General features: G+C 43.2%; 2 protein-coding genes across 4 annotated transcripts; one reads left to right on the top strand and one right to left on the bottom strand.

Moving 5' to 3' along the window:
• The first annotated feature begins 21768 nt into the window (after positions 1–21768).
• LOC129696240 (serine/threonine-protein phosphatase 4 regulatory subunit 1-like) lies at positions 21769–81902 on the top strand. 3 transcript variants are annotated; one of them, XM_055633944.1, is made up of 21 exons: positions 21769–21880; positions 22164–22208; positions 29678–29813; positions 37176–37282; positions 40757–40899; positions 42537–42683; positions 44364–44471; positions 47527–47592; positions 48860–49018; positions 53317–53459; positions 54303–54856; positions 57472–57650; positions 58839–58940; positions 62178–62264; positions 64029–64214; positions 65680–65841; positions 67443–67543; positions 70486–70606; positions 72314–72448; positions 76828–76969; positions 79169–81902. In XM_055633944.1, the coding sequence occupies exons 1-21, from the start codon at positions 21874–21876 to the stop codon at positions 79330–79332; spliced, it is 2994 nt and encodes a 997-aa protein (XP_055489919.1). In that variant the 5' UTR covers positions 21769–21873; the 3' UTR covers positions 79333–81902. The 3 variants fall into 3 exon arrangements, with proteins under 3 accessions (XP_055489919.1, XP_055489920.1, XP_055489921.1); XM_055633945.1 differs by having other exon boundaries at positions 21771–21880; positions 29729–29813; XM_055633946.1 differs by lacking the exon at positions 29678–29813 and having other exon boundaries at positions 21784–21880.
• Positions 81903–90196: 8294 nt separating this feature from the next.
• On the bottom strand, positions 90197–114596 carry ralbp1 (ralA binding protein 1; the record flags this gene model as incomplete). Its single annotated transcript, XM_055633445.1, has 7 exons — positions 90197–91422; positions 93739–93865; positions 98420–98541; positions 99489–99599; positions 106892–107023; positions 110015–110176; positions 114207–114596. Coding segments are annotated over 7 exons (1314 nt in total), but the record flags the coding sequence as incomplete, so codon positions are not given.
• Positions 114597–143420: the final 28824 nt, after the last annotated feature.

Here is a 143420-nt window from a genome sequence, read left to right as displayed (position 1 = left end):
TTGCCACATGCGTCGGGGGTCGGAGTTGTTGTTGAAGTGCTCCTCAATCCTGAGCTTATGGCAGTGCTGGCCTTCTTGATGCCCCTCTTCAGGTTAGCCCTGGATGAACTGTAGGCTCGAGCATCGCCTGACCTGAAAGCGATGCCCCATGCTTTCAGCAGTAGCCTGACCTCGCTGTTCATCCATGGCTTCTGATTCGGGTATATGGTTACCCACCCGTTTGAGGGAGGTGACACTATTGATGGTGGAGTTTATAAAGTCCAGAGCAGAGGATGTGTAGGAATCAATGTCCGTGTGGGAGTCAAGGGCTGCAAACACCTTCCAGTCAGTGTTTCCAAAACACTGCTGAAGTGTGAAGTCCGCTTCCTCTGACCGGACTTTAACTGTCCTCACAGTGGGTTTAACCCGTCTGATGAGTGGGGAGTACTTAGGGAGCTGGAACAATGAGAGGTGATCAGACTGACCAAGGTGGGGGAGAGGGATGGCTTTGTAAGCTTCAGCCATGTTGGTGTAGACTTTGTCCAGTGTCTTGTCTACTCTAGTGGCGAAGGAGACATGTTGGTGGAATTTGGGGAGTACAGTCTTCAGGTTGGAGTGATTGAAGTCACCCGCAACAATGAAGGCTGCCTCGGGGTTGTGAGTCTGTTGTTTGCTAATGGCTGTATGCAGCTCTTTCATTGCAAGCTTGGCATTAGCATCAGGAGGGACATAGGCTGCAGTCACAACAGTGGAGGTGAACTCTCTGGGCAGATAGAACGGTCTACATCTAACCAAGAGGAACTCAAGGTTAGCTGAGCAGTGACTCTCGATGATGGTGGAGTCCGTGCACCATGCTTTATTTACATAAATGCACAGACCCCCACCTCTGGTCTTACCGGAGTCTGGTGTCCTGTCTGCTCGGAGTAAATGACGCCCCATTAGCTGGATGGCGCCATCAGGAACGTCGATGTTGAGCCAAGTTTCAGTGAAGATCAGGATGTTGCAGTCTTTGGTCCAGTTGTGGGAGGTGATCCTTAGCCGGAGTTCGTCCATTTTGTTTGCCAGTGAGCGGACGTTGGCGAGGAAAAGGCTAGGAATCGCTGCCTGTGTGGGGCTAGCTCTATCCTGGCCTTTAACCCACCTCTGTGTCCCCGGCGGTGCTTTCGTACACGTCGCCGTCTGTTGGTGCGTCCGGTCGCTGGCGTTCTCCAGCCCCGCTGCTCCGGTGGCGGTCTCCAGCCCCGCCTCTCCTTCAACCTGGTGAATGCATGGTTACACTCTTTGGATCAGTGCCATTCGACGTCCTGTTTTCGCAGCTTGTTCTTGCACTTGTTGACCATGTTGCAATCCGTGGTAGATGCCAATGCCATAGTTGATCCATCGTAGGTCAAGGCGTTCATGTCAAGCTTGAAAGCATGGATCCAGTCGATGGCGCACAGGGATGTACCTTCTTTACCGACGACGATCAGCGGCAACATCTGTGTCGTACCATTACAGGAAATGGCGACAGTGCATTTGCCTTTTGTGGGAATGGGCTGTCGTCAGTATCCGAAAATGTGGATGTTGGCCAGTTTCAGTTTTGGGATCCGATCCGATCCTCTCCCAGACGTCCTGACCCACTAGCGACACAGCCGCACCAGTGTCCACCTGGAACTGTAGATCGACGTTCGTGACCCGCAGCAAAATCCTCGGCTTGTTGGTGATCGTAGACACAACGAGCACTTCAATAGAAATGGTCTCCGCGATCTGGTCTACTGTGTTTTGTGCTTTTTTGCCCTTTCTCAGCTTTCCTACTGATTGACACACTGCCTGGAGATTACCTTTTTGGTAACAGGCATAACAAACGGACTTGATATACGGGCACTCACGGTGATGATGAGCAGTCGAGCAACACCGGTAGCAGGGTTTCGATCCTCCCCCCACAGGGGGACGGCTCTTCTGAAACTGTCCCACCTTCTCCGGATTTGCTCTGGGTCGATCAACTGGTTTCTGGCGTTGCGAACAAGTCTGATGAACTGTATGCAGCGTCTGAGGGAGCTTTCCCTCGACGCTGTTTTGCCAGCCATTTTGTGCAGTTCTTTATCCAGCAGCTCGGCCATCTTAACACATTGCAGCACATTCTTCAATGAGGCATCCAATTCCTTGAGAATCGCCTGCTGGATGTATGCGTGCCTGCAGGCCATGACCAGTCTATCCCGCAATGCATTGTCTTGGCACTTTTCGCAGAATTAAGTTTTCAAATCACATGCCTTTGCCTTGGTGCGAAGTTCAGCAAGAAATTTGGTTATCAATTGCCCTTTCTGTTGCAACGTCCTGTAGAAATCAAGGCGAGCTGCGAGGAAATGTCAGCTTTCTTCGAAATGCAGCTGCAAAGCCATTGTGATTTCAGCATATGAGGCGTCAGTTACTTTTTCTGTAAGTACATTTCGAAGCAGTGCAAAAGTTTCTGGAGACATTGATGAACACAAGAGAACCCTTCATCCGAGGACCTATATATATTCCACTTACATTTGTTCCTCTGCCTTCACAATTTGCACCAGTTCTATCCTTTTCTCACATGTATTGTCTCTTAATCTCTGGCCTTTGTCCAACCATCCACCGATCAACTCCACCCTCACCTGTGCCCACCTATCACTTTCCAGGTTTTGTTCTGCCCTTCCTCTCTTCCAGCTTTCTCCCAACTCCTCACCTCAATCAGTCTGAAGAAGAGTCCTGAACCAAAACGTCATCTATCCATGTTCTCCATAGATGCTGCCTGAGCCTCTGAGTTACTCCAGCACTTTCTGTTCTTTAATATAAAAAGGTGTTCTGTGCATCGATTGGTCCCAGCATTCCTTTTAAGTTTGCCTGAGGAGGATAATAAATAAATGTCAAAGCAGGAAATGAACAAAGTTCTGGAGTCATTCAGTGGGTCAGGGCAGCATCACAAGGGAACATGCATAGGTGACGTCTCGAGTGGGGACCCTTCTTCAGACTGATTGAGGGGGGAGGTTGGGTGTGAGGTGTCCACTACCTGACCTGCTGAGTTACTCCAGCACTTTGTGTCTTTTTTTGTAAACTAGCATCTGCAGTTCCTGGTGTCTTGAAAGGAAGACATTTTTTACTGCAATTGAACCCAGGATGGTGGTGTTGTGTTGGTAAGGATGGCCGTACTACTCTCCTTCAAAGTTAGAGTCGTGGAAGTCGAAAAATCAAAAATCAAAACAAAAAACCTGCAGTTGCTGGAAATCTGAGATAAAAAGATAAAACGCTGGAAATACTCAGCTGGTCAAGCTCCGAACTTGGGGTCATTGATTTTGCCTTTTTGCGCTCTTATTCTTTGTTTGTTTGTTTAAGGTGTGAGGAGGTCTGTACGTGTATATAAATATATATTCTATGTAGTTTAGACCCTCAGGCAGTATCTCTAGAGAAACAGGGTCTGGACCCTTCCTCAGTCTCAGACTCAAAACCTAAAGGGTCCTGATCTGAAATGTCACAAATCCTTTTTGTGTGTGTGTGTTAATACACTAAAATTCTTTTCATTATGATATTGTTTACAGAGTACTATGCTTACATGATCTGTTGTATTGCTGCAAGTAGGAAATTCTTCAGACTGGAGTAAGGGTTCCGACCCAAAACATCACCTATCTACGTTCTTCGCAGATGCTGCCTGACCCATTGAGTTACTCCAGCATTTTGTGTTTCTGTGCTGTATAACTCTTGACCAGTACAGCCGTGTCACTAACATTGCCAGCTTGCCTCGCATCCACTCATTGTCCCATACCTTTTAAACTTTAGGGATACAGTGAGGAAACAGGCCCTTCAGCCCACCAAGTCCACACTAACCAGTGATCACCCCGTGCACTAACACTAACCTACACATTAGGGACAATTTAATAATTTTACCAAAGCCAATTAACCTGTACATCTTTGGAATGTGGGGGGAAATCGGTGCACCTGGAGAAAACCTCAGGGAGAACATACAAACTCTTACTTCCTATAAACTCTGAAGACAGGGCTCATAAATCAGAGAACAACAATAAGTACACTGCATACAAAGTTAGACTGCTCTCTTGTAGCTCTTGCAAGGTTCCATATGGCTAGTATTCATGGGCTGCTACCAGAATTCTTGTTAACCAGTACAGTTTGATCCATGTTCACACTTCCCCTGCCAGGGAGAGAACGTGGAATTTTTCTTTTTAAATCACTTTTTTACATACATTCTGAAAACCTCACAGCAACAAATGATTGTGGTGAACAGCATAGATGAAGGGCACAGGGAATAGAAAGGTATGTTGAGATGGGGAGATTAATCGTAGAGTCATGGAGCACAGAAACAGCCCAATTTGACCATGCCGACCAACACACCCCATCTACACTAGTCCCATCTACTCACATTTGACCCATATCCCTCCAACCATTTCCTATCTATGTACCTCTCCAAATGTCTTTTGATATGTTGTAATTCTTGCCTCAACCACCTCCTCTGATAGTTTGTTCCTTATACCCACCAATGTCTGTGTGAAAAGGTTGCCTCTTGGGTTCACACTAAATCTTTCCCCTCTCAAATTCAACCTCTGGTTTCTTGATTTCCCTACTCTGGATAAAATACTATGCTTTCCCCTTATCTATTTCCCTCATTAATTTATACACCTCCATCAGATTTCCCCTGAACCTCCTGCGTTCCAGGGAATAAAGTTTGAGTCTGCACAACCTCTCCTGATAGTTCAGGCCCTCGAGTCCTGGCAGAATCTTCATAAAATTTCTCAACAGAAACTCATGTGGAGAATGGGCACCAAAGTAATAAATTGGGCATAGAAACACAGAAACATAGAAAATAGGTGCAGGAGTAGGCCATTCGGCCCTTCGAGCCTGCACCGCCATTCAATATGATCATGGCTGATCATCCAACTCAGTATCCCTTACCTGCCTTCTCTCCATACCCCCTGATATTTTTAGCCACAAGGGCCACATCTAAATCCCTCTTAAATATAGCCAATGAACTGGCCTCAACTACCTTCTGTGGCAGAGAATTCCAGAGATTCACCACTCTCTGTGTGAAAAATGTTTTTCTCATCTTGGTCCTAAAAGATTTCCCCCTTATCCTTAAACTGTGACCCTGTGGCTTATTTTTCTACAATGGTCATGGTGTGATTCTTTTTCTCTGTATCATGGAAAGTAACTTGGTTAATTAGACAGAACGAGCAAAACAGGGAGGCCAGAAGTCTAGAAACCTATGCTAAGGCCTTCTCACTCAAAAGCTATATCATTGAATTTGATAACTGATGCTGCAAGCCATCTAAATACTTTTTTTTCAGTGTTTTGACGTTGAAATGTATTATTTTACTAGACCAAGTGGGATCCGTTGGGTCCCTATTTTCTATGTTTCTATCCCCAATTTATCAACGAGCGGTTGCGGGGGGGTGGGGGGTGGCCTGTGGCGTCACACACATACACACACACACACACACACTAACCACCCCACCCCACACGCACACGCGCACACACACGCACACACCCCACCTTGATATTATATTAATATTATTCATTTGCTCCTTTTCCCCCATCCCCCGCCCCATCCACTCCTGCATAGCCACCACTGCGCAGGCGCGGTTAGAGAGGGATGGGGAGGGGTTAGAGAGGGGGAGGGTAGAGTGAGGGGGAGGGGGGTAGAGATTGAGAGGTATGGGGGCACAAGGCATCACACAGGGCTGGTCCCCGAACGCAATACTCCACCACTCACCCATAGGTCTCAATACTCCCTGGAGAGGGAGGGGGGGGGGGGGGTAGAGAGGGAGAGGGGGCAGGCGGGACGGGGGTAGAGAGTGAGTAGAGAGGGAGGGGGGTAGATAGGAAGCGGGAGCAGAGTGGGAGGGGTAGATAGGGAAGGGGGTAGAGGGGGAGGCTGAGGACAACTTGTTCTATTTGATCTTATTTGATTGTGCACGCCAGGTTGATTTGCATTTGTAGAAACACGTGAAGGTTGCACTCTCCCACCCCTATATCTTTGTGATGTCACATATGTAAATGAGATCCATTGTGATTGGACGTCTGTGAGATAGCACTGTGGCATCATCAATGGAAAGTGCTGCAAAAGTCTCCACTGAAAAGCAGTTCTTTTTTTGAAATAAAAGATTAAAACTTAAAAAACCTCAGAAATATAGGTTGGAATGCGACGGGTAGATATTTATCCCATCGAGGAAACAAATGTGAGTAGCATGTGTGAAAATGGGAAGACTGTGGCTAAGCGTTTTGGAAGAAGATACAAATTAAGGAGATTAAAAGAAAGCCAACATAACCCTGCATACACACAGAAATTTAGAATGTTAAGGACAAAAAGAAGAGTTTTAGTATAATACTAGACTAAGTGGGACCCGTTGGGTCCCAGCATCAAACAGGAGGGCTGGTCATCAACGCAATATTTCACCTCTCCACAATTCCAATATTGCTCACCAGTAGAGACAAACTTTTTAAAAAGGCGAGGCAAACAATTGGGCAGCAGCCACCTGACAACCAAAATTGCCCAATTGTTTGCCTCGCCTTTTTAAAAAGTTTGTGTTCACAAAATGAATTTTGGTTGTCGGGTTTATAAATTGCCCTAGCCATAGAACCCTTAGCAGAAAGTATAAGAGTACATCCGGACATTCACGGTTATAATACTAAACATGCCAATAACAAGATTTTGTTATATGCAGACGATGTACTTTTATATATTACCAACTCTCAAGTCAGTATCCCAAATATATTAAACCTTCTAGAACAATTGGGTTCCTTCTCAGGGTATAGAATAAACTGGAATTAAAGTGAAATTATGCCAATAAAAGCTCAAGACCCTTCACCTCCAAAAATGTCCCTGAAAAATGTAAATACCTTGGAGTTTATGTGACTAGAAAATATATCTCTCTATTCCAAGCAAATTTTCCACCATTAATTACTAAATTAAATGCCCTTATTCAATTTTGGAAGCCATTCCCTATTTCCCTTATAGGTAGAGTAAATGCCATAAAGATGATTTTCCTTCCACAACTCATATACCGATTTATCTCCCTAAAAGGTTTTTTTTAAACTTGACTGTTATTACAAATTTTACGTGGGATTATAAACCTATAGAATTCACAAACGACATTTATGTAAACCTAAAGAAAATGGTGGGTTAGCACGCCCCAATTTTCTTTTCTACTATTGGGCAACTAATATTAAAAGTTTAATCGACTGGATGGATGATACATGTCAACAGGTAAACTGGTTAAAAATGGAGGGAAGACTGTTAGCCTTTTAATATAGGCACGATTCTTCTTTCTCCAATACATCTGAATAAATCAACGTATGAGCAAAATACGATAATTCATAGCACCCTACGAATTTGGAAACAGTTGAAATCAAGTCTCAAACTGAGAAATTTCTCTCTCCTTTTACCAATCGCTAACAATCCCTCGTTTAAACCGTCTACTTTAGATAAGGTGTTTGCACAATGAAAAAACGTTTGAAGACTTACAGGAGAAATATCATTTGAAAGCTAGTAGTTTTTTAGATATCTTCAAATCTGAGACTATGTGAAAACACACACACAAGACTGTAATTCTATGGGCATATATTAGACGAATGCATGAATAGAAATGCGGATACAAGTAAGTTAAAGTTCTACATTTACAATACCCTTTTAACCGCACACATCCCATCTTCTGAAATGCTTAGGCGAGCATGGGAAGATGAATTGGGTTTACTAATCTCAAAGGATAGTTGTGAGGAAAGCCTTTTATACATACATTACTGCTCTCTAAATATTAGGCACTCCCTGATACAATTTAAAATACTGCACAGACTCTATTATTCAAAGTCCAAATTGAACAAGATCTTCCCAAATGTCTCTCCTCTTTGTGATAAATGTCTCCTCCAAGAAGTGTCTACAACCCATTCCTTTGCTTCCTGTACAAAGTTACAAAACTTCTGGAGGGGAATATTTGACACCTTTTCCAAAATACTTAAAATTAAATTGGACCCAGATATAAAACTGATCATATTAGGTATGTCAGAGGCCTGCTCTAAGCCAACGATATTTCAAAGACGACCTCAATTACGGCCTAATCATGGTGAAACAACGAATACTTAAATTCTGGAAACAGACCACAGTCCCCACAGTGAAGATGTGGATTACAGATATGACACTATACTTGAAAAACATTAGGCTTGTCTTGGCGGAAAAACCAGATCAATTTCTTAAGATATGGATAACCTTTACCAAATTTTTACAACAACAGAATGGTTAAACACAAATTTAACTTTAAATCCAATGCCATGATGGGTGAGGTTGGGGGGGGGGGGGGGGGGGGTTTGAGACTTGATTTCAAAAGAGGAACAAAATATATACAGTACTAAGGACAAATGAATTGGAAGTATGCGTATATCATCCGTTTCATTTCCCTTGATGTCAGTCTGAAGAAGGGTCTCGACCCAAAATGTCACCAATGCCACTCTATGTTCTTTGCTTTCATCCGTCTGTCCGCGCGTTCACTCCCTCTGGGTGCTGGGGCTTCTCCCCTCAGACACACACACACACACACACACACACACACACACACACACACACAACACACACACACACACACACACACACACACACACACACACACACACACACACACACACACACCACACACTTTACACACACACATACACACACGGAGGTTTTCACGGCAGTGGGTCACGACCCACATATATATATTCACATTCATAACACACAAGTTTAACACACACACACACACACAAACAAAACACAACAAACACACACACACACACACACACACACTACACACACACACACATTGGGAGTGGTTTCCACACACAATAAGTCCAATAAAATCTGATTAAAGTTTGAAGTAGGGTCTCAAGCCCAATTGTCACCTATTCCCTTTTCTCCAGAGATGCTGCCTGACCCACCTACTCCATTATTTTGTGTCTATCTAAAGTCTGATTGAAGATAGTTCCAAAGGTCTTCAATGAGTGGACGGGAGGTCAGGACCGCTCTCAAGCTGGTGAGTGGATGGTTCAGTTCCTGATAACTGCTCGGAAGAAACTGTTGCTGAATCTGGAGGTATACGTTTTCAACCTTCTGTACATTATTGCCTGACGGGAGAGGGGCAAAGAAGGAGTGACCGGAGTCGGATTGGACGTTGATTATGCTGGAGGCCTTGCTACCACAGGCAATTACACCTATTAAACAGCATAGAGTCGTAGTGTGTGCTGAGGAAGAGGATTTCTTGGAATCTATGCGGGATTGTTATCTAAATCAACATGTAGAGGAACCAACGAGAGCAGGCTATTTTAGACTGGGTATTGAGTAATGAGGAAGGGTTAGTTAGCAATCTTGTTGTACGTGCTCCCTTGGGCAAGAGTGACCATAGTATGGTTGAGTTCTTCATTAGGATGGAGAGTGACATTGTTAATTCAGAAACAATGGTTCGGAACTTAAAGAAAGGTAACTTTGAGGGTATGAGACATGAATTGGCCAAGATTGACTGGCAATTAATTCTAAAAGGGTTGACGGTGGATATGCAATAGAAGACATTTAAAGACTGCATGGATGAACTACAAAAATTGTTCATACCAGTTTGGCAAAATAATAAATCAGGGAGTACATCCATGGATAACAAGGGAAATCAGGGATAGTATCAAAGCGAAGGATGATGCGTACAAATTAGCCAGAAAAAGCTGCATACCGGAGGACTGGGAGAAATTCAAAGACCAGCAGAGGAGGACGAAGGGCTTAATTAGGAAAGGGAAAATAGATTATGAAAGAAAACTGGCAGGGAACATAAAAACTGACTGCAAAAGTTTTTATAGATATGTGAAAAGAAAGAGATTAGTTAAAACAAATGTAGGTCCCTTGCAGTCAGAAACAGGTGAGTTGATCATGGGGAACAAGGATATGGCGGACCAATGGAATAACTACTTTGGTTCCGTCTTCACTAAGGAAGACATAAATAATTTGCCGGAAATAGCAGGGGACCGCGGGTCAAAGGAGTTGGAGGAATTGAGTGAAATCCAGGTTAGCCGGGAAGTGATGTTGGGTAAACTGAATGGATTAAAGGCCGATAAATCCCCAGGGCCAGATATGCTGCATCCCAGAGTGCTTAAGGAAGTAGCTCCAGAAATAGTGGATGCATTAGTAATAATCTTTCAAAACTCTTTAGATTCTGGAGTAGTTCCTGAGGGTTGGCGGGTAGCAAACGTAACCCCACTTTTTAAGAAGGGAGGGAGAGAGAAAATGGGGAATTACAGACCAGTTAGTCTAACATCAGTAGTGGGGAAACTGCTAGAGTCAGTTATTAAAGATGGGATGGCAGCACATTTGGAAAGTGGTGAAATCATTGGACAAAGTCAGCATGGATTTACGAAAGGTAAATCATGTCTGACGAATCTTATAGAATTTTTCGAGGATGTAACTAGTAGCGTGGGTAGGGGAGAACCAGTGGATGTGGTGTATCTGGACTTCCAGAAGGCTTTCGACAAGGTCCCACATAAGAGATTAGTATACAAAGTTAAAGCACACGGCATTGGGGGTTCAGTATTGATGTGGATAGAGAAATGGCTGGTAAACAGGAAGCAAAGAGTAGGAGTAAACGGGTCCTTTTCACAATGGCAGGCAGTGACTAGTAGGGTACCGCAAGGCTCAGTGCTGGGACCCCAGCTATTTACAATATATATTAATGATCTGGATGAGGGAATTGAAGGCAATATCTCCAAGTTTGCAGATGACACTAAGCTGGGGGGCAGTGTTAGCTGTGAGGAGGATGCTAGGAGACTGCAAGGTGACTTGGATAGGCTGGGTGAGTGGACAAATGTTTGGCAGATGCAGTATAATGTGGATAAATGTGAGGTTATCCATTTTGGTGGCAAAAACGGGAAAGCAGACTATTATCTAAATGGTGGCCGATTGGGAAAGGGGGAGATGCAGCGAGACCTGGGTGTCATGGTACACCAGTCATTGAAGGTAGGCATGCAGGTGCAGCAGGCAGTAAAGAAAGCGAATGGTATGTTAGCTTTCATTGCAAAAGGATTTGAGTATAGGAGCAGGGAGGTTCTACTGCAGTTGTACAGGGTCTTGGTGAGACCACACCTGGAGTATTGCGTACAGTTTTGGTCTCCAAATCTTAGGGATGTTAGGGAAGTCCCAGGACAAGGGGTCACAGCTTAAGGATAAGGGGGAAATCCTTTAAAACCGAGATGAGAAGAACTTTTTTCACACAGAGAGTGGTGAATCTGTGGAATTCTCTGCCACAGAATGTAGTTGAGGCCAGTTCATTGGCTATATTTAAGAGGGAGTTAGATGTGGCCCTTGTGGCTAAAGGGATCAGGGGGTATGGAGAGAAGGCAGGTACGGGATACTGAGTTGGATGATCAGCCATGATCATATCGAATGGCGGTGCAGGCTCGAAGGGCCGAATGGCCTACTCCTGCAACTATTTTCTATGTTTCTTTGTTTCCACTCTGCAAACCTTTTGCTGGAAGCTTGGCATGTGCACCTCGGATTGTAGTTACATAGCAAAGCACATTCAGCGAGCCTCACATGAGGATTGGTTCTAGATAAAACACCGTTTGAGGAGGAAACAAGAGAGGTATTGAATTCAGAAACCTTTTGCCCACATTCCCGCACTACCCAGGTCATATAGCATGGAAACAGGCCCTTCAGCACAACTGTCCCACAACAACCAACATGTCCTATCTACAGGTACACAAAAATGCTGGGGAAACTCAGTGGGTGCAACAGCATCTATGGAGCGAAGGAGAATGGCAACGTTTCAGGCCACAAAAAAATTAAAAGAAAAAAAAAATCCTCAAAGCATGTCCTATCTACAGTAGTCTCACCTGCCTGCATTTGGCACATATCCCTCTAAACCAGTCCTATCCATGTACCTGTCTAAACGTTTTTTAAACGTTGCCATAGTACTTGCCTCAACTACCTCCTCCGGCAGCTCATTCCATACACCCACCACCGTTTGTGTGCAAAAGGTAACACTCAGGTTCCTAATAAATCTTTCCCTCACCACCTTAAAACTATGTCTGGCTCTCAATTCCGCTATTCTGGGCAAGAGACTCAATCTATTCCTCTCATGATTTTGTACTGCTCTATAAAATCACACCTCATCCTCCAGCGCTCCAAGGAATAGAGTCCCAGCCTACTCAACATCTCCCTATAGCTCAGGCCCTCGAGTCCTGGCAACATCCTTTGTAAATCATCTCTGTGCCCTTTCCAGCTCGACAAGGAGCTGGGAGCTTCCTCCACCAAGTGGCCTTATCCATCATTATGTTGGAAAATATTCATTGTAATGTACAGGAAACCTTAGTTGTGATTTATTGGTATTTCTCTCCTTGAGCGTTATTCAACATTTTAATTGTGGCTGGGTAAACAGTTCATTTAAACTTAAACCAAACTCAGCTGACATCCACACATGGATGTTCCTCTAGAATTTAAATTAGATTTGTTTATTGTCACGTGCACCAACATACAGTGCATGGAGCTCCAATGCATCGAGCATGTCACTGGACTTTTCACTTTTGTAAATGACACCAAAACATGACAAATCGTGTATATGTGAGCTGTTCAACACAAATGTTGCTGTGCAGTGCATACGTGACAACAAAGAACCATTGGGATATTCAAAATGTAGGCTCACTGCCACCTTCTCAAAGGTATTTAATGACCGGCAATCAGCAATATCCACATAAGGACACGAAGTGATGGAGTAACTCAGCAGGACAGGCAGCATCTCTGGAGAGCTGGAGACCTGGAAAGTATGCCTCCCCATGTTCTCTAGTGATACCACCTGACTTGCTGAGTTACTAAAGCACTCTGTGTCCTTTTGTGTATTAACCAGTGTCTGCAGTTCTTTGTTTCCAGCAATATCCACATTCTGTGACTAAAAAGGCACAATCTGGTTGTGTTGAACCTGGAGCTGCCTTTGGTGTCAGTGTAGTCATAAAACATAGGGTATAATGCAGCAATGCGCCATTGAACCAGTATATAATAGTTCAATCAAGCTTCCTCCCACTACTCTCCTACCAGCCATGTAGCACATCAGTTGTTAAATAGCCAATCTAACACTTAACATGACAAGAGAAAGTGGTTAAAAATTCTCAGCAGGTCAAGTGGCTCCACACTGTGGTGGTGGAAAAGGCTAATTCAGACCTGGCAAGATGCCTGGATAATCCAAAGCCATTTTGAAAGCTCATGCATAACCAATTATATCCGGCACATTGCACACACACTTAACATCTTAATTGTCCAGCCATAAGTCACTTGGCTGTTTAATGTTGAGAGAAGATAGATACAAAATGCAGGAGGAACTCAGCGGAACAGAAAGCATCTCTGGAGAAAAGGAATGGGGGGACTTTTTGAGTCAAGACCCTTCTTCAATCTTGACCTGAAACGTCACCCATTCCTTCTCTCCAGAGATGCTGCCTGACCTGCTGAGTTTAATCCAGCAATTTGTGTCTATCTATAGTGTAAACCAGCATCTGCAGTTCTTCCCTACACATAACTCTTTGAGAGATCGGAATTTTGAAACGACAAAATTAAATGTGGTGTGCACAACATTCATAACTAGCAATATTTTATAAAACTATGTGGAAGAAGGAACTGCAGATGCTGAAAATAATGATAAGAACACAAAATGCTAGATTAAACTCAGCAGGTCAGGCAACATCTCTGAAGAAAAGGAATAGGTGACGTTTCAGGTCGAGACCCTTCATGAGTGAGAGTCAGGGAAGGTACAGAACAAAGCAGAGCCTGCATCAATGACTTGGGAAAGGTGGGAACCACAATGGTCCATTGTTGGCTGGGGACGAGATGATAATGAAGGAATACAAACAGTGAAATTAGCAAAACTAGGGTGGGGGTGATGGCAGAGAGAGGGGTTACAAGGGTTACTTGAAGTTGGAGAAATCAATTTTCATATCACTGGGTTTTAAGCTGCAATGCATGTTAATGACGAAAATAGAGTCTGCTTGTAAAAACACCCAAAGCAGAGGAAGGAGATCAGCTGACAGCCTTTCAGAAAAAGACTCAAAGTTCTGGAGTAACTCAGCGGGTCAGGCAACATCTCTGGAGGACATGGATAGGCGATGTTTTGGGTCAGGACCCTAATGATTCCTGTGGAGGAAAGTGTTGGTGGAAGTTGATTGGATGAGAACATACAAGGCAAGATTAGCAAGTTTGCAGATGATACAAAAGTGGGTGGTTTTGCAGATAATGAAGATGGTTGTGAAAAATTGCAGTAGGATCTTGACCGATTAGTCAGGTGGGCTGAGGAATGGTTGATGGAATTTAATACAGAGAAGTGTGAAGTGTTGTATTTTGGTAGGGCTCTGGGGAGTATTGGAGAGCAGAGGGATCTAGGAGTGCAAGTGCATGGTTCCTTAAAGGTGGAGTCGCAGGTACACAAGGTGATCACAAAGGGCGTTTGGCACATTGGCCTTCATCAGCCAGAGTACTGTGGCTGAATAAGGAACTTGACCCAAAATGTCACCCATGCTTTCTCTGAAATAAGTCCCGCTGAGTTATCTTTTTGACCTGTAAAATGTTGCAGTTGTAAGCCACCCATTTTACTCAGTTCTGGGCACCATTCTATAGAAATGCTGGAAAGGGTACAGAGCTGATTTACAAGGATGATGCAGGGCTTGTGAGCTAGAGAAAGAGGTTCTATTGAGTATCTTATGACCTGTAAAGTTGAGAGGAATAGAGGATGCACAAGTCTCTTGCAGAGTAGGTGTATAAGAACACCCCCCCCCCCCCCCCCGTTTGGTGAGAGGTGGGGGATGGCCGCCCCCCCAATTTTATAATCGGATTTTCTGGGAAATCACGAGACAGTGGTGGTGGGACTGATGATTGAGGGAGGGCGCCGATTGGACGAGAGAGACGTTGGTCAGCATACAATGGGAGCGGGACATGATGGTTCAGCACGAAGATTGGAGGAGGGAGGTGTCGGTCAGGGAAGTAAGGTGGTTGGACTAAGGACAGAGCTCGGTGATTGGTGGAGGGAGAAGTTCGTGGAGAAAAGATCATGGAGCAGAGCTTGAATTGCATGCGCAGGTCATAGGTCACAAGCGAAAAACACTCTCGGCAGCCCTGGACACAGACCTGCGCCTCATCCGCAGCCAGGATCGATCCCGGGTCTCCGGTGCTGCAATCACTGCCGAACCGCCACTGGACCATTCCCGTTCCCACCCGAGTGCCCCCACACCCAGGGGTAGCCAGAGACATTGAGTGTCAGACGGGAGCAGTGCCCCCAGGCCCACAGCCAGCGCAGAGAAGCAGCTCTAAACCCAGCTCAACTCTGCCTATTTAAGATAGGATAAAAATACCATATATTTGCATTTATATAGCGATCCTGATGCAAATTTTTTAAGTTGAGAGTTGTATTGTATTTCAAAGTGGGAATTGGATGATAGGGACAGAGATGCTACACAGAGATTTTGAAAGGAAGGAAACGTTTCAGCAGCTGAGTAAAAGATTGGTCAAATGGTAGGTTCAATGAAGATCGGGTGAGGAGGATTGGGGGTGGGGGAAAAGTATCTATAGCCTGGGACTTGCCTAAATGTGTACTGAGATGGATTATCATTCCACACCAAATTTTTTAGACAATAATACCTTTTATGTAATTATCAAAACATTTTGCTGGATATGGATCAACAGACTCTGTATGGTACATGCTCGTAAATTAGTAAAACAAATGTTATTCTTTAAGTACTGTTGTTTCTGGGATGGGATGACTGATAACAAATAACCTACATTCTATATTTTGTCATAATGTGGCTGAAACAATGGCATATTTTGCGATATTTATTGTGATAGAATGATACAACTGAGTTTGGGCAAGATATTACCTTGCGGCTCTAAAGTGGGAAGCGGCTGTAAAAGGCAGCGCTGCTTGGGGGGAGGGGGGGGGGGAGTTCCTTTCAGAGGGTGTGGGTAGTCTGTCCAGGGGTAAAGTTGCGGGGAGAGCAGGAGCGTTGAGAAGGAGGGGATTGGCCCGGGGATCATCCAGCTCAAGAGCGGGTCAGCGGGCGATGGATAACAGAACAGCGGGTGGTGGAGCATACTCCATATGTCAGTGCGAGTAACCTCAATTGATCCCTTGTTCGCGCTGACATAGGAGTAAGCTCCACCGCCCGCTGTGATGTTATCCATCACCCCCTGACCCGCTCCGCTCTATGATCTTTGCTCTTGAGCTGGTCCCCTCACTGTTCAGACGGAGAGCATTGCCAGAGGTGAGCGGGTCGCTGGAAGGCGCTAGGATGGCAGTCGGTGCCGCTGTCCGGTGATGGAGGCCGCTAGTAGCCACACGAGCTGCTTCCTTCCCCGGCCACAAGGCGGTAGCTCCGTGCCCGGAGCGCCACGGCAGCGATGAGTGAGTGAGTTACTGGCATGAGCCCGACCCCCTCCTTCTCAACGCTCCTGCCCTCCCCGCAATTTTACCACTGGCTGTGAAAGGAACTTCCCCCGAATTGGTCCCTTGATAAATTGAACTAGTATTAAGATGACAACTGATTCATGTTGTCCCGGTGTGCTCCTGTTTTTCCCACCATCTTTCCACATGCCGTCACCCTCCATCCCCCACCCATTCAGTAATTCAGAAAGATGGAGACTTGAAGGCTGTGGGAAAATTGAATTGTTACTTTATTTATTTTTATTTTTATTTTTACGGAGGGAACAGAGAGAACTGCGCATGCGCGGCTTAAGATTTTGTTTTAAAAGCCGACTGACTGTCATATTACTCATGACACGTGACTTATTTATATTTATTTATTTATATTTCTATGAAAATTTTTCCCAATTGGGCCCCGCACCTCCTAAGGCCGGCCCTGGCTGCACACACACACACTCATGTTGGAGTCTAAAACATGAATGATTTATTTCCAAGTCAAAGGTCACTGACTGATTTACTGAGCATGTGCGAGAATGAGCAGAGCTCATATGCATAAATTACAGGGATATTGCCGAGAAGAGAATGGCAAAATATTATCTGTTAAAAGCAAAATAGGTCAATATTTCGATATAACATTCAAGAGAAAAAGTAAAAAAAAAGTAAAACATAAACAGAAACAACTTGAAGCACACGGTATTGGGGGTTCAGTATTGATGTGGATAGAGAACTGGCTGGCAAACAGGAAGCAAAGAGTAGGAGTAAACTGGCCCTTTTCAAAATGGCAGGCAGTGACTAGCGGAGTACCGCAAGGCTCAATGCTGGGACCCCAGCTATTTACAATATATATTTATGATTTGGACAGGGAATTGAATGCAACATCTCCAAGTTTGCAGATGACACGAAGCTGGGGGGCAGTGTTAGCTGTGAGGAGGATGCTAGGAGGCTGCAAGGTGACTTGGATAGGCTGGGTGAGTGGGCAGATGCAGTATAATGTGGATAAATGTGAGGTTATCCACTTTGGTGGCAAAAACAGGAAAGTAGACTATTATCTAAATGGTGGCCGATTAGGAAAAGGGGAGATGCAACGAGACCTGGGTGTCATGGTACACCAGTCATTGAAAGTAGGCATGCAGGTGCAGCAGGCAGTGAACACAGCGAATGGTATGTTAGCATTCATAGCAAAAGGATTTGAGTATAGGAGCAGGGAGGTTCTACTGCAGTTGTACGGGGTCTTGGTGAGACCACACCTGGAGTATTGCGTACAGTTTTGGTCTCCAAATCTGAGGAAGGACATTATTGCCATAGAGGGAGTGCAGAGAATGTTCACCAGACTGATTCCTGGGATGTCAGGACTTTCATATGAGGAAAGACTGGATAGACTCGGCTTGTACTCGCTAGAATTTAGGAGATTGAGTGGGGATCTTATAGAAACTTACAAAATTCTTAAGGGGTTGGACAGGCTAGATGCAGGAAGATTGTTCCCGATTTTGGGGAAGTCCAGGACAAGGGGTCACAGCTTAAGGATAAAAGGGGAAATCCTTTAGGACCGAGATGAGAAAAACATTTTTGTGGTGAATCTCTGGAACTCTCGGCCACAGAAGCTAGTTGAGGCCAGTTAATTGGCTATATTTAAGAGGGAGTTAGATGTGGCCCTTGTGGCTAAAGGGATCAGGGGGTATGGAGAGAAGGCAGGTACGGGATACTGAGTTGGATGATCAGCCATGATCATATTGAATGGTGGTGCAGGCTCGAAGGGCCGAATGGCCTACTCCTGCACCTATTTTCTATGTTTCTATGTCTATGTGTAGAGTTTGCACGTTCTCCCTGTGACTGCACGGGTTTCCTCCTGGTGCTCCGGGTTCCTCCCACATCCAACTGACATGCTGGTTTATAGGCTAAATTGGACTCCTAATGTAAAATTGCCCCCATTATGTAGGGAGCAGATGAGAAAGTGGGATGACATAAAGCTAAGTGTGAACGGGTAGTGTGTCTCACCGTGTGTGTGTGCGTCCCTCCCTGTCTGTGTCTCCAGGTGTGTGTGTGTGTCTCCCCGTGTGTGTGTGTGTGCGTGTGTGTGTGCGTGTCTCTGTGTGTCTCCTTGTGTGGGTGTGTCTCTCCCTGTGTGTGTGTGTCTGTCTCCGTGTGTGTGTGTGTGTGTCCCTGTGTGTGTGTGTGTGTGTCCCTGTGTGTGTGTGTGTGTCTGTCTGTGTGTGTGTGTGTGTGCCTCTGTGTGTGTGTGTGTGTGTGTGTCTCCCCGTGTGTGTGTGTGTGTGCCTCCCTGTGTGTGTCTCCCTGTGTGTGTGTGTGTGTGTGTCTCTGTGTGTCTCCCTGTGTGTGTGTGTGTCTCCCTGTGTGTGTGTGTGTGTGTGTGTGTCTCCCTGTGTGTGTGTCTGTCTCCCTGTGTGTGTGTGTGTATCCCTGTGTGTGTGTGTATCCCTGTGTGTGTGTCTGTCTCCCTGTGTGTGTGGCTGTCTGTCTCCCTGTGTGTGTGTGTGTGTCTCCCTGTGCGTTGTTGTCACATCCTGGCCTTAGACAGGGCTGCCAACTCTCACGCTTTGAGCGTGAGAGTCACACATTTCAGCCAATTCTCACGCTGATGACAGAATTCTCACGCTGTCTTCAGTCCCTGCACAGTTTGTCTTTTTGTGCCATATCACAACAATCTGTGCGGTCTGGGGAAGCGCGTCAGTTTGTGGCTGTGAGTGACGTTGCATCTCTTCTCTTCTCTTCTCTTCTTAGTTGGATGTGCAGCCGCCGACAACATGAACCAGCCGGTGATAAAACTAACCAGGTGAATTGGTTGTAAAACATGGTGGGGACCACAATGAGGCCAAACATCTAGGACAGTGTTCGGCAACCTACGGCACACAGGCTGAATCCGGCCCGTAACCCGAAAAACCACGTTTTTTTTCAATTCGTTTTCGCAGGGTCGGGGCAGGTGAGCCGACTTGAGAACTGCAGCTAGTCCCTGGGACGCAAGCTGATCTGGGAATGGCAGCCAGTCCCTGGGAACGCAGAATGCCAACTTGATCATTATGAATAAATTGGGCCAGCCTCGTACATGTTGTATAACTCTGACTCTATGAAGATCTGAATGGGCTTAGAATGACCATTTAAGCAAAATTGCCCCCACTTTCCCCATTTTGATTCTTGAGATTAATATCCCTTTGCTCTGTTAACAGCGTTAAAGTACTTATGAGGTCAAGTCAGGAAAGGGAAAATGTTATTTATTTTTAGTTTGCTTTAATTTGTTAGTTGATTGTTTGTTGAGTGCCATCATTTCTGAAATGGTCTTAAAGTAACTTAACTGTTATTAAGCAGTAATAAGTGATTTTTGTCCAATTGGAACTTGCATAAAATGTTTGCATTATTAGCAGGACTGCCAACTCTCACGCATTGAGCGTGAGACTCATGCATTTCACAAAATTCTCATGCTCTCACGCTGATCACAAAATTTCTCACGCTCAAATATCTGCGGGTGCTGAAAGTTCAAAATAAAGCAAAAATTGTTTTAGAGGTGAGTAAAAACCATGAGGGGAATATCAGGTGAATGCATAGTCTTTATCCCAAGTTATGTGATTCAAGCACTAGAGGGGATTGGTTTAAAGCAGGGCTATCAAACTACCGGCCTGCGGGATGATTTTGGGGGGGGAAAGTAGTTTAGTTTCTCCCATGCAGATGGTGTGATAGGTGAGATACGGCGGCGGTGGTCCCAGCACCAACCCCCCTCCCCCTTCCCCCCTGAGGCACGGCACACACCTCCCACCCTCAACTCCGGCGGCTCTATGTCCGTCGACCGCTCAGTCCACACCCCATGGAGTTTTAACCCCGGCCCGGAGCCAGGAGCAGACCGGGTGAGTGGGGGCGTTGGTGCCGCCTCCGGAGCCTACTATGGGAGGGGGAACCCCCCCTCCCACACCCTCCACCCCTCGGTCGCTACGCTCTCTCGCAATTTCTCACTCTCAACTCTCACCCAATGTTGGCAGCCCTGAGCTAGATAGAAAGCCACAGTGCCATACAACACAGAAGCAGATCCTTTTCCCCCCACTGTGCATATACTGACTCTGATCATTTTGAATGGGAAAGTGGGCTCAATGAGCCACATGGCCTGCTCCTGTTCCATTTGTTGGTCTCAGTGCTTTCTTTCTATATCTCAATAATTCAGGGGATTATGTCAAGAACAATTATTTGTCATATGCACTGGAACAATATCATTCTCGCTGCAGTTAGAGTTGCACATTGGCGCAGCGGCAGAGTTGCTGCCTCGTGGTGCTAGAGACCCGGGTTCAATTCAAACAGCAGGAGCTGTCTGTGCAGTTTGCACATTCTCCCTGTGACCGCATGGGTTTTCTCTGGATACGATACGATAGAACTTTATTTATCCCAGGAGGGAAATTGGTACCCTGGTTTCTTCCTATATTGCAAAGACGTGCAAATTTGTAGGTTAATTGACTTCTGTAAATTGTCTCCAGGGTGCAGGAAAGAACTAGCGTATGGGTGATCGTTGGTCAATGCGGACTTAGTTGGCCGAAGGGCCTGTTTCCATGCTATATCTCTAAACTAAAGGTTTAGACCTTTATAGGCATGTTAAATGCAAAATATGACAAATAAATATACCATCAATTATTATTTATGATAAGCAAGCCAGATTGTGATAATGCAAGTCAAAATACACTTTGTGATGTAAATCCATGGTAATTTGGCGCTGAGGTAGAATTATGGTTAGGGTTGTGCAGGGTGTGTTGCAAGTAGCATGGCTGTGGGACCTGCCTATTAGGTCAGGCTCTACGATCTGAGAGAGAAAAACTGAGCTAAAATCACAGATGGATGACAGCCAGCAAAAATGTACAACAAGGATCTCACAGTCACTGCTATGTACTTAATGCTGCTACTCCGCAAAGCTCTTTTAGATTTTCTGATTCTGATGAATAATTGAAATGACAAATAACGAACAGTAATAAAACACAAGGAAAATATCAAATAGTCACATCAAATCTGTCTGCGTTGATATGCTTTGGAAGGAACTGCAGATGTTGGATTACACCGAATATAGACACAAAATACTGGAGTAACTCAGCGAGGCAGGCAGAGAAGGAATGGGTGACCTTGAGGAGAGTCTGAAGAAGGGTCTTGAATTGAAATGTCAACCATATCTTCTCTCCAGAGATGCTGCCTATCCCGCTGAGTTACTCCAGTATTTTGTGTCTTATCTATGTATGCGTTGATATGCTACCAGCGTCAGGAGATAGGACCATTTGTCATGCACAATGCGCGCTGTCCGGTGAGTCCTGGCGGAGACGCGGGCGGGCGGGCGTTGTTGTGCAGCAAAGATCCTATAGCAGAGCTCAGCTATAGGAGCGTTGTTGTGCAGGAGCGTTGTTGTGCAGAGCTCGGCTATAGGAGCGTTGTTGTGCAGAGCTCAGCTATAGGAGCGTTGTTGTGCAGAGGCCGGGCTCAGGGAGGGGTTTAAATGTAGGACCAGGGGGGCAAGATGGCGGGTAGGGAAGAGCTGGCTCCTCTTTATTTATTTAATTAATCTTTACACCGCCGTAGAAACCACCCGTTCGCCCCCACCTCGCATGCAATAATTGCAGCTGTATTTTATTTTTTTAATCTACAACTCTATGTTGTAATTTTTTTAATAAAGTTTTTAAAAAACCTCTTAGAGGACAAAATAACTTAGTTGTGAAATGTTCTGGAGTTTTTTAAATTCCTAAAATCTCTTGTTAGTTTCGGGCTGGGTTTTTGAAATGATTTTGTTTTCCACCCAATTTGTTGCAGATTTGTCGCTGGTGCAGGAGGAGCTGCAGGAGGATGTGGACGGATGTGAGTGGGGCTGGAGATGGATCAGGGGCGGGGGGCGGGATCGGGGGGGTCGGGGTTTGGCATGTGCTGGGATCCAGGGACTGCGTCCAGGTGGGAGTCACAAGGCCGAGGGGCGACCTTTCCCCTTCCTATTTCCCCACCCGGGTCCCCCCTTCTTGCCGTGGGCCGCCCTGTCTCTCCCCCACCCCTCCTTCCCTCCCCCTTTCCCGGACCCCTCCCTGACCCGAGGGCTGCCCCCTCCCCGGGGCCCTCCACGACCCGAGGGGTCGACCCCCGGCCACTCCTCTACCCGGGCCTGAAGGCCGCTCATTGCCCCCGACCCCCGGCCACTCCTCTACCCCGGGCCTGAAGGCCGCTCATTGCCCCCGACCCCCGGCCACTCCTCTACCCGGGCCCGAAGGCCGCTCCTTGCCCCCGACCCTGGCCCGAGGGGTCGACCCCCGGCCACTCCTCTACCCCGGGCCTGAAGGCCGCTCATTGCCCCCGACCCCCGGCCACTCCTCTACCCGGGCCCGAAGGCCGCTCATTGCCCCGACCCTGGCCCGAGGGGTCGACCCCGGCCACTCCTCTACCCGGGCCCGAAGGCCGCTCATTGCCCCCGACCCCCGGCCACTCCTCTACCCGGGCCTGAGGCCGCTCATTGCCCCCGACCCCCGGCCCCTCCTCTACCCGGGCCTGAAGGCCGCTCCTTGCCCCCGACCCTTCCCCTCCTGGTCCCGATGGGTCCCCCCATTTCCTCCTCGGGCCCGAAGGCCGCTCCTTGCCCCCTCCTGTCCCGACCCCCCCACCCCGGCCCCAGGGAGAGGCCGAGCCTTCGCCTTGGTTGAATCAAGGGATATGGAGGAAAAAGCAGGATCATGGTACTGATTTTAGATGATCGGCCATGATCATATTGAATGGCGGTGCTGGCTCGAGTCGAAGGGCCGAATTACCTACTCCTGCACCTATTTTCTTTCTATGTTGAAGGCCGCTTCCCGGGCTATCTATCCTGGGCCCATCGTCTCGGGCTCTTCCCTGCCCACCCCCACTGCCACAAACGGGGTTTGACTTCAGCAGCCAGCGGCGATTCCGAGCTGGAGCGGAAAATAAACCCGAAAACGCCCTAAAAACAAATAGCACCCGACCGGTTGCCTGCTGAATAAGATTCACGTTGTCAGGCACAGTGCGAGCGGGCAGAGGTGGCGAGACGTTGTCACTTTTTGAAAATGCTTCAAGCGTTTGGGTTTATTGTTTTCAAGGGAATGTAGTTGGCAGAAGGAGAGCAGCTGAAGTACAAGGAATTAGGAAATATGTATTTAAAATAAGTGTTGAAAAGCTTAGGTTTGTGTTAAAAGTGGATCATTTTGAATATAAAGCCAGTAACAGCACATTGAACGCAATGGTTCTCTAATCGGTTAGCTGAAGTTGTCTGTTGTCACATTGTCTTCCTGTTGAAAATGTTTGGTGGAGTAATTTTTAAGCAGGGTTTGCCCAGCTTGATGCCTGCCTTGAGTTGCGCGATCAAAATATTTGGCAGACCACTGGCATCCAGTTGATTTTTTTTTTTTCCTCCCTCCGCTTATTTTTAAGGTGCTGTCTGACTCCATGCTGGGTTGAACCTACGGGTGCCCTCCAATATTTAGTCCAAGTGCCCATTTTTCATATGTGAATTGAATGGTGAGTGGCAGCAGGCTGTCCAACTGCATCATATACCAGGCCTGATCCTATCCTCATCTGCTTTGCCAGTTTTCAGTAGGTAACTAGTCACAATTAATCTTCCTTCTTTGGCCCAAAAGTAACCAGTTGTAGCAGGGTTTTTTTGTTGTTGCCTGTCTGATTTGTTAAAACAAAGGCCTGAATGTGTTGTCAATGTGGTTGAACGTCCAACAAATTTCACAGAAGAAATTTAGGAAGTTGAGCACTTTTAATTGTTTTTTTTTTAATTATTTGACATAGGCTGTCAAAATGGCAGCATGAATTGTTGGCTCTGTAAGGAAAACATTAGTGTATTATTGAATTAATGAATATTTTCTTTTTTTTTAATTGAGTAAGATTGTCGAGCTAGCACCGCCATTCAATATGATCAAAATTGGAGCAGTTTGTTTTGAAATTTGAAATCTGTGCATTAACCATTTGTTAGTGATCACTTTTAGTTCGTGATCACTGATTTTTGATTGTCCTTCACATTTCATCAATCAGATTGTCTAAAATGTATATACACTAGTCCTTGATATTTGAGAGAGTTAGAACAAAATTCACACAGATAAAGTAAACATGAATGTAGTGAGACCAACTGATGTTACCATTAAGGGTGCAAAGTATACAGCAGCCTGTCCCTCCATGAATCTACCAACCTGCATTATATTCCTGCTTTGCTACAACCTCAACCCATCCATAGTCCTGACCCTAACTCTGAAATGTGCGCTTGGCACATAGTACTGATTCCAGAATGAGCCTGAAATCCATCTACATCCCTGACCCCTGGTGTTCCCAATTCAGACCTTGACTCCAACCACACATTCCAGATACTGGCTCCAACTGCAAGCCTACTTGCATTCCTGACCTCTGTTGTTCCCGATCCTGGCTGCACATTATTGATATTTTATTATTTGCCAGCACAAGACATCAAAAGCAACCTGTCTCCAAGCAAACAGGATTCACTGGATATGATGAGAGAGAATTCTGAATTAATGCACTATATTTATTTATAATTAATGCTTTACAAAGGCCAGTGTTGCGAGTACACAGATCCGTAGAAAATGAGGAGAGTGTGTAGTTGGAGATCTTATGTTTTGTGTGCATTTATTTTTGATAATGGGTGGTATTTATTTGCATGGAACATTTTCTTTAGTGAATTGCATTGGTGTCATGATCTGTACATCTTCAGTAGCCAATGTAACTTTGCCTGTATATACAGGCAATGTCTAAAGCAACTAATAATTGTTAAAATAAATGTATAGGAATACAGTTGTTGGACCAAAGGATGGCCAAGGTCTATCTAATTTGTTTTCTATCAACCTGATTGTTACATGAAAGATGGTAGATGGAACGAGTATTTTTGTATGTTATCCACAGAAGTATTTTTGAATTTAATGTACAAACACAGGTGATATGTCATTTTTAACACGTTAAAAGCTTGCTAAATATTTATAAACCTTGTGGAAGTGCTGTAGAATGAATCTTTGTTGTTCGAGCTTGTGAATCAGTGGACCTCAGATTTGCATCAGATTTTTCTCTACTGGTGATTTCCTGTTATCAGCTGGGCCATTTTGTGGGAGGCATTGTAAATTGCAAAAGTGTGGATAACTTGGATATAGTTGACTTGATCTTGTTTTGTACACTTCAAGTGGAATTGGCAGAATCCTGAAATATTTCACCTGTTTTTCAACGTTTACCAGAGATGATGGATAGAATTTCTTAAACCGAGTATCAATTTGAAATATATGGGAGAGGAGCATGCAATGAAGGAAATTGCCTATATATTAGAATCCCTCCTTTCTAGGTAGATATGGGAAAGGAGGATGACTTGTGTTATACTGCGTATGTGCTTTGTGGAATTTCAGGATATCATTCTGTGAACCTAGTTTTTGTAGTCTGGCAATTTCTGTGTCTAGATCTATGTGAAAGCAAGTTTTTTGCATGAATACCTGAAACGTTTCAGTTTTGATATATGAGATGGACATGGTGTAAAGTACAGATCAGCACAAGTAAAATTGCTTCATTGCATGGACAGATTTCTCTTGACAGTAGATGTGTAGACTGTTGTCTCTCAATTGTGCATTTAGTCCCAACTTGAGTTCACATTGATGATTATGATATAGTTTTAGGAATGACATGGACAAACTGGATTTAAATCCATGAAAGGCTTTCATCACAATTGCAATTCAAGCATTTCCTATTGGCAATTAACTTTCCAAGCCACCCATTGCTGTAATAAAGTCATTTTGAAATATCTTGGGATGATGTAGTCAGCAACTACAATGGCATGATAACAACATTTAAACATTTAAATCTTCTACATTTTAGTGGACATTTGGGGGAAAAAAGGGGTACAAAAACAGATTGGGAAAATATTCAAGAGAGCATTTTTAATTGTTGGCTTCACTTAAAAGTGAAAAAGCCAGCCATTTTGATGATCAATCGGGATCTATTGTAACGTTTTAGGGTGCAGTTTTAAGATTGTAGCATTTGCTCATAAGGTTATGTGATAGGAGAAGAATTATACCATTCGGCCCATCAAGTTTACTTTGCCATTCAATCATGGCTGATCTATCTCCCTCCGAACCCCATTCTCCTACCTTCTCTACATAACCTCTGACACCTGTACTAATCAAGAATCTATCTCTGCCTTAAAAATATCCACAGCCTCTGTGGCAAAGAATTCCAAAGATACACCACTCTCTGATTAAAACAATGTCCTTTAATTCTGAGGCTATGACGTCTAGTCCGAGATTCCCACTAGTGGAAACATCCTCTCCACATCCTCTCTATCCAAGCCTTTCACTATTCTGTATGTTTCAATGAGGTCCCCTCCTCCAGCGAGTACAGGCCCAGTGCTGACAAACGCTCATCATAAGTTAACCTACTCAAGTCAAGTCAAGTTTATTTGTCAAATACACATACAAGATGTGCAGTGAAATGAATGTGGATTGTGCAAAAAACGACAGAACAGATAGAACAGAATCAGTATTTACATATTAGGGAAAAAAACAGCAATCTTGAAAAGACAAAACACAACAGTAAATTGGTACAGTAAATTAGTCCCTGGTCTGTGGTAAGAAACTCCGTCTCATCCTCTGTTTTCACAGCATGACAGTGGAGGCATTTGCCTGACTGTAGCAGCTGGAACAGTCCATTGCTGGGGTTGAAGGGGCCCCCCATAATGTTGCTGCCTCTGGATCTGCACCTTCTGTATAGTTCCTTCAGGGGGGGCGAGTGTAGTTCCCATAGTGCGTTCGGCCGAACGCACTACTCTCTGCAGAGCCTTCTTGTCCTGGGCAGAGCAGTTCCCAAACCAGATTGTGATGTTGCCGGACAAGATGCTTTCTACAGCCCCTGAGTAGAAGTACTCATTCCTGGGATCATTCTTGTAAACCTCCTTTGGATCCTTTCTAGAGCCAGCACATCCTTCCTCAATTGGTGCCTAAAATTGCTCACAATATTCCAAATGCGGCCTTACCAGCCCCTTATTGAGCCTCAGTGTTATATCCCAGTTTTTGTATACAGGCCCTCTTGAAATTAAATGCTTTTGTTGTCTTTTATGAGTTTGCTTTCTTTATGTCTTTTGTGTCTTTTAACTCTTCCTGAAGGCACTACACATTCGATGATGAAGGATGTAGGAGACATTGAAATTCCAATGCTGTTTTTCTACGGATCATGGGCATTTCCTACATGTTTGAGTCAATAGAGAAAACCAATTGAATTCTATTATGCATCCAGCTGGCTCTGATTATCATCCCTCTATATCAATATTGCTCATTGCTCTGCTGAATTAGTAGCAGGTTCTTAATGTAGATCTTAGCAACCAATTGGTTCCAGGATAAGAATGATTGCAGGTATGGGATAATTAAAACTGAATTTCCATATTATACATGGGGCATTTGTCAGATGACCTTTTGTTGCTTGGATCTACTAATAAACTGACGGTTTTGCTGCCAGGGAGATTTTTGTTCTGCAATGTAGTTGGAGAGAGATAGGTTACCTGTAGAAAGTTTTATGGTTTGTTCTGGGATGATTTGACATGATAAATTGCTTGCAAGTTATTGATATAACGTGAAAGTTTTCTTATCGGAATTGTTATCCGATCTCCAGGCATAAGGGGTAGAATTGCTCTTATACCTATTATCCCCTCTATTCAATGTTGAAGGCAACATTCTTGACAATCCAATAGAAACATTTGAATGAGATAAAAGTTAGGTCTGCAGCTCCTTAGCCAACTTCTCTAAACTGAAAATCAGATCCCTCTCTACCTTGGCTGAGACGGGAATTTCACACCCTTTTTTTCTGACCTTTGGCATTCTCTCAGACTCTTCAAGGTCATGTATGATTAATGTTGGCAAGCTGTTTAACATGAAGTATTGCCTCATCCTACTCTTAACCTGGCACCCATCCAGTTACTGGATAGTAATCAGGTTATTGCAGTTGCAATGGATGTTAACTGGAATAATGAAATTCTCACTTGCTACAGCTTTAAAGCCACATTAGATAATAACACCAAACAATACGATACATTATCAGTTACTCTAAGTAAACTGGATCATGGTTCAAAGGCCAAAATATAATAGAGTAATTATAGTCTTGGAAAGTCCATAGTTGTTCGAAGGAATGTTGTTAGGCTTGTGCAGATTGTTCAAGAACCTGATGGTTGATTGGAAGAAGCTGTCTTGATCCTGGAGCTAAAGGTCCTTGGGCTCCTGTAACAACATCCCGATGGCAGCAGTGCGAAGAAAGTATTGACTGTATGTCTTCGATATTAGCTGCCTTTTTGAGGCACTGCTACCTGTAGATCTCTTCGATGGTGGGGAGGTCAGTATCCATTGAAGGATCAGGCAACGTCCCCCACGTTATGCAAACTCCTTTGCTGTTGAATGTTTGAGTTTCCGAGCTAGGCCCTGGTGCAACCAGTCAGTATTCTTTCCACCTTGCACTCGTAGACGTTCTCTAGCATGTTCGATGATATGCTGAATATCCTCAAACTTTTGAAGGAGGTAGAGGTGTTAGTGAGCTTGCTTTGTGATTGCATTAATGAACTTGGCCCAGGACAGATCTTCAGATATATGTGCCCAAAATTCTGAAGCTGTTGACTGTCTCCGCCACCATCCCTCAGTGAAGGCGAGTGTGTAGTCCCTCTGCTTTTCTTTCCGGAAGTATCTATTTAGATTATTTATTGAGTCTTGGAACAAGCTTACTGAACCTTTGAGTGAGCCTTCAAATTCCTCTGTAATCAAGCCGATTATATAAATGGCTTCGTGAAATCATTGAAGTTATTTTAAACGAGCGCAAAACAAACTAGTTGGTGCGGACTCGGTGGGCCGAAGGTTCTGTTTATGTGCTGTATCTCTAAACAAAACTAAAATTATTTCACGTAACAATAAAAGCACCATTGAACCACCTGTCACCTCACACTCTCTTTATACTGGCTATCCTCCCTCTCTACCATCAGTCCTAACGCAGGGTCTTGAAACGTCAATAGTTCCTTCCTCCCGACTCAACCTGTTGATTTCCACCAGCAATTTATTTTTTGCTCCAGTTTCCAACATATGTAGTCATGTGTGTCTCCACATTTACGTTGAGTTTATCAAGGTGGAGAAGTGATAGAAGCCAACACTGCTTTACAGAATAGCCTCTTGAGTTTCTGTATCTACTATGAATAGGCAGGTGGTTTATAACAATGTAGATTTTCCTGTTTATCAGCACTGTATAAGGAATCATTCAAATTTACAAATTAAACAGGTTGCAATTGCAAATAACATTTCTGATGTCTCTGCCAGTTGGTGTGGATGACTACAGCTCAGAGTCTGATGTCCTTATTATACCTTCAGCCTTGGATTTTGTCTCTCAAGACGAGATGCTAACACCGTTGGGCCGACTGGATAAGTACATTGCTAGTGAGAACACATTTAACAGGTATGATGTGGAGAAGTGCATTTATGCAGAAAATGCAGAAACTATTTATCCTCTATTTTAATCTCTATTAATCTTCTGTAAATTAATATTTCTGTTTCAATAAGTAAATTTTATACCCCAAAATTCCGAATCATGTTAGATGGCTTTGTTAGAGTTAATTTAACATCCATAAGGGCTATAAAATTAATCCTTATTTGGGGGCTTTTGTGGGGAATAGGGGGTACAGTATTATTTGGGAATTGCATGGTTAAGATAAAGCCTACTTATAAAGTACTTGTATTTAAAACTCCCAAATATAATATTTTTCATAAATAGTTTATTGCACATGATCTATTACCATAACATCTGATATACTCTTTGTTGCCAAACCATAAACATAAGCACTGTTTCTATTTTACATTATGCATTTATCAAATGGGTAACTGTATGGGCGGTACTGAGTAATTATAAGAAGACATATTTAAGTTCTCAAATGTGCGGTCTCAACCCAAAATATCGATAATTCCTTTTCCCTTCTCCAAAGACACTACTTGCCTGCTGAGTTCCTTCAGTAGTAGTTTTTTTTCTGCTTTAGATTCCAGCATCTGCAATCTCTTTTCTCGAGCTTTAAGTCCTGGTCTGTGTTGTGTTAATTGCATTTGACTTCTGCAGTTGTGGGGTTTTTTGATTGGGTTTGACATCTCTTTAGGGAAGAGCAATTGTCTACTTTGTACTACAAATCCCTGTTGGGAAATATACTTGAGACGAGTGAGCATTGAGGAAAGAGGGGTTCATTCCCAGTTATGAAGCATGCCTTGATTGTAACGTAGAGCCTACAGTGGGGATTGTTCTTAGAAATGGAGTCTACATCGATTAACTCCATTTGGGAGAGTAGCAGGGTCAATTGTGGTTCACTTCTTTGATTATGTTTAGATACATTTCCCAGCATCTTATGGCAAATTGCATTTCTATACTGATTTGTCAGAATCCTTTTTGTGAAAAAGAATTGCATTAGAAACTAGTCTACAGTAGGTGCTAATTTAACAACCGTGGAAGGACTGTGAATGCAGTTTATTGTAGTTCATTGTAGTCCTCCAGTTAAGTGAATCGGTAACTGGCATTGCTGAATTTGTCCTTGAGGCTCTATTCTTTCCTCTCAACCCCATTGATAATTTGGCTCACCATTGCTCTTCAGTGAAGAAGAGAATCTAACAGGAATAATAAAAATTTATGAAGACTGCATTATTATTTAAAGGTTTTTGATCGCTAATCAATACCAGAATGCTTATCACAGTAGCAGAGAGTCTAGGAGCTGAGGTGAAGTGAAAATATTTGAACCTTTGCTCTTGTCAATCAACACTTGGCTTCTGACTTTGTATGTATGTGATGTGTTTGAGTTAAGTATGTGTGTGCAATTATCTTGGGGGAAAATAGAAACCTGCATGTAGAAAGCACCCAAGCTCTTCCAAAATGCAGTGAAAAATGCTTGTTCTTTTTCTTTGTTGTTAGCATGTTGGTGCCACTACTGAAGATTTCTGAAGTCTTGTTTCACATTTTCAAAATCATGAAGGGTAACAATATTTGGAGTGATACAATTCAGAAACCTATGTAAAAAGTTGGAAAGGCCCATGCAGGGGCAGCCTTTATGACGTGCCCTGACATGGAGTTCAATGTACAGAAGGATCCTGGTAAATCCTGGCAAAGTTCCTGCCAGCTCCTGTTATTGTAGACTCCTCGGCACTTGTCTGTAGAAGCATATTTCTGAGACATAGAAACTTAGAAAATAGGTGCAGGAGGCGGCCATTCAGCCCTTCGAGCCAGCGCCGCTATTCATTATGATCATGGCTGATCGTCCACAATCAGTAATCCTTGCCTGCCTTCTCCCCATACCCCTTGATTTCGCTAGCCCCAAGAGCTCTATCTAACTCTCTTTGCAATGCATCCAGTGAATTGGCTTCCACTGCCATCTGTGGCAAGAATTTCACAAATGCACAACTCTCTGGGTGAAATTTTTTTTTTCTCATCTCAATTTTAAATGGCCTCCCCTTTATTCTTAGACTGTGGCCCCTGGTTCTGGACTCCACCAACATTGGGAACATTTTTCTTGCATCTAACTTGTCCAGTCTGTTTATAATTTTATATGTATCTATAAGATCCCCTCTCATCTTTCTAAATTCCAGTGAATACAAGCCCAGTCTTTCCAATCTTTCATCATATGACAGTCAAGCCATCCTGGGGATTAACCTCGTGAACCTACACTGCACTGCCTCAATAGCAAGGATGTCCTTCCTCAAATTAGGAGACCAAAACTGCACACAATACTCCAGATGTGGTCTCACCAGGGCCCTGTACAACTGCAGAACGACCTCTTTACTCCTATACTCTAATCCTCTCATTATGAAGGCCAACATGCCATCAGCTTTCTTCACTGCCTGCAGTACAAATACAAGCATTCATTAATTTGACTAGATGTTAACATTGTAATTTGAGTTTTCACCTAATGATCTTTTGGAGTTTTAGAAAATCAGGTTAGATTTTCAGTGAGCTGAGCACTTTGTCTGTGACACCAATAGCAATGGATCCACCACTGCCAGTTGTGGGTGAATATACTGGCTCCTTTCCACGTGCTACCAAATTGCAACGCAACATTTGATTGACATAGTCATGCTATTTTCTGCATATAATAGCAACATTGGGTGAAGATTGCAAAATATATTTTCCAGATGCAGTGAAGTAACGTTGTTACAAAATAAAATTGGGGAAGGAAATAGCATTCGGAATGATTCATTGATCAGCTTAAAGCCTTCCTGTAATAAAATGCAGCATCTCTTGCCGCTTGGGAATCCCTCGCCCAAAGTTGGGAAAGTAATGAGAATTTGAGCGCAGAAGACTTGCATAAACAGACAAAGGAGCACAGATTCTCATAATCTGTCCACCTGGTCATTCTGTAGAAACAAAGAACTGCAGATGCTGGTTTATACCAAAGGTAGACCCAAAGTGCTAGAGTAACTCAGCGGGCCAGGCAGGATCTCTGGAGCAAAAAGGATGGGTGACGTTTCTGGTCGGGACCCTTCTTCAGACTGAAGACTTCTCCAGCACTTTATGTCTATCACCTGATCACTATGTTGGGCAACTTGTCTTGCATTGGCTTTGAATTAACTCGGAAATTACAAAATCACGGTGGAAGAGGTGTCCTTGATTCTGAGATGCAGAAAATAAACAAACGTAACCTTAAATGAACAAGCATGGCAGTACAACATGAAATAAGACACGTGAATGGGCTTGCATAAATTATAAATTACAAAAAGCATGTATCTGAGAACATTTCCCCCAGGAGCTCTTCTGGTAATAAACTAGTCACAAAAATACTCATCAAACATTGCCACTTATTTCCTGCAGCTGTGCCAATTTTGGATCCAAAGTTTTTCATGACATCCCCAAGTACTTGGTCATCCTTGAAGTATTCTTTCAAGTGTAAATAGTACATAGGAAACATGGCAACCAGATTTTACCGAGCAAGATTTCACTATAGCAGCAATCCAATATTGAATTGATAATCTGTACTATTTCTGGCAATAGTCGCTGGGGAGAGCTGTTCTTAGAAATGGTGCCATGTGATATTTTGTGTCCACTTGAGACGGCAAAAGGGCCAATGATTTAATGATTCACCCAGAAAACGCCATTTAACACTCACACTGTACTGCATTGGAGTTTTAGCCAAGGTTCTGTTCTTCATTCTCTTTAATGTAATTCTATACCCCAATCACATGACTCGAGAGCCATATGGAGTCAAATTATTTATGTATCCCAATTATTTTGCCGGTGCTGGCACAAAGGGCCGAATGGCCTACTCCTGCACCAGTTGGCCATTGTCTGTAATTCCATTTTCATTTTTGAAGCAAATTATTTCACTGCTCAGACTCTTGTATTTTGGTTGAAACGGAGGTCACTGTAACTTTCCTTCATGCTCGAGAGAAGTTCCCGCATACTCGCGGCCTCAGTTAGGTCGAGGAAAATGTTTCAATATACTGAAAATTTTTCTGCAAGCAAAAATTGGTCGACAGGGTTCTTTTGAATTGACTTTGCAATGAAATGTTGTCAAGTCTGCTTGGAACTGCTGTCATTTCACACTCTGACTGCCAGCAAGTTCAGAATGTCTGCGTATATGTGTGTGTTTGTGAATGCTGAGATCCGAAACCTCTGACCGCAAGTCATTGCTGATTTTCTGATTCATCTCTGGCTGTTGATTTTATGGCATCCAATGCAATAGTAAGAATTTCCAGCAATTATCCAGCATTAAATGGACAGTCTGCCCATGTAACCCTTGACATATTGAACCAGGTGCAGGAACATAGTTTATTCTCTTCAATGGAGAGGAACAGATACAAGGGACTAATGTATCATGTTTGAGTTTCTCTAATTGATAAAGTAAGGGGAGGTTGTTTAAGTTGTGGAAATGTTAATAATTTTATCAGTTTAAGTGGTTTGAATAGCGGAAACATTCAAAATAATTCAAAGTTTTGTAGAAGTTTTTCTTGTGGATGGGCTTGTTCTGATTACACTCCTTTTTAGACGCATGTCACAGGACTTCCCATCACAGTGCAGATGTTTGCTGCCAATGATCAAATCTGCTCTATCCAGAAAGTGTAATAGTTAAGAGCAAACATGGCAACTTGCCACCAACCCTGATATTTAACATTGATAAAAATACATCTATTGATGCTCCTGAACACATCATCAGTGATGTGACCTGGGGTCATTGGGTGTTTCAGGTCTTTCAACATCAGACGACACCCTCACCCAGGTGACCCAGCCGTGGTTGATCAGACCACGACTTGTGTTCAGGTGACATTCGCTCCTCCCCATGGACCTAGTCTCCTGATCCAGAGCCATCTCGGGGATTTCTCCGCTGCCTCTGTGGTGTTCTTGTTGGCTCTTCTCCTCTCCATTTTCTTGATGCCCAGTGCACTCAAGGCTTTGTAGAGCGATTGCACTGCAAAACCTCTGCAGCCAACCTCGATGGGCATACACCTTGCCTTCCAGCCCTGCTTGCGGCAGTCTATGACCAGCTCTTCATACTTGGTCATCTTCCCCTCGTGGGCCTCCTCCAGGCGAGCTTCCCACGGCACAGTCAGTTCCAACAAGACAATGTTTTTGGTTGCCTCTGAGACCAGGAGGATGTCTGGCCTCGGAGTGGTTGTGGCAATATGCTGTGGGAACTTCAGCTATTTCACCAGGTCTACAGAAAGCTGTGAGTCCTGCGCAGATTACTTGTGCGGTTAGAATAGCACTGTATTGAACACCCAGTTTATAAAAACATTAACAACATTGTTCTTGGTGTTGATTTCTCCAGTGTTTAATCATTATATAACTTTATTAATTTTAAAGGAGCTCCTATGACTTTAGGCTTGTACCGTATGGAAATGGGCCATTTGGCCCACCACATCCATGAGAATAGACCCATCTTCCAGCAGTTGGCCCATTGCTTTCTATGCCATGGCAATTCAAGTGCTCATTTAGACACTTAAATGCTGTCAGTGATGACTTGCATGGGTGCAGGGTTTTCTGGAGCTCCTTCCTAATGGTAATATTTTCTATGTTCAAAGTTAATAAGGAAGACTAGGCGGGAATCTCAAAATGATCACCTGCACCTGAGGGGAAAAAAAAAATTGTGTAGTATTTGGTAAAATAATAGCAATATGAAGACGCCATGACCAAAGCAAAGATACTAGAGCGAAGACGGAAGCCGATTACGGAAATGGCGCTAAAGATTACGCATGACCTACTACGGCTTTTTCATCGAGTGGACTATCTTGCTCCGCTGTAGTATCTTTGCTGCCTACCATGTGGGAATGAGTTGAAGGCTTTACTGAAGTCCATGTAAACCCTTTCTCCTGTACTGCCCTCATAAATACAACTTTTCAAACTAGTCGATTAAATTGATCATACAGTGTCTCCCCTTCGGCAAAGCCATGTTGCCTATCTGATTAGTCCCTGCTTTTCCAACTGATCATTAATCCTATTGTATGAGCTTGTCGGCTGGGAAACAGTGTTACTGACCTGCAGTTTTCCTTGCTGAACAGCAGTTCCACTTTGTCTTTTACCCTATATATCTTTGGAAGTACGACTCTGACTCAGCATTAGTGCAATGGCTAACAGATAGCAGCTAAAGTAGAGTGAATAAACCTAAGAGATATTGGAGTTATTCTCATTTCCAGTCTAAGCCTTTAAACCTTGATGTTTGTGTAATCTAACATAGTGGTACAAAGGCGTGGTACAGATCTGCATTTAGCCTTCTGCTCTCTTCAGTCTGAAGAAGAGTTCCAACTCAAAACCACACCATTCCGTTTTCTTTAGAGATGTTGCCTGATCCACTGAGTTACACCCACTCTTTGTGTCTGCTTCAGTATTAATCGGCATCTGCAATTCCTACCTGCAAGTTTAACTGCTGGGAGATATGGGATGGCATGTAACAATCATTATGGGGATGTTTTCTTTTTTTTTAAATATTTTATTTTATTAGAAGTAAGTACAGTCATATGGAACCAAAGTGCCTAATATATATTTTCATAATACATTTTATGTACAACTTTTTTTTTTTTGTTACATTGAAAAAAGATGAGAATAAGAAAAATAAGTTAGATAGTAAAGGATAGAAAGATGTGAAATATATAGTGTGTGAAGAAAGAAAACGAGTAAATGAAGAAAGTTGAGAGAAAAATAGAGAAAAGAAAAGAAAATAAAAAAGAAAAGGAGATCATTATTTATAATCTTGACCAACCCTTGTCCAGTCCTGAAACAGTTATTTTTTACAATTGTGTTGCACCATATGATTCCAAAAAAACGACGAATGGAGACCAACTCGTTATGAATTGGTCTGATTTATCCATTAGGAGGAATTATGGGAATGTTTTCAAAACCCAAATAGATAGTATCAAAATGTCCCTGTATTAGTGCATTTGAGATACCTACTTGATCTAAGCCTAGGCCGCTGTATGCTGTTCTCTACTATGGAGCATAGCATATCGTCACTAAGTGTTGTAACTTATTGAAAGGTAATAGATTATGTTCCAAGTACCTGGCTTATGAGCAAAACTGATGCTTTTTAATGTGACCAGGATTCTGTGAAATGTATTACTTTGCAATTAAATACTACTAGTATCAGTTGATGAACAACTTTTTTTGGTTCATTTTGAAGCAGAGCATCAAAATAGATTATTTTACCGCACCCAAGTCTGTGCATGCTTGTTTGTGGTATAGGAAGTTGGGAAATTATCTTATTGATTAAATAGCATGTTTAATATTAAGAATAACTTTGTTTATCAAGGGTTTCTGATGAAATGTTGAAGTGTTTTGAGTTTTTTTTGTTTTTTTCTTTAACAGACAAATGGTAGCAAGAGGTTTGCTGGATACGCTGCGGGCAGTCAGCGACGATGAAAAAGACTGCCTCGCAGTGCTCGAGAGAATAAGTAAACTAGCAGAAGATCCAGGTAATCAGTTTCTATAACCAATCCATAATGTGGTGCAGTGCTTAATAAGGAATAGAGAGAGTCTATCTTAACTGCTGTGTTTATATCTTTTGATTCACCTGTATTGATTCCTTGGCATAACCAAGTTTACTCGCCTTGCTGTCCATAAATACATTCCCTATCAGGAGTAATTAAGGATTCTATATGGAGGTATTCTGCTTTCAGAATCCCTTACCACAGGTAGATAGGATGGCCAAAAAGGCTTTCAACACATGAGCCTTCATCAGTCAGAGTATTGAATATAGAAGTTGAGAGGTTATGTTGCAGTTATACAAGACGTTGGTGAGGTTGCATTTCAAGTATTGTGTTCAGTTTTTGGCACCAAGTTGTAGGAAAGATGCCGTCAAACTGGAAATGGTGCAGAGAAGATTTGCGAGGATGTTGCCAGGACTCGGGTGTCTGAGGGGGAGGAGGGTGTGGGGGCAAGGAGGGTGTGGGGGCAAGGGGGGTGGAAGGACTCCACTCAGCGGCCACTGGCCGTGGCACCCCACATAGCACCTCCCGACCCCACATAGCACCTCCAGACTCCACACAGCGGCTTCCCCGACTCCACGCAGCTGGCTTACAAGACTGCACACAGCCGGCTTTTCCGACTCCCCTCTTGCGGACTCAATCAGCGCTTCTTGCAGACTCTGTCCCGCCTCCGGGGCTTTATTCTCCAGCGGGTGCCGGAAGGAACGTTACCTTCATGGTGACTGACAGGCGAGAAGACCAATCTGTGATTGGTCTCGCGATCTCACAATTTCTTAAACCTTCATAACTTTTGTATAATTCCACCGATCGGAAAAAAACTTGGTGGGTTGGAGTAGAACGGTGAGTAAGATGGCGAAAAAAATCCTATCGATAAAGTGTACTGGTTTTGCAAATTAAAAAAATAATTTTTAAACGGAAGTGGTCAAGATGAGAGTTTTAGTAATAGTATAGATGGGCTAAACGCAGACAGGCGGCAGTGGAGTAGATGGGGCATATTGGTTGGCGTGGGCAAGTTGGACCAAAGGGCCTGTTTCCATGCTGTATGACTCTATGACTAAATGGAACTCAATTTATGAATTTGAGCACAACACCAGACATACTATGCTCTATATTGTGTATAACATTTGTGGCTACAGTGAATACACAAAAACATATTTAACTGGGCGCACTCTGGCCGTAGTGCCAGATTGGTAGATTTTCCAGACTAGTGGATGGTGTAATTCAACACAATAGATGTTGCATGGTATTAAGATGTTGCCAGTGAACCTGGTATTTTTCTTGGGGAAATCAGGGTTCTAGTGTGCAGAGGGAGTGTGAGAATTGGAGCCCTGGTCTGGTGAAGGGTATATTAATGGAGTAGATTAATGCATTTGCACCAAATTAACCTCGGAAGCATCTAAAAGTGTGTATTTCCTTTGCCCCATCCGCAGTTCCCAAAAATTAGGAAGTGAAATATAATACACTGAAGATTGAAACTAATTTACTCTGATTTGTTATATGTTTGTTCAAAAGGCAATCTTTTTGAGTTTTTTGATGTTCAAGCACTGAAAACTGAGGGATATTGATTGTTAAAGCAGTTATTTGGGATATTTTAGACTGCAGTTCATTCATTTCAAAGTGTGACAGAATGCTATACAAGTTATGCCCAGCAACAAATTATAACGTTCTGTTATTAACCAGGGTTTCCTTTGGCAAATGTAATATGCTTAGCGCTGGTAAATCACTTGTCCTGCATATTCATTTATTGCCCATTATTAGTGATGACTGATGCAACCCATTGTCAGTATAAAATTTCATTCCTAGTTACTGTAACCTGCAAACAGAATTTACAACACGTTTTGTTTAAACCCATTCCAGGAATTGAAGCGAATTTGAATAGGCAAATGACAAATGGATTTTGCCTGTATTTGTGACTGTTGCTAGGGTGCTATTTTCTCTGCTCTAATGGTTGAAGCTTAGAATTTACCATTAGCCCATAAAGGAGAAGAATGTCATAAAAACTCCAAATATGTAAATAAGAAAATAGTATAGAAGACATAAAGATGAAAGTTTTCCACTTGCCAAAATATTTTGAACTGTTTGATAGTATTGAAAAACAGTGGGCGGCACAGTTGGGCAGCAGGTAGAGCTGCTACCTCTCAGTGCCAGAGACCCAAGTTCAATCCTGACTTTGTGTGCTGCCTGTGTGGAGTTTCCATGTTCTTTGCGTGACCATATGGGCTTTCTCCATGTGCTTCGGTTTATTCCACATCCCCAAGATGTGTGGGTTTGTAGATTAATTGGCCTTTGTAAATTATACCTAGTGTGTAGGGAGTGGATGAGAAACCAGGATAACATTGAACTACTGTGAATGGGTAATTGATGGTCGGACACAGTGGGCCAAAGGACTTGTTTCACAGGTGTATCTGCAAAAGAAATGGTGTCATTAATGAGTGATGTTCATTTTTACCCTGCTGATTAATTATTAGGGTGATGTTTGTTTGGGTAATGCGATTCGTACTTTGCCACATTAACAAATGAATCAGATTCACATGACAGGAAGTACATTTTAAATGCATATTTAAATAACTTGTAGACTAGTATAGATGATTAATTAAATTCCTAATTTCAGAGCACACTACAATGACATTTATATGTGTGATTTGCTGGTCCCTTGTTCAATAGGGTAGTCTTGTGATGGGCGACTGGAGTTATTTGGGAGTCTCGAGTAAGTTGCAACATTGGAAAATTAAATAGAAAATCAAATGCAAATTTGAAAGTCAAAAGCCATGAAGTCAAGTCAAGTCAAGTTTATTTGTCACATACACATACGAGATGTGCAGTGAAATGAAAGTGGCAATGCTCGCGGAACAACAAAACAACCAAACAAATTATAAACACAATCATAACACACATATTATTTTACATAATAAATAATAGAAGGAAAAACGTTCTGTATAGTTAGTCCCTGGTGAGAAAGGCGTTTACAATCCGAATTGCCTCTGGGAAGAAACTCCTTCTCAACCTCTCCGTTCTCACCACATGGCAACGGAGGCGTTTGCCTGACCGTAGCGGCTGGAACAGTCCGTTGCAGGGGTGGAAGAGGTCTCTCATGATTTTGTTTGCTCTGGAGTTGCACCTCCTGTTGTATAGTTCCTGCAGGGGGGCGAGTGAAGTTCCCATAGTGCGTTCGGCCGAACGCACTACTCTCTGCAGAGCCTTCTTGTCCTTGGCAGAGCAATTTTTGGTAACGCAAGGTAGTTGAGGAAAATAATTTCTACCATTGCCATATTCTCAACTTTACAAAGATTTTGAAGCGCTTAATTCAAGGGAGGCAATTTAGCAATGTATGTTCTATCTCTGCACATTTAAAAAAATAACCCCATCTTTTCAGAATACACTCATAATAAATCATCAGGTCAACAGTGTTTCAGATAATTTTGTTCATTGATCATTGTGTAATGTAAAATATGCTTTTTACAGAAGCAAATGTCCGTGCAGAGTTGATGGAACAGGTGCCTCACATTGCCATATTCTGCCAAGAAAATAGGCCTTCCATTTCTTATGCTTTCTCCAAATACTTATTGCCCTTCATGGTTAGATGCCTTGCAGATTCAAACAACCAGGTAAATGTCTTTTTTTTTTTTTTCTTTGAATGTGCCAGTAAATGTTTTATTTTTACTTAAACGTGGTCAATTTTTCCCCCCCATTTGATTGCAATCCTATGAAAACTTTTGGTTTACCAGAGGTGTAGGCTTAATACATTGATGCCCTTTTCCTGATTTGTTTATTGTTACATTGCTCTCTTTCTATATATTTAAACAACGACAAGCTAGTAAACTGCTTATTATGGCCTAATTGTCTGCAAGCATGTTTTTCTTATGAACCATTTCCACTTCTCCAAGACCCTGACACGCGGAGTTACTGTCTGATAACTACAGGAAGCTATCTAATTAATCACTTTTGCGGCCAATTATATCTGTTTCTGAGTGGGGCGTGTGTGTTGGATCCAAGGTTAAGTTCATGCCACAAGCATTCTGACAGAGCTACCTCGGTTTGGATATTGGGGTTTTACCCCTTCCTTCCGCCACAAACAGGTACACCACCAAAGGTTAGCTAACCCTGCACTAACTGGGGATTGCACTCAACACTTCAGTTTTATAATATTCAACACATGTTGATTTGAGCCACTGAGCCTATGGTTGCAATGTCTAAGTTTAATGGACATCAAACTTGTGGACAGACAATATTCTCCAAGCTCCGTCATGGGAAGAGATTGCAGATTTGTCAAAGGGAAAGGTTGAAGGAAAAGCTCAAAGCCCCCTTGGGGTAAAAATGCCACCTCCACTGGTGGGTGGCTATTGAAAATCTGAAGGGCATGCTTCAGGAGATCACAGAAACTCTGCAGGCAACAAGAAGCAAACTGTTTTATAAACTGCTGACGAGATCCCCCATCTATGGAGGAGTCTGCCGTTTCCACATTGGCCTTTTTGATCACTCTGGAGCCAATGAAACCAGAGTGAAAGCAAGTCATCCTCTATTCCAAGGGAGTAAGAAGGAGGAGATTACATGCAGTTTAATACTCTTTCCATCATCGCATTGTCAATTGAATCATTCATGTATTTTCAGTTGACTTTTCATATTCTGAATAGTCATCCGTTAGATTTGGAATCTCGCCCTTGCTCCTCTCTTTATACTGACTCTCTTCCCTCTCGATCCTCTCTTGACTGAAAAGACCACCCATTCCTTTCCCCCTCAGATGATGCCTGACCTGCTGAATTCCTCCAAAAGCCTTTTGCTCCAGGTTTCAGCATCTGCATTCAGAATCATAGTCATAAAGCATGGAAACGAACCCTTTGGCCCAACTTGCCTTGTGAACCAAGATGCTTCATCTACACTAGTCCCACCTGCCTGTGCTTGGTCCATATCCCTCTAAACCTTTCCTAACCTGCCCAAATGTCCCAGTGTACAATTGACTATTTGATAGATTCTATTAATATGTTAATTAGATTTTGTTAATTGGTTAGATGTGTCTTAGCTTGAAGGATTGTGCTATTTGAATTTCTCCCAGGTGTAATTAAAACATTGTGAAAGTTCTCATGCCATATTTAAAAGTTAATTAACTGTTGTAATAAATTACTTTATAATAAAGGTATTTCTATTTAAATCAGTCAATTGATTAAAATATACTGTATAAATGTTATCTTTTTGAACTATGGTCTTTTGTGACGGGTCAGCTGATAATTTTGTTTATTATTTACAGGTGAGAAAGACCAGTCAGGCATCATTGCTCGTGATATTAGAACAAGAGATAATAGAAAGATATGACGTGGAGACCAAAGTATGTCCTGTTCTACTGGATCTAACTGCCCCAGAGAGCAATGATGATTTGAAAACAGAAACTGTAGCAGTAAGTGAAATGCCTATTATTTTTAAGTATAATTGTCTGATAAAATTGAAAGCTTTGGCATGTATATTGGCATGTATACCAAAGTATAGTTCGAAGGTTTGTTTTGCATGCTATCCAATCAAATTTGATACTATAGATAAAGACAATCAAGCCAAACTCAAAATACAATAGATAGAGCAAAGGGGAAGATCAGTGCAAATTGTAGTTGTCGGCATTGCAGCACAATAATTCCAAAGACTAAGTTCTATGTCCACAATGAAGTAGAGAGGGCGGAGTTGGATTCATGGGAGGTGGTCTTGGAGGGGAGGATGCTCCTCAAACTGCAGAGCAACTTGGACAATGCAGCTCACCCCCTCCATGACACACAAGCCAACCTGAGGAGTACCTTCAGCAACAGACTGGTTCCACCAAGATGCAGTACAGAAAACCATAGGAGGCTTCTTCCCTTCTTCCCTGAGGCTATCTAACTACAGTTCCTCCCCCTTGGTCGTGGGGTAGACTGATCTCACCTTCTCCTCTCCCCCCCCCCCTTCCCCCAAATCTTTGCACATTCCCAATAATTTCCACTCATCACTTAATTTCATGTTTCATGCATGTTGTGTTTTGTGATTCCTGGGAGACATGATGTTGTGTTTTCACTCCTGGGATACATAAACATTCTATCTTATTGTGATAATGTACCCTAGCTCATGGAAGGACAGTTCAAAATATACAGCTTCCAGGACGAGGGGTCACAGCTTAAGGATAAAGGGGAAATCCTTTAAAACCGAGATGAGAAGAACTTTTTTCACGCAGAGAGTGTGAATCTCTGGAACTCTCTGCCACAGAGGGTAGTTGAGGCCAGTTCATTGGCTATATTTAAGAGGGAGTTAGATGTGGCCCTTGTGGCTAAGGGGATCAGGGGGTATGGAGAGAAGGCAGGTACGGGATACTGAGTTGGATGATCAGCCATGATCATATTGAATGGCGGTGCAGGCTCGAAGGGCCGAATGGCCTACTCCTGCACCTAATTTCTATGTTTCTATGTAAAAGCCTGACAACAGAGGGGAAGAAGCTGTTCCTGAATCTGGTGGTGCAGGCTTTCGGATTCTGTATCTTCTGCCCGACGGGAATGGGAAGAAGGAATGGCCGGGGTCGGAAAGATCTTGATTAATGTTTCAGTCAGACCTAGAGCAAAGATATTTGGGAGGAGATTTGACAGGGCAGAACAAGATCATGACTGATTTAGATTTAGTAAATAGAGCCAAACACAGTAAAATGTTGTGGAAGATAGGGGAAGTTAGGAGAAATGTTTTTACTTCAGAGGGAAGTTTGCATCTGGAATTCACTACCTGTGAGGGTGATGGAAACAAAATAATTTGGTGCCTTAAATGAAATCTGGATAAGCACTGGTTTGCAGAGTTGGGTGAGGAAGCCTAAGAGTGACTGGACTGCTTCACATGGATTTGACATAGTTTTGATGGGACCAGTGGTGTCATTGTGTCACATTTATGAAGTTAGAAATAGCTTGTTTCAACCTAGTTTATATTGGTCAAACTAAACTGTTTCCGATTTTAAATGAGAGGTATTCTGTCCGGTTGTATGTTTTGAGTTATTCCACTTGTGATTTTTGAAAGATTAAGACATTTTTCTTTTTTGTCTTTTCATTACTGCCATTGTTTACTTTTACCTTGATTATAGATAATGTGCAAAATGGCTCCCATGGTAGGGAAAGCTATCACTGAAAAATATATACTGCAACGATTCTGTGAAATGTGCTGTGATTGTCGGATGTTCCATGTTCGGAAGGTCAGTATATGTAATCTGATTTGTTGGATTCTCTTAACTTTTTTAGTTAATACAGGAAGAACAGAGCTCCTTATTGCTATAGTTCAACCTTACCACTGTTCATTTTACGTTAACTACATTAAAAGAACTAAAATTTAAATGGAGTGCAATTCCTCAAAAGTGTTCAGGAGTCTTTTCTCAAGCCGTATGTAGAGGCTCCCACACGTGAGAGGGCAACACTGGATCTAGTATTGGGAACAGCAAGTTAATGAAGTGTCTGTGGATTTTGGGACCACTGACCACAGTTCAATTAGGTTTAAGATAGTTATGGATCGGGACAGAGAGGTGCCCACGTGTTAAAATGCTCAACTGGGGTAAAGCCGACTCTGAGGGTATGAGAGAAGTTCTTGCTCAAGTTGACTGGAGCATGTTATTTGAGGGGAAAGGAATATCGGCCAAGTGCCGATGAAAGCTCAGGATACGTATGTCCCCGTTAGAGTGAAGGGCAAAACAGGCAAATTTAAGGAAGCTTGGCTGATGAGGGAAATTGAGGTATTGGTCAAAAACAAGAAGGATGCATGGGACAGGTATAGGCAGCTGGGATCAAGTGCATCCCTGGAGGAGTTTTGGGAACTAAGGAGTAAACTGAAAAAAATCAGAAGTGCAAAAATCAGACGGGTAACTAGAGAGAGTGGGACCTCAGGAGTCAAAGCCACAAGAGATGGGCAAGGTCCTCAATGAGTATGTCTCCTCTGTATTTACCAAGGAGAAAGACAGTAGGATGGAGGAACTTGGGGCAGTCAATGAAAGTCTTGAGAGCAGTCAGTGTTACCGTCGAAGAAGTACTGAAGGCACTATCGTGTATAAAGGTAGACAAATCTCCAGGGCCTGATCAGATATGTCCGAGGACATTGTTACAAACCAGAGAGGAAATTGCAGGAACCCTGGTTGAAATTTACAAGTCAATAGACAATAGGTGCAGTAGTAGGCCACTCTGCGATTCTAGCCAGCACCGCCATTCACCGTGATCATGGCTGACATCCACATTCAGTACCCCGTTCCTGCCTTCTCGTCATCCTTAAATAGAGGAGAGGTGCCAGAAGACTGGAGGGTGGCAAATGTTGTGCCTCTTTTCAAGAAGGGCTGCAGGGAAAATGCTGGAAACTATAGGCCGGTGAGCTGTAGTTGGAAATTTACCAGAGATTATTCTGAGGGATATGTTATACAGGCATTTGGACGGGCAAGGGCTGATTAGAGATAGCATGGTAATGCAAGTGGGACGTCGTGTCTCACAAATCTGAGTTTTTTGAAGACGTGACCAAAAAGGTAGATGGGAGCAGAGCTGTAGATGTCATGTACATGGATTTCAGCAAGGCATTTGACAAGGTTACACATGGTAGGCTGCTCTGGAAGGTTGGATCTCATGGGATCCAGGAAGAGATGGCTGGATGGATAGCAAATTGGCTCCGTGGAAGGTTGCTTCCCAGGCTGGAGGCCTGTGACTAGTGATGTGCCTCGGGGTTCAGTGCTGTGCCCGTTACTGTTTGTCATCTACATCGATGATTTGGAGGAAAACATAAAGGGCAAGATTAGCAAGTTTGCTGATGATACAAACGTGGGTGGTTTTGCAGATAGTGAAGATGGTTGTGAAAGATTGCAGCAGGATCTGGATTGATTGGGCAGGTGAGCTGAGGAATGGTTGATGGAATTTAAAACAGAGAAGTGTGAGGTGTTGCATTTTGGGATGTCTAACAAGGGCAGGACCTACACAGTGAATGGTGGGCCTCTGGGGAGTGTTGTAGAGCAGAGGTTTCTTGAGGGTCAAGATGCAAGTTGATAAGGTGGACAAAAAAGCTTTTGGCAAATTGGCCTTGGTCAGTCAGAGTATAGAGCATATAAGTTGTCAGGTCATGTTGCAGTTGTATAAGACATTGGTGAGATCGCATTTAGAATATTGTGTTCTGGGCGCCATATTATAGGAAATATATTGTCAAGCTTGAATGGGTTCAGAGAAGATTTATGGGGATGTTGCCAGGACTACGTGTGAGCTATAGGGAGAGGTTAAGTGGACTGGGTCTTTACTCCTTGGAGGGCAGGAGGATAAGGGGAGATCTTATAGAGGTTTACAAAATCATGAGAGGAATAGAATGGGTAGATTGCCCAGAGTAGGGGAATTGAGGACCAGAGGACATAGGTTCAAGGTGAAGTGGAAACTATTTAATAGGAATCTGAGGGGTAACCTTTTCACACAAAGGGTGGTGGATGTATGGAACAAGCTGCCAGATGAGGTAGTTGAGGCTGGGACTATCCCAATGTTTAAGAAACAGTTAGACAGGTACATGGATAGGACAGGTTTGGAGGGATATGGACCAAGCGCAGGCAGGTGGGACTAGTGTAGCTGGAACATGTTGGCCGGTGTGGGAAAGTTGGGACGAAGGGCCTGTTTCCACACTGTATCACTCTATGACTCCAAGTGGAACTTGACATTAAAAGTAAAAGTTTGCACTTCAACCAAAATCTAACAACATTGTTCCTTAGTTACTGTTGTACAATGTGTAGGAAGAATCTGCAGATGCTGGTTTAAGTGGGTCAGACAGCATCTCTGGAGAAAAGGAATAGGTGAAGTTTTGGGTCGAGAACCTTCGTCAGACTGAGAGTGAGGGGAAAGGGAAACGACAGATATAGACGGTGATATAGAGAGATAGAACAAATGATTGAAAAATATACAAAAAAGTAATGATGATAAAGGAAACGGGCCATTGTTAGCTGTGAGTTGGCTGAAAACGAGTTACAGACAATGAGACTAAAAAACAGTGTTGGATACATGACTACTAGAAAAGTGAACTAAAATGTTCACTTTGATTGGATTGATGTATTCAAAAGAGAGTTAGATGTAGCTCAGGGCTAACAGATTCAAGGGATATGGGGAGAAAGCAGGAACAGGGTACTGATTTTGGATGATCAGCCATGATCAAATTGAATGGCGGTGCTGGCTTGTTGGGCCGAATGGCCAACTCGTGCAACTATATTCCATGTTTAAGTTGAGTTTATAAGAAAGTTTGACTTCTCTTTTCAGGTGTGTGCTGCCAATATTGGGGATATATCTAATGTTGTTGGTCGGGAAGCTACCGAAGAATTGCTGGTAAGTATCATAATCTGATGATTAACGCAACATAGCAACTCCAACCTTTGACTATCACGGGTACAAAAATACATTTAAAGTGTTTTGACAAGTGTTCAAAATTATAATGTGCCAGGTATATTGTTATGAATAAGTAACAAGGTGAAGAGTTTTGCTGATCTTGACATGCACTGTACAGTAGTTGAATCAACCCACTAGCAACAATGAATTCATTTACTTGCTGTTCACTTTTAATGAACACTGTTTTATGTAATGAGACAACAATTTGTCAAGGTTATTTGTGCACCAACATAGTGTTAGTAAAGCACTTCAAGAACAAATACTGACCATCGATACTGTTTCCTATGGCAGCTCTCGAGGATATATTTCTATTTTAATGGGCAGTAAAAACTACTTTCAAAAGGTAGAATTAAGTAGGTTTTAGTGTTTTTTCCCATTTATTTGTTTCCTATTTCCTTCTTTTCCTCCCTTTCCCTAGAAGGCTCATCCTGGGGGTAAGGTTCAGCAGATGCCGCCAGCCTTCTGGTAATTACCTAAGGACCATCCTTAACGTGTGCACCTTGGCAGTGAGTGTCTGTAGGTTATTTGAGCAAGGCAAGAGTGAGGTTATTAAAGCAGATTTTGACCCCTGCCCCAACATGTGCCTTCAGTAGGGGTGGGAGGGAGTGGTAGAAATTGGATAGAACTTAGTGCCTCTGAAATTTTAGGCACTAAGAGCAATTGGTGCACTACTCCTGCATTTGCCAAGATTGGAAAAACTAGGCAGAGACCAGTTTAAATACTGTATCATTTAAATGTATAGAGCTCCGTTTACATCTCGCATCATCACAGTTTGCTTTCCATATATTCCCTGCTGCTATTGTCGGGATATAATATAATCTAGTACATTTTGAAGTGTCAACTTTGTGAACTCTCTTTATTTTATTGTGCATTTTAGTTTCAAAGGATCCAATAGTTAATTCCAAGAAATGAACTTAGCACATGGCATTGAAACTCATTTTTAATCCCATAACCATTTTAAACATTCCCTATTCCTGGCATGCTGATGAATTCTTTTGTATTTACCACTTAAACTTTAACATCAATTTTAAGTTATATTGTACTTGGGTCTGTTATTTTGTTGGAAACTCAGAATTTAATTTTGAAATGAATACTTTAATGCAGTTGAAATCTATAATTTCTGTGAATTATATTTTTGTATGCTACAGTCTCAAATGATGTGGCAACTGTGATTGAAAATACTGTTTTCTTGGGTTTTTCTGTGTAGTTACCAAGGTTCTTCCAGCTATGCTCTGATAATGTGTGGGGAGTGCGGAAAGCATGTGCCGAATGCTTTATGGGTGTTTCTTGTGCAACCTCTCAGGAAGTTCGTAGAACAAAACTGTCTTCACTCTTCATTAATCTGATCAGCGACCCTTCACGTTGGGTAAGTTTAAAAAGTGTTTTCTGTATATGGATGTTGTGAACATCAGAGGTAGGGAACGAAGTGACCACATTTGTTTTGCTATTCTTGTTATATGATTTCTCTGATTCTCATGTTCAATGATTTCCAGAGGCCATCCCATTCAGGATCTGTAGGTTTCTTTTTTATCTGTAAGACCAGATACAGTGCCCTCCATAATGTTTGGGACAAAGATCCATCATATATTTATTTGCCTCTGTACTCCACAATTTGAGATTTGTAATGGGAAAAAATCAAATGTGGTTAAAGTGCACATTGTCAGATTTAATTAAAGGGTATTTTCATACATTTTGGTTTCACCAGGTAGAAATTACAGCAGTGTTTATACATAGTCTCCCCATTTCAGAACACCATAATGTTTGGGACACATGCCCTCATAGGTGTTTGTAATTGCTCAGGTGTGTTTAAATGTCTCCTTAATGCAGGTATAAGAGAGCTCTCAGCACCTAGTCTTTCCTCCAGTCTTTCCATCACCTTTGGAAACTTTTGTTGCTGTTTACCAACATGAGGACCAAAGTTGTGACAATCAAAGTCAAAGAAGCCATTATGAGTGTGAAACAAGAGTAAAACTGTTAGAGACATCAGCCAAACCATAGGCTTACCAAAATCAACTGTTTGGAACATCATTAAGACGAAAGAAAGCACTGGTGAGCTTACTAATCGCAAAGGGACTGGCAGGCCAAGGAAGAACTCCACAGCTGAAGACAGAAGAATTCTCTATAATAAAGAAAAATCCCCAAATACCTGTCTGACAGATCAGAAACACTCTTCAGGAGGCAGGTGTGGATTTGTCAATGACCATTGTAAGCAGAAGACTTCATGAACAGAAATACAGAGGCTACGCTGAAAAAAGCAAACCACTGGTTAGCCGCAAACATAGGACGGCCAGTTTACAGTGTGCATGTAGTACTTAAAAGAGCAACCACAGTTCTGGAAAACGTCTTGTGGACAGATGAGATGAAGATTAACTTATATCAGAGTGATGGCAAGAGCAAAGTATGGAGGAGAGAAGGAACTGCCCAAGATCCAAAGCATACCACCTCATCTGTGAAACACGGTGGTGGGGGTGTTATGGCCTGGGCATGTATGGCTGCTGAAGGAACTGGCTCACTTATCTTCATTGATGATACAACTGCTGATGGTAGCAGCATAATGAATTCTGAAGTGTGTAGGCACATCCTATCTGCTCAAGTTCAAACAAATGCCTCCAAACTCATTCTACGGCAAGACAATGATCCCAAATCTGAAGAAGGGCTACGGCCTGAAACGTTGCCTTTTTCTTTCGCTCCATAGATGCTGCAGCACCCACTGAGTTTCTCCAGCAATTTTGTCTACCAATGATCCCAAGCATACTGCTAAAACAACACAGGAGTTTTTCAAAGCTACAAAATGGTAAATTCTTGAGTGGCCAAGTCAATCACCCGATCTGAACCCAACTGAGCATGCCTTTTATATGCTGAAGAGGACTAGCCCCCAAAACAAGCATAAGCTAAAGATGGCTGCACTACAGGCCTGGCAGAGCATCACCAGTGAAGACACCCAGCAACTCAAAGACTTCAAGAAGTCATTGCATGCAAAGGATTTGCAACAAAACTAAACGTGACTACTTTCATTTACATGACATTGCTGTGTCCCAAACATTATGGTGCCCTGAAATGGGGGGACTATGTATAAACACTGCTGTAATTTCTACATGGTGAAACCAAGATGTATAAAAATGGCCTTTATTAAAATCTGACGATGTGCACTTTGACAATATGTGATTTTTACTATTACAAATCTCCAATTGTGGAGTACAGAGGCAAATAAATAAATGATGGGTCTTTGTCCTAAACATTATGGAGGGCACTGTATGAGCTTCCAATTGACACCAAAACAGCTTTCCAATTTCTTCTATTTCCTGATGATTTTGATGATTGATTTTTTTTTTAAGGAAGGATTTGTGGCTATCGCAGTTTCTACATCTCCCCAGTTTCAAGCCAATCTTTGTGGAAGCAGCCCCTATTACAGAGCCTCCTGATTTCTTGAAATTCAGCATAGATTTGGTGCCTTTAGCTTTGACTCTTGCTTCTTTTTAGGATTTAGTGTTCAATCAGGTTCCAGATTTCTGAGATGCATTTGTCTTATTCACAAAGCCATCATTCCATGGAAGCCTAAATGGAAAATATCCTGTGCTTCATTCTTCCTGTGCAGAACAATATTGGAGATGCCCTGTAATAAACGTCTTTCCATTTCCTCCAAAGTTGATGACAGGCAGTGAGGCTGGAACGGTGAGCGGAGAGATTCCAATAGTCAGAAGTAGTTGTACGTATTTGATAAGGCAGAATTTCAGTCACCACAAAATTTATGAGGGAATTAGAAGAGAACCTGCCACGACCATTTTTCTTAAACTAACCAGATGTATGGATACTGATTTACAGAAGTATGCTCCATTGTGCAGTAATGCAGAAGCTTTTAGGTGGGCATTGAGAATTTTGGGATGACTTAACGTTTTAAAATGAACTTGGGTACATGCAGTATATATTTAGCATGCCCTAAAGAAAACTGATAGCTACAGTCAGTTTGAGGAAGAAAAATCAATTTTGATGTTGGCTTACTGTTCATTTTTCTTAATCTCTTTTAGCAACTAAGTGTGCACTGATAATGCATAATTTTAACTCACTCATGCTTGCATTTGTTGTTTGTTTTGAATTAGATTATTGAGCAGTGCAGCACAGGAACAGGTTCTTCAGTCCATTATGTCTGTACCATACAGGAGGATTAACTAAACTAATTATTTCTGCTTGCACGTGATCTGTATGCCTCCAGTCCCTGCATTTTCCGCCACCCCAGAAGAACATTCCAGGCGCCTACAACTGTGTTTGAAAAAAAAACTTGCTCCATACATCTCCTTTAAATCTTCCCCCCTCTGACCGTAAAGCTATGCCCTCTGGTATTTGACATTTCCACCATTCCATCTATGGCTCTTATAATTTTATCAACTTTTATCAGGTCTCCCCTCTGTCTTTAACACTCCAGAGAAAACAATCCCAAATTGTCCCTGAGGTTATGGTGAGTCATCTTAATGGTCATGATAAACCAGTTTCCATTAAGCATAGTTAACTCTAAACATCTAAATATCTGTTGCGCTGCTACTAGTAAGAGTTTCCTTGTTCTGTTTCGACCATATGACAATAAAACACTATTGACTCTTGACATTTATGCATTTTGTTTCAATCATCAGTTCCTATATCATCCATTCTTGATACTGATTCGGAACTTATGTTTTATTTTGTTCAAATTGCCTGCAAAGCCCATGCAATTTCCAGTGGTTTTCATTCACTTTCCAGCGAGGGCAAACTAGTGGCAGAGGCAAATTAACTTGATCCTTTTCCCTCCTCTGTTCCTCTTGAATTGATCTCAAAGCTCGACTGAAGATTTTAATCAGCAATCCATTATGAAAATGAACAGTATTTTGGGATTTCAACCGTCTTCTGAAAGAATGTTCATATGATTAGATGCATTCCTTCTAAATTCCCACAAGCCAAAACTGCCACATATTACATCTGTTTTGAAGAATTGCTGCTTGATGTCCCCTTTGTGCAACCCTTCTCAATGCAACTGAAATAATGTTACATCAGTAAATTGAGAGTTTCCCAAGGATAACCTCACTGAGGTTGGTGGGTGTATGGAATGAGCTGCCAGAGGAGGTAGTTGAGCCAGGTACTGTAGCAGCATTTAAAAAACGATTGGACAGGTACATGGATTGGGAAAGATTGAGGGGATACGTGTCAAACTGTGCAAATGGGGCTAGCTTAGATGAGGATCTTGGTGGGCCGCATGGGCAATTTGGGACGAAGGGCTGTTTCTGTACCGTGTGACTTTTTTTTCAAATGAATATTTCTCACTGTAAAAGTTGGTATTGAAAATTCTTCTGGCCTTCATAATATCGCTGGCCTTATTGTAGGGAAGTACTAATTGTTTGCGGGCAGCACAGTAGTACAGCGGTAGAGTTGTTGCCTTACCGCTCCAGAGACCCGGGTTCGACCCTCGTGTGGGTTTTCTCCAGGTGCTCCGGTTTCCTCCCACATTCCAAAGGCGTGCAGGTTTGTAGCTTTGGTTGAAATTGGCCCCAGTGTGTAGAATGGTGCTAGTGGACAGGGTGATCACTGGTCAATGCGGACTCAGTGGGCTAAAAAGGGCCTGTTTCAGCACTCTATCTCAAGTCTACATCTTGTGGGAATGTATTGGTGTTAATTTATTTTGTGCTCTGATACTCACAGGTTCGTCAAGCTGCCTTCCAGTCGTTGGGCCCTTTTATCTCAACCTTTGCAAACTCTTCTGCTGCTGGTCATTACTTCAAAGAGGAAGATGTGCCTTCTTCCACGAATGTACTGAAGAGTGAAGCAACTGAAAAGAATGACAGGTGTGTTGCGTAATAAATGGCTCAATGTACCAACTATGTTCTTGATAAGAGTAACCATCACTGGGTTTCCTGTACCTCTGAGTGGCCGCCTAGATCAATTTGAGGGTCATTTCAAAAACCTAAATGAACCAATGCAGTTTAATAATAATCCAACTCGCCAAAAGAGCAGCACAGTGGAGCAGCAGTAGAGCTGCCTCCCTACAGTGCAAGAGATCCTGATTGTGGGTGCTGTCTATGGAGTTTGTACATTCTCCCTGTGACCGACTGGGTTTTCTCCAGGTGGTCCAGTTTCCTCCCTCATTACAAAGACGTGCAGGTTACTTGGCTTTGGAAATTGCCCCCAGTGTGTAGAATATGGGTGATCACTGGTTGGCGTGAACTCGGTGGGCAGAAGGGCCTGTTTCCATGCTGCTTCTCTGAACTAAACTAAACTGAGCACACGTGATTTGAGTTTGCATTTCCTGCTTTATCGAGTCAATATGCTGATGTTCTAATCTAATGTTATTTATTATAGTGCGTCTATCTTGGGATTTATTTCAATGCTATTGATTGGTGTTCCTCGTTGATATTGATATTAGGCATCAAATTGTTTGCAAATGTCTCATTATTTGATATCGTCTCAACTTTCATAATTCAAGTGATATTTGAAATGTACAAAGCCTCTTTGTCCAGTGAGTAACATTTTAATTATTAATGCTACTCAAGAGTTATATCCTGAAAGGTTAAGATTTTGGGGATGTGCTATGTTACTTTATCAGGAAAGGTTTAAGCAGTGAACTAACTGCAGCATATTTAACTTTGTTATTAATTATTATTTGTAATATTCTTGTTTGTTCATCTTAGTTCAAAATGTGCAGCAGAACCAGAAAAAGTTGCAGGTGAAGCCACGGAACAAATTCCAGGCTGTGGCACTGTGGAGTCATTAAATGGAGATCCTGAACTCTCTCCGAAAGGTGAACTGAAGGGTGACAATGAATGGAGAAGTGATCTCCATCAAGATCAGCATCAGACAGCATCATTGCAGTCGCACTCTGATTCCTATATATGCACTAAATCTCAATCAACTGAAGCAAACACAGTTTTCAATGAAAGTTGTTTGCCAAATTTACACTGCACACATTCAGCGCAATCTACACAAGAATCTTGGTCCAGTTCAGAAAAGAATGATGCTCTAGTGGACATGTACAACTCGTTCCATTATTGGAGGACTCCTATCCCGACAATAGATCTTGATTTGGAACTGGAGCCACTCCAATGTTCAGATAAGCAAGAAAGAAAAGATTCAACACAGACAGAAGCATCATTTGGTTGTCCAAGCTTTAGCACAGCTACCAGAAAAGAACTGGAAGAAATGTTGGAAAACCTGGAACCACACATAGATGACCCAGACATCAAAGGTACAAATGTATTTATCATTATTTGAGTGATGGAACCTAAGATGGGCAGGATCCAGAGAATTATATAATGAATCAGCAAAGACAAAAGCTACTTAGCCCATCTTTTTCTTGCAGTCCCTTCATTTTTGAACAATGCTACTGTTCTTTTCCCATCTGGAAATTAAGATTTGAATCAACTTAATAACCTGCCCTGCAAACTGTGCAGAGTATTCCTCTTCTGTATTTATTGAATTACGTCTGATACGAGCATTCAAAAGCAGATGAAGAACGATTTGAACTGTATGTTCTATATTGAAACAAAGTTTATGATAACATAACTTGCCAAAGAGTTGGCAGTTTAATTTCAACAGAAATCCCTGTGCACTTATGGTTGCAAATTGATGTCATGAAAGTCAAGCAGTGAGCAAAAGACTAAGAAAAGGTTTTAGATTTAAGAATGAAAGCGAGAAAGAATTTTGCCATCTGCGGGGTCCAAATAAGACGGGAGTAGGGATGCTCAATTTTGAGCAAATCTCTGTGTTGATCTGGGCCAAGAATAGGCCAGTGGGAATAACTTGTTTAGTCCTTCTTGCTTTTGAAAGTGGGCATGGATGCGTTGGCCTAAAAGCCTGTTTCCATGCTGTATTGTTCTATGTCCATGATTCTTTGTGTAGGATTGAGTTGAACTGGGCAAACTTGTATGCCTTTACATTGAGAAGGTTCTAGGCTTTGGATATTTAAATGAGAGGATATTCTGAAGTAAATTGGGAATAGCTTTCCCATTTTAATGGGGCAATACAGTAAAGGAGGAGGCATAAATCCAGGATTATGAGCAAATGACACGTATGTGCCAGTTGCTCAAAAGCAAAAGCTATTGAAGTGTGCAGGTCAAAATGGTCACAATCTTGTACAGAAATGAGAAAAGTGTGCAGTGGACTTTATTGTATAGGAATTAGGGAAGCATTTCATCTTGAAATTATCTTTTATACTCCCCCCCTCCGCCCCCCCCCTCCCCCCCCCCTCACCCCCCCCCCCCCCCCCCCTCCCCCCCCCCCCCCCCCCCCCCCCTCCCCCCCCCTGCGCTCCCCCTCCCCCCCTCTCTCCCCCCCTCCCCCCCTCCCCCTCCCCCTCCCCCCCTCCGCTCCCCTCCCCCCCCCCCCCCCCCCCCCCCTCCCCCCCCCTCCCCCTCTCCCCCCCCCCCCCCTCCCCCCCCCCTCCCCCTCCGCCCCCCCCCCCCCCCCCCCCCCCCCCCCCCCCCCGCTCCCCCCCCCCTCCCCCCCCCCCCTCCCCCCCCCCCCTCCGCCCCCCCCCCCCCCCCCCCCCCCCCCCCCCCCCCCCCCCCCCCCCCCCCCCCCCCCCCCTCCCCCCCCCCTCCCCCCCCCCCCCCCCACCCCCCCCTCCGCCCCCCCCCCCCCCCCCCCCCCCCCCCCCCCCCCCCCCCCCCTCCCGCTCCCCCCTCACCCCCCCCCCCCCCTCCTCTGATGATGAAAGAAAAAGGGTTTTATAGGACATGGACTCTGGTGGGCAGAAATTGGGTAGGACATGACCAAAGGTAGATTAAGATTTTAATCTCTGATTGGGGAAACTAATTTAGAACAACAAAACAGCAGAAAGGAAATGGAGGATAGTTGAATCCATAGTTCTGCATAGAGTAAGGAAACGTGTAAAAGAGATTTGATCTGGCTTGAGTCTTTGAGGGCTACACATTAAATTATGTTGGAGTAGTTGATTCAAGAGGTGAATAAAGGCGTGTGTAAGTGATTTTAGAATTACAAGTTTAATGCTTATATAATGTACATGGTTAACAAAGTTAAGATGAGGATTGAATGTCAAGATTCCAGTTCCAATTCCAGTTTGAACAAAGTAAAACCTCCTACCATCCGGGAGGCGCTACAGGTCTCTCCGTTGCCGAACCAGCAGGTCGAGGAACAGCTTCTTCCCGGCGGCTGTCACTATACTCAACAACGTACCTCGGTGACTGCCAATCACCACCCCCCCCCCCCCCCCCGGACACTTATTATTATTTATTCAAATCATTTGCTATGTCGCTCTTCCAGGGAGATGCTAAATGCATTTCGTTGTCTCTGTACTGTACACTGACAATGACAATTAAAATTGAATCTGAATCTGAATCTAAAAAAAGATAACCCTGAATAGAATAGAATAGTTTCTTTATTGTCATTGTAACATGAACCATGTACAACGAAATTTAAAAACCCTGAGTGGCAATGGTTGGGAATGGATAGTAGTGGTAGTCGTTTATGAATCATACTTTGTATAGTTTTGAGAGTGGTCACATAAGTAGCACACTTAAGGGATTCACAACATGCTGGAGAACATTGTCTTTCTCTTTCTGTTTTCTCTTTCTCTCCTGGGAACAGAGCATTCTGTCCTCAATACATCCTGTCATTCAATGTAGTAATAACCAGTCTGTCTCTAATTGGGTTCCATGATATTTAATACACTTACCCAATGGTATTAAAATGTTTGAAATTGTTCATTGATTTTTTTAAACAACCTTATCGATTGTAAAATGTATACAAGGATTGTCTTGAAAATATAACACACTTCTTTCCTTAAATTAGCAGCAAGATCACAAAAGTAAGTGCAAAAATTACTTTATTTTTGTCTTGCAGCACAAGTGGATATTTTAACTGCTGCAATGCAAGCTTCGGATCTTGACTTTGAGGACGAAACATCTGTAGAGTCACTGTTTAATCCAACAAGGTTGCAAACGGAATCTGCTGCAGTTGATCCTATAAGGGTTGAGCAAGACAATGTGCCTTTAACTGCTGACATTTCAGCCATTGTTGAGGTAGGGGAGCCGTCACGGGGTTTAGGACTTTGACATTCTTTTAAATAAATGAACAACTGCATTGGCAAAATCCAGTGGTTGATCAAAGCTTAATTGTTTATTAATTAATTGTGGCTGTATATTGATCTGATTTTATAGTACAGGCACCTCATGTTTTACGGGGGGAGGAGGGAGGGGGGAGTAAGGGCTTGAAAACAACAAATCAAATGATGTGACTAGGTTGACAATTAAAATAAGGATAAATCACATCTGACAACATTATAAAACTTTCCCTTCCATCTGTACAATTCATTACCTGAAGTAAGTGCATGATGCTAGACATTGGAGCATAAAACTAAGCAAATTACACGTTTATGCTCCGTATTTGGGAAAAATATATATCCCAGAAGCAGATATATTTCAGCATAAAATGTAACAGGAAAGCATTTGAGGTTTATTTTTATTAAGCAATACTGAACTTTGAAAGCTGATGTGCAAGTTTGCCAGGCCTAAATCTAAATGCATTATTGTGAAAATAGGGGTGTGGAAATTAAACTTCAGCAGTAATTAAACAAAGTGTTATTCCAAAAGTGCGTAAAATGCAAGGTGCCTGTACACTAAAAGTAATGTGTTCATGTCGGGTGGCATTAAATTGGAAAAAGTAAAGTAGACCAGACAAAGCTAGATATGCATGGGGGGCTGCCAATTATTTGATCACTCGTTCAGTAGCGACCATCATTTTCATTTAAAAATCAAACTCGTCTGTTCCATTGTCTTCCAGCTTTAATAATAACAATAATATGGGAAGAGAACAACCCCTAGGAAGTGTTCATTTATTGATGTATATATTTTCTATGCATTGTGTATAGATGAAATATCATAAGACTGTATTTACACCCTTTATTTTGCACATAGGCATCTGAGGGGCTTTTTTTTACACAAAGGGTGGTAGGTATATGAACCAGCTGCCTGAGGAGGTAGTTGAGGCAGGAAGTATAACAACATTTAAAATATATTTAGACGGTTACATGGATAGGAAAGGTTTAGAGGGATATGGGCCAAATGCGGTTGGACTCGATAGCATAGATGATGTGGTATCTTGGTAGGCATGGGCAAGTTGGGCAGAAGGGCATGTTCCCATGCTCTATAGCTCTGACTATCTAAGTTATTGTTTTATCAATATTGTTGGTTGTTTCCCTGTGTTTTCAGGAAGACTGTGTTAGTGATACAGTGCATATCGACCAATCACACATTGCACCACCCTTTTCTACAATGGTAACAGATGACCGCGTGTTTACCTACTTTGAGACGGTGAGGTTATGGAAAAAGAGATTGCGGAGTGCTGAAAGGTTTATGAAAATCTTAAATGGTGTGCTGAAAGAAAGAGGATTTGTAAATTACCACCCTGACAAATAGGTAGCCAAGTAGTGCAGTTCTTGTTTGCGAGAGCTACCTGTCCCTGAAATCCAGATAGTCAGTAGTCAGGGACTTCAGCTGTTGCTTCTCTGAGCACCTTCCCAAATTAAACATCTTGAAGCAAGGAGAAACAATTTCTCTGCACCAACTCAATGGACAGTGTAGGCAGCCAATTAATAGCTGCAAGCAGATGAAACTGGGCTGATTCTCTAAACATCCAGTGATGATCTAAAAGCATTAAGTAGCCTGTCGTCCTTGTTCGCTTTTGGCCCTACATTTGGTTTGGTCTCTCTCCTTCAACAAGATCAATGGCCAATCTTCCACTGAAGCTCCATTTGTAGCACACTTGCCATATCCCTTCATTCCCTTCATATCCAGAAATCTATTGATTGTAGTTTTGAATGATCTCATTGTGTGAGCTTCTTAACCCTTCAGGATAGCAAATTCTAATGATTCGCTATCCTCTGAAGTTTCTAATAGTCTCTACTAAATGGCTTATTGCTTTATTCAGAGATTGTAACCTGTGGTTATTGACTCAACCAGGGAAACATCCTCCCTGCATTCACCCTGTTGAGCCCTGTAAAAGGTTTAAGTCTCTGAAATCTACCTAATCTTTGCATATAGGGCAGACATGCTATCCTCGGGGCGAACCTTTTAATTATTTATTGCAAGTAAATATTTTTGGGTAACAAGACCAAACCTGTACACTAGAGTCCAGGTCTGTTCTTGCCACGTCTTTAAATAATTGGCAAATTACACCTTTACAATCATATTTCAATTTTCTTAGAATAAGGCAATCTTTCAATTGCTGTTCTTGCTTATAATTAAAGTTACACAATATATAAATATTACATTTATTGTCGTGTATAAGCGAGTTCAGTATTCCTACTGCGCATGCCCAGGTCATAGGTCACAAGCGAAAAACACTCTCGGCAGCATGGACATAGACCTGCGCCTCATCTGCAGCCAGATCGATCCTGAGTCTCCAGCGCCGCAATCGTTGCCGAACCACCACTGGACCATTCCCATCCCCTACCGAGTGCCACCCCCACCCCTCGTCCGGGGGTGGTGCCCCCCAGGCCCATAGCCAGCGCAGTGAAGCAGTGCTAAATCCAGCTCAACTCTGCCTGTCTTGCCCGATTAACCTACAGCCCTGCCTGGATTTACGGGAATGACGGCCCAGGCTCACAGCCAGCGTGGAGAAGCAGCGCTAAATCCAGCTCAACTCTGCCTGATAAACTACCAGCCCTACCTGGACTTACGGGAACGGCGGCCAGGGTTACAGCCAGCACGGAGAAGCAGCGCTAGCTCCACGGCTCTGGGCTGGTGTCCCGTTAGTCCAGGAAGGGCTGTTGGTTAACCCCGCAAGACGGGCAGAGTTGAGCTGGATTTAGCGCTGCTTCTCTGTGCCGGCTGTAAGCCTGGGCCGTCGTTCCCGTAAGTCCAGGCAGGGCTGGTACATTAACAGGCAGAGTTGAGCTGGATGAGCTGCTTCTCTGCGCTGGCTATGGGCCTGGGGGCGCCACTCCCGACGTCTCTGGCAGATTGGGCAGCGATTGCGGCGCAGGAGACCCGGGATTGGTTCTGGCTGCAGATAAGGCGCAGGTCTGTGTCCATGCCGCGGCACGGCTACCGAGAGTTTTTATCGCTTGTGACCTTTGACAAATCCCATGATTCCTTGCGTTTTTTAGAATACCCAAATTCATTATAAAGTAAACATTGTTTATATAATTTATTTAGATTTTGAAGCATTTTCCATTTTGTATACTGATTGCTTGTATTTAATTTGTTCTTGAAACCTGACTTTTTGCAAAATTAAAGCGTTTAATTTCATGTTTCATCAGAGGCCAGAGATGAGAGATCTCTGTAATTTGAGTGACACTAAAGTGAGTGGTTGAGCAAAGATGGTTGTCAAAAATTGGTGCAGAATTTGGTCAGTTGAGCAAGTGGGCTGAGGAATGGTTAATGGGGTTTTAATACAGAGATGTGCCAGGTGTTGATTTTTGAGAAGTCAAACCAGGGCAGGACCTATACAGTGAATGGAAGGGCTCTGGGGAGTATTGTAGAGCAGAGGGATCTAGGAGTACACATACATAATTCATTGAAAGTGGTGTCGCAAGTAAATAGGATGCTCAAGAAGGATTTTGGCTCATTGGTCTTCAGATTATTGAGTGTAGAAGTTGGGAGGTCGTGTTATAGTTGTACGGGACATTGGTGAGGCCACATTTAGAGTATTGATGAGGGCATGATGGTATATCTGATTTGTGTGGACTTTTAGTCAAGCCTTTGTCAAGGTCCCACATGGGAGACTGATGCAAAGAGTTGGGATCCAGGGTAAAATGGTTAACTGGATTAAAAATTGTCCTGGCAGTAGGAAATAGATGGTTGTTTTTGTGATTTGGATGCTGGTGACAAGTGGTGTACCACAAGAATCGATGCTGGGACCTTTGCTATTATAATATATGCAAATGATTTGGATGTGGGAGACAAGATTAGTAAGTTTGTAGATGACACAGATTGGCGGGATTGTTAAGTGTCAAAGAAAGTCTTGGACTGCAGGGCGAAATCAACATGTTGGTGAAATGGGCTGAAAAATGGTAGATGGAGCTTAATCCAGACAAATGTGGGGGGCGATACCTTTATTGATTTTGCCTGGAATGGAGCAGTTCAGTTGTGAGGAGAGAATGGAGAAGCTATGTCTGTCCTCCCTGAAGAGGAGACAGTTAGGAGGGGATATGACTGAGCTATGTATATAAAATGATGAGGGGTGTAGATCGGGTGGACCGTAGGAAATATTCCCCGTAGGAAGAGATTCAGAGTATCATAAGGGGGACCACATTCATGCAGAGAGTGAAAAGTACTTGGATTGAACTACCTGAGAAAATGGTTGAAGCTGGGTCACTGAAGGCATTTAAGCAGCTAGAGGATCATTTTTAATTAAGTGCTTGGAGATAGGAATAATATGGAAGAGTGCCCAATGGTCATGGTGGATAAGTTGGGCCGGAAGGCCTATTCCTGTGCTGTACGATTTGATGTTTCGAATGTAGTCTTGCCCTTTTGTGTTCATATGTTCAGCGTTTTGGAATGTGCCCAAACCTCAGATTTGTTTCACTCTGTTGCTTCCCTCAATAGAATCTGGAAGGCAGACTTCAGTTCATCCAAGATAGTTCATGTAGAAGGCAAAGCAGCTTTGAAGACGATAAGAAATCTAAAATCCAGGTAATTCATGTTAGTGGGTAAAGATTATTAATAATAATAATAATAATGCTAAAGAATATTCTGCATCATTAACTGATTTTCATTCACCTGGCACAGTAGATGCCTGTTTTACTATGGTTAAATGTCCTAATCAAAGGTTGTGACTGGTGACCTTCCATAAATGTATACTGCAATGATGTGTAATTGGAAATCCTATGGCACTGGTTGGAAGGCGGCATTTAACAGGAGGTGGCAGTGCACTACTGACTAAGGAAGTCCTCACTGCAGTAATGAGGGAGGCTATCCTAGAAGGCTTTTCAAATTAGTGCATATGGTAGTTTAAAAACAAAATTTAGGAATAAGCTTTGTGCTTTACAAACCTCCTAAAGACTGGGGGATAGAGGTACAGGTGTGTAGAAACAAGGAGTTTCAATGCTGGTTTACAAAAAAAGACAGTGCTGGAGTAACTCTGCTGGTCAGGCAGCATCTGTGGAGAACATGGATAGGTGACATTCTGAGACTGGACCCTTTTTCAGACTGGTAGGAGCAGGCAAATCACAGAGTTGTAAACATAATAAGATTATAGTGATGAGGGATTTCCACTTCAAAATAACTGCAGTTGCCCTCACGTGAAAGGCTTACAGGGTGGAATTTTTAAAGTGCTCTTTAAATTCCAGTTTAGATCCTTGGTACCAATTTACTGCTGAGTTAAAAGTAATCAGAGACTGCTTGCAAAATCCTTTGCAAAAGAGTGTTCCATAAATTCCTGACCCTGAGAATATTTGGTTTAAATTGGCAACCCATTATTTAAAAATGGACCCCATGAGGGGAAACTTCCACCTCCATATTCACCCTGCCAACCCGCTCTGGATTTTGCATATTTCACATTTCGAAGCTTCAGAATGTGCATGCCCATCTTGTCAAACCTTAAAGGTCAGATGCTGATTTACAAAAAAAGACACAAAGTATTTGAATAACTCAGCTGGTCAGGCAGCATCCCGGTGACATTTTGGGTCTGGACTAAAGGCAATTTGCTTGTTCCAGTTTTGTAAACCTTTGTTTCCAACATTTTAACATATTTCTTTAAATAAGAAAAAGCATATAGTACTCCAAATGTGATCACACCAAACCCACATATGACTGAAGCTTCACGTACATTTGAATCCAATTCTCCCAGAATTAAGCATAAACAACTTGTTAGCCTTCCAAATATTTTGCTCTCTCATCATTTTAAAAAAAAGTCAAAATAAGCAATTTCCGCACTTTATTAGGCAATTCCCTGAACTTTACCCATTCACTTAACTTGATCACTTTGTCGTTTCCTTAAGTACCCTTCATAATTTTCTAGAGATCTGTGCCTGTTCCACAAATTTAGCAACCATACCTTTGCTGTCATCCAAATCAATTCCATAAATTGTAAAAAGTTAAGGCACCAGCATGGATCCCTGTGATTACACCCTGCCAAGTGTTTTGCAAATGCCCAAGTGGAAGTGAATGCAGGAGCATCCAGCCTATTTTTCTGGACAGCATTTGCCAGAATGTAATGCCTGAGGTCAGAAATGGGCAGTATGTAACATTGTTTTTCATTCCCATCTTGGTCTTTTGATGAAATTATGCTCCTTTTATGCTATTAATTGTATTTTAGCACTTGAATGTGTACGACAAACTAAGCATTAACTGGATGTTCACAATACTTGTCTTAGCTTTAATCATTAACTTTATTGTTGTAGAACTAGAACACTGATTTTCTTTCAAAACATTTTATTTTATTTTTAATGTGTCCAGGATGTTGTTCCACAAGCATTGCTAGATCAATACCTTTCAATGACTGATCCTTCACGTGCCCAGACTGTTGATACAGAGATTGCCAAGCACTGTGCCTACAGTCTCCCTGGTGTGGCGTTCACTTTAGGAAGGCAGAACTGGCATTGTCTGAAAAATACATACGAGACATTGGCCTCCGATATGCAGGTATAATAATGTCATCTTGAAAATAAATAGTTTTGTATGTATATACAATTTGCATTTGTCTTGATAGAAATAATTTTCCACTTATTTCTTTTCAACTGGCCTGAGAGCCTCGTCTATGGCCGGAGGTTGAGGGGAGACCTGCTCGAAGCATATAAAAGTATAAAAATTATGAGGTATAAATAAGGTGGGAACTTTTTCCCAGGATGGAAATGTCAAAGACTAGAGGGCAAAGATTTACAGTGAGAGGGGCAAAGTTAAAAGGAGATGTGCAAGCCACAGGGTGATGGATGCCAGGAATGCACTGCTGAGGATGATGGTGGTGGAGGCAGATGATAGTGGCATTTATGAGGCTTTTGGATGAGCCCGGAATGGAGGGGATATGGATTATGTGCAGACAGATAAGAGTTTGCTTCATGTTTGGTGCAAACATTGTAGGTCAAAGGGCTTGTTCCTGTACTGTTCTATGTTCTAGTTCAAAGGTGATTATTTGCATATACACCACATGAACCAGAAGAATGAAATTCTTTCTTGCAGCAGCTTTACGGGTAGTTTAGTTTAGAGATAGTGTGGAAACAGACCCTTTGGCCCACCAAGTCCGCGCCAACCAGTGACCCCTGCACACAAACGCTATCCTTCATACACGAGGGACAGTTTACAATTTTTCCAAGTCAATTAACCTACAAACCTGTACTTCTTTGAAGTGTCGGCGGAAACTGGAGCTCCCAGGGTAAACACACAAAGGTCACGGGGAGAAAGTACAAACTCCAAGCAGACAGCACCAGTAGTCAGGATCGAACCCAGGTCTCTGGTGCTGTAAGGCAGCTACTCTACCACTGCGTCACCGTGCTGCCCCAAATTTCCAGTGAAGGTCTGTGATCATTTCATAAAGGCATTTGAAAACTTTACTTGGTAAACACACAAACTAACTATCCTGTGTGAAATCAAGTTTAGCATTGTGGATACACATGGCCATCTTTGAGAAGAATAAGTTTACTGGGTCCAGGAGTAGTCCTGCTTTAGCTTGGCTTCACTTGTTTTGGGATTGCCTTCACTCCTTCCTAACTCCAGCACTAACTGATAAGTACAATTTATCTGAAATAGGGTTGAGGAAAGGAAATCCATCTGAAATAGGGTTGAAAATGAATATAGATAAGGATCTGCAAGATAAGGTGCTCGTTTGCAAAAAAAGACAATGTGCTGGAGTAACAACGGGTCGAGCAGCATCTCTGGAGAACTTGAATAGATGATGTTTGGGGTCTGGACTCCTCTCTAGAGTAGGGCCCCGACCTGAAATGTCAGCTATTCATGTTTTCCAGGGATGCTGCCTGACCCGCTGAGTTACTCCAACACTTTGGATAAAGGATAATCAGCATTGCAAACAATGGCTGAGATAAAATTATATGTTAAGGTTTAGCACTGTGTACGTTATATGCTTGCTTTAAGTATGTCTGTTTTACATTTTTAGTGGAAAGTTCGACGGACTCTTGCGTTCTCCATTCACGAGTTGGCAGTCATTCTGGGAGACGAGTTGACTGCAGCAGATTTAGTCCCCATTTTTAATGGTTTTTTAAAAGGTCTTGATGAAGTACGAATAGGAGTCCTAAAACACTTATATGACTTCTTAAAGGTAATTTCTGAATTGTATTAATTTTAATCTGTTTATGCTCTGGGAAGCTGAAATGACTGGGTAGCAGAAGATTTCAATAATTTGTCTTTCTATATCTGCAATGTAGGTTCAGTATCTCTTGTGTGGCTGAGATCGATATGGCTGCAGGGATCGAATCAAAAAATTACTTCATCCTCTGGCACTAGATTTCAATACTAAATTGAGATTTTCAATTTAACAGAAAAATCGTGGATTAATGAGGATTGCATATTGATCCAATTAAATTGAGTGATCCTTGACCATCTGTATCAGTTGTGCAGCAAGGATACAAGCCTACCAAGTCCACGCCAGCCATCTACACTCATTGCATTTTCCAGCTTTGTTTATTTAGTTTAGTTTAGAAATACAGTGTTGAAACAGGTCCTTCAGCTCACCGTGTCCATGCCAACTAGCAACCCCCGCATGCTAACACTACCCTATGTACTCTCGGGACAATGTACAATTTTACCAAGCAAATTGGCCTACAAACCTGTACGTCTTTGGCATGTGGGAGGAAACTGGAGAAAACCCATGTAGATCACGAGGAGAACATGCAAACTCCATACAGACAGCAGCCATTGGCAGGATGGAACCTGGGTATCCGACTGTACAACAGCAACTCTACCATCGTGCCGCTGTAGTTTTCTTTACCATGTCATTTAGTTGGTTATTTTTAATGTAAGGGAACCACCACTCCCTCGGGTACAGGTTCAAAGAAGGGGACATTAAGTATGAACATATTGAACCCCTGTTTACATTGCACATGAACATTTTTCAGCCGCTTCACCTGCGACAAGTCCACACATGGCCAGATGGCCAATTACAGGGAATTCCTAATATTACTGGAATGACATCTCAGCCATGAATCAAAGCCTTCATAAAATGAGAATGTAAAATGTGTGGAGCAAAATAAACTGTGTGGGGGAAAATCAGAATGCTGTGATTTCCACGCCTTCCCCCCCAACCTAAATTGTGGCTAGCTGGACTGCGCCACTATTACACTTGAGCTTGTAAATGCTTGCACATTAGTATTGAGTCAGTATGGGGGGAAAAGTAATCCACTCGCCAATAAATATTCACTGAGTATTTAAGTATTGTTAGTAGACTAAGTTAATAACTGCTAGCAATTTTGAATTAGTAGATAGTTCAATGTCACTTAAAGAATGTTACCTTACAATGGTACTGAAGAATTTCATTATTCTATCTGGGACATATGACAATAAAACTCTCTTGACACTTGTCATGTGTACCAAAGTACCGTGATTTATTTGCATGCAATTCAGTGACAATCCTACTATACATTTGGCACCATCATACTAAGTACAATAGTGTAAGGTAGCAGACCACATTGAGTCAGTACACAAGAGTTGCCATGTTTTGGGTGCCATCTCGTACCCCTCAAGTCATAGATGAATTTGTAAACTTTAAATATTGAACTCATTTTTGAGAACTAATTTTGAAAACTTGAGTATTTTAATATCTGCACTAGTGAAATGTAGCTTTTATTCCATTGTTTATTATTGTCGGGATACTTATTCCTTTCAAATTGTTTGTCTTCAAATTATTTTTGTTTTGTTCCACAGTTGCTTCAAACAGAAAAAAGAAGGGAGTACCTTTCTCAGCTCCAAGAATTTATGGTAACAGATAACAGCAGGAATTGGCGCTTCAGAGCTGATCTTTCCGAGTATGTGTTTCTACGAACAAATATTTGAACATTCAGTAACTTAGATGTATTTTTCACTCGGCATGAATGCACTTATTTTGAACATATGTGTAGTCAGTCAATTTTTTTTTGTCACAAACACCTGAAGGTGCAGTGAAATGTTTGAATATAAATTCGAACAATTTCGAATAGTGCTAAACTTTTGCATGTAATTGGAGCTGCACTGATCCAAGTTTTTGGAGTCTTCCAACATTTCAGATTGCCTGGTAGTTAGGTTTTGGAATATAGGTGGTGAGTTGTTCACTATCACTATCCAGCTTCAAACATGTTAGAACTGCCAGGTTGTGTGTGTATTCGGGCCGATGAGATTGATTTTGGTCCTTAGTTGGTTTCAGGATGTCGGTGATGTTAAATGGAATTAGTTAAACCCCTGAATATCCTTACACCAATCTAGCACTAACTTTTGGAGTCCATAATCAATGCATACATAACTAAAACTCTCACCTTGTTATCTTCTGGTTTGCATTGTTTTTGCATTTGTGCAAAAACGGTACATGATAGCGCTACAATTTTTCCCCACCTTACCATTCTTCTGTGCTCCAAGTGCAACAAATTTTGTTCCGATTGGTGGTATATTTTAAAAGTTATTAAGGTTTTAAAAAATCTTAAAAACCGGGCGAGATCCACTTCCTGCACAATCGGCGCATTGATTGGCCGCGTCCGCTGTCGGACACCGGCGGCGCCAGCCTCTTCCCGGTATATCTTCCGGTTGGCGCAGCCTTCGATTGCCGCGGCCTCCGGTCAGATGAGCGGCAACCTCGAGATCCTGGGATGGTGAGGAGAGAGAATGGGGGTAATAGAGGGAGAGGAGGGGGAACGGAGGGAGAGGGGGGGAAATGGGGGGGTGGTGAGGAGGGACACTGGGGGGATTGAGGGAGAGGAGGGGGTAGGGAGGGAAAGTGGGGGAGGTGAGGAAGGACACAGGGAGAGGGAGGGGAAAGGGGGAGGTGAGGGAGTGTGGAGAGGAGGGGGAGGTAGGGTGTGGGAAATAGAGGAAGAGGAGGGCAGTGGATGATAGAGTGATCGGAGGAGGGTAGGGAGGGGAGAGGAGTTATTGCGGGAGGGAGTGACTGGGGGTAGGGGAAAAGGGGGGGAGGGAAGGAGGAGAGGGGGGGGGGACAAGAAGAGGGAGGGTGAAGAGGAGGGGAAGGGAGTGCTGAGGATGAGGGGAAATGAGTCACGCCTGCGCATTTAGGGGCTATGGTTGAGTGGCGGAATATTGCGTTGGGGAACCAGGCCTCCAGTGTGACAGAGACCCAACAGGTCCCACTTAGTCTAGTATATGATACAATTTAAATTACATATGTAAATCAGGGGTGTAGGAAAGAACTGCAGATGCTGGTTTAAATCGATGGTAGACATAAAATGCTGGAGTAACTCAGCGGGTCAGGCAGCATCCCTGGAGAGTTGGAATGAGTGACGTTTCAGGTCGAGATCCTTCTTTTGTCACCTATTCCTTCTCTCCAGGGATGCTGCCTGACTCGCTGAGTTACTCCAGCATTTTGTGTAAATCAGGGGTGTCCAGTGTAACTTTTTAAAAAGCAAACCTGTTTGATAAATGAAATGATATTGAAGGGAATATAGTCGATACAGTAGCTGTCTAGTTGTTGAACTATTTGACACGGGTTGTTGGGGGAAAATTTAGGTGTTTCCATTACAAACACAGCTGACAGCATATAATGAAAGGCTCTGGTAAGTAACAAGGAGGGTTATAATAGACTTCAAAGTTTAAGGTCAGTCAAATGAACTAGGGAATACATTTTGACTATCATTTGAAGTGGGTGAGCAGACACTTCCTTGAGGATGTGCTAAGGATCTGAGTGCAAGTTCGTGCTTGTGATATTTCAGAAGTAAGATTTATCTGTTCTTTTTCTTGATTTGATGTTAGAACAGTTGGAGCAGAGTTCCAATCCAGATATGGGCAAATGCCCCACCAGACTGAAAGCCTCCCTGTAATCCATCCGACCCCCGAATCACCTTCTCCCCTAATTGCAAAGTATATTACTCTGGAAGTAATTACTTTTAAAAATCTGCATTGAATCATATAAAATTAATGAAAAATCAAAATTCAAGCTACTGATTTTCTAAGATGTTTTATTGTGGTTAAAAGATGCATCTCGGATGGGTGAACTGCTCCTTATGGTAGAAGGCAAGTTAACGTGTGCATAGCCTCCTGGTCAATGTGAGAATCTTTCCAGAGACACTGGCTTTTCCCAATGGAGAAATGTGATGCAAAACAATGTGTTTTTATTTTCTTGCACTCTTTTTAAAATATATATTTATTTATATTTATATTTATATATATATATATATATTTATATATTTTTTGTGTGTGTGTGTATATATCTATATTTATATATATATTTATGTATTTATATATATATATATTTGTGTGTGTATGTAGATAGAGAGATAGAGAGAGAGAGAGAGATAGATATAGATAGAGAGATAGATATAGATATAGATAGATATAGATAGAGAGATAGATAGATAGATAGAGATAGATAGATATATAGATAGATATATATATATGTCCCCTTGCTGTCTTTTATTTTTCTCCTCTTATATTGTCATCTTATTTCTTTGATAACGTTTTCTTATTCCTCTCTTCCCTCCTCCCTCACTCCACAAACTTAGTCATAGAGGCATGCAGCACAGAAACTGACCCTTCAGCCCAATTCCCCAAGCGGGACAAGATGCCCTATCTAAGCTAAACTTTTCCTATCCATGTATCTGTCGACAAGTGTGTCTAAAGTGCTGTATCTACCTCCTCTGGCAAATTGATCCATAGACACACTACCTGTGATTTGCAAACTTAATTTGCATGCAATACGGTGTTTTATGTTTGCATGCTATGTTTCTTCATTACAGGTGTAGTTTTTGACAATTTAACTTAATTTCAGACAACTTATTTTGCTGCTGGAACTGTACAACCCCAAAGATGTGTATGACTATCTGCGCCCCTTATCTCTCAGCCTCTGTGCGGATAAGGTATCTTCAGTCCGATGGATTGCCTACAGACTGGTAAGTTGAACAACTGCTGATGGTGAAACACCTGTAATCTCTTTAACAATGCACAATGTAACTATATTTCCATCCTCAAAGACACTAGTTTGATTTAAGTCTGAGCAAAATGTTTCACATTGAACAGGATTTGTTGAGGGATTAAATGAAGATTGGATCTGAACCAGCCAGTCAACTTGGAGTACCTGTTATTTAGACTGTGACAAGACAACATTATGGATGCTATCAATCTGAAATTAAAAATGTAGTCATGGAAATAATGTGCAGTTTCTGCAGCGTTAGAGAATTAGTAAAAGGCAGAAGCTGTAGATGCGGAAAATCTGAAGTAAAACAGAAAAATGCAGGAAATCCTCAGCTGATCAGGCAGGATGTGCAGGAAGATAAATATTTTGGGTCAACGATATTTTGTCAGAATGGTGTGAGCTTTTTATCGGGACTCTAGATGAAAGACGACTCATTGATCTGAAAATGAAAAGGAACCTCAGATGCTGGTTTATACCTATAAAAAGGCAGTGCTGGAATAATTCAGTGGGTCAGGCATCATCTCTGTTCTGCAGAGATGCTGGCTGATCTGAGTTACTCCAGCATTTTGTTTCTCAATGTTAACTGTTTCTTCAACCACGGAGTGTATCTGGCTTAAGTTTCCAACATTGTGTGTTTTTATTTTGTTCATTGTAAGTGTTGTAGAATGCCTTGTAGCCATGGAACTACATTTTAGGAAATGGAGCATCTAATCCTCTTTTAACAGTCATAATGTTAAGATATGTCACAGTGTTTGTGCCCATTAATTTCAAAGATTTATCACTATTGCAAGTAAAGGTTTCAGTCATTTACAGGCAGGTTATTATAGTTCAACACTTCCATAAATTATAGGAGCAGAATTAGGCCATTTGGCCCGTCAAGTCCACTCCACCATTCATGGTTGATCTATCTCTTCGTCTCAACCCCATTCTCCTGCCTTCTCCCCACAACCCCTGACACCCGTACTAATTGAGAATCTGCCAATCTCTGCCTTAAAAACATCCATTGACTTGACCTCCACAACCTTCTGTGGCAATGAATTCCACACATTCTCCACCCTCTGACAAAATGAATTTGTCATCATCTCCTTTCTAAAGGTCCTTTCTAAAGACTAAAACAAAAAAAACAGAGTAGCAACATAGCGCTGCTCCTTTTAGAATGATGTTGAAACATCCAATGGTTAGCAGTGCAACTAGTCCAATATTGTTGTTGTCCCTCATTGCTACATTATATTTGATTCTTCAAAAGTGATTTAAACCCTTCAGGTAGCTTGTAAACTGATAGCATCTTGAGGAGCAAAAAAAGAAGGATGTGAGATATAATAGTAATAACTAATTTGCCTGCAATGTGATGGATTCTCATTCTAATGAAAGGGCCTAAAACATGATTTCTATTTTTGTCTTCACATGTGCTTCCTCGCATGAATATTTCCAGCTTTGTTTTATTTCATCCAGCTTGCATGCTGTTGCACAGTTATAAATGTTAGCACCCTAGCTGCCTTTTCTTAACAAGCATTAAACACCATGATGCTCGTTTAAGTGTCATTTTTCTCGTTGGTGCTGTTAATTCTTCGCCAGGTGTTCCTGTAAATTCACAACCTTAAACTTTAGACTTAAGAAATGATGTTTATTTCTGGCACGAAAACTGACTGGTTGACTGGTTATTGATTAAACGTCTCCTTTACAGGTGAGTGAGATGATCAGAAAATTTTATGCAGCTTCAACTCCTGCTTTAGCGGTGGACTTGATCAATGAACTTGTTGATAAGTTTTGCCACAGTGTGAAGTGGTCAGGTCGTCAAGCCTTTGTCTTTGTCTGCCAGGTAAGAAAGTCCAGTTTGTCATGAACGAGCTTGGTTCTGCTCTCAACTATAAGAGTAGTTTACATAGAGCATGCAATTAAGCCTACATTCTGGGCAGAATTACTGGCACTACATTAACACTTTTTGGAGTATACATATGGCATCTTGCAGCTTGGAGGCCATTTGGCCCAGCATTGCTTATCACCAATTTGGAATTATGGGTAAATAGGCAAGAAAACTGTGTCATTTCAAGGTACAATTATTAAAAAATTCTGCATATAAGGGGCGCTGTCCCCTTTTACCCTCGTCGGGGGCGTTGCCCCTTGGAATCCTACCAGGGGGCAATGGCCCCTGGATCCCCATTTCTCTTCCTCTTTTTTTCCAGTTTTTTCTTATCTCATGCCTGCAGAAGGGTACACCCATATGATGATGAATTAATGAAATGTTGCTGTGCTTGTTTGATCTGGCTGAAATGCGAGTCGCGAGCAATTAGGCCGTGGGCCGAGCATCGAAAATGTATCTAGAATTTAACTTTCGTGACCCATGACTGCTACTTGAAATTTGGCACAGATTAGATAAAATATAATTGAGAAGGAATTCATAACTGGTCAGTGTCAAAAGTTGGATACTAATTAATTAAGCTAATTAGAAAATTAGATCGAAAAAGTAACAGCGCCATCTAGTGCTTAATGCTCATATTGCTCTATGGGGAGCCTAAAGTCCCCTGTCCCACTTAGGAAACCTGAACGGAAACCTTGGGTGACCTTTAGGGAGAGAAGGAGCGGAGACAGTTTTAAGAAGTTTAATAAAGTTAGCGGGCATTTTACCTGCCGGCGGATCTTCTAGGTCCTGAAAACCAAAGATCCTACAGGATCTTTGCTGAAAACTCCAATGAGCCAATCAAAATGGCTGGTCAGCGAAGGAGATTGCCTTCGACAGCCTGTAAGTAAATAGCATCCCCAATCCACTGGCTTTGACCAAATGGCAACCTATTTTTAGTCGAGGCCGGTTTTGATTTTGTTGAAATGATCGCAGGAACATAGAAGAAGCCTCGACTACGCGGAAACCACTTCAACCATTAGGGAGAGTGACCAAAATCTCAGGGAACCTCACGGAAACCTTGGGTGGGGCGCAAGGTCACCAGAGGTTTCCGTTCAGGTTTCCTAAGATAAGGAGACAGGGGCTTTATTCTGTGCTGCGGTCTATTTAAACCATATATAATACCATATACATATGTAGATGTAGATATATATATATATAGAGATAGAGATAGAGATAGAGATAGAGATATATATATATATAGAGATATATATATATAGATATATATGTGTGTGTAGATATATATAGATATATACATATGCATGTACATGTACACGTACATTACATTAATAAACTGTTTACAGCGCCCCTTCAAAGGGCCTCAAAAACGCTAGGGAATAGAAATAGGTTTTAAGCCTCGATTTAAAGGAGTCGATGGAGGGGCAGTTCTGATGAAGAGAGGGATGCTGTCCCACAGTCTAGGTGGGGCTGTAACTGCAAAAGCGCGGTCGACCCTGAGCTTAAACCTAGATCTTGGGATAGTCAGTAGCCCCAAGTCGGCCGTCCTGAGGGACCTGGAGGTAGAATGGTGGGTTAGAAGATTTTTGATATAGGAGGGGGCAAGCCCATTAAGGGCTTTGTATACGAATAAGAGGAGCTTGAAGTTGATTCTGTACCGTACTGGGAGCCAGTGGAGAGAGACCAGAATTGGGGTGATGTGGTCCCTTTTACGGGTACCAGTCAGGAGTCTCGCTGCGGCATTTTGTTCCAATTGCAGGCGGGACAGGGATGATTGGCTGATGCCAGTGTATAGGGAGTTGCAGTAGTCAAGGTGGGAGGAGATGAATGCGTGGCTGATTTTTTTTTCCAAGGTCGTCGAATTGGAGGAATGTAGTTTGATTTTAGCTATGGTACGAAGCTGGAAGAAACTTGCTTTTACCACAAATTTGACGTGAGTCTGACTGGAGGTGCACGTTGAGTGAGACTGCTGCAGAGGTCCCAGGTTTCACCAGCTCCTGAACCCGCCTAATTAATGGGTCAGGGCTGATCCTGTGCACTCCCTAACCCTAAGCCTTAACCCGAAATCATCCAGCCCGCAGACATATTTTATTTCAATTAGTTTTCGCGACCTGGGAATTGCAGACAGAACTGCTAGCGGACCTGGGCGCTACAGTCAGTCTCGGGGCAGGCGAGCCGACCTGTACGCGAGGCTACCTGGGAACTGCAGGTCCTTCGGCCCACCGTGTCCATGCCGACCAGCAATCACCCTGTAGAGTAGCCCCATTCAGCACACTAGGGACAATTTACAATTTACTGAAGCACTTAACCTACAAACCTGCACGTCTTTCGAGTGTGGGGTAGGCGAGCTGACCTGGGCGCTACAGCCTTTCCCGAGTGGTTCTACTGCAACATGTTTCACAAAACATGGGGGAGATTGTCCCCCACCTCTCAAAACATGGGACAGGCTTCCGTCCGTGTGTCCGTCCTGTCCCGTCCCCCCAGGATTTCCGCCCATGGTAAGTACATGGGCCCTGCAGTCGGAGCACTTCTCGGCAAATGATCGCAGGCAGCTCTGCGATTAGATGTTAAAGAAAACTCTTCTTTGACTTCAACAAGCTGACATTAGTGACAATTTTTTATTTAATTTGTTCAGGAAAGACAAAGTTAAAGTCCTCAACTTCAGCCTCAAGATCTCATATCTCACATTATAAGAGGTTAAAATTTAATTAATTATGTCCATGCAGGTTAATTTTCATAAATTCTGATTTTTAGCTCTTACCTTTCCGTTCCAGTTGCTTCACAATGTTTCACTGGTCCCACGACTTGGCTGTCCTGTTTGTGGTGCAGCACCTTAGCAGCGACTTTGCTTTCCAGACTTCTTCCACTTCTATCCACTTATGGGCCTGTCCCACTTGGGCGACTTTTTAAGTGACTGCAGGAGACTATGCAGTCTCCACATGTTCGCGGGTGGTTACTGGGGAGTCGCCTTCATAGTCGTGAGGAGTTCCTGCATTCTGGGAACTAGTCGCGGCCTCATTATGGGCGCCGCAAATTTTTCAACGTGTCGAAAAATTAGGGGCGACTAGAATGAAGCCGCCATGGAGAGTAGCGAGAATTTACGTACCGTAGATGGGTCGCGAGGTCCTGGCGGGTTGCCAGGGGGGTTGAAGGTTCACCGGTGCTAACTGGTGAATTTCATTGGCTCATTGGAGAGGGAAAAAACGTAAGCAGTAGTTTTCAGAACCGAGGATAACCGACTGGAAATGTTAATGTCCGCCGTGCTTCACAGCCGTGTATCTCTGGATTCTTAAAAGTTGTCTCCATTCCTTCTGCCCCTTCCCCCTCTACGCCCTTTTAAAGGATTTACCGTACACTGTGCTTGGCCGTCTTAATTACAGCACCAACCTTCCTGTTCATCACGGTGTGTCAGTATCACCTTGGCTTTGCACCGTGTGAATTCGTTATACAGCGCTCCCCCCGCTTGTCCTGTCCCCCGCCTGCATAACGGGCTGATGACGGAAGCGATGTGTGTGTGTGTGTGTTCCACTCGCCGTTCCAGTTGACTGTTTTTCAGGTGACTACCAGCAACTTGATAGTCGCCGGCAGTCGTCTGAGAAATCGCCTAAGTGGGACAGGCCCATTAGCTGCACATTCTTCAGACTTCTTAATGCTTTTCTCACTAAATTCAATTACCTTGCTGTGAGTTTCGACGACATGTATTGCACAGAAGACCAAAGAATCTTCATCGGAATCTCCTGTAACACTAGCATCAGTAGAAATACTCTCCGCCATGATGTGCGCTCCCTGCCGAGCTAACCTGAAACAAAGCTTGTGCTGAGTCAATTGGCGTCTGACTCGATGTCAAACATGCTTTGATTGGACAATTACTACTTGGAAAATTGGAGGTTTTTCTCATATATTAAAAATATGTGCCGGTTTTGTTCTTGACGTGTTTCAGGTATGATTTCTATAATATTATTACACAATATGTTATAAATACGGGTAGATACGTGATTTGGGTCACGAAATGAAACAAAAAAGCACCTCTGCCAACGGTCTACAATGTGGTTGAGTATTAATGCCCCTGAACAGAGAAGGCATTTTGGGAATGAACAGTAAATGGCATCATTGCCAATGACATCACCATCTTATTAACAAATGCTACATTTCTGTAATTAGTGTCATGCCCCAGTGTGTTGGAGCTCATCAACTGATATAATGTGGTGTAATGGGTAAAGATGACTTAATGCCATTTCTTTTGGAACTGAAGAGCTTTCACTGTTCCAGTCAGTCTTGCTTCATACACACTAACATTAGACGTTCAGGGTAGATTTTTCTCAGTGTAATATTTTCAATTGCAGGCGGTGATTGAAGATGATTATATCCCAATCGAACAATTTGCTGAGCATTTGATGCCACATTTGCTACAGCTGGCATCTGATCCTGTGGCAAACGTCAGAGTACTGTTAGCAAAAACTTTGAGGCAAACCCTAATGGAAAAAGGTAGGGTCCACTTCTCCATCTGCAGTATCGTTCTCGCTGTAACTTCTTTTTTTTAAAATATATGTGTTTGGAATTAAAATTTAAAAACATTGCTATCTTCCTAATTAATGGCAAGAACGGTCCACATTTGAAACTGGAATTGTGTAAAGGAACTGTAGATACTGGTTTACACCGAAGATAGACATAAAATGCTAGACTAACTCAGCGGGTCAGGAAGCATCTCTGGCGGAAAAGGAATAGGTGACGTTTCGGGCCGAGACACTTCTTCAGACTGAAGCAGGGAAGAGGTCTAAAGGAAGATCTCGACCTGACATGTCAATTATTCCTTTTCTCCAGGGATGCTGCCTAACCTGGAGTTGCTCCAGCTTTTTCTGTCTATCTTCCGCTTCAAACCAGAAAATATTCAAGGCTGATCTGATTAGATATGTTTTTGTATTTCATTATTTGTCATCAAAGTTGTTGTCTCCTAAGCTAATCGCCATTAAACATCATCTGTCTTCCACAAACGTTAAACCTCTTTCCTTTTGCACCCACAAATAATATCAACCTCAACAGGTTTGGAGCAACAAGGTTAATGGAGAGAAAGAAGAACTCCTTAATGGGATGTTGTATTGGCGTACAGTTGATCAGTGAGGGACAGGTAACATAGATGTCCATGTGAACATTTTGGTGTTCTCAAATTTCACTTGCTTAAAAAAATATTTCTTCTGAAGGACTGTACAGTGTGTGGCATGTCCTCCATAATGTTTGGGACAAAAACCCATCATTCATTTATTTGCCTCTGTACTCCACAATTTGAGATTTGTAACAGAAAAAAAATCACGTGGTTAAAGTGCACATTGTCAGATTTTAATAAAGGCCATTTTTATACATTTTGGTTTCGCCATGTAGAAATTACAGCAGTGGTTATACAGTCCCTTCTCCCCCCCCCCCCCCCCCCCATTTCGGGGCACCACAATGTTTGGGACACAGCAATGTAATGTAAATGAAAGTGGTCATGTTTAGTATTTTGTTGCATATCCTTTGCATTCATGGACATCACCAGTTGCTGGTTATCTTCTGGATGCTCTGCCAGGCCTGTATTGCAGCTATCTTTGGCTTATGCTTGTTTTGGGGGCTAGTCTCCTTCAGTTTGCTCTTGCTATCACTCTGATATAAGTTAATCTTCGTCTCATCTGTCCACAATATCTTTTTCCAGAACTGTGGTGGATCTTTTAAGTAATTCTTGGCAAACTAACCAGGCCACCCTGTTTTTGCGGCTAACCAATGGTTTGCATCTTGTAGTGTAGCCTCTGTATTTCTATTCATTAAGTCTTCTGCGGACAGTGGTCATTGACAAATCCACACCTGACTCCTGAAGAGTGTTTCTGATCTGTCGGTCAGGTGTTTGGGGATTTTTTTTAATTAGCTGTGGAGGTCTCCCTTGGTCTGCCAGTCCCTTTGCGGTTACTAAGCTCTCCAGTACTCCCTTTCTTCTTAATGATGTTCTAAACAGTTGATTTTGGTAAGCCTAAGGTTTAGCTGATGTCTCTAACAGTTTTATTCTTGTTTCTCAGTCTCATAATGGCTTTTTGACTTTCATTGTCATAACTTTGGTCCTCATGTTGATAAACAGCAATAAAAGTTTCCAAAGATGATGGAAAGACTGGAGGAAAGACTAGGTGCTGAGAGTTCTCTTATACTTGCATTAAGGAGGCATTTAAACACGATTACAATTACAAACACCAGTGAAGCCATGTGTTCCAAACATTATGGTGCCTGAAATGGGGGGACTATGTATAAACACAGCTGTAATTTCTACATGGTGAAATCAAAATGTATAAAAATACCCTTTAATAAAATCTGACAATGTGCACTTTAACCACATGTGATTTTTTTGCTTCTAGTATAAATCTCAAATTGTGTAGTACAGAGACAAATAAACGATGGGTCTTTGTCCTAAACATTATGGAGGGCACTGATTTTTGTTCATGACTCCTACAGTCTTTGGAAATGACACTAGGGCAGGTGCAACACTAGGAAAGATTTGGAGGCTTGTGGGCAAGGCGCAGGCAAGTGGGACTAGCTCAGTTAAACAACTTGGTTGGCATGGACAAGTTGGGCAGAGTGGTCTACTTCCATACTGCTTACTCTGAGGATGAAGAAGCTAGCTCTTGTTTTACCAAACCACTGGTTTTATCTATTATTACTCTTTTACAGAATATTTTCTGAATTCTGGCAGTTCTCAGCAGGAAGCCGTAGAGCAAACTGCAATGGCATTGCAGGCAGATCAAGACCGGGATGTCCGATACTTTGCCAGTGTACACCCCAACAACACGAAGCTTGGTGACGATGCTATGAGCACAGCTTCCTCCACGTATTAAAATCGGCGCATGTTCTCCATGTTATCAGACTACAGACTGGGAGTCCCTGACAAGTGCTTTAAACAAATGCATCTACTGGAACCTGCTGATGGAGTGCTCCAGAATACAGCAAGATATCTATTCAATAGATCGAACCATGGGATTTTACAAACACAGTGACCTGTCCCAGCCCTTGAATAACACTGAGATTCAGTTAGACTCTTGCTAGTCGTGGGTGCGTGACTTCCATTTTATGCATTTTGACGACTGAAAAGTTCTCAGAGGATTATACCACCGAAGCCTTAAACTCCTGCATCAAACTAGAAATCTGGAACACCTGGAGACTCCTTCAATGAGGGATTATCCATGTTGAGTCTTAGCATTCTTTCCAGAAAATGTTATAAGAATGTTACTGACAATTTTACTCTATAAGCAACAATTAACTGCATTTACAAAGAATATGAACCAGTAAAGTTAATGCGTATTTATCTTAATGCTGATTCAGAACAGTTTTTCTTTATCTGTACTGGTTAGAGGTTTTACTTTTGTACCGGATCAATTATACCTCATTTAATTTGAACACGGACATTAGGGTTGTTTTGGGTTCTTACTGTTGCCCATTCATATTACAGCAAATTTCAATCTAGTGGGTATGAAAATATGGCTGCCACTGTTTTGCATTGACTCTCTTTAACCAACTTGTTTATAACTTCTAGTGGGTTTTGTTCTACCTACTTTGACTGTTGCACAGGACTTAACAGAAGTAACATGGAAAGAAATAAGAGGAGGAAATGTATGCATACCTGCAAAATGCTTTTTAGATTCTTGGTCCTAGCCATGTGAGGGGTTGGTGTGCACCCTGCCAAATTGACCTCAATTTCATACCTCTGGCTGAGATGCACTTGATTTAACTTTAGATGCTGAAGAACTTTTTTCCTTTGTTTAGTTTGGTGTGAACTTCAGGAATTGGACTTATTGAAATTTACATACAAATCAGACTTCAAATGATACCTGGGATCTTTTTACTTCTCTTCGCTCAAGATATGGACAGGATGATTCCCCAGCTTGGTGGAGAGGAGGGAAAGAGACCAGCAAGTCTGAGTAACTGCCACTGGACAGCTTTTGTCCATGTGAGGCAGTTTTGATTTCATAACTTTCCACTATATGTAGATTCTGTTCTTAGTTCTGACAGCCATCTTGTTTCAAGCTGATGGTGATTGTGCCTTAGTGGCAGCCTCCTGAGGTCTGTCTCAATTGACTCGGTTCTTTGGCCTCTGGTCACTGGCAGCCTACAGTGAATCCTGGGTGGCTTCCAGTAACAAGCATATATTGAACTTGTCTTCCATTCTTGCACGTCTTTCTAAACTTTCAGGCTTAGTTCTAATTTTAACATCCATCGAAGGGTCACATTGGCTGCAAACTGTAGATGGAATGGCAGATTCTGATCAATCCCAGGAACTCGGACCATTCATTAAACAAGTTTGGGGTGAGATTGGCTAATTATGAAGTGGATATTGTCATCTTGAATAGCTCTTTGTACAGTGGCCAGCTCGTGAGCTCTCATGTGGTGGCTTCCCTATTGTCTATCTGAAGAATTGGTGTTTATTCCTCCCCCACACCCACCTCAAGCCTTGCTGTTGTGGCCTGAAAGTGTAAATGTGGTAAGTAATTTGGTATTGCTGTGTTCCAGATCATCCCGCAGCTGTCAGTCATCAATGTCCCACCTCCAATTCCGGCACGGGTGTTGTATATCTGTTAGTGGGGGTTGAATGTCTAAAGACAACATTGTGGATTACCAACGGGTCTCCCTTATTGTTTGAATGAAATTCAACCTCCCACACATTAATTGCTCACTATGTCTGTTAGTCTGCCTAATCTCAGGTGGACGCACCTTGAGTTGAAAACTAGTGGCTCGATGGGTCTTGCCTCACTTCAGTTTGAGGCCTCGTGTAGCTACCTTGGGTAAAAGGATCTCATTCCAGACAAATTGGCTTTCATGTACAGCAGGATCGAGAATGTTCATCTGATGCTCTGCACAATTAACAATGTTATTAAGCAGAATTGATCTCTTGCATCCACCCCTTCCCTATGACCATCACTACTTGCATCACCAAGGAGAAATCAAGAGTTGATCCGTTCCAAGCATGGATCTTGGACTTATTTTGGGGAAATGAGGTGTTGCCGTTGGCAAGTAATCTTAATATCACATGCTGCAAAGTGTGAGAAGTAGTCAGATTTCTGCAAGTTTGAATGTGTGCAGTTGGAACTCGCACAGGCTTGGGCTCAGCATTAACACTACAAAGTAGTTAATCATTTTAAAGTACAGCACATTTCTGTGTGTGTCATGCAGAATTGTCTTTTTCATGCTGGTCATGTCCTGCGGAGTGAGTATGTTTGAATTGGATGAGCACACAAGCTTTAAGTCTGAAAATTCAGGTATTTTAACTTTTTATCATGATCGGCTGAATGCTGCACCTTTTTGTATGTACATATCTTGTGAGCACTCTGAGTGCCTGTTGTTGATCATGTCATAAAAAGCAGTTGTGATACAAGTTGTTCTGTACTTGTCCAAATAAAAATATGCAACCACATTTCTTCTTGTTTAAAGGTTACTGCTATGTTATTGGATTTTTATTTCCTGCAGTTGTTTCCAGAAAGCAACTGAGATTTCAGTCCCATATCTCCTAACCTCACTAATAAAATTAAATGCTGATTGATCAGTTATTGCAGTTCAGACTGGAATACTTGAACGTGAAGTTAATGTTCAACTTGTAATTTAAACTATTCTCCAGTTTTCTGTGAAACAGGCCCTTCAGCCCACAATATCTGTGCTAAACATGATGCCTATTAATCTCTTCCTGCACATAAATCTATATCCCTCCATTCTAAAACCCTCTTAAATGTCACTCTTATATCTGCCTCCACCACCACCCTTTGCAGCACATTTGGGCACCCACCAGTGTGTATATATATATTAAAAAAATATTCTTGCCCCTCGCATCTTCCAAATGTTGCCCCTCTCCTAGAAGCTGTGTGTGCCCTCTCGCCTTTGACATTTTCTCCTGGGGGAGAAAGGTTCTGATTGTCTACACTATCTGTGCCTCTCATGATTTCATATACGTCTCTCAAATCTCCCCTCCGTCTCCGATGCTCCAGAATCAAAATTTGTCCAACCTCACCTTATAGCTAATATCCTCCAATCCAGGCAGGATTTTAGTGCATTCCAGGCAGAAACTTGCACTGAAGTCACGAACAAAGTACATTTATAAACTACCTTTTGATGTAGTATGGTAGCCCAAGAGATATAATGGGGGCAAAATGACTTCCAAGGAGAGAGATGTGGAAGGGATCTTGGATTGTATATATACCCATCCGTTAAGGCATTTGGACTGGTCAGCAAGATTATCAAAAGGTACATGAGACAGTTTTTTTAATCTGTTAAATCTTAAGTTTTGGAAAATGTGTAACAGTATTTGTCGAGCCACTTATAGTACCAGGGGATGTAGATCAGGGCTTTAGGTTTGACCTGTTTTCAGGTTCATTAACTTATCCAATAGTTGTCAAATTGATTTTTTTTAAATGTTTTTCCTCATTTGTACTTCCTGCGTGTGGCATGCACAGCCTAAAGTTGTAAGTCAACTTGTTCTATTTGATTTTTTGTTTGTGCACGTCGGGTTGATTGCATTAGTCGAAACAGGTAGACCCACGTGAAATTTGCAATCTCCCACCCCTCATTTGTACTGAGTTATTAGCTCTCCAGTATTTCAGTTTTGTCATCTTCTGGAATGTTTGGTTTATGAATTTATTTGCCCATTCTCTCCAAACCCACTTGGAATCTCTTCTTCTCATCCGAGTAATTTCCTCCACCTAACTCGGTGCTATGCCAAACCATTATCTATGTATTTCTTCAAACCCAAGAAGTAAAGACATCTAGAGAATACTGTTATGTGCTACTAAACAATCCCATGGGATTCACATACCAGTTCTGGGATGATGGAAAAGGTTAGTGTAGAACCTGCAGATCTTGCCAAAAGTGTTGCAAGAGTTATGTGATGGAGAAACAAGGAACTGCAGATGCTGGTTTACACAAAAGGACAGTCCTGGAGTAATTTAGCAGGTCAGGCAGCATCTCTGGAGAACATGGATGGGTGACATTTCTGGTCAGGACACTTTAGATGGATTGTGTGGATGACTTTTTTAGTTGGTGCATGCTGTTGGCTGCTTGCACTGGGCTTCTGCATGTTCCCAGTGTGTGGACCTGAAAGTGCCTTTTCCACAGGGAACTGCCCACCTCATTGGAGCTAAGAACAGCATTTTGATAATCTCGTCCATTTTATTACCTACACGGTCTGTCTAGGATTGATGATGGTGCATTTAATACCTAGATGTTGGCCTAGGAAAAAACATTGTTTTGTGGAGATCGTACCAGTGGTATTTCCACTGTTTATTGGAGGTAAGTCAATGGGTGGAATAGAGGCGGTACAGGTAATGCTGCTACTTGCAGCTCCAGCGACCTGGGTTCAAGCCTGACTTTCTGTGCAGAGTTTGCAAGTTCTCCTTGTGATTGTATGGGTTGTCCAAGGTGCATCAGTTTCTTCCCACATCCCTAAGATGTGGATTGCTAAATTGGCTTGTGTAGTTTGCCGATGTAGATAGATTTTAGGATGATAGGGATATAAATCGGGGTATGGGATCGCCCTGTGGACAGCATTGGCTTGATGGGTTAAATGGCCTAAGAAGTAGTCATAAGGGCAGCTGAAATACAGTGCCCTCCATAATGTTTGGGACAAAGACCCATCATAATATTTAGGACAAAGACCCATCAAAGAACTGTTCCAGAGCTGCTGCCTGAAAAAAGCACTGAGCATAGCAAAGGACAGACTGCACCCACTCCACACATCTAGATCTCCTGCCATCAGGAAAGAGATACCGTAGCATCAAAGCCCAGACAACCAGACTGCTAAACAGCTTCCTGCCACAGGCTGTGAGACTTCTAAACAGTCACTCCACCTGATTCTGCTGCTTTTGCACTGACAATTTAATAACTGGCACTGAGTGATAATTCTGGCACTGGCTCAGGCCACTTAAATCAGCTGCCCTGGCCATTTTATGACTTTCTTTACTTGTATTTTAATGTTGCTGTTTTACCTGCGCTTTAAAAAAAAAACTATTCGTACTGTTTTATCAGGAACTGGATTGTTTTTTTAATCGTTTTTATTTTACACATGAAATGTTTACGTTTTTATGTGCGATGCTCTGGTATTCCCTGGGAAACGTCTTCTCATTTTGCACTGTACAACTGTTGCTTTGCAAGATGACAATAAAGGATGATACTGATCATTTTATTTGCCTCTGCATTCCACATTTTGTAATGGAAAAAATCGCGTGGTTAAAGTGCACATTGGCAGATTTTAATAAAGGCCATGTTTATACATTTAGGTTTCGCCATGTAGAAATTACAGCAGTGTTAATGCATAGTCCCCCCCCCCCCCCCCCCCCCCCCACACCCACACACCCATTTCAGGGCACCACAATGTTTGGGACACATCAATGTCATGTAAATGAAAGTAGTCATGTTTAGTATTTTGTTGCATATCCTTTGCATGCAATGACTGCTTGAAGTCTGCAATTCATGGACATCACCAGTTGCTGGGTGTCTTCTCTGGTGATGCTCTGCCAGGCCTGTATTGCAGCCTTCTTTAGCTTATGCTTGTTTTGGGGGCTAGTCCCCTTCAGTTTTCTCTTCAGCATATAAAAGGCATGCTCAATTGGGTGATTGACTTGGCCACTCAAGAATTAACCATTTTTTAGCAATATGTTTGGGATCATTGTCTTGCTGTAGAATGAACCGGCAGCCAATGAGTTTTGAGTCATTTGTTTGAACTTGAGCAGATAGGATATGTCTTATACACTTCAGAATTGATTATGCTATTACCATCAGCAGTTGTATCGTCAATGAAGATAAGTGAGCCAGTACCTTCAGCAGCCATTCATGCCCAGGCCATTACACCCCTACCACTTGATTCACAGATGAGGTGGTATGCATTGGATCTTGGGCAGTACTTTGCTCTTGCCATCACTCTGATATAAGTTAATCTTAGTTAAAGGTCTCATCTGTCCACAATACCTTTTTTCCAGAACTGTGGTTGCTCTTTTAAGTTCTTATTGGCAACCTGGCCATCCTATTTTTGCAGCTAACCAGTGATTTGCATCTTGCAGTGTAGCCTCTGTATTTCTGTTCATGACGTCTTCTGACAAATCCACACCTTACTCCTGAAGAGTGTTTCTGATCTGTCAGACAGGTGTTTTGAGGATTTTTCTTTATTATAGAGAAAATTCTTGTCATCAGCTGTGGGGATTTTTTCTTGGCCTGCCAGGGCTATGCAATTAGTAAGCTCACCAGTGCTCTTTCTTCTTAGTGATGTTCCACACAGGTGATTTTGGTAAGCCTAAGGTCTGGCTGATGTCTCTAACAGTTTTATTCTTAGTTCTGTCTCATAATGGCTTATTTGACTTTCATTGGCACAACTTGGGTCCTGATGTTGATAAACAGCAATAAAGGTTTCTAAAGGTGATGGAAAGACTGGATGAAAGACTAGGTGCTGAGAGCTCTCTTATACCTGCATGAAAGAGGCAATTAAACACACCTGAGCAATTACAAACACCTGTGAAGCCATGTGTCCCAAACATTATGGTGCCCTGAAATTGGGGAGGGGGACGGGACTACTATGTATAAACACTCTTGTAATTTCTACATGGTGAAACCAAAATGTATAAAAATGGCCTTTATTAAAATCTGACAATGCGCACTTTAACCACGTGTGGTTTTTTTCCTATTACAAATCTCAAATTGAGGAGTACAGAGGCAAATAAATACATGATGGGTCTTTGTCCCAAACATTATGGAGGGCACGGTATGTCTTGGAAGCACATCGAAGAGGAAGAATCTCTGCTGTCTTGTTGACTACGAGCTTTGGTCCACGTTTGAGGTTTTGCATCATCAAAGAACAGCATTTTATTGCTGTTTTCCTTTGCCTTTTAAGCAATTTTTTTTACCTCCTGACTACACTTACTCATATACCTAAATGCAAGCTGCCTTCTGAAAATGCATTCATCTCAAAACATCCATACTTGATTAACATGGACTTAATGTCTGCTGTGACTTCATTTTGTAGCACTGAATTAGTGTGGTCAAGTCTCATTTAAGAGGTTTGAACAAACTTTGTTAACACTCCCAGTGCAGACTAATTGAGCACTACATTCTGAGGTGGTATCATTGGTACATGTTAGAGCAAGGCTGTTGGCTTATGCCCTCAACAAACATTATCTTCAAAGAGTACCAGAAAGAGAGACAGACCTCTTGTGTCACTTTGCATTTTGTAGCTGTAAGGATTTTCCATTTCACGTAACACTTCAAACATACTTAATTGAGCTGGAGAGCTTCGGGCTGCCCGGAAATTAATGTGAGAGTTGGTTACGATACAAGGTGGCAGTATTTCATAAGTCATTTGGAACAGCAGGAAGTCATTCTATTTCTGTGCTTATGATTGAAGTCTTTAATCATCAGCTTTTATTATACTGTAGTATCAAATTGTGTAATGCCAGAGAGCATCTCCTTTCCAACCAAGATAGAAAAAGACTCCAGCGTTTACCTAAAGGGCCTGTCCCACTTACTGTCTTCGACCTTCAAGCTCGAGGGCACTCGCCTGAAAAACCTCCAGCTGGATCGACCGTCACACATCGCAAAGGTGGGGGTCAGAGAAAGCGGGGAAGCGCTGTCTGAAATTCACACCCGCAATGAATAGGGAGGTAAAAGACAGCTGGCACAGTTAGTCAGTCCTTTAGTTTCTTTAGTTCTGAAAACTCCAATGAGCCAATTAAAATGCCCGGTCAGCAAAGGAGATTGCCTACGGCTACCTCGACTGCCTAGCGACCCCAATCCACTGCAGTACGAGTTCAAAAGGACCATGCCGACCAATTTTTACTCGCGGAAACACGCTGATAATTTTTCCTCGACCAAAGTGAGGCCACCGCGAGTATGTGGGAACTTCCCTCGAGCATGAAGGAGAGTTACAGTGAACTCCTAGGACCACGTGTCGACCATGCTGTGAGTTTGAGTCGAGGGCAAACTCTTCTAAACTCGCAAATTAGGTTGCTGCAGTGGGACAGGCCCTTAATTAAAAGGTTTCCTTCCCTATTGTGATGACAATAATACTTTTTCCTAACATAAAAGCCCAAGAAATAATAGATTTCCTATTCTTCGAACAAAAACCAGCTGTGCCACATTCCTGAACGAACCTTCAGATTTCTTTATCTTTATCTTAGATCCCACTATTGTGAAATTTCTACTCAATGGTGCTGTGGAAATCTGTCAATCAGTCCTATTGCCCAGAAAATTCTGGACCCATTACGCTTGGCTGCTTTTTCCCCCCTTGCATATTTGATTTCGCCCACACATCTTGGTTTTAGGTAGCCTAGCAAGGAATATTCTCAGGTACAACACAAGCCCCATATCAATTCTGCACACTCCAGTGATCTTTCATTTTTCTAACATTATATCTCCAACAGTATTGGTTTCTGGATACCATGTTGTATGCTTTCAGCAACAGTTGGGAGAGTTTGGTTTGACTTTTCACAATAGTAATATCAAGTATCCATTAATGTTAATCATTCACCAATGGCATTAAGATTGGAACATCTAGGACCTTGAATGCATTACTAAATGGATGCACTAGACATGGTATTAAAGATAAATATTTGTGTGTGTGTGCAATAAAGGACATGACAAATATTTAAGAAGGAACTGCAGATGCTGGAAAATCAAAGGTAGACAAAAATGCTGGAGAAACTTAGCGGGTGAGGCAGCATCTATGGAGCGAAGGAAACAGGCAACGTTTCGACCTGTTTCCTTCGCTCCATAGATGCTGCCTCACCTGCTGAGTTTCTCCAGCATTTTTGTCTACCTTATGACAAATATTCTTGATTTCTCCAATGAACTGCCACTCTTTTTCAAGAGATGGTGTTCCTCCTTACAGGGGCTTTGTCACATGAAGTCCACTGAGGAGTCAACATTGCTCGGCCTAGTACAACCATAAGAAATTAAAGTGTCTGGTCTGGCATTTGGTACTGGAGTCTTTTAGCTGTTGCTTAAACCTACAATTATGCAAAGACTATGAAGAGCAAATCAAGTTGTTAGTCTGAAATGGTGCTTTGATGTTTAGGTGAGCATTTTAATTCCCATCATCTCTAATCCTCTTTACGATCATGTCATATGACATGGGTTCAATATTTCTATAATCACCCTTTCCTTTCTCCAATCCCAGTGCCGTTACTCAAACTTTGCACCTGTCACCAATCCCTTTTCTATCCCAGCTGCCCTACTTTACAGCCTCTGTTCTGTGTGCATGTAAGTTTACCATTGCCATTTCTCACCTCACCAACAATAGGCATATCCATAAGCACAGTCTATATTTTCCCCACTAACCATCAGGTTTAAATATGTATGGAAAGGCAAGGGAGCAAGACAAGAATAGCATCTCCTGGGCTCTGCTCTTGCTACAGCTCCCGTGTGATGAATCAACACCTTGATGATGTGGGTTTATGACATTTTATCACCATGACCTTGTAGAGGTTGAACAGTCAAACAACCTTTTATTTTGTAACCACCACGGGCTTCACTTTTACCCATCCAGTTACACCAGGAACCCTCTCCGGCAATGGTTTCTTGGTTTCCTCAGATCAAATGCAGTTCTCCGTTTCCTCACTGGATAAGGTACTATTGAATAGTTCTAGTCAGCTTCCACAGGTGTGCAACCTATCCCCCGTACCATACCACTCTTACCAGTGTTGCAGTTGCCAACCAACTGAGAAGAGTTTGAACCCAATATATTTATCGAATTTTTAACCAAGAATCACCTGCTTCATTAAAGTTTTCCCGAAACCTATCACCCCGAGACATCAGATTATTTCAGCAAGGATCAAACTATGCACACTCTCCATACATCAGCTCATTCTAACTACTGTTGTTTTCCCCTACGAATGAGTTCTGCCCTCGATCATTCCTACATTCATAAACTTCAATGGCTCCTGTGCCAACTTAAAATAAATATTACCCTGTTTAAATCATTCTACCCCTCTTCTTCCAAATCCACTGCACTTTCTATACCTAGATTTGAAAGGTTACAGACAGATTTTAACATCTCAACACACTGGACCAGCACGAACCTGTAGGATGCGAGTTCAATCAAAGTTGAATATGCGATTCTGAGTTAGTGTTGTTAGGCAAGCTACATCTCGTAACAATACATAGGGTTAAAACAGGGAATGATCTTTAAGGGTCCGTAATCCAATCACACAGTTACAGTTGGGCAAAAATCAATATGCACTGTTCTATTCTGAATGCGGGTGCCGTCTGTACATAGTTTGTACGTTCTCCACGTGACCGTGTGGTTTTCCCTGGGTGTTCCAATTTCCACCCACACTCCAAAGATGTAAGTTCTGGTTTGTAGGTTAATTGGCTTTGGTTAAAACAAAAATATAATGAATTCTTGCTGGTTGGCGTGGACTCAGTGGGCCGAAGGGCCTGTTTCTGTGTTGTATCTCTAAACTAAATTAAAATCCTTAAACCTCTACCTACCAGTATTTATGGGACTATTGTCACCACATGTGCTGGTAGCAGGTCAAGGTGACCCACCTCTTTCTTCATAGACATCTAGAGGGCTACCCATAAACATCAGTAACACCCATTGATGAAATTATTAAAGAGCGATCACTTTGTAAAGTTAATGGCACAGATCCACAGGAAAGCGACATGGTTAACAGGCTATGACATTATTCTAAACCTTGGGGCATTGGAACTTTAGACCCATATCGTATGGAAAACAAATGAAGTTTGAAAGGTTTTTTATTTTTGTGAATGAATTACACAAAAGAAAATTGAAAGCAGATACCTAATATTCGAACAGCAGATAGACTGGATAATCAAGTGACGATGAAAATTCAAATTACCTTGACATTTGCACCAGGCACTCTTTGTCATTAGTGGCAATAATTAGTAAGATAATGGCACTTGAACGATTGAGCTGAGATTGCGTTCATGGAAATGTCCGCCCTCTCAAGCTGAAATATGCTTCACAAAAGCCTCAGCTAGCTCTGGAATGTTCAACACATGCATCTCTGCATGAGCATTTATTATTTTTATTTTAAATTATGGATCAGTGCAAACAACTGTACAAAAGCAGGAGTTATCAGAAGTCCAGGGCACAATCTAATTTCAGGTTGGTATTACTGTGAACTCTGCATATATTCCATCAAATCAATTCATGACAAAATACTGAGTTTATAAAAGTAAAGCCAACAAAAGAGAACTTACTGACAACCACATAATATTTATCAGCTTTGCTCATCGTGACAATTCAGTTCATCATTCATCCGTTTTCATCGTTTAAAGGCCTCTACTCTGAACATTCCTGCCACTGACTGATCCTCAGCTAGAAATATAGATTTTTATTTAATAGGGAAAATTCAATTTAAAATAAAGTACTTTCCACATGCATAATTACAAAACAAAAGTGGCCCAGAGACTTTTCACAGTCCTTTTCAAACAAAACAAAACCCCATATCTCCATTTTAAAAAAAAACTCAGAAGATTTGTCTCATGTGCTTACCAACACCATTTCACCTCATGGCTTTCGACTTTATACTTGGGACATTGTAACTTATTTACCAAAAATGAACTGTAGAAAAAGATGATAACAATTGTTTACAGTTCACCGCTTGTACAGCTTTCTGGTCAAAGTTTTGTTAAGTGCAGCTGCAATGCAACAAATTGCCTGGAACTCTTCAGATTGAAGTCTCCTTATGGTCTTTGCTTGGAGATGGTTTCAAGGCTTCCTTCACAGACTTGGGCTGCTCATGTGCAATTCTGGCATCGCTCACAGCATCCCTGTGCTGAAGAGCACTAGTGGCATTATCTCCCCGCTCCTCTCCATCATCCTGAGTCTGCTGCTCCTGCATCAGTCTCTGCATCTGTAACAGTCGAAGCTGCACTCTCAACTCAATGATGGCCTCTCGCTCGTCATGGATTGCTTGGTTCAGGTGGTTGTTCTTCACCTTGCATAAGAAGACAATAAACTTTAAACCACTTTACCCACTATAATACCATTCGGCCCATCGAGTCTGCTACACCATGCAATCATGGTTTATCTATTTTTCCCCTCTCAACCCCATTCTCCTGCCTTTTCCCTGTAACCTTTGACGCCCTTATTAGTCAATAACCTATCAATTCCCTGCTTTAAAAATACGCAATGACTTAGCCGCCACAGCTATCTGCGGCAATTAATTCAGATTCACCACCCTCTGGCAAAATAAATTCCTCCGCATCTCCATTCTAAAGGTATGTCCTATTCTTCTGCGGCTGTGCGCTCTGGTTCTGCTCTCTTACTAGTGGAAACATCCTATAATAGATAGCAGTCATTTCTGAAATTCAAAAAAATATTAATACAAGGCCCTTTTTCACATTAAAAAGCCTAAATGAATAAATAATATTTGGGGTGTCAGAATGGCGCAATGGTAGATTTACTGCCCTACAGCGTCAAAGACCCGGGTTTGATCCCGACTATGGGTGCTGTCTGTACGGAGTTTGTATGATCTCACTGTGACCGTGTGGGTTTCCTCTGGGTGCTCCGATTTCCCCCCCCCCCCCACACTCCAAAGATGTACAGGTTTGTATGTTAATTGGCTTCGGTAAGTTGTAAAAAAATTGTCCCTGGTGTGTGTAGGTTAGTGTATGGGGTGTGTGCAGGTCTGTGCGGACACAGTGAGCAGAAAGGCTTGTTTTTCGCGCTGCAGTATCTCTAAAGTCTGTTCCATACATTGGAAAGAGTAGTTGTCACTGAAAACTGGGTTATATTTGCTAGATTAGCAAATATAAGGTGCAGCAGGCAGTGAAGAAAGCAAATGGTATGTTAGCATTCATAGCAAAATGATTTGCGTATAGGAGCAGGGAGGTTCTACTGCAGTTGTACAGGGTCTTGGTGAGACCATACCTGGAGTATTGCGTACAGTAATCTGAGGAAAGACATTCTTGCCATAGAGGGAGGACAGAGAAGGTTCACCAAACTGATTCCTGGGATGTCAGGACTTTCATATGAAGAAAGACTGGATAGACTCGGCTTGTACTCGCTAGAATTTAGAAGATTGAGGGGGTATCTTATAGAAACTTACTACATTCTTAAGGGGTTGGACAGGCTAGATGCAGGAGATTGTTCCCGATGTTGGGGAAGTCCAGAACAAGGGGTCACAGTTTTAGGATAAGGGGGAAATCTTTTAGGACCGAGATGAGAAAAACATTTTTCACACAGAAAGTGGTGAATCTCTGGAATTCTCTGCCACAGAAGGTAGTTGAGGCTAGTTCATTGGCTATATTTAAGAGGGATTTAGATGTGGCCCTTGTGGCTAAAGGGATCAGGAGGTATGGATAGAAGGCAGGTACAGGATACTGAGTTGGATGATCAGCCATGATCATATTGAATGGCAGGGCAGGCTCGAAGGGTTGAATGGCCTACTCCTGCACCTATTTTCTATGTTTCTATTACAGATGAGAGGTGCTGACTGAAATCTATAAATTCATTGTGCACTTTCAGTCTTATACCTTTTTCAGCAGCTGATTTAAGATCAGTCTTTAGTGGTGAGCAAACTACAGGCTACAGAATTAGTCTAAACAAAGAACATCCTGGAACAATGTTAGGAATAAGTCACATCAGTTAATGTCATTCTGATTGGACACTGAAAAGGAAAGCTACTAGATAGCGTTTCAAATTTTGGAATTGTGATAAACAAAGCAAAATGAAGTGATCCAACACAAAGAACTTACTAACATTCATTACTTAAATTGCAATTAAGCTGGTACAAGTTAAGGGAAGTTATACGAGGATGTTGTCAGGATTCCTGGGCCAGAGCTACAGGGAGGTTAGTTAGGCGAGGACTTTATTTCTTGGAGCACAAGATGCTGAAGGGTGATTTAGAGGTGTATAAAATAATGAAGGGGACAGATAGAGTGAATGCATAAATTATTTCCCCCAGGATAGAGGAACCAAGAACTAGAGGGCATACATTTAAGGTGAAAGGGGAAATATTTAATAGAAACCCGTGGGGTAGCTTTTTCCACACAGAGGGTGGTGGGTATATGGAATAAACCACCAGAGGACGTAGCTGAGGCAAGTACAACTATATCATTTAAAAAACATTTTGACAAGATATATGGTCAGGAAAGGTTTAGCGAGCTAGCTGATATGGAGCGCTTCAGTTGGCATGGACGAGTTGGGCCAAAGTGTCCCTTTCAAACCCAAGTGACTCCATGACTGTAAACTGTGTGGGTTGTTTAGTGGCCCCTGCCGGAGCAATTATTAACCTGAAGGGATAAATTACCTCTAACTCTTCATTTTGTCGCTGAAGGTCCTCCAGGATGAGCTGCAACTCTTCCTCATCCTCACTTTCGCTTTCACTTTCGGAAGAGTATTCCTCCGTTTCACTTCGGCCATGTTGTTGCTGGCGACTATGAAATCAACAGCACAAAAACATTATGAAACCTCATCTCGCCCGCATGTCGGCCACATTTTAACAATGCCCCTGGATACTCCTGCCACTCACATGGTGAAGAAATTTACAGTGATCAATTAACCTACCAACCAGCAAGTCTGGGTATGTGGGAGAAAACCAGAGCACCCAGGGAAACAAATGAAGGTGGTGATAGGGAGAATGTGAAAAAATCTGTAGCCATGGGCACATGCATGGGCTCCAGCTACGCCTGCCTTTTAGTTGGTTGCGTTGAACAGTCCTTGTTCCAAAGGTACACTGGCATTATCCCCCAAGACATCGACAACTGCATCGGTGTTGCCATCTGCACCCGTTGTTTTCATTAACTTTACCACTAACCTCCACCCTGCCCTCAAATTCACTGCACTCAGACCATCTCTCTGACGCCTCTCTCTTTCTCCTTTTCTCTATCTCCATCACAGGCTATAAATAGACTATCGACTGACATCTATCTATACAGAACTAAAACTCTGATCTTGTGCTCTTCCGGTTTGTGCGGTTTTTCTATTTGCGCAAAGACGGTATGGGATAGCGCTACGATTTATCGTCAGCTCACTCACCGTTCTCCTGTGCTGAGAATGCAACAAGTTTCGTTCCGATCGGTAGTATATTGTAAAAGCTAGCGAAGTTTAAAAAACACGCGTGCGCAGATCGATCTCCTCTCCTGCCAGTCAGCGCCGTGCGGATTGGCTCTTCTCCTGTCACTCCCCGGGACGGTCCGCCCCTTCCTGCACCATTGAGTCTTTACTGGAGCTGAGGGACGCTGCGGGTGGCCGGCAGAGGTCTCCACAATTTTCGAAGGGACCAGAAGCCGCCTGGCTCGGGACGGAGATGTCGCCAAACGTAAAAGGGAGAGTCTGATCCCAGCGGAGGAGAGCGTCCAGCGCCCGCTGTGAGTCCCAAACGCAAAGCCATCGCAACACCCTGTAGCTCCAGCCCCTTCCCCTCTGGTCCCCCTCGCTGGCTCCTTCCCCATGATACCCCCCTCTCCCCTATGGCACTTCCCCCGCCTTTTCTCCTCCCACCCACCCCCCCCCACACACACACACACGGCCGTAGTTGCTGGTGTTTCCGGGCTGAACTGAGCCGAGGATTCGAGGCCTGGCTCCAAGGACGCCGACGGCTAATGGTCCTCCGGGGCATACAGCAAGGATGAGGAGCGGCAACCTCAAGATCCTGGGTAGGTGAGGAGGGAGTGGGGGAGGAGAGGGGACAGAGAGAGAGAGGAGGGGATTAAGGGAGAGGAGTAGTGGAGGGGGGGAGTGACTGAATGTAGCGAAAAGGAGGTGAAGGAGGGATTGGGCAGGGTAGGAGAAGAGGGGAAAGAAGAGAGAGGTGAGGAGGGAGAGTGGGGGAAGGAGGGGGAAATAGAGGGAGAGGAGGGTGGGAGTGGGGAATAGAGGGAGGGAAGAGCAGTGGGGGAGGATGGATAGTGGGGGGGGATAGGAGGAGGTGAGGAGTGGGGGATAGAGGGCTAGGAGGGGGTAGGGAGAGGAGAGGAGTTATAGAGGGAGGAAGAGAGTGACAGATGGTAGGGGAAAGGAGAGGGGGTGAGAGAGGTGAGGGAGGGATTGGGGGAGGGGAGGAGGAGAGGGGAAAGAAGGGGAAGGGTGAAGAGGAGGGGGAGAGAGTGCTAGGGATGAGAGGAAATTAGCTCGCCTGTGCAGTTGGGGGCTATGGGTGAGTGGTGGAATATTGCACTGGGGGACCAAGCCTCCTGTGTGACAGCGACCCAACAGGTCCCAATTAGGCTAGTTTACCACTACAAACCTACTTACTCGCACAGTTATCTGAACTACACTTCCATACTACACTTCCTCCTGCCTTTATAAAGATAATAATAATAATAATACATTTTATTTATGGGCGCCTTTCAAGAGTCTCAAGGACACCTTACAAAAATTTAGCAGGTAGAAGAAAAACATGTAAGGGGAATGAAATAAATAGTAGAGACATGACTAGTACACAAAGTAAAGACAGAATTCAATACAAAACACAATATGAGGCAATTAATGCACAGATGAAAAGGGAGGGGGACGTGGGGCTAAGGATAGGCAGAGGTGAAGAGATGGGTCTTGAGGCGGGACTGGAAGATGGTGAGGGACACGGAATTGCAGATCAGTTGGGGGAGGGAGTTCCAGAGCCTGGGAGCTGCCCTGGAGAAGGCTCTGTCCCCAAAACTCATCTCTCACAGTCCACCTTGAAGCTTACAAACTCCACCTCACTGACTACAAAGATGCCCTCATTGCTGCAATATCTGCCTACCTCTCCTCCATATTCACTGATCCCTGCCTAAACCACAGAACCCTCTTCTCCACAGTGGGCAACCTCCTCAAGCCTCAAGCCAACACTCTCCCTACCTCTACTCCGGATCTCTGCAACCCATTCCTCCACTTTTTCACTGATAAAATCAGCACCATCTATCAATCATTATCCCCTGTACCCGACTCCCCAGCATCTACTCCACCACCTACCAAGGCCCCTCCTTTCAACATCTCCACTGACCTCCTTACCCCTCCTCCACACTGCTTCCTCTCCCAGTTTGACCTGGTCACCCCTATTGAAATCTCCAAACTCATCAGCTCTTCCAAACCCACTACCTGCTCCCTCGACCCTCTCCCCACTCCCCTGCTGAAGTCCTGCTTCCCGTTCTCTGCCCCTACCTCACTAATCTCTTCAACTCAAAGTTCAAAGTTCAAAGTAAACTTTATTGTCAATTCAATTATGCAACAGTAGTTACACAGAGGATTGAAATTACGTTTCCCCATACTCCAAATGTGCAAGTAATTTAAAAACACAAACTGCATACCTGTAAAAATACCAATCATTACATTAAAAAACCTGGTCAGTGATCCAAAATCAAAAACTTTGAGGTCATTTTAGGGTACCGAAACAATCTCAAACCTCCCCTTTCAGTTTGTTTGTCAAAAACCCTAAGGAGTTGTATCGTTATGGTCTGAGCAACTCCTCATTGTCCCAAGGAATTGTCCCCTCCTTGCGTATAACCTACTTGACACCCCTCCAATCTGGCTTGATCCCTCCTCCTCCTCCATACCGCACATCTCAAACCTCCCCTTTCTTTCCTCCTGGAGCGTCCTCGTCATGACCTCATTCCCACCTCTTGCATATAACCTACTTGAACCCCTCCGGTTCGCCCCCTCCATAGCACAGAAACTGCTCTCCTCAAAGTCCTCAACGACCTCCTCACCTCTGCTGACACTGGATCCGCATCCTACTCCACCTGAACGCAGCCTTCGATACAGTGAACCATAACATCCTGCTCACCAGACTCAAAGACCTCAGCATTGAAGGCTCTGCACTCAGCTGGCTCCGTTCCTACCTTTCCAACAGATCCCACTTCATCTCTCTCCACAACCACACCTCTGCTACAGCCACAGTCACTCAAGGCGTTCCCCAAGGCTCCGTACTCGGCCCCCTCCTCTTCATCATCTACATCCTCCCCCTTGGTCAGACACTCCGCCACGTCACCCTGGCCTTCCACTGTTACGCCGACGACACCCAGATCTACCTCGACACCAAATCCCCCCACAAACCCCCCCCCCCCCCCACCCTCCTCTCCCATATCAACTCCTGTTTGTCAGCTATAAAAACCTGGATGCAACATAATTTCCTCAAACTCAACAGCGATAAGACAGAATTCCTCCTCATAGGCTCCAAAGCCACACTCAGCAAAATCAATAACCCCACTCTCACCATCGACGGCACCACTGTCTCCCCATCTCCCCAGGCCCGCAACCTTGGTGTGATCTTTGATTCCACCCTCTCCCTTGAGCCTCACATCTCCATCCACAAGTCCAACCTCCGCAGTTTTGCACAGTTTTTAAAGATGCTATTCCCTACACTCAATTTCTCCGTCTCCGCCATATCTGCTCCCAGGGTGAAGCTTTTCATTTTAGGACATCCTAGATCTCCTTGTTCTTTAGTAAACTTGTTTTCCCCTTTGCTGTCAAAGATGGATCCCATACATGTTTCCAGTGTCCCTGTAGTTCTGCTCTCATGCTTCCTCTCCCCAGAAGAAACAATATCCCCTGCAGGTTAATTAGATCATGGAGCTGTGGCTAGTCTTATTCTCCTTAATCCTTTTTAATGGTGGAGCAGAGCTCAGGGGCATGAAGCTCTGCTCCAATTCTTGCTCCAAAATCTATTGTTCATATGTATAAAGGTTTAAGCAAAGACCCTATGGACTAACAGGGCGGCATGGTGGCCTAGTAGTAGGCCTGCTGCCTTACAGCGCCAGAGACCTGGGTTCAATCATGACTACGGGTACTGTCTGTACGGAGTTTGTACGTTCTCCCCGTGACTTTTCTCTGGGTGCTCCGGTTTTCTCACACTACGAAGGTGTACAGGTTTTTAGGTTAATTGGCCTTGGTAGAATTGTAAATCGTCTCTAGTGTGTAGGATAGTGTTAGTGTACAGGGGTCGCTGGGCCGAAGGGCCTGTATTGTGTGCTGTATCTCTACAGTAAAGTCTAAACTTCGGCACTGTTACTTACCTCTGAATTTCTGCAATCTCTGCTCTGAGCCGGTCAATCTCCTCTTTCTCAGTTGCAATCTGTCTTCGTAAAAACTGCTCCATGGCCAGCAGTTCCTCCTGTTCTGTCAGGATTTCATTCTCCTTTAAAACAATCTTGCAATGTAAGAACGAAAGCAACTCGGGGATGATAAAAGATTTACATTGAAGCAAGGTGTGTTGGAACTAAATATATATCACACGTTGCAGGGAAGACTGTATACTTTAAAGTTTTACACCAATGGAAAGCCAGCACATTATTAACCTTCCATTATGTTACATTTTTTCTTATAGACAAATTTGCAGTACTTTTCCGTAGTTACTGGTTTAGGTTAATCTATTAGTTTAGAGAAGCAGCGCACAAACAGGGCCTTTGGCCCATTGAGTCCACACCAACCCCCGTACACCACCAGCTAGCTGTACACTAGAGAAAATTGACACTTTTTACCAAAGCCAAATTCACCTGTGTGGGAGAAAACCAAAACTCCCTGGGAAAACCCACACAGTCACAGGGAGAACGTACAAACTCTGCACAAACAGTACTCAGGATTGAACCTGGGTCTGTGGCGCTGTGAGGCAACAACTCTACCGCTGTGCCACCGTGCCACAAACAGTTGTTTCCCAGTACTTTGTACAAATGTTAGTTCTCATCAATAAACCTAATGACATGCATGGCTGATGAGTCAATCGCTCAAAATATTGCAGTTAAGTTTATCCTATCCCTTTCCACCGTTGTCAATGAAGAATCATCAGGGGAACACTGCAAGAGCAGATTTTAACCATCCATAGCCACAGTACGTGACATTTGGTGTTCACAATGTGGTCTCCTCTACACTGGAGAAACTAAACACTCTTGAGTGATGCTTTGCAGAACATCTGTGCTCAGTCTGCCATGATGACCCAGACCTTCCCGTTACCTGCTATCTTAATCCTACATTCTGCTCGACTGTGCCCTCCTAGTTTAGATTGTAAGCACAAAATATCAAGAATGAAATGACAAAATTACATTTTAAGCATTAAACATGATTACACTGTTATGCATCCGACCATACCTGAGCCAGGAGAATATTAATAACTTCCTCTTCATTCTCATTCATTTCTTCTTTAGAAACATCTTCCTTTGAAAGGCTAGCTATTTCTTGGGCAATCTTTGTTTCACATTCCTGAAATTGCATAGAAACATTCTGATAAAATCACTGTTTGGTCTGTTCCCAAAATATAAACGATCTCTCTTTTCTCCAAGTGTTATGCTTCAGTCTTCATGGGAAAATAAAAGATCACATGCCATCCAGGCAAAACAAAATATTTTCAAATAAATCTTGAGGAGAAAAAACAATTAGAAAGCATTAGTCATCCAAATAGTTTTTGTAGCTGTACTTCAGCCGGGTATGAGCTACAAATTTTATTATGAAATCACTGTACACCATTTCAGTGGGAAAATCTCCCATTTAATGCCAAACTCAGCCAGGATTCATCCTCCAGACTTTTCTAAAAATAAAATACCTGGCAGAAGAAGGTGTATTAGGCAAATCCATACTCATTACTTGATAATAAATACAATAGCAAAATTGGAAAACAATTAAAATGTAAAATGGAATAAGTAATTATTCGGCTTTAATACTGAATATTAAATCCTTTTGGGACCAAGGAATGAAATGTTGTTGAGCCAAAACCAAAGAGGCCGACGTCAGAGGCCGACCATGGTAGTTGGAGACTCCATTGTGAGAGGTACGGACAGGGGCTTCTGCGGCAACTGACGGGATTCGAGGATGGTGTGCTGCCTTCCTGGTGCCAGGATCCAGGATGTCACGGACAGAGTGTAGAAAATCCTCAAGGGCGAAAGTGAACAGCCGGATGTGGTGGTGCATGTCGACACAAACGATGTCGGAAAGAAGGGGATGAATATTCTGCAGCGTGACTTTAGGGAGCTCGGAAAAATGCTGAAAAGCAGGACCTCCAGGGTTGTTATCTCCAGTTTGCTTCCAGTTCCTCGTGCTGGCGAGAGCAGGAACAGAGAGATACAGGACCTGAATGTGTGGCTGAGGAACTCGTGCAGGGGGCAGGGATTTAGATTCTTAGACCACTGGGATCTGTTTTGGAGTAAGGGGGAACTGTACAAAAGGGACGGAATGCACCCTAACAGGTGGGGGACCAGCATTCTGGCAGGCAGGTTTGCCACTGCAACACGGGTGGTTTTAAACTAAATAAGGGGGGGGGGGGGGGTGTCAAATGGGATAGTCAAGGACAGAGTTAAAGGGAATGAGAGTAAAGATATAGTTAGTGACCACAGAATTAACAGGAAAGAAAGCTCACAAAGGGATAGGAGAGTATGGCCAAATGTAATAGGGATCGATGTGAATTGGTGAGATGCGTAAGGAATTAAAAGTATTGGGATGAGGATAGGTGATTGTGAGTGGGATATTTGTTATACTGATTGCATTGGGAAGGGTGATTATAGGGTGATGGGTTGTATATATGACTAAGAGATACTGTATAGTATATGAGGGGTTTTTTCTTTTTTCTCTCTTTTTTTTGTATGGCTTTGTAAGTATTTGATTAGTAAATGTAATGTAAATAATTTGGTGTACATATAGCTGCTGGTGTACATATGGTGTACATATAGCTGCTAAATTTGTATAAGATAATTATAAGCAGTTGAATAAGGGGTGGGAATTAATAATCTTTGGCTTCTTCCTGCTCTTTTTCGGACACATACGATTTCATTTATTTATAAATATTGTTTATGACACTTTATAAATATTCTTGTTTTGTTTTTTTGTTTTTTGTATGCTGTTTCACACTTGCTTTTTATTCTGTTCGAAATAAAGAATTAAATAAATAAAAAATAAATAAAGTATTGTATATGAATGCGCGAAGCACAAGAAGTAAAGTAGATGAGTTTGAGGCTCAGTTAGAGATTGGTAGATATGACATTGTGGGGATTACTGCGACGTGGTTGCAGGAGGATCGAGCCTGGGAACTATATTCAGGGTTATACATCCTATAGAATGAACAGGCAGGTGGGCAGAGGAGGGAGGGTAGCTCTGCTGGTGAGGGATGGAATTCAGTCCCTTGCGAAGGAAGACATAGGGACTGATGAGGTAGAGTCACTGTGGATTGACTACAGATGGTGTTATCTACAGACCCCCAAATAGTAGCCCGGGTGTAGGGTGTAAATTGCAGCAGGAGTTAAAACTGGCATTTAACAAAGGTAATGCCACTGTGATGATGGGGGATTTCAATATGCAGGTAGACTGGGAAAATCAGGTTGGTTCAGGACCCCAAGAAAGAGAGTTTGTAGAATGCCTCCGAGATGGATTCTTAGAGCAGCTTGTAATGGAGCCGACCAGAGAAAAGGCAATTCTGGATTTAGTGTTGTCTAATGAACCAGATTTGATAAAGAGAACTCGAGGTAAAGGAACCGCTGGAGGTAGTGATCATAATATGATTAGTTTAAATCTGAAATTTGAGAAGAAGGTTTAATGGCAGTGATGCAGTTGAATAAAGGGGACTATGAAGGCATGAGAGGGGAGCTGGCCAAAGTAGATTGGAAAGGGATCCTAGCAGGAATGACGGTGGAACAGCAATGGCAGGAATTTCTGGGCATAATCCGGTAGACGCAGGATCATTTCATTCCAAAAAGGAAGAAAGAATCTAAGGGGAGTAAGAGGCAACCGTGGCTGACAAGAGAAGTTAGGGATAGAATAAAACTAAAAGAAAAGATGTATAACACAGCAAAGAGTAGCCGGAAGCCAGAGGATTGGGAAACTTTCATAGGACAACAGAAGGAAACAAAACAGGCATTATGGGCTAAAAAGATGAAGTACGAGGGGAAGCTGGCCAGGAACATAAAAAAAGGACAGTAAAAGCTTCTTTAGATATGTTAAGGGAAAAAGAGTAGCAAAGTCAAATGTGGGTCCCTTGAAGGCAGACACGGGTGAAATTATTATGGGCAACAAGGAAATGGCAGAAGAGTTGAAAAGGTACTTCGGATCTGTCTTCACTAAGGAAGACACAAACAATCTCCCAGATGTACTGGAGGACAGAGGATCTAAGCGGGTAGAGGAACTGAATTTTCATTAGGCAAGAAATATTATTGGGTAAGCTAATGGGACTGAAGGATGATAAATCCCCTGGGCCTGCTGGTCTGGATCCCAGGGTCCTCAGGGAGGTGGCTCTAGAAATAGTGGACGCATTGGTGATCATTTTCCAATGTTCAATCGATTCAGGATCAGTTCCTGTGGATTGGAGGATAGCTAATGTTATCCCATATTTCAAGAAAGGAGCGAGAGAGAAAATAGGGAATTACAGACCAGTTAGCCTGACTTTGGTGGTGGGAAAGATGCTGGAGTCAATAATCAAGGGGGTAATAATGGGGCATTTGGATGGCAGTAAAAGGATTAATCCAAGTCATCATGGATTTATGAAAAGGAAATCATGCTTGACTAATAGAAACATAAAAACATGGAAAATAGGTGCAGGAGTAGGCCATTCGGCCCATCGTGCCTGCTCTGCCATTCAATATGATCATGGCTGATCATCCAACTCAGTATCCCATACCTGCCTTCTCTCCGATCCCTATAGCTCTAAAAACCTGGATGCAACATAACTTCCTCAAACACTACAGTGATAAGACAGAATTCCTCCTCATAGGCTCCAAAGCCACACTCAGCAAAATCAATAACCCCACTCTCACCATCGACAGCACCACTGTCTCCCCATCTCCCCAGGCCCGCAACCTTGGCGTGATCTTTGATTCCACCCTCTCCCTTGAGCCTCACATCCGCCATGTCATTAAAACCTCCTTCTTTCATCTCCGCAACATCGCCAAACTCAGACCCTCTCTCACACCTCCCGCTGCTGAAAGACTCATCCATGCCTTCATCTCCTCCCGACTGGACTATTGCAACTCACTTCTCCTTGGCATCAGCTCCACCTACATCAACCGACTCCAACTGGTCCAGAACGCAGCCGCCCGACTCATCACCCACACCAAATCCTGGCATCACATCACTCCAGTCCCCAAACAACTTCACTGGCTTCCCATCTCCCACTGGATCACCTACAAAATCCTGATCCTCACCTACAAAGCCCTCCACCATCTGCCCCCCCCCCCCCCCATATCTCACTGACCTCCTCTCCCCCTACCAACCCTCACGGTCCCTCAGATCCACATCAGCCGGTCTCCTCTCCATCCACAAGTCCAACCTCCGCAGTTTTGGGGACAGAGCCTTCTCCAGGGCAGCTCCCAGGCTCTGGAACTCCCTCCCCCAACTGATCCGCAATTCCGTGTCCCTCACCATCTTCCAGTCCCGCCTCAAGACCCATCTCTTCACCTCTGCCTATCCTTAGCCCCGCGTCCCCCTCCCTTTTCATCTGTGCATTAATTGCCTCATATTGTGTTTTGAATTGAATTCTGTCTTTACTTTGTGTACTAGTCATGTCTCTACTATTTATTGCATTCCCCTTACATGTTTTTCCTCTACCTGCTAAATTTTTGTAAGGTGTCCTTGAGACTCTTGAAAGGCGCCCATAAATAAAATTTATTATTATTATATCCATATGGGGCACATCTAACTCCCTCTTAAATATAGCCAATGAACTGGCCTCAACTACCTTCTGTGGCAGAGAGTTCCAGAGATTAACCACTCTCTGCGTGAAAAATCTTCTGGAATTTTTTGAGGATGTGACAAGTAAAATGGATGAAGGGGTGCCAGTGGATGTAGTGTATCTAGACTCTCAGAAAGTCTTTGATAAGAGGCTCTAGAGGGGTTAGTGGAATCAATGGATAGGGGGAGACGGCAGGCACGGGTTATTGATTGGGGACGTTCAGCCATGATCACAATGAATGGCGGTGCTGGCTCGAAGGTCCGAATGGCCTCCTCCTGCACCTATTTTCTACGTTTCTATGTTCACCAGACCACCCAGGGTTCTTGCATCTAGGAGTTAAAAATCTACATAAGAACATTTTTTCAATCCTTTTTAAGTTTGTAATTATGTATTAAGGGGTGGATAGTATTTTGCATATCTGGAATCAAAATTTCCCAGAAAAGTCAACGATGGGAGATATGGGGAATTTTGCTGGGTACATGTTGATGATTAAGACAAAATTGATGACAATTAAGCTTAAAATTACCAAAGTGGAACAGCTGTAGAGTGCTGCCTTACAGCGCCAGAGACCCAGGTTCGATCCTGACTACTGGTGCTGTCTGTACAGTTTTCTCCGGTTTCCTACCACACTCCAAAGACATACAGGTTTGGAGGTTAATTGGCTTTGGTAACATTGTTCATTGTCTCTAGTGTGTAAGACAGTGATAGTGTATGAGGATCGCTGGTCGCACGGACTTGGTGGGCCAAAGGGCCTGTTTCTGAGTTGTATCTCGAAAGTCTAAAAGTCTGAAGCATTTAATGAGAGATAAGGAGCTGAGCATCTGATCAAGGAAATGATAGTCCATAAAGTTTCATGCTGGTAATAAAAGGCATGAATGCAGTAACCTATTACTGTTGCTACAAATGGAGGATTAAAGCCTAATTTGACTGCCAGCTCCATCTACTGATTTTAAAGAAGGGTGAATGAATGGAGGAGGTAGTGGGGAAGGAGATACAACACAACTGTAGTGCCATTGGATGACAAACAGACAGGTGCAGAGGCGTACAGCTGTCACTGCCCTGTCATGCCAGCTGGACCCTCAACGTCGGTAACAAAACGAACATGGTAAAAACGGTAGGTATGTTACAAAACCTACCTGAATCGTCATTGGGAATCTGCCCACAGCCATGTCCGCGATTTTGGCGCTGTTTGGAGGGGGCGGGTTTAAAACGCGATTTTTTACTAGGCTGTTCTAATCGCAGATGTTCAGCCTAGTAAATCATTAACGAAAAATCGCTGCAAGACCCGGTCGCAAAAGGTATTATTAGTTTTATAGGCCTCGATAATATAGTTATAATAGTTTTAAAATTACTCTCTCATTCCGCAACCTCTCGCAGCCCCAGGGTTTTATAAAGCAAACAATTAAAGGTATGTACCTTATTTTTACATTAAATGGGGCATATATATAACCCTGTATATCAAGTTATCTATAGCGAGTAGTTCATTTTGGGCTTTTTATATCCCGCAGTATTTTTCTCGGCATTTGAGGGCACTAATCCAGCGCGATGTGAACGTTCTAAACCAGCGCGTTCACATGAACCCACTAGAAAGCCGATTTAAATGGACATTTATTTACAGCAATTGAACACTAAATTCCTTCCATTTGACCTATAAATTAATGTAAATTAGATATAAAAATCATGTTATATTGTGAATTATTTGTGAATAATCTTTGGACACTTAGGCTATTTAAAAATGTTAATCTTTCCTTAAGAAATGGGCTTTTGACTATCCAAGATCACAGCTTTTTTGTAATGTCCATTGAAAATCAATAGGGAACAAGATGCTAATTTCCGAGTATGAAAATGGCCATAACTTTTTTAATACTTGAGATATGAAAGTGAATTTGGTGTCAAATTAAACTTATTGTTATGCTTTATCTGATGGGATAAATTGCAGACTTGATTTTTAAAATCTCAAAATTTTGTAACATTGCTAAAAACGGGTAAGAGAGATTTAAAGCAGCTGTTAAGGGAAGGGCTGGTTAGCTTCAGAATGAAAGGGAGTTAGGCTTGAACAGAGCAGCCATTTCAGAGTGACCATTTTGAGAGTTCCAAGTGCAGTATTTAAGAAGCAAGTGCTGAGGGGATACTGGCCTATAAAGTCAGTTCTGGGAATGGATTTGCCGGCTCTGGCTGGGCGGGTGTTCCAGAACCCCAGCCGCAGGCTGCAAATTAGACCCGTTGATCGGCCGCAGAAGTCGGCCCAGACTGGGCTGGAGTTCCAGAGCCCTGGCCACAGGGGGCAAATGCGACCTGCCAATCGGCACAAAAGTCCCGATGAGGCTGGGATCGGCGGCCTCACCCAGCCTAGATGTCACAGTTTTAGGGGGACCTCTGGGGGAGAGGGGAGGATTTTGTCTGGATTAAAGGGGGGAGTGGACCACTAGTTACTGGAAAATAGGTGGTGGACCTGTACTAAATCTTTTAGTTTTGATTGGCTTCATCTTGCCAACGACTAACGTATCCACATTAAAAAGCAACGTTTCTTTGCTCTTATTTTAAAACTCTCTTGAATGCCTTGATCATAGCCATGGAGGTTTGTAGCAGACTGGTATTTTGTCTCAGTGCTGAATAAATTCTAAAACAGAATGCCCAATGATTATTCATATCAGTAGTGTTACATATATGAACATTTGCAGGAACACCGACTCAAGCCATTTCGGGCTCAAGACCTGGAACCTTGTGCTTTAACATTCCCTACTACAAACACAGATGACAACAATGTTCTTTAGCCTCAATATATGAAGATTCTTATTGAAATCTACTGCTGACCTTCCCACAAAGGAGGTCGACTGCAACTCACCTGCCTTTTAGCTTCACGAAGTTTCCGCTTCAGTGCTGTTAAAATCCGTTGCACTTCCCACAGCCTCTCTTCTTTGGATAAGTCCTTTATGCCAGCTTGCAAATCTCTGTGCAAACAATTCAACAGGAATTCCTGTAGGGGCAGAGTGAAAATCCAAGGCAATTAGTACCCGGGATGCACAAAAGAGTTGCACTGTAAGGAAATGCCCAGCGCCCTTCATAGTTAATCTTCCCTTTAATACTTCATCACCAACTTCAACTTAATCCCTCCAAGGAAATTAGCATTGTATTGAAACCATGGCAAAAACCACTTTTGTCTCTAATTCCACAGTTCAAAAGCTTATATTTAAAATTAATTGCCACTCTGCACGTATCTAAAACTTGGATATACTGGGAAATAATTTATAATAGTAACCTGTATTAAATATAATGCTGGTCATCTGTACAACAGCCATACACAAACCATTGGGCAGAATATCCTGGTGGTCAAAGTTTGCTGTCTGTACGGAGTTTGTACGTTTTCTCTGTGACCACGCGGGTTTCCCCTGGGTGCTCTGGTTTCCTTCGAGACTCCAAGGACGTACAGGTTTGTAAATTAATTTAGCTTCAGTAAAAATTGTAAATTATCCCTAGTGTGTAGGATAGTGCTAACGTACGAGGATCGCTGGTCCGTGCCTCGAAGGGCGCATTTCCACGCTGTATCTCTAAACTAAACTGAGCATTTGGAGAAAAAAAAATAATTTTCAAACGTACTTATTTATTTCCACAAAGTTACAAGACTGTGCCCTATGCTGGAAAATTCCAACTTTTTTCCAATTCAAACTTTGTTCCGTTAAGAAGCCATTCACTTTAGCACCGTTACATATCTAACTGGTGGTGGTATCCGGGTGTACTCTGCCTCTGCAAACCCAGAATCCAAAAGAAAACAAATATACATATATATGTATATATATACACACACACACACATATATATATCCAGCAATAAGCTTTGTTGAAACTAACTGCTTGGTACAATGGCAGTACAGATTAGATTGGCCTATTACTTAATTTATTGTTTTGTTGTCACGATAATTTCTTAATGAATATTAAAGTAAATTATGCTTTTGGAACTGAGATTAACCTGTCAAATGTTTACACAAATGCACCATTTACACTGTTCTCAGCCTATTCCAAACGGACAATTGTAGGGGGCAGATAGAGTTTACTATTTTCTACTACCACAGCACTTAATACAAAAACAGTGTTTATGCTTAATAAATACTGTTATACGTATTTTGAATAGCTTAAATTAATTTTGTTGAATTGTGATTTGATTATTGTGTCAAATGTACCTAAATTATGACTGGTTTTATAGTTACATAATTATTACTTCTTGCTAGCTGATTTGCCATTCATTTGCATCGTCTTTTTGCCGAGTACTTGCTATTTTTGTTTCACATTTTACATGCTTTGGTAGGAGAATTGTTCAAATAATAACACAACTGCATTAATCTGTGGAAACTGTAACACCATGTTCAAATAGCCACCACATAATACTCATCAGGAACAGCCACTGAAATGTTCCTACTTATCCAGAGAACATTGAAGTCCATCCAATTCAGCAATTTCCAACGTGCTGGCACAGATTACTACCAAAACAGGGAACCTTTTCACGTGAACTCCTTACTCCAAGATCTGTTAAGTATCGTAGCAAAAATTATTTTTTGGCATTTCAGAATGCAATACAGGTCCACCACCAATTTTCTGGCAACTGATTGCTGTCGTCCCCCCCCCCCCCCCCCGCCCCGTAATCCAGACAAAAGCTGGTATTGACCTCATCGGGACTTCAGCGCAGATAGAAACATAGAAACATAGAAATTAGGTGCAGGAGTAGGCCATTCGGCCCTTCGAGCCTGCACCGCCATTCAATATGATCATGGCTGATCATCCAACTCAGTATCCCGTACCTGCCTTCTCTCCATACCCCCTGATCCCCTTAGCCACAAGGGTCACATCTAACTCCCTCTTAAATATAGCCAATGAACTGGCCTCAACTACCCTCTGTGGCAGAGAATTCCAGAGATTCACCACTCTCTGTGTGAAAAAAGTTCTTCTCATCTCGGTTTTAAAGGATTTCCCCTTTATCCTTAAGCTGTGACCCCTTGTCCTGGACTTCCCTAACATCGGGAACAATCTTCCTGCATCTAGCCTGTCCAACCCCTTAAGAATTTTGTACGTTTCTATAAGATCCCCTCTCAATCTCCTAAATTCTAGAGAGTATTAACCAAGTCTATCCAGTCTTTCTTCATAAGACAGTCCTGACATCCCAGGAATCAGTCTGGTGAACCGTCTCTGCATGGCAATAATGTCCTTCCTCAGATTTGGAGACCAAAACTGTACGCAATACTCCAGGTGTGGTCTCACCAAGATCCTGTACAACTGCAGTAGAACCTCTCTGCTCCTATACTCAAATCATTTTGCAATGAAAGCTAACATACCATTCGCTTTCTTTACTGCCTGCTGCACCTGCATGCCTACCTTCAATGACTGGTGTACCATGACACCCAGGTCTCGCTGCATCTCCCCCTTTCCCAATCGGCCACCATTTAGATAATAGTCTGCTTTCCTGTTTTTTGCCACCAAAATGGATAACCTCACATTTATCCACATTATATTGCATCTGCCAAACATTTGCCCACTCACCCAGCCTATCCAAGTCACCCTGCAGTCTCCTAGCATCCTCCTCACAGCTAACACTGCCCCCCAGCTTAGATAGGCAGGTCAAATTTGTCCCATGACTGGGGATCGGGTACTCTGGCCCAGACGCAGCCGGCAGATCCGTTCCCTCTGCTCACTTCCGTGGCTGACCTTGCGGGACAGTATCTCAGCCCCCCAAGGTCATGACCTCTGTTGGTCCAGCAAAAAGGATAATGCAGAAAGGCTCTGGAACCAAGGGTGCCAGAAAATCAGTAGCAGACCTGTAATTGTAGCAAATCTAATGACATTTCAAAATATGGGCAAGGGTTTAAATTAGTGTTTTGATCCGGTGAAAAGCTTTTTGTTTTAAAAAAACGGTTGTGTAACATTCATGTAACTTTTTTTTGCTTTTCTCTATGCAGCTCACAAAATGATATCAAACATACCTGCCGCCGAATTTCTTCTTTAATACTCTCTTGTGTCTCGGGTAAGACCGGCATTGTTGCCACGTTAGACCAGCGAAGTGGTTTCACGACTGGTTTTAGCTCTTTCTCCCCAAACAGCTCTTTGACATGAGTGAAAAGCAGGTACAGTACGCGATTGCTGATCTAGTGAAGGATGGACAAGAATTAGTATTTATTGAAACATGGAATTGCAGATGCTGGCTTATACCTGAGATAGACCCAAAGAGCTTGAGTAACTCAGCAGGTCAGGCATCATCTCTGAAGAAAAACGATGGGCAAGAACTCTGAATTCTCTAATTTTAAATAACTTCGACTTACATTCCCCTCCCCTACTCATTCCCCAGGAATGAGAAGGTAAACCTATGATGAGCGTTTGTCGGCACTGGGCCTGTACTCGTTGGGAGTTTGAGGTGGGGGGGCCTCATTGAAATATACAGAATAGTGAAAGATTTGGATGGTGGATGTGGAGAGGATGTTTCCACTAGTGGGAGAGTCTAGATCGAGGGGTCACAGCCTCAGAATTAAAGGGTGCTCCTTTAGGAAGGAGATGAGGAGAAATTTATTTAGTCAGAGGGTGGTGAATCTGTGGAATTATTTGCCACAGAAGGCTGTGGAGGCCATCAATGGATATTTTTAAGGCAGAGATAGATAGATTCTTGATTAGTACACGTGTCAGAGGTTAGTGGAGAAGGCAAGAGAATGGGGTTAGGAGGGAGAGAGGTCAGCTATAATTGAATAGCGGAGTAGACTTGATGGGCCTAATGACCTAATGCTACTCCTATCACTTATGACCCTCCACCCTAGTCATCTGTAGCTGCATGCTTACTTTCAGTGACTGATGTACAAGGACACCCAGGTCTTGTTGCACCTTCCCTTTTCCTAATCTGACATAATTCAGATAATAATCTGCCTTCTTGTTCTTGCCACCAAATTGGATAACCTCACATTTATCCACATTAGACTGTATAATGCACATTATAGTCCTAATATCTCCTTAATAATGGCTACGTGGTGAATCTCTTAGCATCTGTTTATTCCTTCTTTATCTTCCTTGCTTTTAAATATTTGCCACAGGTGGCCACTGCCAACCTATACAGTATATGTTTTTCCTTTCAAGTTGCTGCCATCCTAAACTTTTTTGTAAAATGTGGCAGTTAGTTCAGTTGATTCTGCCATTAATCTTTTCACATGTGTTTATGGCCTTCCCATCATCAAAGGCTTCTGTAGAAGGCTCTGCCTCAAAAACGCAGGCAGCTTCATCAAGGACCCACACTATCCTGGCCATGCTCTCATTTCACTCCTGCCCTCAGGAAGAAACTATAGAAGTCTGAAAACCGGAACCTGCAGGTTCAAGAACAGCTTCTTCCCAACAACCATCAGACTCTTGAAGGCTACAAACGAATAACTAAACTATGAACTGTATTGGTTGCACTAAGGGCTTTGGGCTCTTTGCAATAATAATTGTTTTTTTAACTTTATTGAAATTATTTTATTTATTATGTTATCTATGACTACTTGGTTTACATCCCTGCCCATGCTGCTGCAAGTAAATTTCAGTACATGTGTCAATTAAACATTCTTGACCCTCGCCTGTTTAAATTAAGGAGATAAAATGCCAAAGGACAAACAGAAAATGTTATAGTCTTTCAGTCTTAGAAAATTTAAATTTTCAGTCTTGGAGAATACCAATCACGACTTTAGCTGCAGAAACAAGGAACTGCAGAAGCTGGTTAATGCACAAAAAGACAAAATGTGCTGGAGTAACTCAGCGGGTCAGGCAGCATCTCTGGAGAACATGCATAGGTGACATTTTGGGTCGTGACCCTCCTTCAAACTGATTTAGCTTTGAAATTGAACAGCTGAAGACAACTTTAGCTGACCCCATCTTAGTATTGTTAGTAAATAGAAGCCAGAATGAAGAAATTCAACTGAGAGGTTTTACTAAGATAAACCTAAAGCAATGCTCCTGAAAGACCATTCTGAGCACAACTTTCTTTATTTCAGTAATGTTATCAAGTATATTTCTGCATCATGCGTTATATATCCCCTAAAGAACAGTTACATAGCATGAGGTTGGTTTCTATTCTGATACCATCACTTAAGGTATGCCATGGTTTCCTTCAGGAATAACGGTCTCAAGATTCACTACCCTTTTCTGGCCTCCTGTCTCACAAGAGCGTCTTAGAAAGGTCCCGACTCAAACGTCATCTCTTCACGTTCTCCAGAGATGCTGCCTGACCCGCTGAGCTATTTTTTGTAAACCAGCATCTGCAGTTCCTTGTTTCTATACATCCCTTGTCATTCCGCAAAAAAAAAGTCATGGAGTCATAGAGTAATACAGTGTGGAAACAGGCAAATTTGCCCATACCGTCCAACATGTCCTAGCTACATCTGCCCACGTTTGATCCATATCCCTCCAACTACATGACAATCTTAACCCAACATATGAGCCTAAGTGCCTTCAAAATTGCAATGATATTCCACATATCTAAAATAACTGCACACACTAAAAGATTTCCCCAAATCTCAGTCCTACACCAACATTTCTCTCAAACACCAATAAAGAGATTATCATCATGATAGCATTCTGCATTAGTGAGACATTCTGCCGCAATGATTGGCTCCTATGTTTTCCATACTACAATTGTGACTACACAATGAAATTACTTAATTTGCCAGAGATGAAATAAGCATTTCTTTTACTTAAGTGACTCTTAATGGAGCTGGCTTTATACCAAAAAGCTATCTTATTTTTTCAAAAATAATGCTCATTATACAAATTCTAGTATCAGCATTCCACTAAGGGTAAGTCATGACTAAAGTACCTTTTGCCTGGCCAGCTGAAAAGAATCAAGTGAAAGTATACTAGCATTCATAGCATGTTCTACACAAGACATAGAGAATACCCGGAAGCAATGTCCATCATCCAATACAAAACACACCCAAGTTGAGTAAACAAAGCAAAGCACAGCATATATTGGTATACCATCTAACCATATCATCACAAAACACTGGCCAGTTAGTCCTGTTCCAACCACCTTTCTATTAAAACACAGGTTTACGTGATTATCTAGAATAAGTGCGAAGTATTTTAATTTCCAATGGTAGGTCTGCGTAGAAATTCCATCCAATCTTAGGAAATATCTCACAGAGTTGAAGCTATTGGGTTAACATATGATGAGCGTTTGACGGCACTGGGTCTGTACTCGCTGGAATTTAGAAGAATGAGAGGGGAGACCTCATTGAAACTTCCCGAATAGTGAAAGGCCCGGATAGAGTGGATGTTTCCACTAGTGGGAGACCATAGCCTCAGAATAAAAGAATGTATCTTTAGAAGAAGATGAGAAGGACTTTCTTTAGTCAGAGGGTGGTGAATCGGTGGAATTTGTTGCCACGGAGGGTTGTAGAGGCCAAGTCAATGGATATATTAACGGCGGAGATTGACAGATTCTTGATTAATAAGAGTGTCAGGGGTTATGGAGAGATGGCAAGAAAATGGGGTTGAGAGGGAAAGATAGATCAGCCATGATTGAATAGAGGAGTAGACTTAATGGGCCATCATCTTTTCTGAGAAGAGATTTCTATATACCTTAGTTTTAAATGACATAGTATTGTTCCCTTGGTCGAGACTCTCCCACTTGTGAAAACATCCCAACATCTACCCTCTCAAGCCCCTTTAGGATCTTATATGTGTGAATAAGGTCACCATTTATTCTTCTGAACTCCACCTTTTTTTCTTGCCTGCAAAATGCGTTACTGGTAGTCCAAAAAGGGGCGACCCAGTAGTGCAGCAGTAGAGTTGCTGTCTTACAGTGCCAGAGACCCGGGTTAGATTCTGACTACGGATGCTGTCGATATGGAGTTTGTACGTTCTCCCTGTGACTGTGTGGGTTTTCTCCGGTTTCCTCCCACATTCCAAAGACGTGTAGGTGTGTAAGTTAATTGGCTTCTGTAAATTGTTCCTAGTGTGCAGGATAGAACTAGTGTACCGGTGATCGTTGGTTGGTGCGGTCTCGGTGGGCTGAAGTGACTGCTTCCACGCTGAATCTTTAAACTAAACTAAATTGATAAAAGGTGCAATGGATGAAGAAAAAGCAAAGTACTAACTGAATAAATGGAACTACTAATTTCTTCTCTAATAATTATACTTAAAAACATATGCCACATTCGGTACCTGAACAGTAGGACTAAGAACAATAGAAATATTCTGGATGTTCATTTTTGTTTCACTTTCTTTTTCAATGACATGGTTCATATGGATAATAAGCCAAGTAAAGAGGAGGTAATTAGCTGCAGGCAGTTCCTTTAGCAGGCGCTGGCACTCCTGGACTTTTTCACTGTCTGTGCCTTTCCCACATGCATCTTCGAACTTCATCAAAAGTTCCTTGGTAAGAATGTTTTCTGGGAGCTCACGAAGGTATTGTTTCAAGAGGCTGGCCACTGTATTTGCATCATAATCCTCCAGATTTGGAGACTCTTCACGATCATATACAATCTTCAATTCATCAACTTTTGACTTGGTTCCTAAGTCAGAGAGAGTAAAGATGAAAACACAATATACACTCAATTATTTCAATGATTATACTTAATTTCACACACTGGAAAATGTAACTTGGACAAGACTTTAGAGAAAAAAGCGTGGAAACACTGGTACCAGTCTGATTACCTGACCAGGCACACTGTACAACGAATTGGAAAGTCCGCGCCGACCAGTACGCTCAGATCACCCTGAACACCCAGGGAAAAGGTCCCACTATCAAGATGCAAACAAGTGAGACTTAGGCAAGCCCAACACATGTCCCATTTACTTGGAAGACTATATTTGTTCCAACAGCTCCAAGTGGCTGCAGAGAATTTTATTCATCCAGTCCTTCAAATAAAGTCTCAAGACAACTGACATCCTTAGCACCTAGAATTCCAAACCGGGGCTCTATAACACTGAGAAATGGATTTGCTTCACTTCCAAATTTGAAACTTTTTTAATGACATGTTACTGTTGAACAGTCGGTCACCTTATTTCCCCCTAGCATTCTTCAAAATCTATGTATAGCTCCAAAATAGCTGAGCAAGTGGCTAGTCTGAAGGCAACTATAACATGAATAGTGGAATACAAGCAACTATAAACTCTAAGCTAAGGGGCAGGAAGGTCTGTTACTATGTGCTTTCTGCGAGTCTGTCGTCGACACATTTCCACATCATCAGAAATACGATACGATAATCCAGGCTACAAGGGCATCCTTTTCCTCGGAGATACAAAATTTGTGTTCTCAGTGACTCTTTGGGTAGGAGAAATATGTATATTTTTGTCTTGCTCCACGGAACAGATAATCAAAGATCTTGGAGGGGTCCACAGAAAAAAAGCGAGGCTTGCTAGCTTATTATCTCTTGGTGTTACTGTTTGACATCAAACCCCTTCAACTACAGCAGGGGCAGGATCTGAACAGTGGTCTAGATTTAGCCTACATCAAAAGTGGCCAGTATCAACAACCCATTCTACCTTGGCCACGTTCTTATTACGCTGCTGAGAGGCAGCAAGATGGGAGCTTGGCCAGGGTAACGTGGGTCATTGATGATATTAAGTGAAACCTGAAAACCACAACCTCTAGGTTCAAGAACAGTTTCTTCTCAGCAACAATCAGGGCCTTGAACGACACTGCACCACCCTAACCACAATCCTACCTCAGCAATGACTTTGTTTTGGTTGCACTATGTACTTCAGGTTTGCACTATTATGGTCCGGTTACCTAGTAATACAGATCATTAATTTATTACATTATTGTTGCGCCTTGGAATTTCCCTTCGTCTTTCAATTACTGTTAACACCTGATCTTGTTTAACATAAAATACATGCTTATTATAACAAAAATACTCACCAGGTTGATTCTTGTAAATGTATTTGTTGTGTTATTACGTTAATGGACCTGTAAAGCCATAGCAAGCTGGAATTTCATTATTCTATTCCTGTCGCATATAGGAATTAAACAATTCTTGACATCCACGACCCCCACTATCTGAACAGCTTTGAGGAAAGACCTCAATGCTCACCTTCATTGTCGACCATCAGTGCATATGGGAATTAAAGTGTGATGATGGCATTTTTCGATGCTTAACCCCCTTTAATTTCCCCAATATTTTCAGGGATCACCAGTTTCACATTCAACTTCCACAACCTTCCTGTAGGTAATCAGAAAGTCAATGACAATTATACTAATGGATTTAACCATCAGCATTTGGGATAAAAATAGGAAGCTGATCCTGAACTGGATTGAGCCTCATCCGACTGTATTGCTCCACCTGCAAGGCTGCTGAAGATAATGTACAGTTTGGCTTCTTTCACCTTCTCAATTAGTAACCTGCACAGTTTGTTCTCAGTTCATACAGATCATTTAGACAATCAATTATGCACTAAAAGTCAGCACACTGACCTGTCACCAACAGCTGTGGGAACTATAAATTCATTCTTTAGAGCAGGAGCATTAATGTTGCAAAGATAGTGTCTGCTCCAAGGAGACAGGTACCAAGCCCCCCAGTCTTCATCGTGAAGTTGCCTAATTGCAGCAGGATACCAAGACTGTGGGAATCATAGTCATTGTATTCTGACCACATTGGTTCCTCGTGGGTCCACTGCCAATGGGTGCCGAGGTACAGTCCGCTGCTCTCTCTGCAACGCAGCTCTGCTTTAACCTTCATGGGTTGTCCCAAATTCACAGCAATCCTTTTAACACCAGGATCACAATCCAACTCCCATGCAAGTGAGACAGACCATGTCTCCAGGTCACACCAACTCAATGTGGACAGCGTCATTAGCAAGATTTCCGCCACAAATATGCCAGGCCATGACATCTCCAACAAGGTTTCTAACCACCTATCCTTAACATTCAAGAGCATATTCAAGACAACCAATGCCAAGTGCCACACCACCACCACCCTGGGAGTCACCACTGGCCACCTATGTATTTTGCTACAAAAGTTGGTCACAGGATATATTTAGGACACAACGGTGGTGCAGCAGTAGTAGTTATGTAGTTATGTTCGTCGTCCCCATATGACGCGTAAATGATGTGCAAATGACGGCCAAGTGGGACAGGCCCTTAAAGCTTTCTGCAGCCACCACATGTAGCCTATGAAAAAAAGCAACAAGTTTCAGTCCTGCCACCACTACATACCGATGAACTGGAATCCATATAAAAACTCTTCAGACTATTTGTTTTAACTGTGTACAGACGAATTGATGCAAGTACAATGGTACAGCTTGGACTGAAAGCGATGACATTCCTTCAATCTATACAGTTTTACATTTTCATAAAATTTGCAAATGTAAATTTCCAGGGAGGAGTTCAAAGCTTGCCTTCCATCCATGACAATTGACATCCTAAAATTGATACACACTTAAACATTTCTTTAAGGTAAATAATATAGCACAAACAACCACAAATTAATTTTGATACTTCTTTTCGACAGGGTTCCAGAATGCATGCATGCTGTCACACTGCTTAGTTGACTGGTAAACTTGCAGTGGAAGTAAAGTATGATCCCTCAAAGTTTATTTGTGAAAATCCACAGTCCAAAATAATAATGCTCTCTTGGTTGCAAACACTTTCTTGCAGATTTGGTAATAATCAAATATCTCCAAAATATTGTAAAGAAAAATGGAACAGGAAAAAAATATAATCGCAAGAAAGCCAAAGTACTTTCAAAGTACGTGCAACAAAGTACAACTGGGACATTTTGGAAAAGGTACAAACAGATTGTGCCTTTGAATATCAATTTTTATTGATCTCCATCGGAAATCCAATAAATAAAAGCTATGGAAGGCAAACAGCAGGAGGAATATGTACACTTTATTAACAACACAACTATAGTTACAAGGGATACTGGAAGAGGGTCTGCACTCGAAGGTGAATTGGAAGAGGCAATCCACTGCACATCTTTGGAGAGATAAGGTTGGGTGGGAAAAGGATAAAGACTGCAACCTGGAAGGGGGCAGGAGGGAAGAAACTATGTTTGGAAGAAGGGGGTCAGTTTGCTCGCATGAAAGGATAGGGAGGGGGAATGGGGGGGGGGGGGGGTTGAGGGAGGGAGTGAGGAAGGAGGTGGAGTGGAGTGGGGGGGGGGGTGGAGGTGGAGGGGAGGTGGAGGGGGGGAGGGGAAGTGGGAGGTGGGGGGGAAAGGAAGGGGAAGGGGGGGAGGAGGGGGGAAGTGGGGGGGAGGAGGGGGAAGTGGGGGGGGAGGAGGGAAGGGGAGTGGGGGGGGGGGGGGGGGGGGGGGGGGAAGGAGTGGGGGAGGGGGGAGGAGGGGAATGACAGCCAAGTGAGGGGGGGAAGGGAGGGTGGGGGTGTGGGGGGGGGGGGGGGTGAGGGGGGGGACGTGGGGAGTGGGGGGTGAGGAGGAGGGTGGGGGGGAGGTGAGGGAGTGGGAGTGGGGCAGGGAAGTGGGGGAGGGGGGGGGGGGAGGGTGAGGGAGGGGGGTGGGGGGGGGGGAGTGGGGGGGGGGGGGGGGCAGCCAGTGAGGGGAGGAGTGGGGGGGCAGTGGGGGGTGGGGGTGGTGGTGGGGGGAGGGAGGGGTGGGGGAGGTAGAGGGGAATGAGGGGGAGCCAAGTGTGGGGGGTGAGGGTGGGGGCAGTGGGGGGTGTGAGTGGGGGGTGGGGGGGTGGGGGGGAGGTGAGGTGAGGTGAGGGTGAGGGCAGTGGGGGGTGAGGTCTCCGGGTTGCGGCCCAGGGCATTAGCGGCCCGTGGCGCGACTACACGGCCTCCGTCCGCCGGACGACCCATCCGAGCGAGGCCCCACCGCCGCCGCCGCGATTTCCCGCCACCTCACCTGCTTTATACCGGCCCCCGCCTCCGAGTCGCGTCGCCCATTCCGGTCGGTCGGTCGGTCGGTCGGTCTGTCCGTCCGTCGCCCGCTCCGCCGCAGCCTGGGCCCGGGGACGAGGCGGCGCTTCCCCGCTGCCACCGCGCAGGCGCACACCACCGCGCCTCGACACTGCGCAGGCGCGTCCACCCCAGCTCCCTCTTGCTCAAGGCAAGAAACAGAGACATGGAAACATGGACAGAGGAAGAGACACAGACATAGGGACATAGACACAGGGACAGGGACATAGGGACAGGGACAGAGACATAGGGACATAGACACAGGGACAGAGATACAGACACAGAGACAGAGACATAGGGACAGAGACACAGAGACATAGAGACACAGAGACATAGGGACAGAGACAGAGACACAGAGACATAGAGACACAGAGACATAGACACAGAGACACAGACACAGAGACATAGGGACAGAGACACAGAGACAAAGGGACAGAGACAGACACAGAGACAGACACAGAGACATAGACACAGAGACATAGACACAGAGACATAGACACAGGCACAGAGACATAGATACAGAGACATAGATACAGAGACATAGACACAGAGACATAGACACAGACACAGAGACATAGATACAGAGACATAGATACAGAGACATAGACACAGAGACAGATACAGACATAGACACAGAGACATAGAGACACAGACACAGAGACATAGATACAGAGACATAGATACAGAGACATAGACACAGAGACATAGACACGGAGACAGACACAGACATAGACACAGAGACATAGACACATACACAGAGACAGAGACATAGGGACAGAGACATAGGGACAGAGACAAAGGGACAGAGACAGACAGACACAGAGACATAGATACAGAGACATAGACACAGAGACATAGACACAGAGACATAGACACAGAGACATAGGGACAGAGACACAGGGACAGAGACATAGACACAGAGACATAGGGACAGAGACACAGAGACAGAGGGACAGAGACAGAGACATAGAGACAGAGACAGAGACAGAGACAGAGGGACAGACATAGGGACACCGAGACATAGACACAGAGACATAGACACAGAGACATAGACACAGAGACATACAGACAGACATAGACACAGACATAGACACAGAGACACAGACACAGAGACATAGGGACAGAGACATAGACACAGAGACAGACATAGACACAGAGACAGACATAGACACAGAGACATAGACACAGACACAGAGACATAGGGACAGAGACACAGGGACAGATACATAGACACAGACACAGAGACATAGGGACATAGACACAGACAAATAGAGACATAGACACAGAGACATAGGGACAGAGACACAGACACAGAGACATAGACACAGAGACATAGACACAGAGGCATAGACACAGACACAGAGACATAGGGACAGAGACGTAGGGACAGAGACAGACATAGACACAGAGACATAGATACAGAGACATAGACACAGAGACATAGACACGGACACACAGAGACATAGACACAGAGACATAGACACAGAGACATAGACACAGAGACATAGACACAGACATAGACACAGAGACACAGGGACAGAGACATAGACACAGAGACAGACATAGACACAGAGACATAGACACAGAGACATAGACACAGACACAGAGACATAGGGACAGATACATAGACACAGGGACAGATACATAGACACAGACACAGAGACATAGGGACATAGACACAGACAAATAGAGACATAGACACAGACACAGAGACATAGGGACAGAGACACAGACACAGAGACATAGACACAGAGACAGAGGCACAGACACAGAGACAGAGACATAGGGACAGAGACATAGGGACAGAGACAGACATAGACACAGAGACATAGATACATAGACACAGAGACACAGACATAGACACAGAGACACAGAGACAGAGACATAGACACAGACACAGAGACATAGGGACATAGACACAGACACATAGGGACAGAGACACAGAGACATAGGGACAGAGACATAGGGACTGTTTCTAGCAGTTTCCCCACTACCGACATTAGACTAACTGGTCTGTAATTCCCTGTTTTCTCTCTCCCTCCCTTTTTAAAAAGTGGGGTTACGTTAGCTACCCTCCAATCCTCAGGAACTACTCCAGAATCTAAAGAGTTTTTAAAAATTATCACTAATGCATCCACTATTTCTGGGGCTACTTCCTTAGGTACTCTGGGATGCAGCCTATCTGGCCCTGGGGATTTATTGGCCTTTAATCCATTCAATTTACCTAACACCACTTCCCGGCTAACCTGGATTTCACTGAGTTCCCCCATCTCATTTGACCCCCGGTCCCCTACTATTTCCGGCAGATTATTTATGTGTTCCTTAGTGAAGACAGAACCAAAGTAGTTATTCAATTGGTCTGCCATGTCCTTGTTCCCCATGATCAATTCACCCGTTTCTGACTGCAAGGGACCTACATTTGTTTTAACTAATCTTTTTCTCTTCACATATCTATAAAAGCTTTTGCAGTCAGTTTTTATGTTCCCTGCCAGTTTTCTTTCATAATCTATTTTCCCTTTCCTAATTAAGCCCTTTGTCCTCCTCTGCTGGTCTCTGAATTTCTCCCAGTCCTCTGGTAGGCAGCTTTTTCTGGCTAATTTGTACGCTTCATCTTTTGTTTTGATACTATCCCTGATTTCCCTTGTTATCCACGGATGCACTACCTTCCCTGATTTATTATTTTGCCAAACTGGGATGAACAATTGTTGTAGTTCATCTATGCAGTTTTTAAATGCCTTCCATTGCATATCCACCGTCAACCCTTTAAGAATCATTTACCAGTCTATCTTGGCCAATTCACGTCTCATACCCTCAAAGTCACTTTTCTTTAAGTTCAGGACCCTTGTTTCTGAATTAACAATGTCACTCTCCATCCTAATGAAGAACTCAACCACATTATGGTCACTCTTGCCCAAGGGGCCACGCACAACAAGACTGCTAACTAACCCTTCCTCATTACTCAATACCCAGTCTAGAATAGCCTGCTCTCTCGTTGGTTCCTCTACATGTTGGTTTAGAAAACTATCCCGCATACATTCCAAGAAATCCTCTTCCTCACCACCCCTGCCAATTTGATTCACCCAATCTATATGTAGATTGAAGTCACCCATTATAACTGTTTTATCTTTGTTGCACGCATTTCTAATTTCCTGTTTGATGCCATCCCCAACTCCACTACTACCGTTAGGTGGCCTGTACACAACTCCCACTAGCGTTTTCTGCCCCTTAGTGTTTCGCAGCTCTACCCATATCGATTCCACATCCTCCAAGCTAATGTCCTTCCTTTCTATTGCGTTAATCTGCTCTCTAACCAGCAACGCAACCCCACCTCCTTTCCCTTTCTGTCTATCCCTCCTGAATATTGAATATCCCTGGATGTTCAGCTCCCAGCCTTGGTCACCGTGGAGCCATGTCTCCGTGATCCCAAGTATATCATAGTCATTAATAGCTATCTGCACATTCAACTCATCCACCTTATTACGAATGCTCCTTGCATTGAGACACAAAGCCTTCAGGCTTGTTTTTACAACACTCTTACCCCTTATACTATTATGCTGAAAAGTGGCCCTTTTTGATTTTTGCCCTGGATTTGCCGGCCTGCCACGTTTACTTTTCACCTTTATACCCATTGCTTCTACCCTCATTTCACACCTCTCTGTCTCTACGCTCACACATTTAAGAAACCCTTTCCCTTTAACTCCATCCTCCACTATCCCATTCGACACCCCACCCCCCTTATTCAGTTTAAAACTACCCGTGTAGCAGTGGCAAACCTGCCTGCCAGAATGCTGGTCCCACACCCGTTAAGATGCAATCCGTTCCTTTTGTACAGTTCCCCCTTACCCCATATGAAGAAAGACTGGATAGATTCGGCTTGTACTCGCTAGAATTTAGAAGATTGAGGGGGGATCTTATAGAAACTTACAAAATTCTTAAGAGGTTGGACAGGCTAGATGCAGGAAGATTATTCCCGATGTTGAGGAAGTCCAGAACTAGGAGTCACAGTTTAAGGATAATAGGGAAGTCTTTTTGGACCGAGATGAGAAAATCATATTTACACAGAGAGTGGTGAATCTGTGGAATTCTCTGCCACATAAGGTAGTTGAGGCCAATTCATTGGCTATATTTAAGAGGGAGTTAGATCTGGCTCTTGTGGCTAAAGGGATCAGGGGGTATGGAGAGAAGGCAGGGATGGGATACTGAGTTGGATGATCAGCCATGATCATATCGAATGGCGGTGCAGGCTCGATGGGCCGAATGGCCTACTCCTGCGCCTATTTTCTATGTTTCTATCTGCATGATGGGACAGTTTGGGCAAAGTACACTATATCCTCAGGAGATTATAGAAATTCAACATCTCTGTAAATTTCTCGAGGTGCACTGTAGAAAGCATCCTATTGGAATGCTTCTGAACTTGGTTTGGTAACTGCTCTGCCGAAGACCACAAAAAATTGCATGGAATTGTGGATATAGCCCACACACAAACCAGGCTCCCCAACCCCCTGCTCCACTATGCTTCACAATACCTCAGAGAAGCAGCCAACATAATCATGAACCACTTACACCTCAGTATAGTCACACCATCTTCTCTCCTCTCCAGTAAAACAAAAGATACAAAGGTAGAGATGCAAGGGCCCTGACATCAATGCTACCTTTGCATTTATTTCTGCACTTTCTGGGATCTATCGTTAGATTCTGCACTATGGTATTTTTCTCTCTGCACCATCTATTGTCCTTGTGTATAGCTTAATTGTACTCATGTGTGGGTATAATTTGAATGAATAGCACACAAAAAAAGCTTTCCACTGTATCTTGGTACATGTGACAAAAAAAAACCAATACTAATGCCAGTATCAGCTGCAGAAATCATTCCTGCCAGAAGATGAGAGAAGTAATATAGGGAAAGCATGAGAAACAATGAAAATCACTTTGTCAGATCCTAAGTTCAAGCTTCTCAGAGCACTGTGTAAATTGAAATAAAACTAAATCTACAATGCAAGTCATGTTATACCTCACATACAGTCAACCTAGAAAATGCAATCACAAACAAATTATGTTTATGGACACAAAACGCTGGAGTAACTCAGCGGGACAGGCAGCATCTCTGAAGAGAAGGAATGGATGACTTTTCGGGTCGATACCTTTCTTCAGCATTGTGTGTCTATCTTCAGTTTAAACCAGCATCTGCAGTTCCTTCCTACACACTCCTACAACAAATTATGTTTACATTGATTGCCAAATGGCACTATGTTCCATCTTGGAAAAATCTGTACTACTTGGGTTATCTTTAGATTTATTGTTGTCACGTACTGAGCTATAGTGAAAAGCTTTGTTTTGCATGCTATTCAAACAGATACCGCACTTAGATACCTAGAACAATGCCCTAGTTTATGAATGAACCATTCAGAAGCCTGATAATGGAGAGAAAGGGGCAAGGGCTGTATCTGAGTCTGGTGGTGCACGCTTTCAAACTTCTGTACCTTCTGCTGGACGAATAGTAGAATAGTATTCTTATTCACTACATTGTGTGTCTTAAACTGATATCTTTAATTTAAAAATTGAAACATTCTAGATTTCTTTTCAAGTTATTTCTTCTAAACAGTATGAATATTGCTTTTAGGTTAAATGCAACCGCAATTCCAAAATGTTAATTTTACCATCATAGCAATCATGCCATCAAATGATTGAGGAACATTGGTATGTGGATAGATTTCCACTGCCTACATTGTGCTCTGAATTTTGAATATTCTTCAGTTCTACTTAGAGCATCTAGCCTTGATTTTAAATTTTGGGTGTGGATTTGTAAGTTAATTGGCCACTGTAAATTGCCCCGAGTGTGTTGGGAGTGGATGTGAAATTGGGATAACATAGAACTAGTATAAATGGGTGATCCATGGTCGGTGTAGACTTGGTGGGACGAAGTGCCTGTTTCCATGCTATAGCTCCAAACTAAATACTCCTGATGGAATCTCTAATTTCATGAGTGACAAATTTTATTGGTGCCCAGCTTTCCTGGCAATAAGATATTTTGCAATTAAATGAGTGATGAGATTGTAAAATCACCAGGTGTCAATTGATTTTACAAATCAAGGGTAGGAACTTGATGTCCAGAAAGATAATGTGGATGCAAAGTAATTAGAAGAAAGTGCAGGAATCATCAATGGAGGAATCATCAATGGAGAAAAGGGCAGTAACTGAAAACAGTAAACTGTATCTGAACTGTCCTCCCTACGTGATTGTTAACAGAGGACAGAATAGTATCCTTTCTACCTTTAAACATGATCGTTCCACTACATTTCTACCTAACCTCTCATCTTTACACCAAATAAATCTAAGATCATCTAGAGTGCTGCTGCTCTTACACAGTGCAAGTTGCTCAGCATTCATGACCTGTATTGGCTATTGGTGAATTAATACCTCATTTTGAAAATACTGATTATGAATTTTAGATCCTGCCATAGCCTCAACCCCTTCTTATGTGGTGGGAGATTGCAACCATCACCTGGCCCACCCTGTTTCGACGAATGCAATCAACCAGGTGTGCACAAACGGATGATCAAACAGAAACAGTTGTCTTACAACTGTAGGCTGTGCACACCATGCACAATAAGGAGAACCCCTTCTTATCATCGAGCAATAGGGATGTTTACCACGGAAGCAGGCTCTTGGGCCTACCTTGTCCATGCTAACCAAGTCGTCATTCTGGTCTAGTCCCAGTAGGCTGCATTTGCCCCATAACCCATGAAATCCGTCCTATCCTTATATCTGTTCAACTGTCTTATGAATATTGTATTCGTATCCACTTTTCCAACTTTCAAAAGACATAGGTTCAGGTTTAAGTCTATTATTGACATGTGTATCGAGGTAAAGAGATTTTTTTGCATGCTATGCAGTCAAATCAGATACTATACATGTAAACAATTATGCATCACTATGTTGTGTGTGCTATAATAACAGGTCCACCATCGGTTTTCCAGCAACTGATGGTCCAGCACCCCCTTTAATCCAGACAAAATTACGAGAGCTCACTTGAAGTTCACTGGAGGGCCACAGATGGCGCTGCGTATGACATGTCCTCTTTCGGGACGTGTCGCTCCATCCATAAAGAGTTATTTGGTTACATCTACTGTTGCTGGTGGTGGTCATCACTCGGTTTTATGCAATTCTTAGCTTATGTTGCTTACATTTGACCCTAGCTTTGGCTTCCCAAGCAAGGTCCACGTGATAGCCGTAATATTTGTTTTATTTAAGTTTCTAGGAGGCCATGGTGCTTTAGAGACACGGGGGGGGGGGGGGGGGGGTATCATTAGTGGGCCAGAGGTGTATAGGGAGGTTGCACGGCAGTCGAGGTCACGACCCGTGACCCGTACTGTTGCCACGCAACGCTTTCTGGAGTACAAGCGGTGAACTGCAGGTAAACACTTACTATGGCTTCCAGTGCAGCGGGCCTGTCTTCTGTCCCAGCATCCGTTCAATTGTCGAGGTATGCTTCCAATCTAGCAAAAAATCCAGATTATAGGCAAAAACAAAAGCAAAAGGAAAAGTTCCAAAAAAGAAGTGAACTGCAAGTGTTGTGCTGAGCATGTTTTTCATAAATCCCAAATCTAGCATTTGTATACCACGTTAGCCTTGCACTGCATAAAACCACATCATAGGACATTTTGTAGTCATTTCACAATACACAAATACACAATACACAACAGTCTATTTTTCAAACTGTTAAATTTAAGTTTAATGTTAAAGATTTTGAAGTGCACTTTAACTTCTGTGTTTGTTATTCAAAGATTTGACAATTACTTGCAATTTTATCCATGCTGTTGAGCCAAGTAACTTTTTTGAAAGTTTTTGTTGTTTGTATATGCCCCTTACGTAAGCACAACTATCTGCACCTACTGTGGGACTATGGATTCATTTAAGTTGAAAAGTGCCCAGATCCTTGCAATTTTGTCAATTTTGGGTACGACTTTCAAAGTTGGTCATCATGTTCTCCAGTGATACAGTATGACTTAGAATTAGGTATTTTTGCCTGACACCACCAATCACACGCTCCACATGAATGTGCTAATTCACAAGTTTTTTCCACATCCAGTGCAGATAGTTGCGCTTCCCCCTCTTGTAAATGCAGGGATTTCTGCTTCACAACCGTAAAATCCGGCATCATCTTTTATGTCATAACCGCAATCAGCTAAAATGAATGAATATGAATATTTATTACATGTCATTTGAACCTCAGTGAGGCTCAAACGAAACTCAGTTTCCACAGCCATACAAACAGAGACAATTCCTACAAGACACACACACAATTCAATTTACACAAACATCCATCACAGTGAATCTCCTCCTCACTGTGATGGAAGGCAAAGTCTTTTCTCTCCCCTGCACCATTTTTCTCCCGATGTTGAAGCCCCAGGCGGGCGATGGTAAGTTCCAACACCAGTTTAGGCCGCGCCGGGCAATGTACCCAAAAGTCACAATGTTGGAGCCCGTGGCAGGCGTTCGAATGTCCCGCGGCCATTAAAGCCGCGCCGGGCGATGTACGGCCCCGCTCCAGGTCGTTCCAACCTCGCGACATGGGCTGGAAAAGTCGCGTTGTGGGAGCTCCGGAAAGCGGTCTCTCACCCGGACCCGCGAGCTCCCGATGTCCCAGTCCACCGGACCTGCGGCTGCAGCTGGAGCTTCCGAGCTCTCCAGGAAGCAGGTTGTCAAAAACGATAGGTGAACGTGTAATTGTTTAATTGTATCTCTGTGCCTCTGCCCCCCCCCCCCCCCCCCCCCCCCACCCCATGCCGCAGATAAATAGCACCACATCGTATTATGTCCAATTAACAGCGAACAATTATGCCATTCCTTGGTTTGCATTTGAATAAAATGTAATTCAAACCCCACGTATGGTTTGCGATTGTTTTAATGATAAATTTAGCTTCAGAAGCATTTTCTTTTTGCATGTAAAAACCCACTTGAGAAACACGGGCGATTTTAACATTTTACAGCCAGATTTATCACTTCTAAAACTTTTTAGATAACATAGGAATCAAGGAAAAACAAAGAATGCCTTGCTGTTGATAAAATGCAGTGAGAAAACGCGATAATTCCCAATATTTTCAATCTTGATATCTGCACGGCCAATGTTCGCCAACCACTTTAGCTGTTGTTGTCCCTTCAGCTCTCGCTTCTCTCTACCATAATATCTCCTCACTTTTGGAATTCTGAAGTCGCACAACACCTCCACTCAATAACCAACCTGATCACCCAGTGGCCCAGCTGTTCAACTCCCCTTCCCATTCCAAATCTGACCTTTCTGTCCTGGGCCTCCTCCATGGCCAGAGTGAGGCCCACCGCAAATTGGAGGAGCAGCACCTCATATTTGCTTGGGTAGTTTACACCCCAGCGGTATGAACATTGGCTTCTCTAATTTCAGGTAGTCGTTGCTTTTCCCTCCTTCCCCTCCCATTCCCAGCTCTCCCACAGCCTACTGTCTCCGCCTCTTCCTTTCTTTTTTGTGTCTCCCCCCCCAACATCAGTCTGAAGGGGGGTCTCGACCAGAAACGTCGTCTATTCCTTCGCTCCATAGATGCTGCTTTACCCGCTGATTTTCTCCAGCTTTTTTGTCTACCAATGGGATCCCACACTGGCCACATCTTCCCATCTCCTCCCCTGTTGGCTTTCTGCACAGACCGCTCCCTCCGTAACTCCCTGGTCAATTCGTCCCTTCCCACCCAAACCACCCGCTCTCCTGGCACTTTCCCTTGCAACCGCAGGAAATGCTACACTTGTCGCTTTACCTCCCCCCTTGACTCCATTCAAGGACCCAAGCAGTCTTTCCAGGTGCGGCAGAGGTTCACCTGCACCTCCTCCAACCTCATCTATTGCATCCGCTGCTCTAGGTGTCAACTGCTCTATATCGGTGAGACCATGCGTAGGCTTGGCGATCGTTTCGCCCAACAACTCCGCTCGGTTCGCAATAACCAACCTGATCTCCCAGTGGCTCAGCACTTCCCCAACCATTCTGAATCCGACCTTTCTGTCCTGGGCCTCTTCCATGGCCAGAGTGAGGCCCACCGTAAATTTGAGGAGCAGCACCTCATATTTCGCTTCTGCAGTTTACACCCCAGCAGTATGAACATTGACTTCTTCAATTTCAGGTAATCCCTGCTTTCTCCTCCCCTTCCCAGCTCTCCCTCAGCCCACTTTCTCCCACATCTTCCTTTCTTCTTCCAGTCCCCCCCATCCTCACTTCAGTCTGAAGAAGGGTCTCGACCAAAAACGTCACCTATTTCCTTCGCTCCATAGCTGCTGCCTCACCCGCTGAGTTTCTCCAGCATTTTTGTCTACCCATTCACACAAGTTCTGTTATCCCACTTTCCTCACCCACTCCCTACACATTAGGGGAAAATTTTACAGATACAAGTTAACCTACAAAGCCAATGCGTCTTTGGGATGTGGGAGGAAATCCACACACTTGTGGGAGAATGTGCAAATTCAACACAGACAGTGCCCGAGGACAGGATCAAACATAGATCCATCGACACAGATCGAAAGGTGTGCAGGAACATATTTCAGACCCATCCCAAAGCGTAATATTTTCCTTTTGTCCAGAGATTCTATCTGACCTGTTGAGTTACTCCAGCTTTTTGTGTCTACCTTCAGTTTAAACCAGCATCTGCAGTTCCTTCCTACACACACGATACTATACAATAGAACTTTATTAATCCCAGGAGAGAAATTGTGTATATGTGTGTGTGTGTGTGATATATATACTATACACACACGCACACACACACACACGCACGCACACACGCACGCACACACACACACACACACGCACACACACGCACACACACGGACACACGCACACACGTACACACACACACACACACATATATATTTATATAGTTATATATTCATATATAAATATACACCGTTTTGTTTTCTCGTTTATAACATTGTTTACAGAGTACTATGTTTACATATTCCGTTGTGCTGCTGTGAGTAAGGATTTCATTGTTCTAACTGGGACGTGAGAGAATAAAACAGTCTTGACTCTTGACTTACTCCGCTAATGTGTGGGATAGAACTAGTGTGCGGGTGATCGGTGGTCAGCGTGGACTCGGTGGGCCGAAGGGCCTGTTTCCACGCTGTATCTTTAAATTAAACTAAAAACACTAAAACTAGAGGGAGTCTAAAGAAGGGTCTCTACCCGAAACGTCACCCAATTTCTTCTATCCAGAGTTGCTGGCTGCTCCATGGAGTTCCCCCGCACAATTAAAGCATGGAATAATCTTCACCCTACCATAGTTACCCAACCAGATGCAACTAAATTTAAGGTAGCTCTTTTTTCCCCAAGAACCCTTTTTTGCTTAAGTCCAAGTCAATAGTCAAGAGAGTTTTATTGTCATGTGTCCCAGATAGGACAATGAAATTCTTGCTTGCTGCAGCACAACAGAATATGTAAACATAATACAGAACAGGAGATAAAAGTTCAGTGTGTTTATATACCATAGACCATATATATACACAATAAATAAACAGATAAAATGCAATAGGCTGTTATTGTTCAGCCCTCTACCACCTCCAGTTTAAATTCCATTTAGAATATGTATGGAGGACCAGGAAACCAGAAGCAAGAGTTACTCCAGATCCAGGGTCAGGGAGTGATTCTGCGTTGGTTTTCAGCGGTCGCGGCGAGGCGGCGACCGGACAGCAATGGTGGCCAAATCTCCCACAATTCAAAGCGAGGGAGAAAGTGCCCAGCGCCGACCAGTTGCCGTGGCAGTGCGCATGCGGAGGGTGGCCGATGATGTGCTGGCCGTGATTGTGCGCATGTGAAGGGGAGGATGTGCAGGCCGTGGCAGTGTGCATGTGCATGTGCATGTGCAAGGCGGCCTGCCGTGCCGGCGGATGAGCAGCGAGCGGAGAGTGGAGAGCGGAGGCCCGGACACGGATACGGATGGAGGGCGGAGACGGAGATTGACAGACAGAGAGAGAGAGATAGAGAGGGGGGCCCGCCCGCCCAGAGTTGTACGGCAGGTGTCCTGCCTTGGCAGGAGGCCGCCTAGATTTCGAGGCTCTAGGTTTCAGCCTATGAAGCGTAGTGGTAAATCCGGCTCTGCGAGACCCCCCTAGATCTCGAAGCCCTAAGCTTAAGCTTGTGAAGCTTATACGTATATCGGGTCCTGCACTCAACCTTGGCTTGAAGTTGGCATCTCCCACCTCTTTTACTTTTCAATTAATAAATAAGGCACTGCCCAAGCAGCTGTGGCTTGTCTGCAGTCTGTCTGTCTGTCTGTCTTTCTTCTTTTTGTCTTATTAGATGTATTTGTCTACTTTTAGTTGAGTATATGTGGGGGGGAGCTTTTTAAAATATTTTCCTTCAATGAGGATGCAACCTTTTCCTTGTCGTATCTCCAACTGGAATCGACCTTCAGGGCTCCAGTCACAGAGCCTGTGGACTTATCATTGTGGAGCTGGCTGACTTCGGAGGCTGTGGTGGTGCTGTGGCTGCGACCCGACTTTGGAGGCTTCGGCCGCGGGCCCTGTGGACGGTAACATCGGGAGCTTGCAGGTCCCTGGTTGGTCACCGATTTACATGAGCTTCCCCTTCATCCGGCCCGAATCGCGGGGTTTGAATCGGCCTGTTCGCAGAACCTTTCATCGCCAGGCCCGGCTTGAAATCGGCCACGCGATCTATCATCGCCCGACGGGGGCTTCAACATCGAGAGCCTCGATCGCAGCAGTTTGACTGCCTGACCACGGGAGAAGAAGCAGGGAAGAGATAACACGTTTTGCCTTCCATCACAGTGAGGAGGTGCCTGGAGATTCACTGTGATGGGTGTTTGTGTTAAATTGTGTTAATTGTGTGTTTTGTTGCTTTTTAGTGTCATGACTGCATGGTGCGAAATTTCATTCAAACTTGTTTGAATGGCAATAAAGGAAAATCAATTCAATTTCAGTTTCACCAAGTCTTTTTCCTGCGTTAAGACCCTAAAACCTACTTATTTTACCAAACTTTTTATCACTTGCTATAATATCACATTATTTGGCCTGCTACCAATTTTTTCTTTGATACTGGTCCTGGGAAATTGGCAGGTTTTATTATGTAAAATACAATATGTTGTGGTACGGAAATCAGACCACTATAGCTTCCACATCTCTGCAAGAACCCAGCACATTGATATGATCTGTGTATGTAAAACCTAGTCAACCACATAACAATTTAATGAAGATGAAAGTAAATATTGTTATCTATATTGGTAGCTAGATCCTGATGATAGACCACAATGTTTACAAGAAGCTTCCATCAGAACCGCCTCACTGGTATAAACAGTAGGACACATGGAATAATGGCTTGATCTCATTCTGAAGGAGCAGATCTCAGATAAGCTGGCCCTATTATCTTTAGACTTTTAGACTTTAAAGATACAGAGTGGAAACAGGCCTTTCGGCCCACCGAGTTTGCACTGACCAACAATCACCCTGTACATTAGCACTATTCTATACCCTGGGGAAAATTTACAGTTTTACAGAAGCCAATTAACCTACAAACCTGCATGTTTATGGACATCTCTATTGTCAATGGCTGCAGCTTTAAGATAACAATAGGAAGAGAATAGGTACAATAGGAAGGAAAAGCAAAGAGGGATCTCGACCTGAAACGTCACCAGAGATGCTGCCTGAACCCCATTTTGTGGATATCTTCAATAGGAAGAGAGTGTTGGGTCCCTGGAACGCACTATCGGTGGTGGTAGAAGCAGATACATTAGACCTTTGGAGCTTGGAGATAGCTGGTGATCCATTTTATGATGCCAGTTGGAAGTTTCCTAAGGGAATAAAGGGTCAAAAGAAACTGGGACAAGGACTGAATAATGAAGTAAATTTTCAAAGTCTACAGAGAGATTTAGGCCATTTGGAAGAATGGGCTGAAAGATGGCAGATGGAGTTTAATAGTGAGATTAAACGAGTACTTACCAGTACGAAGTTTGATCTGTATTTTATGAGGAGTTACGATGAGGGATTACGTGAAGAACCCACCCAGTGCGCAGGCGCGGCATACTTCCAAGCAGCGGTGTGGAATCACAGGTAGACACAATATTTGAAGTAAAGATAGTAAAGATTAAAGAGACATCAGCTCGAGTTTGATCCATATACTGAGGGTGGGAGCGGAGGGCACGTAATCCCTCATCGTAACTCCTCATAAAATACAGATCAAACTTCGCACTGGTAAGTACTCGTTTAATATCACTTTTTTACTTCGGAGTCACGTGAGTGACTACGTGAAGATTTCAAAGGTCTGTGATTTCAAACCGTGTAACAGCTATATCACTCGCTGCCGAAGTTATTGAGGGAGGAAGTGGTATCTAAAGACCAACGAATCTGTTTGTTTTTTGAAAACAAAATGTTTATTAAACAATAACAAAAATAGCTCCCTTGGGCTTAAATTATAAATTTGCAGTTTCTAAAATTTTCTCTGCAAACAAGTCTGTCTGCATCAGCGGTTTATGATAGAATATCCGGAACGTAGATTCCCTTGACCATCCTGCTGTGCTTAGGATGTGGTCTATGGGAACATCCATCCGTTCCGCCGCTGACGTAGATGCTGCCCTAATAGAATGGGATTTAAAAACATCAGTGTTAATCCCTGCAGCTTTCAGGACCTGTTTTAACCACCTAGATATAGTTTGGCTGGTTACCCGTCCAAAAGGCTTCTTGTGGCTGACCCATAAGGCTTTTTCACTCCCTCTTAGTGTGTGGGTTGTGTCTACATAGTTATATAAACGGGTCACTACACACAGCCTAGGTTCTGGAGGGTAGGCCCGGAAGATTACTGGCGAGTTGGACATACCTGGCCTGCTTTGTTTAACTAACCCCGGCATAGTGAATGTGATGCAGTCTGGGGTAGTTACCATGTTGTCCAGTCGTAGTTGATGTAGCGACTGGACCCTTTGTGCAGAGACGAGCGCCATGAGCATGAGGGTCTTGAGTGTGGATTGCTCTAGACTGAGGGATCCCACCGGTGGCCATCCTCTGAGGTGTGATAGCACGACACTTATATCCCATACATGGGTATACCTGGGTGTAGGGGGTTTGTTATTGTAAATCCCCTTGAGGAGTTTTATGACTAGCGGGTGGGACCCGATGCTATGGTGTCCTGTTGGTATGAGATAAGCAGACAGGGCACTTCGTGCTGCATTGACGGCACTGTAGCTCATCTTCTGGTCATGGTGTAAGTGGGCCAGGAACTCCAACACGTCCGTGATTGTGGCTGTCGTATACGACGTCCCTGCATCCAAGCAGTACTGCTCCCATTTCTTGATATATGTCAGGTACTGCTTCTTGGTTGATTCTCGCAGGGATGCCGACATGGTGGTGATTGTTCTCTCTGATAACCCCAGTCCCTGGTAAGGCCTGGTTAAAACCTACAAACCAGGAGTTTTAAATTTTGATGGCATGGATGACTTATGCCGGATACTGGGTGAGTCAATAGTTGTGGGTGACTGTTAAAGACCATAGGTGACTCAACCACCATGTCGTGAAAGACTGGGAACCATGGTTGGGTAGGCCAGTCGGGTACGACCAAAATACCTGAAGCAGAGTCTGACTGTATTTTCTGGAGTACCCGGCTGATGAGGCAGAAGGGAGGGAAAGCATAGAAGAAGAAATTTCCCCAATCCAGCGTGAAGGCATCTACCGCTGCTGCCTCTGGGTCTGGTTCCCAAGCCACATACATGGGTAACTGGTGATTCAATCTAGACGCAAACAAATCTATATCTGGCGTTCCATATTGCTTAATAATTTTTGCAAATATTTTTGGATCTAACATCCATTCGATGTTATCATTGAATTTTCGTGACCTGGTGTCTGCCACTGTGTTTAGCTTACCTGGTAGATAGGCAGCTGATAGCCAAATATGTCTCTCGACACACCATTGCCAGATTATATTAGCCAATTTGTCGCATGATACTGATTTTATGCCACCCATGTGCTTGATGTAGGCCACCACCGTTGTATTGTCAATCATTAACCTAACATGCACGTGCTGCATATTGGATGAATATGCTTTTAGCCCATAAAAGGCGGCCAGCATTTCCAAATAATTTATGCCTAGTGAGTGTAGTAGCGATGTCTCTGAATTAGTCCATCTGCCACCTGTGCTGGATATAGAGTTAGTAGCTCCCCAGCCTAAAGCACTGGCATCCGTCATGATGACTATGTTAGGATTGGTGACGACAATGGGACTGTAACTGTGCCAAATATTTTCTGACCACCACTGAAGTTCTGATATGGCCTCAGTGGGTAAATACATTGTTCGGTCATAATGCCCCCTACTTTGATGTAGTGCATGTGTCCTTGCTCTTTGCAAATTTTGGTAATGCAAGGGTCCATATTGTGCAGCTGGAAATGCTGCTACAATACTCCCAATTACTCTGGCAACATGCCGGATCCTTGGTTGTGTATTTGCGATTAAATTGTTGCATGCTTGCGCTAATGCAACCTTTTTATCCCTTGGCAGAGTAACAGTCATGTGGATAGAATCGATGGTGAAGCCTAGATAGTCCATGTTAGTTGACGGCTTCAATATTGATTTATCTGGGTGTAGAACAAATCCCAACGTTTCAAGGAGTTGTTTAGTAGCTGAAACTGCTGCGACAGCTAGTTCCTTGGTTCTCCCCAATATGAGAATGTCGTCCAGATAAGCCATGACTAGATATTTTTGTTCTCTTAATATTTTCATGGCTACTTTAAGAATTTTGGTAAATAATCTGGGAGCTGTCGTTAACCCATTGGGCAGTGCTCTATACTGCCATAGTTGCCCCATCCAGATAAATTTCAGGTATCTAAAATGATCCTTGTGAATGGGTCCTAAATAGTAAGCATCTTTGATGTCTATGCTTGCCATGAACTATCCCTTGGAGATCAGTTGTCTGGCAGTGACAAATGTCTCCATTTTGAAATGTAGATACTCAACAGATTGATTTAGTGATGTTAGGTCAATGATGATGCGACATCCACCATCTTTTTTGGTTTTAATAAATATATTTGATACAAATTCCAATGGCTCATGTCTGGTCCTTTCAATGACTCCTTTAGACATGAGCCTGTCTAGTTCAGCCTGTCCTTCCTCCTTCTCTAGTTCAGTGGGAAGGAATACCCTTTGGGGTATATGCTGAACCGGCGGTATTATGCCTGTTTTAAATTCAATTTTGTATCCACTAATACTGTTGAGTATGTATTTGTTGTTAGTGATAGTACACCAAACATGTTTAAAGAAACGTAAACGCCCTCCTGTTAGTAAAACACCCTTAGTTTGTGTATGTTGACAGGAACCAGACCCACCTACCTCCATGTTCATTTTTGGGAGCGTCTCCGTTGGTGGGTTTGGCTCGAGGGCGTTCTTGTTGGTGCTGTCACGGGGCGGCGTATCTTCCCACGGCTCCGCTCTGGGCCCCTCTCTAAAAAAGAGCTGTGGGGGTAGTGAGGAGCGGTCGCCAGGCTTTCACCAGTCCGGTATCTGCTGGTGGATGCCGAGGGGTGCTGCCAACTGGGTGTCTTCGCCCTGCTCGGCGCTGGTCCTGCCCTCATGAGGCCTACAGGTTTGGCAGCCTCTTCAAGTTCTTTCAGCCTTTTTCCCAGGTCAGCCCCAAATAGCAGTGCCTCTTTCTCTGGCGCAGGAGCTTTGCAAAGCCCCGCATATTTGGGGTTGAGGGCAGGCCTGATGTTTTCCCGCCTTAAGTTATTCATCTCAAAGTGGGTGTTGCACATCAGAGCTAGGACATCTTGTTGGGGTGTAGTGAGGTCCGTATTCTCTGCGGACCGAGCAAAGGCGGTGATGGCTGCGGTATGGAGCTTCAGGATGCGCTGCATCTTCAGCTCTTGGCTCCTTATGTGTTGGCCTAGCTGGCTCCATATCTGGCCATTGACGGTCTTAACCCGCAGCGCCTCACAGTTCTTGGGTGCCGTGTACGTCTCGAGGGCCTCCTGGAGTACTTTCTCCTGGAGAGGCTTGTTGGATAGCCGGTTTATACTTGCCGCCATTTTTGGGCACAGCATTCTCCCTTGTCCCTTGTCCTGGACTTCCCCAACATCGGGAACAATCTTCCTGCATCTAACCTGTCCATTTTGTAAGTTTCTAAAAGATCCCCCCTCAATCTTCTAAATTCTAGTGAGTACAAGCCGAGTCTATCCAGTATTTCTTCATATGAAAGTCCTGCCATCCCAGGAATCAGTCTGGTGAACCTTCTCTGTACTCCCTCTATGGCAAGAATGTCTTTCCTCAGATTTGGAGACCAAAACTGTACGCAATACTCCAGGTGTGGTCTCACTAAGACCCTGTACAACTGCAGTAGAACCTCCCTGCTCCTATACCCAAATCATTTTGCTATGAATGCTAACATACCATTTGCTTTCTTCACTGCCTGCTGCACCTGCATGCCTACTTTCAATGACTGGTGTACCATGACACCCAAGTCTCGTTGCATCTCCCCTTTTCCTAATCGGCCACCATTTAGATAATAGTCTACTTTCCTGTTTTTGCCACCAAAGTGGATAACCTCACATTTATCCACATTATACTGCATCTGCCATGCATTAGCCCACTCGCCCAGCCTATCCAAGTCACCTTGCAGCTGACGGCATGTGCCTGACTTGTACGTCTTTGGGGTGTGGGAGGAAACCGAAGATCTCGGAGAAAACCCGTGCCACCGTGACACTGATGCGAGGATTTTGAGAAAAAAGCACACTGCTGGAGGAACCTGTGTCCCCATATCTGAAGAGGAGTGTGCTGCCACTGTGAGAGTGTGAGAGGGTCCAACGGAGTTTACGAGAATGATCCCGGGGATGATTGGGTTAAGGTATGATGAGCGTTTGATGGCTCTGGGACTGTACTCGCTGGAGTTTAGAAGGATGAGGGGGATCTCATGAAACTTCCCCAAAAAGTGAAATGCCTGAACAGAGCGTCAAAGCTTAAGGGGAGAAGACAGGAGAATGGGGTTGAGAGGGAAATATAGATCAGCCATGATTGAATGGCGGAATTGACTCGATGGGCATTATGGCTTAATTCTGCTCCAATGAGTTTATGAACTTATGAGCAGAGAATAGTGACAAGAAAACAAAATAACTTAGGAAGAGAATTCATGTATACATAAATTCTCATTGTAGTATCCAGGATATAAAAATAATCCTATATCTCTATGTCCTATGGCAGTCTGGCACCCTGCCTTAGCAATGTGAACTCACACCATGTGCACACAGACATCCTTTTCAAAGAGAGTATTGTGCAATTGTTTCTACTTGCAGTGAAAATTCTTTACAAATAGTCTTTGCTTTTCTTTGGGGAATTATAGATACAGCAGCGCACATTTTATGAAATGATCTAGTTCCCAATCACTGTGTGTTCCCAAACCTCACTGAAAGGGCTGCAAAAGAATGAGGCCTTTCATTGAAAGCATCGGTAGGGAATATTAGACATGGCACCAAATCGACAGATACCATCTGAGCTACTGAGAGATCTTACAAAACCGTAGGTTTGCATTGAAAATGTTCAAACAATGCCAATTTTTCTCTTTTTAATTTGCGTGTGCTTTGGATTTTGGCAAAGGGAAAGATTTTTGTTTCTCTTTGACTGCAAAAGTCCTTCACTTCCAGATGCCTGGTCTGAGTGAGCTATGCAGTGATGTAATTGCAGATTTAACTCTAAGGATATACTTCACTCAACAGATTAACATCTGTTCCATTTTATGTTTTTTGATCAGGTTGCGAGTGGATTAAAAAAAAGCAACTTTCATATATCAATACGGTATGTCCTTTATCGGTTTCTTTCACTGGAGGGTGAACGTATTAAATGTTAATGAACAGACTAACTACCTAAAATCTCAGCACAGCAAGTCATTAAAGTGAATTAACTTGATAGCTTCTGGACAAGCACTGAAAAATAAAACCATAGCAACAAACAGATTGCTGTAAATTAACTATCAGGTTCTCTAATGACCAACAGAATGTGGACTGGTCTGATCTTCACTGCTTCTGAAAGCACAACCACATCATTCATTGATTAATTTCCCTGTTAACTCTCCCACCTCTGCTGAATGACCAGGTCCAGAACAAGAGTCCTGACCAGAAAAGTTACCTATCCATGTTCTTAAAGCACATGGCATTGGGGGTTCAGTATTGATGTGGATAGAGAATTGGCTGGCAGACAGGAAGCAAAGAGTAGGAGTAAACGGGTCCTTTTCACAATGGCAGGCAGTGACTAGTGGGGTACCGCAAGGCTCAGTTCTGGGACCCCAAATATTTACGATATATATTAATGATTTGGACGAGGGAATTGAAGGCAACATCTTCAAGTTTGCGGATGACACGAAGCTGGGGGGCAGTGTTAGCTGTGATAAGGATGCTAGGAGACTGCAAGGTGACTTGGATAGGCTGGGTGAGTGGGCAAATGCATGGCAGATGCAGTATAATGTGGATAAATGTGAGGTGAAGGGGGAAATCTTTTAGGACCGAGATGAGGAAAACTTTTTTCACACAGAGAGTGGTGAATCTTTGGAATTCTCTGCCGCAGAGGGTAGTTGAGGCCAGTTCATTGGCTATATTTAAGAGGGAGTTAGATGTGGCCCTTGTGGCTAAAGGGATCAGGGGGTATGGAGAGAAGGCAGGTACAGGATACTGAGTTGGATGATCAGCCATGATCATATTGAATGGCGGTGCAGGCTCGAAGGGCCGAATGGCCTACTCCTGCACCTATTTTCTATGTTTCTATGTTTCTTCAGAGATGCTTCCTGACTCGCTGAGTTACTTCATCACTTTGTGTCACTTTTAATCTCCCTGTCATCTCCAGCTTCTTTTGTGGCCCTGTGCAATCTAGTCTAGTTTAGTTTAGTTTGTTGTCATGTGTTGCGAGGCACAGTGGAAAGCATTTTTGTTGCGTGCTAATCAGTCAGTGGAAAGACTATACATGATTACAATTGAGCCACCCACAATTTTGGGTAGAGGTTTAAAAGAGTGGAACAATTGTAATGATCCACTTCTGGAACTAACACACAGAGTCGCCTGGCTGGAGCGTCATTTTCAGAAGATCATGTGATAGGAGGAGAATTAGGCCATTCGGCTCATCTAGTCTACTCCGCCATTCAATCATGACTGATCAATCTTTCTCTCTTAACCCCATTCTCCTGCCTTCTCCCCATAACCCTTGACACCCGTACTAATCAAGAATCTATCTATCTCTGCCTTAAAAATATCCATTAACAGCCTCCACAGCCTTCTGTGACAATGAATTCCAGATTTGTGGTGCCTACAAGCCCACGTTGGTTTTGCATACAGCCCATCAGCGCTGGCGACTCGCCAACAGGCTCACGAGAAGGTCCAGCCAAAAGAGCTGAATAACAACTCCAAGGCCAGATGCACTAATTGGCCTTTTCTGCACGCGGGTTATGATTGGGGAGGATGTAGGTTAAGGGGGTTTCTGGAATAAACATGACACAAGGTGTTTGGCTCAGCTAAGTGTCGTTTGTTCTTTGCTTTCTGTCGTGGGACTCAGTAGATCCTACAGATTCACCATCCTCTGAATAAAGAAATTCTACCGCATCTCCTTCCTAAAGGCACGCTCTTTCATTCTGTGGCTATGACCTCTGGTCCTAGACTCTCCCACTAGTGGAAACATCCTCCCCACAACCATTCCATCCAGGCCTTTCAGTAATCCTGTAGTTTGAAAATATTTTAATTAAATCCAGGAAGGACAAGGTTTTCTGAACATATTATATAGGCAAGACAACTTCAAAGATAAAAACAATTCTGCATTTTCCTTTCTTTCCCATCTGCACCTTTCCCGGAAGGTATTGGCTCTGATCATGCTGGGGTTTATGGCTCCATTGGAGGAAGCAGTCTTCCATTGCCTTTTCTTCTTGAATAAGTACGCACTGTGAAGTCTCAGCAGGCTACTTTCTGCAGGAAGCATTAGTACAAATGAGTTTGATCGCACCTTCATCTGATTTTGGAATGGCAAGATTTAAATGACTACTGGATTGGTGAGCAACATGCTTCGAAACACATGTCACACCCATCACTCTCTTAGTAATGTCCTCCTGCCCGGTAAGATGTTATATTCATCAAATCCAGCCGGAAAATGCTAACCAACTTTGAGGTACCTCACTTAATAAATGATCTTATGCAGTTTTAACAAGAGTTCTTGTATAAATACACGGTGGGATAAATAGCTGGCAGCGATCATAATAATGCTCGTTGCTTCATTTTATATAAACAGTATTTTGGCAAATTCCTCCAGCCACCAACTCCACACCACATGTGGGATTCTTTAGTCATGGCAGATGGTCCTAGTCAGTACTGTTTCAAGCCCCCCCCCCCCCCCCCCCCCCCCCCCCACCTCACCACAAATGCTTTGGTGGACTAGAATGATCTTTAGCTTTCAAAAACCATGACTCCGTTTCAAAACGGGGGCAGCGTAAGCAGGCAAGATATTTTTTAACTTAATAATTGTCTAGAAATGTTTCTTCCATTTTGCTGCACTAAATGGATGGCCCCAATTAAATGACCAGCACAAAAATAATAAATAAAACCTCACAAAACTGGCAAAATAAAATTGGTCAAAAAATAATCGTGCCACAGTGTCACAGGTCCTTCAGCACAACTTGTCCATGCTGACTAAGATGCCCCAAGGGCAGCCAAGTCAGGCGACTCTCTGCATGCTGCTCCCAGAAGTAGATCTGCAATTACTCATTACAATCGCTCCATTCTTTTAAACCTCTACTCCAACAGCAGCATTTCTTACTTTCTCAATCGTAATCACATATAGTCTTTCCGCAGGCAAAAAAACGTTTTTTACCTTACCTTGGTACATGTGACAATAAACTAAACTAAACCGTTCACATGTCGGTATTGTTCCTGCCTCAACCACTTCTAACCTGCCCAACCAGGGTTCAGGGGTTATGGGGAGAATGCAGAAGGCAGCAGAATGGGGTTGAGAGGGAAAGATAGATCAGCAATGATTGAATGGCGGAGTAGATTTGATGGGCCAAATGGCCTAATTCTGCTCTTTGCACTTATTATGAACTTATAAACCTTGTCCTACAACCCAAACCCTCAAGACCGGGCTACTTCCTCGAGGATCTTCTCTACACTCTTTGCATCTTTCCTACAGCAGGGTTACCTAAACAGAAAACAATACTCCAAGTACTGTCTCACTAACTCTTATACAACTGCAAAGTAACATCCCAACTTCCATGTTCAATACCCTGACTAACCAAAAACCTTCACCACCTTGTCTACCTGGAATGCCATAGTCAGGGATATATGTTACCCCACTCTCCCTCCCTCCCCCACTCTAGTGGTGCTACTAGTTCCATTGTTCACATCCCTGTATCCCTCAGATTAGTACATCTTCTCAGCCAACAATGGGCCATTATGGACTCCACTCTTTCAGAGATCATCTGTTGCCGGCCCTGGTTTGTTCTGGCTTTTCCTCACCTCCAGTTCTGGGCCCAGCACTGATCCTTGAGGCACATCAATAATCAGTCCTCCAGTCTAAACAGCCTTCCACCACCATCCTCTGCTTCCTAGCATCAAACCAATTATGGAAATGATTATAGACACAAAATGCTGGAGTAACTCAGCAGGACAGGCAGCACCTCTGGAGAAAAGGAATGGGTGACCTTTCAGGTCGAGACCTTTCTTCAGATGTAAACGATTAGCTAAGTGTTCATGAATGCCATGTGTAACCTTCCAGAGTGGTCTACCATGTGTAGCCTTCCATGCAGAATCTTATCAAAGCTCTTTCTGAATTCCATAACCGGCCTTCTTGCTTGTTTGTTCAAAACACTCCATCAAATTCATGAGGCATGATCCCCCACACAATGCCTCACAAATCAAACCCTGTCTTTCCAAATGCATGTACAACTTATCCCTCAGTCTCTTCCGATAACTTACCTACTACAGATATTCGACTGACCAAGTTTTTCTTTGCAGTCATTCTTAAGTAAAAACACGACATTATCCACCCGAGTCTTCCATTCTAGTGAGGTTGTCAACCTGATCCTTACATTAAAACAATACCTGTATGTTTGCCAATGGCAGTTGCCTGCAGAGATCAAAGCTGCTGCATCATAAGAAGCTGTCAGAGAAAGAAAACTTGCCACTGTAGGAAGTGCCACCCTAGCAGTAAATGATGTGGCAGGGGAGAGGGTACACTTCTTCAGTGTGTCTGACCAATTCCCAGAGAATGTATCCATGTGGTGAATTGGTGAAGGGTGGCTACATGACCTTGGACACCGTGGATTGCAGCAGAAACACAGTAATGAATGAAGAATAAGGCTGATAGAGACAGAGGGAAAGGCATTGATGGACCCATCAAGTCCCATTCTCTTGCTAATCTGCTCGTACTTCTCCGACACAAATCAAGGGTCGCACTTTTAACACCAAGATGGCCAATGCACACCAGACTACACTAGCAAGTGATAGGTGGATACAGGTGAGCTGGGGAGGGCAGGGGGTGGTTGGCAGATGGGTGGACA

Source organism: Leucoraja erinacea, chromosome 4 (assembly GCF_028641065.1).
Source record: "Leucoraja erinacea ecotype New England chromosome 4, Leri_hhj_1, whole genome shotgun sequence".
Classification (NCBI taxonomy): domain Eukaryota; kingdom Metazoa; phylum Chordata; class Chondrichthyes; order Rajiformes; family Rajidae; genus Leucoraja; species Leucoraja erinaceus.
This window is presented reverse-complemented; position numbering and strand designations above follow the sequence as displayed.

Coding starts and splice junctions, on each gene's coding strand:
- LOC129696240 (XM_055633944.1), top strand. Junction 22,209..29,677: donor GCAGGAGGATGTGGACGGAT/GTGAGTGGGGCT, acceptor TGTCTCTGCCAG/TTGGTGTGGATGACTACAGC. Junction 64,215..65,679: donor CATTGGCCTCCGATATGCAG/GTATAATAATGT, acceptor TTACATTTTTAG/TGGAAAGTTCGACGGACTCT.